The 126,463-nt window shown below is 39.0% G+C and overlaps 3 protein-coding genes, 1 long non-coding RNA gene and 1 pseudogene across 8 annotated transcripts in view; 3 read left to right on the top strand and 2 right to left on the bottom strand.

Annotated features, from left to right (window-relative positions):
* The first annotated feature begins 9,025 nt into the window (after window positions 1-9,025).
* Window positions 9,026-94,302, top strand: RLF (RLF zinc finger). 2 transcript variants are annotated; one of them, XM_025856195.2, is made up of 8 exons: window positions 9,026-9,270; window positions 41,233-41,387; window positions 42,441-42,522; window positions 46,373-46,505; window positions 52,632-52,834; window positions 73,365-73,501; window positions 84,254-84,395; window positions 89,417-94,302. In XM_025856195.2, exons 1-8 carry the CDS (start codon window positions 9,034-9,036, stop codon window positions 94,064-94,066), a joined length of 5,739 nt encoding a protein of 1,912 aa, XP_025711980.1. In that variant the 5' UTR covers window positions 9,026-9,033; the 3' UTR covers window positions 94,067-94,302. The 2 variants fall into 2 exon arrangements, with proteins under 2 accessions (XP_025711980.1, XP_025711981.1); XM_025856196.2 differs by lacking the exon at window positions 9,026-9,270 and adding an exon at window positions 34,648-34,704.
* Window positions 10,014-34,513, bottom strand: LOC141374413 (uncharacterized). Its single transcript, XR_012381277.1, has 3 exons — window positions 34,443-34,513; window positions 13,143-13,187; window positions 10,014-10,125 (listed from the first exon to the last, which is right to left on the bottom strand). It is a non-coding gene; the product is annotated as an uncharacterized lncRNA (long non-coding RNA).
* LOC112811811 (large ribosomal subunit protein uL18-like) lies at window positions 22,496-23,520 on the bottom strand (annotated as a pseudogene).
* Window positions 94,303-100,042: 5,740 nt separating the features above from the next.
* Window positions 100,043-102,980, top strand: TMCO2 (transmembrane and coiled-coil domains 2). Its single transcript, XM_025857039.2, has 2 exons — window positions 100,043-100,441; window positions 102,581-102,980. Exons 1-2 carry the CDS (start codon window positions 100,196-100,198, stop codon window positions 102,893-102,895), a joined length of 561 nt encoding a protein of 186 aa, XP_025712824.1. The 5' UTR covers window positions 100,043-100,195; the 3' UTR covers window positions 102,896-102,980.
* Window positions 102,981-109,822: 6,842 nt separating this feature from the next.
* The window catches only part of ZMPSTE24 (zinc metallopeptidase STE24), a 47,996-nt gene continuing 31,355 nt past the window's right edge, over window positions 109,823-126,463 (top strand). The window contains exons 1-6 of one of the 4 annotated variants that reach the window (XM_025856599.2): window positions 109,823-110,087; window positions 112,125-112,271; window positions 119,781-119,867; window positions 122,839-122,955; window positions 123,545-123,697; window positions 125,452-125,593. In XM_025856599.2, coding sequence (XP_025712384.1) covers window positions 109,965-110,087; window positions 112,125-112,271; window positions 119,781-119,867; window positions 122,839-122,955; window positions 123,545-123,697; window positions 125,452-125,593 — 769 coding nt within the window. In that variant the 5' untranslated portion in view covers window positions 109,823-109,964. The remainder of the gene's footprint in view (window positions 110,088-112,124; window positions 112,272-119,780; window positions 119,868-122,838; window positions 122,956-123,544; window positions 123,698-125,451; window positions 125,594-126,463) is intronic. The other 3 variants (XM_073902829.1, XM_025856597.2, XM_025856598.2) reach the window with 3 other exon arrangements.

Genomic DNA, 126,463 nt, shown 5'->3' with positions numbered 1-126,463 from the left:
CCTGATGTGGGGCTCGATCCCAGGACCCTGGGATCATGACCCAAGCCAAAGGCAGATAACTGACTGAGCCACCCAGGTGCCCCGTCCTCTTTTCAACATCACATTTTTTCCTGTTTTCTTGTATCATTTCCATATGCACACAACCATACTATTTTGAAGATAAGAATTTCCTTATCTTTAAGAATTCCTTCCAAAATCTCACATCCCGTTATAGCACAGTCCCATTTTTATGTTCTTTTTTCACAGAAAAAAACTTCTTAAAAGTTTAAAATTCCTCCCTTCCCCATCCTACCTTTTTCACTTCCTTACCTCCAGTTAATTATTCAACCCTCACCAATCAGGCTTCCATACCAGAGGTGCACAGAAACTTCTCTAGTCAAGGCTATTAACAATACCTATGATGTCATATCAAGTGGTCACTTTTCTGTCCTCATCTTACCCAAATTCTTTTTTTTTAAGATTTTATTTATTTGCAAGACAGAGAATGAGAGATAGAGAGCACGAGAGGGAAGAGGGTCAGAGGGAGAAGCAGACTCCCCGCCGAGCGTGGAGCCCAATACGGGACTCGATCCTGGGACTCCAGGATCATGACCTGAGCCAAAGGCAGTCGCCCAACCGACTGAGCCACCCAGGTGCCCTTACCCAAATTCTTGTTAACAGTCTATACACCTGACTATTCTTTTCCTGCCACTTTCTTCTTTTGTCTTCAGGGGCGCCTGGGTGGCTCAGTTGGTTAAGCGACTGCCTTCAGCTCAGGCCATGATCCTGGAGTCCAGGGATCGAGTCCCACATTGGGCTCCCTGCTCGGCAGGGAGTCTGCTTCTCCCTCTGACCCTCCTCCCTCTCGTGCTCTCTCTCTACCATTCTCTCTCTCAAATAAATAAATAAATAAATAAAATCTTCTTTTGTCTTCAGGAATATTCCACCCTCTGGTTTGCCCTCCACCTCTTTGGTGGCTCCTTCTCAACATTTTTGCTAGCTAGATTCTACTCTTGTGTATTAATGTTGGGATGATCCTGGACCCTCCTCTTTTTTTATGTTTGAGGTCACAAATTATGGGTTCATCATCCAAACCAAATGCATAGGTGGACATTATATGGCCTGCAGCTTTAAAAATGGGGAATTGTGTTTAAAAACCTGGATTTCCAATTTCTCTGGGAGAATTTGAAGATCTAACAAAATGGGATCTACATTCTCCCATAGCAATAATTTGCTGGAGCTGAGTACCTGTGGCCTGGGTCATTTCTTAATCAGTTTACTATTCAAACATCTGATATCCAGCCTGCTTCATTCACTTAGGTTATTTGCCAAAGGTGTATAAGAATATGAGTTTGTTGGGGGACAGCTGGGTGGCTCAGTCAGTTAAGTGTCTGCCTTCGACTCAGGTCATGATCCCGGGCTCCTGGGATGGAGTCTTGCATCGGGCTCCTTGCTCAGTGGGGAGCCTGCAGCTCCCCCTGCCTGTGCTCTGTCTCTCTCTGACAAATAAATAAATACAATCTTTAAAAAAAAAAAAAAAGAATATGAGTTTGTGACCCTTAATTCACACTTTCCCTAGGAGAGCTCCTTCAATTCCATTTAAACACTGCAAACTTTTAAAGTTTCTTCTTTCATTTAACATACAGTTGCCCACAATATGCCAGAGTCTATTGTACCAGAGGCCCTAGGGTTACAGCATTGATAAAGTAAGTCACCCTACTTTCAAAGACCTTACCTTCTGTTATACGTCAGTTATATCTCAATTAGAAAAAAAAAACTTTACCTTCTGGCAAGGGGAGACACACAAAATAATGATAATGTAAAGCCAATTAATTTGAAAAAAATTAAAGAAGAGAAAGGGACAGAGAAAGCTATTTCAGATAGGGTCATGAGGAAATGCCTCTCCGAGGTGATACCTGAACCTGAATAAAATGAGAATAGGAATAGTACACTAGAGAAAGGAATAAGTAGGTGCGAAAGTCATGGACCTGGTTTGTCTTGTTCAAGCATGCGAAGGCCATTGTGCCTGGACCCACAGTGGAGTGAATAAGAAGTGGTGGGGAAGTGAATTTAGAGAGGTAGCAGGGGCCAATAAGGTAGGACTTTGTGGGCTCTGGTAAGGATGATGGGAAGCCACTAGAGTATTTTGAGCACAAGGATGCAATCTGTATTATGTCTTAAAAGTATTAATGTATTGTCTGGAGAATCGACTGCAGAAGGACAAGAATAGAAGTAGCTAGTTCACCAGAAGGATTATCACCTATGTTTAGATGGTCGGGGGCCGGGGGAAGCGGATACTAGTGAAGAAGTCTGTGGGGTAGAGCTGAGGAGGTAAGAATGGATTCGATTTGAGAATATATTTTCAGTCTAGGGCATGGATTAGATAAGGAGTGTGTGAGAGAGAATGGAGATGAGCATGACTCCAAAGTCTTGGGGCGCCTGGGTGGCTCGGTCATTAAGCGTCTGCCTTCGGCTCAGGTCATGATCCCAGGGTCCTGGGATCGAGCCCCGCATCGGACTCTCTGCTCCGCGGGAAGTCTGCTTCTCCCTCTCCCACTCCCCCCGCTTGTGTTCCTTCTCTCACTGTCTCTCTCTCTCTGTCAAATAAATAAATAAAAAATCTTAAAAAAAAAAAGGTCTTTGGCTTATGCAGCTGAATGAGTACACGGTCATTCACTGGGAAAGGAAAAGTTTGGGGCATGTTTTGTATGAAATGCTTGTTAGATATGTAGAGGAGACAGGAGACAGAGTCTTGATGTCAGGACGGTGGTAATAGTTAGCAGGTTCACTCTTATTATTTGTAAGGTCAGGAATAAGAGCACAAACGGCGATCCATATACCATATGTCGAGCTATTTAGAAATTGTAACTAGAGGCTCCTGGATGGCTCAGTCAATTAAGTGTCTGCCTTTGGGTACTGGGATCGAAGCCCGCATTGGGTTCTCTGTTCAGCAGGGAACCTGCTTCTCCCTCTCCCTCTGTTGCTCCCCCTGCTTGTGTGCTCTTTCTTTCTCTTTCTGTCAAATAAGTAAATAAATAAAATCTTAAATTTATATTTATAAACTGCCAAAAATTGTTTTTTGTGTTTTAAATGTTATTTTTGTCTTAAAATATTCAAATTACCCATTAAAATGCAAAATAAAATACAAAAATATCAGAATTTTAAAGATTTATTTATGTAAGTCATCTCTACACCCAGTGCGGGCTCAAACTCACAACCCTGAGATCAACAGTTGCATGCTGTACTGACTGAGCCAGCCAGGCACCCCTCCAAATATCAGAATTTCAAATCAAAATTTTATAAACAATACTGGAAATAGAAAGTTATCCTTTAAAAACCAAATTGCCTTATTAAATATTTTTTTACTTTATTTTTTGCCTTACTAAATATTTTTATACAAATAAAGTTACTCCCGATATATTCCCAATTCATTGTTTATCTATTGACAATATAAAGAATCAGTCTCTCCACCTATGTTACAAGTTACATATGAATATAAAATTTAAGGGTCAAAAGAATTGTTTAGTATTGCAAAATTTTCTTCAGCCGCTATGGAAAATTGTGCTAATTCATTAGTTGTTTCCGAACCATGAATTTGAACATGAAAAGAAGCAATTTTTAAAAAGTAACATTCACTATTACTGAGAAATAATACTTGGTTATGCAAGAATATGTTGCATTTGTGCTCTAAGAGGAAGAGTATGACAAATTAATTTGTGTTTTCTCTTACCTAAGTACTTCTGCTGTTCAAATTCTCTTGGCACTGCAAAGCGGTACCTGTTTCTCTTAAGTGGTTCCACCCAAAACCGTAAAGGCATTAGGATGCAGTTGCCTTTCAGTTTTGTTTTTTAAAGATTGTATTTATTGGGCAACCTTGTCGGGACCCCTTTCACTCTTGAGAGCTTTTTCTGTATCTCCACTTTAAATAAACTTCTTGCTTTACTCACAAAAAAAAAAGATTGTATTTATTTATTTGAGAGAGAGAGAATGGGAGAGAGCACAAGCAGGAGAGAAGGGGCAGAAGGAGAGGGAGAAGCAGGGTCCTTGCTGAGCAGGAAACCCAACCCCAGACCCCGGGATCATGACCCAAGCCGAAGGAAGACAGTTAACCGACTGAGCCACCCAGGCACCCCTCAGTTTTTTAATATTGTGATAAAATATGCATAACATAAAATTTACCATTTAACCATTTTTTTAAAGACTTATTTATTTATTTGGGGGGGAGGGGCAGAGAGAGAGAGAAACCCAAGCGGACTCTGCGCTGAGCCCTGAGCCAGACACAGGGCTTGATCTCATGACCCTGAGATCAGGACCTGAGTGGAAACCAAGGGTCAGACACTTAACCAACTGCACCACCCAGGTGCCCACCATTTAGCCATTTTTATGTATATGGTTCGGTGGCATTAAGCATATTCACATTATTATTTTTTAAAGATTTTATTTATTTATTTGATAGAGAGAGACACAGTGAGAGAGGGAACACAAGCAGGGGGAGTGGGAGAGGGAGAAGCAAGCTTCCTGCTGAGCAGGGAGCCCCATGCGGGGCTCGAACCCAGAACCCTGGGATCATGACCTGAGCCGAAGGCAGACACTTAACGACTGAGCCACCCAGGCACCCCGCATATTCACATTATTGTGCAACCATCACCACCATCCATCTCCAGAACTTTTTTATCTTCCTAAATTGAAACTCAGTGCCTATTAAATACTAACTCCCTAGTCTCCCTTCTCCCAGCCCCTTGCAACCACTGTTCTACTTTTTGTCTCTGTTTTTAAATTCTTAGGATACCTCACATAGGTAGTATCACGTATTTGTCTCTGTGACTTACATATTTCACTTAATATAATGTCCTTGAGGTTCATCTATTGTGTAGCATGTGTCAAAATTTCCTTCCTTTTCAAGACCAAGTAATATTCCACTGTATGTATATACCACATTTTGTTTATCCATTCATCTCTCAGTGAATGCTTGGGTTGTTTCCACCTTTTGGTGATTATGAATAATGTTGTTGTGAACATGAGTATACAAATAACTGCTCAAGTCCTTGCTTTCAATTCTTTTGGTGCCTTTCAGTTGAGGACATAGAGCAAAAGACATGGAAAAGATGTTCCTGAGCTTGAATAGTGGTTGTTATAAAAGCAAATATTTAGAGTTGTACTTTGTGGTGAGTGCTAGATCTTGAAAGACAGAGAAACCTGTGTTCTTTAATATAGTTATAGAGTGTATGTGTGTGTGTGTGTATGTATACATGTACAGAGAGAGAGAGAGAGATTTTTGCCAAGGCATGGTGCCTTTGGATGATATTAATGGACATAAGTATGTAAATGGTATTAGAACTGGGTGAGTATAGCAATGAGTGTAGAAAGAATGGTTAGGACGCCTGGGTGGCTCAGTCAGGTAAGTGTCCAACTCTTGATTTCAGCTCGTGTCATGATCTCAAGGTCGTGGGAGCCCCGTGTTGGGCTCTGTGCTCAGCATGGAGTCTGCTTGTCCCTCTCCCTCTGCTCCTTCCCACTGGCCACACTCTCTCTCTATCAAATAAATAAATAAAATCTTAAAAAGAAAAAGAGTTTGAAGGGCTGTGCTTGTGACATTTAGAAGTCAGAAAGAGAAGGGAGAGCAAGAAAAGAAACCCGGAAGAAACACCAGGAGAATATGGAGACATGGAAGCCAAGTGAAATCCAATGTTGGGGAACGATCAACAAGCCCAAACACTGCCAAGAGACTAGATAAAGGACTGATAATTTGCCATTTGATTCAACAAAAATGGAAATTATTGGTAACATTAAAAAAAGCAGTTTCAGGGACGCCTGTGGCTCAGTCAATTAAGTGTCTGCCTCTGGCTCAGGTCATGATCCCAGGGTCCTGGGATCGAGCCCCATGTTGGGGAGGGGGGGTCCCTGCTCAGGAGGAAGCCTGCTTCTCCCTCTGCCTGCTGCTTCCCCCTGCTTGTGTGCTCTCTCTCTGATAAATAAATAAATAAATAAATAAGTAAGTAAGTAAATAAATAAATAAAATAAATCTTTAAAAAAATAAAATTAAAATTAAGAAAGCAGTTTCAGTTAGGAGTGGGGAGGAAAGCCTGGCTGAAAAGTGTTCAAGAGAGAATGAGAAGAAAAGTACAAATGGAGGGTTTGGCCAGCTCTTTATAGGAGTTTTTCTATAAAAGAGAGCAGAGAAATGGGACGGAAACTAGAGGAGGATGTGGTGGAGTCAAAGAAGGTTTGTGGTTTTCTCTGTTGTTGTTGTCTTATAGCAGGAACATAACATGGCTGTGCATCTCCAGCCCTGCCCTTCCTGAAGTTCCAAAGACATATATCCAAGTACATCCATTTGGTTGTGTCACAGGAAAATTAAAATTAACCTGTACCTGTCCCAAGCAGAACTCTTGGTTCTCTCTCCCCTTTTCCCCAACCTGTTCTTTCCTAATTCTTCATTTTTCTCGTTAGGCATCATTGCCAACCATTCAACCCCAAAGCCATGCGGCCATTTCAGATTCCTCTTTCCCTCACTCCTCATAACCAGTGCATTGTCTGATGGTTCTGCTCCCAAAATGTTTCCTTAATCTGTTTACCTTCACAATTGGGACTGCTACAATAGCTTCATTCTTGCCTCCCACCACCTATTCTGCATATGGTAGCAGCAAGGGTATAAATCAGATGATATCATACAACCACTTAACACTTTCCAGTAGTTACCTGTCACACTTTATAAGATTTATTTATTTGAGAGAGAGAGTAAGAGAGAGCACGAGTGGGAGGGGGCAGAAGGAGAGGGAATCTCCAGCAGACTCGCTGCTGAGTGAGGAGCCAACGACATGGGGGCTAGATCTCACAATCCTGAGATCACAACCTGCATCAAAATCAAGAGTCAGACGCTTAACCGACTGATCCACCTAGGTGCTCCTACCTGTCACACTTTAAATCCCCACTGCTTGCCTTGAGCTATAAAATCCTATATTATCTGGCCCTTTTCTCCTCGCCACCTTCCCCGTCTCAAACCACACTACAGATACACTGACCTTCTCTCCATTCCACCCAATCCCGCCTTTTTTAAAACCTAATTATTTATATTCTAAAAATACCAAAAAAGTACAGAGAATATTATAGAAAACCATGTGTCCACTACCTAGATCTAACACATTAATATTTAGTCACATTTGTCCATTAGAATATGCTGTTCTTCTCTATTACCTGGGAAAGTGTTCAGCACACAATAGGTACTAATCAATCAATGTGGATGTAGGCAGTTTACTATGCTAATATATGAAGCTTTCATTCATTCATTTACCGGCTGTATATTTCCATGTGGGAGTATACCATAGTTTGTTTATCCATCTCTCTACTGTTGAACATTTAGGCTCTTTTTGATATTTTATCATTATAATAGTGTTGCAATGAACATCAGCCACATAGTGGTTAAAAGGTCAGATTCTGGGGGCTCCTGGATGGCTCAGTCAGTTAAGTGATGGACTCTTGATTTTGGCTCAGGTCATCATCTCATGGTCGTGTGATCAAGCTCATTGGGCTCCGTGCCGGAGAGATTCTCTCTCTCTCTCTCTCTCTTCTGCCCCTATCTAAAATAAAAAGAGGTTAGATTTTGGAGCAGACTACTTGGGATTGAATTCCGGGCACCATAACTTACTAGTTCTGTCACTTTGGTCATGTTACTTAAATTCTCTGTGACTGTTTCCTGAATTATAAAATGAAAGTAATAATAGTAACTTTTCATGGTATTGTTAGTAGGATTAAATGTGTTGAAATATGTAAGGAACCTTAAAAGTGCCTGACATATATTAAATCTCAATGAATATCAACTCTTATTATTATCATTAGGAATTGCTGAGTCACAGGACATGTGTATCTTCAATTTTATTAAATATTACACATTCTTCTAAGTGATGTACCAAGAAGTGCCTCCACCAGCAATGCATAAATTCCATATTCTTAAATCCTAAAACATGGTACTAATTTTAAAATTTCTGCCAATCTAATGGGTATGAAATTATATCTCTATATATTTTAAGTTTATTTAATCTCTACACCCAGCATGGGGCTGAACTCACATCCCTGAGATCAAGCATCGCATGCTGTTCTGAGCTAGCCAGGTGCCCCATATATTGTTTTAATTTGTACTTTGATAATTACAGTGAAGTTAAACATCTTTTCATGGGTTTATTGGCCATTCATATATCTTTTTTTGGTGAACTAACTCTGTATATCCTTTATTCACTTTTCTACTGGATTGTATGCTTTTTTCCTTTTGATTTTGGGAACTTTTTTGGATATTAATCTTTTGATGGTTTTGTATATATGAATACCATCTAGTTTTTGGCTTGTTTTTGTGTTGCACCTTTTAAAACTTATTTTGTTAGAGAATTAACAAATTTTAATGCAGTCAAATCTAACAATATTTTCCCACATGGTTTGTGCTTTTTGGATCCTATTTAAGAAATTCTTCCTTATTCTGATATCACACAGATATATTTCCTGAAAAATATTTTGAGACCTTTAATCCATCTAGGATTTATTTTTGGATATGGTTTGAAGTAGAAATCTAGTTTTATTTTTTTTTCTATTGGAAAAAATTTTTTCAGCACCATTTCTTGAAGAGTTCATCCTTCCCCTACTGATTTGTAATGCCCACTGTTATAAAGCACCTTCTCATGGAACTAGTCTTCATTTCAGCTTCATAACCTTTGCTTATGTTCCTTCTACTGGGGATGCTTTTCTCTCGTTCTTTAGATAGCAGCTCAAGTGTCATCCCTCTCATATCTAGGTTATGTCTACATGTATGTCAGGCCCGGTGACTCCGTGACTCCAAAGAGTCTGGAAAGGCTGAGGCAGGTAGGAGTGAGGCCAGTTGCCTCCAAGCTGTTGCCAGGGCGGCTGTTAGAAAGGCCGCCGAGAGGAGGAGCAGCCTGTGTCCCAGTGACGGAATCCGGTCGGCGCCCGCGTCGCCAAGGAGTGCGTCACCACGTGCGGTCGGCCGGGGGCGGGGCCAGGTCTGAATCACGTGGCTTGGTTGCCTACGCGCTGCTGGGCCGTGGGAAGATGGCGGACGGAAAGGGAGACGCCGCCGTCGCCGCCGGGGCCGGGGCTGAGGCTCCGGCGGGAACGGGAGCCGGAGACGGAACCGAGACTGAGTCCATGGCTCGGGGTCATCGCCCTGCATCTCCGGCGCCGGGAGCCCCGGGACTGCGACCGTGTCTGTGGCAGCTGGAAACAGAGCTGAGGGAGCAGGAGGTGTCGGAGGTCTCATCTTTGAACTACTGCCGGAGCTTCTGCCAGGTGAGGGGCTGACTGGCTGGCTGAGGGCGGCGGGGTGGGGAGGCCAGGGGAAGAGGCCCCCGGATCCGTTGCCGCAGCCGGGGCCGGACTGAAAGGCGCCACCTTCGTGTCTCGCCGCGCCCCCGGGCCGGGAAGGCCCAGTTCGGGAAGCTCGACCGCTGGCCCCCCTTCACCACTGCCCGACTTTGGCCACCGCCAGGGCGGGTTGCGCTGGGCCAGACTGAGAGCCCGGAGGGCGCCGGCGGCTCCCTGGAAGGGCCGTGCCCTGTCGCCGTTGCCTGTCCCCCTGCCGGGTGGTTGGAGCGCCATTGCCTCCTGAGAGATTGATTACTCGTTCCTGCTGGGAGATCCTTTTTTGAGTGCATTTCTCCAAACTGGAAAACCTGGGTTTTCCTGAATAATCCGGAGATATGTGTTGGGGCCGGAGACTTATCTTTGGAGTCAACGTCATGTGGGCCCCTAAAAGGTCTGACAGTTGGCTTTGAAAGGCGTCTAGGGCTTAATCATTAGGGATTGTGGAGCCCATTGGTTGTTTTTTTTTTTCTTTTTTCTTATTTTATTTTATACATACATATATATATTTATTTATTTTTTGAGGCGGGGAAGGGGGAGATTGTTAAGCTGTTCTTTTCACCTCTTCTGTATTCCTTTGAGGATTGTGCTACCAGGAATGAGGCTATGGAGCCTTGTAGTGGTTATTACGGTCTTTGAGTAGAAGACGATTGAGAAAGATGTGGAGTGTGGTCTCTTTTGGCAATGGAATGGCCATTTCTGTGCTGTAGTGGGTCCTAACCCGTGGTTACGTATTTATTGGAATGTTTAGTTTGGTCTCCATGGCCACTTCGAGATTTTTCTCTATAAATTTAAAGATATGCCATTATTACTTCTACTGTTTGTTCTGCCAGGTTTCAGGGCCAACCCTCTGCTCCTCACCTGGGGTATCTTAGAAAATGCAAAATAATAGTAGTATGTTGGGGGCGCCTGGGTGGCTCAGTCGTTAAGCGTCTGCCTTCGGCTCAGGTCATGATCTCAGAGTCCTGGGATCGAGCCCCACATCGGGCTCCCTGCTCAGCGGGAGGCCTGCTTCTCCCTCTCCCACTCCCCCTGCTTGTGTTCCCTCTCTCACTGTGTCTCTCTGTGTCAAATAAATAAAATCTTTAAAAAAAAAATAGTGGTATGTTGGTACTTGGACTCTTGATGAGTAGTTGAGTGTGCTAGATAAATTGCAGTGTTCCAAAGTTGTAATTTTAGGGGACAGTTTGCTCTGTTGGTCCAACGGAAAATAAAAAGTAGGCTTGCTTGATTGCTTTTCTTCATCCACTCTGCTGAGCCAGAGACCTCTCATCTCTTCAAAGGGAATTTTGTCCTTGCGAATACATTGTATCATTATAGTTTTTATGTATACACTCTGCAGCATTTCCCTGCACCAAGAAGTGTTGAAGTGTAATCATTCTTTGCTTCTTCCCTAGTAATGAACATGCCTACTTTACTACACACATTTATTCTACAAACTTTTACTGACTGCATTGGATGGTGTCAGGCACTTTACCAGTGCTGAGGAAACGAGTAAGGCAGCACTTACCCTTGATGAGCTTGCAGTTGGGAGGAGGTGATAGAAATAACAGTATTTCCAAAAACAGTTTTGGTAATGATGGAAAAGGAGGTGTTGTAGAGACAGTGGAGAGGGGAAAGCCATCATGAGACATCCTGATGGGAACGACAGTTAACTAGTAAAAATAAATTAAAAGTTTAACTATGGATTGTAGTTATGAACTTAGAAGTAACTGGGAGAGGCCACTTTAGATAGGGTGGTCCAGGGAGCCCCTATGTCTGAAAGGATAAAAATGAGTCATGGGAATGTTGGGGGAGGGGAAGGGAGGGGAGAGGAGCGGAGCATTTCAGCGCCAAAAGGTAGAGATGAGAAGGAAAGTTGAAGCTTTGGGAGGATGGGGAGCTAATTGGACAAGGAGGAGGAGTGAGGAGGAGGACAGGAGAAGAAATGTGGTTTTGGGGGAAGCCTTCTTAGCTTGTGTTGTTATCTTAGAAAGATAACAAGAATGGATGTAACTAGTCCAATTGAAGCTTGTCAGAGGATACAATATATATACATACATATTTTCTCTCTGTCTTTTTTTGTTTGTTTATGCCTGGTGCTTGCAGCTTTCATCTCATTTTAAGTGAATGTTTTAATGTCTTGAGTCTTGGTGACACCTAGAAATGTAAGGGCACCGAAGAATTTAAGAAGGAAAGTACTTTTATAATTTTTTTCTATGAGTTTTCCTTTTGGCCTAAAAATTTTCCCAAATTATTTTTTTGGACTAATAAATGAAATAAGTTCCTGTGATGACGATATGTTTTAATAGGAAGCACATTGGATTGAGCGCTAGTTGGGTCCTAATTCTGACTCTACGACTTATTAGCTAATAACCTTGGGCAAACCGTGCCTGTGGAATTTATTTTGTTTTCTGGCCTTTATCTCCTTATAATGCTTTATACAAACAGTAGAATAGAAAGTTTATATACAACTCTTCACAATATCTGTCACAGTATTTTTATCACTTTTTTTTTTTATCAATAGCCCAGATAAAATCAATTCAGGGTGTCCTTGTTCATAATTTTATGATGAAGGAGGAACAATATCACCATTCATATTTGGTTGACTAGCTCTTGGTTTCACATTTGAAAGGCAGAATATAGATTGATTCATTGACTCACTATGGTGTGCCTGACATTGTACTAAGTGCTAGTGATAGGAATGTGCCCTCTAGGAGCACTTAATATGTAAAGATAGGTAGCTTGATTTGTGCTCTCTGGGATACTCAACTGCCACAAAAGTATTTTCATCAGGGATTTAGTTTTTTGGGGTTTTTAAAAGATTTTATTTATTTGAGAGAGTGCGAGCACAAGCAGGTGGCAGGGCAGAGGCAGAGGTAGAAAGAGACTCCCCTCTGAGCAGGGAGCCGATTAGGGCCTTGATTCCCTGAACCCTAGGATCATGACCTGAGCCAAAGGCAGATGCTTAAATAACTGAGCCACCCAGGTGCCCCATCAGGTATTTAGTTTAGAAGTGTTCCAGAGACTTAGATTGTACCAAGTAGGTCCCTCCTGCAACAGGCTGGGACCATATTCTCTCTAGCTCTTGCAGTATGGCTCTATCTTTGGAATTGGACCAAATCAAGAAATAAACCAACATATGAAAGGATAGAGAGCTTGTCTCATTCTGGGCATGTTTTCAATTTTCAGAAGTTTGTGAAGATGATAAAAATGAAACTTAAAAAGTAATAGTTACTAAGAAAATGATACTTAGATGAACTTGTATTCAGTGAACATTTGTATTCAATGACAGTGGGAGATGGCTTTTTTCTCCTTTGCCTTAATTCCTTTTCTGAAAACATTGTCTTCCAAATGGTGTGGATAAGATTAACTCCAGAAAACAAGTCTTTGTTGAAAAATTGCTAATATCCTCTCAAGTTTTTGCTGTATTTTGGGCATCATGATTCCTAAAGTTTTACAACTGGTAGTTTTCTATGTAATACATATTTTCAAGGTTTTTTAAGTAACATTAACAAACTTGAAATTATTGGGTGAATGATTATACTTTGAGAATAGCAGACAAAGTAGTTTTATGAGTAAACGTTGTTATATGAAGCACTTCTAGGTTCTAGTCTGATAGTGACTATAGATTTTTAAATGTTAAAATAAGTAATTACAGCATATATTTAAGTTTCTCCTAGGTCACTGATTGAGTACAAAGGGTCTAAGTCAGATAGGCATACTGGCTTCACCGTTTAAGCTAGAGATGTGACCTTGGTATGTTATTTTCTTTAACCCTTAGTTTTCTCACTGGCAAATAGAATAATAATAGTACTTACTGTTATCCATGTAAATGTATTGTTGTTTGGACTAAATAAGATAATCTGTAAAAAAAAACAATGTTCCCAGAATTGTCGAGTTACCCAGATTTCTTTATTTTAGAATAAAAAGTCTTCACCACCTTACCCCCGGTTTACTTATCAGCTCTTAACCTAGCCAGTCCCATCACCATAATCCTACTCTTATTTAGGGGTACTGTACTTGGGGTTCTTGGACCAAAATGTGATCTCAGTTACTCCTATGATTAAAATTTTGCCCGTGAATTTCCAAGTGCATTATTTTGGGAAAGGTGATCTTAATTTTCATTTGATTCTTCAAGATCCAAGGCCTATCTTAGGCTTTCAGTAAATATTTACCAACTGCTTGATCTCCAAAAGGATCAAATTACTACTTTTACAAGATCTCAGGTCATTAAGCATTCTGTCTTTGCCTTTCACTGTGCTGTTCTGTCCTTTTCTCTCATTTTCTGTAGGGCAAATTTTCCTTGTTTAGGGCCCAGTGCAAATACCACCTCCCCTGTGAAGCTTTCTCTGATTTCACTAGATAGATTTCCTCTTAGATGTTTGTGTTCTTTTGACACTTTGTACATACTTCTGCTTTTAACTCTTGCTTTTCTTGCTGTCACTGCCTTAGTTCAGGCTTCATAATGTCAGTGGAGCAATCTTTTCACTAATTCTCTTGCTTTCTGACTGGCTTCATCTACAGTCCGTTTTGGTATTCTTTCTAAATTGTAAATATAGTCTCATTAGGCACTTTATTCCCTAAAATTCTTAAATAGTTTCTTTTTTTAAATTTTATTTATTTATTTGACAGAGAGAGACACAGCGAGGGGGAGTGGGAGAGGGAGAAGGAGGCTCCCCATGGATCAGGGAGCCCGATGCGGGGCTCGAACCTAGGACCCTGGGATCATGACCCGAGCTGAAGATAGATGCTCAACGACTGAGCCACCCAGGCGCCCCTAAATGGTTTCTTACCCCAAAGACAAGATAAAATTCTGACTTACTAGCCTAGCCTGGCACACAAAGCCTTTTAGAATCTGGACACTGCCTCCCTCTTTACCAGCTCCCAGCTCCCACCTTTCCAGCTTCTTCTTTTTTTGGCAGGGCGGGGGGCGGGGGGGAGTCTACCTTCACTACAGTATCCATCTCTCAGTTGGCCTAATTAGCCTCAAGGTCCTCCCTTCCCCATCTGCCTATTTATCTTTTAAGACCAGGTTCAGATATTAAGTCTTTCAGAAGTGTTTTCTGATTTCAGCAGACAGAATGAGGTGATTCTTTCACTTAATGTATATCTTTTATGTAGTTGTGGTACCTGAATAGTTGTTTCTATTTTTTGTCTCTTTGTTACTGACTAGTAAACCAACCTGAGCAGGGGTCTTGTTTAGTCTTTTTTGTATACTTTGTACCTAGCAATTAATGCAGTGCCTGGCATACAAAACTAATTTGTTGAATGAATTATATTGTAGAACTTCATGATATACTCAAGAGGTGAGTACTTCAAAAGGAACACTTGATGTAAAATCTGCTATGTTAAAAAGCAACTTTATCATAAGTTACTATAAAGGAACAGGAGAGGACACTTGGCTCATTTCTTGGAAACATAACTTGTCAACTTAGCCTACATCTGCGGAATGAGGAGTAGTGTTGTTAGAGGGAGAAAATTGGAGGCATTATAGTATTGAGGAAGAGTTAGCAACCTAATAAGATAACAGTTTGAAGATGTTGAGCTGGAGAGGAATCAGTCTTCCTGTAACTCCTTGAGACTGGTGGTCATGAAAACTCTTGAGCTCTTGTTCTTTATTTTAAACCATTTTTAAATACTTTACCTTTTCTTTTTTGTGCTGCCTTCTCTTGGGAGATGTCTAAATAGAGACTAGATGACAGGTAGTTATAATGGCAGAAGCTAGCATTGCACTGCATTATGACCAAAATGTAATTATAAATGTGACTTGTGAAGCAGTGAGAACTTTGGATGCTGTCATGTACTTGGTATCACCCAGTCTCTTTTATAGTAGTGATTCCTGTGTCTACCTGTGGATCATGCTCTTCTGAACAATGTTAATAAAAAGTCTAATACAAAGCACCATTTATTTCAAGCCTGCAAAGGCATTGGTAAACTAAAGTGTGCTTTGTTTTCACTTAGTTCTAGACACCTGTCACCTCTCCCAGAGGCCTTCCTTGACTATCTTAACGCTTCCCTATCTTCCAACTCCTTAACACTGCTTTCTATTTCTTTAAATCACCAACTACTATCTGATGTCTATGACAAATATGTTTGTCTGTCTGTCTCTGCATCTGGAATGTAAGCATCATGAAGGTGTTGACTTTCTTGTTTACCCAGTGCCTGGAATTGTCCCTGACACTTACTGGGTATTCAGTCAAGATTTGTTGCTCTTTTATCTCCTCCCTTCCTTAAGTCCCTGACTAGACTTCTTGAGAGTAACAAGTCTTACCTGTCTTTATTAAGAAATAGGGACATGTTTTGGTTAGCTAGTTTATGTTGCTTCCCAGTAGGGATTGGTCTTATTCTTCGTTATCTTGATTACTAAAGAGTAGAAATTAGGGCGCCTGGGTGGCTCAGATGGTTAAGCGTCTGCCTTTGGCTCAGGTCATGATCCTGGGGTCCTGGGATTGAGTTCGAGTCCTGCGTCGGGTTCCCTGCTCAGCGGGGAACCTGCTTCTCCCTCTGCCTCTCTCTGTCTCTCATGAATAAGTAAATAAAATCTTAAGAAAAAGAGTAGATATTAATTTTATTTATGCTTTTTAAGAATTTCCCATGGTTATCTATATTCCACAAATATTTAAAGTAAAGCCCCCCCCCCCTTTTTTTAACAGGGTTTGCTTAGCCAGATTGAAACATTTATTTGGGATATGATTGACATCAAACTGGAAAACTTGTACATAGATAAGGGATTGGGCAAGATGGTATAAAAAAAAATAGATCCTTCAAGCTTTCATTGCTCACTAAAGCCAGCATATAAGCCATTATATGAAAAATTAGAGGGACTATTTATTTACTTATCAATCAGTCTTTTATGTGCCAAGCACTCAAATAGATGGTGTTATTTTCATTTTACAGATAGAAAACTGAGACTCAGGGAAATTAAGTAACTTTCCTAGGGTCACACAGTTAGTAAGCTGTGGCAGTCTTCAGACTCCTAAGTCCATGCTCTTTTTCCTATATCAGCATTTCCTAAACTGTGTTTTGTTCCATGAGTTCTGTGTATTAGTAATTACTTCTTGAAGTAAGGATTGTATATTCATGTAAGTTGGGATAAATGTTTTTTAATGTATCTTCTTATATATGTTAAGATGCACTGTGAGTCTCCTAGAGAGCATTAAGTGTTGTGCAGCATTTGCCAAACTTGGCTGGTCCAGAACATTAACATTTTGCCGTGTTCTAAACCTGATATCACCCCCATATCACATGTTTTTCTTTCATTATAGCAAAGTAAATCACTGGGGAAGAGTGGATTGCTTTATGTCTGCATACCACTGAATTTTGATTCCCCAGTTTCAGCCTAAAACATGACTATGAGCTTTTTATGGAAAAATTTCCCTTCAAAGTTTTTGCAGGTTTTGAATTATACTTACTGTCCCATATGAAAAATATTTCCATGTATTGTAATTTTTTGGAAATTGAGATTGAATTCTATTTCAGACATATCTTGAGTTCAGGGTTATTCATTTAGTTTTACCTGTATTTCTGCAACATAGCTAGCTGGGAAACTACAAATGTATTTGTCTATTTCTTCTCATTTTTGTGCTATGTTTGAATTCTTTAATTTGTTTTTTTAATGCCTTGCTTGTCTTTTTTGGGGGGGATCTATTAGGTTACTGTGCTGACATTTGATTACATAGTATTTTTACTCCCAAGGAAATAGCCTAAGCGTGTCACATTAGCCAGCACAATAATGCTTTATTGATACGGACACACGTAGGAATTATTACCAGATACGATAGAATGAATGGCCTAGTTTTGAAATTGCATTTTTATGATATGTGGTTGTATAAAATAGGCATATTTTTCATTGTGCTTTCATTTTCTTTACTTTGCTTTTTAAATATGTATGCTTAAAATACATAAGGTATCTTAAAGTAATAAAACTAAATATGGGGGCCACTAGGTGGCTCAGTTGGTTAAGTGTCTGCCTTCGGCTCAGGTCATGATCTCAAGGTCCTGGGATCAAGCCCCGCATCAGGCTTCTCCCTCTCCCTCTTCTCCTCCCCCCCACCCCCTACCCCTGCTTGTGCTCGCACACTCTCTTCCTCTCTCAAATAAATAAATTATAAAATCTTTTAAAAAGCCTAAATATTTACATTTAAAAATTTTTGTGATTCTTATATGTGCTCATTCTAAAAGCTTAAGATGTATAAATGAAGAAAGTGAAACCACTATGTAATCTCACTGGTGTTTTAGTCTGATTTTTGGAGAAATATGTATACAGTATGTGTGTATATATAAGTATTAAAATTAAAAAAGAAATTTTGAGTATAGTTGACAGCGTTACATTAGTTTCAGGTGTACAAAATAGTGATTCAAATTTTCTGTATGTTATGCTATGCTCACAAGTGTAGCTACCGTCTGTCACCATACACATCATTACAGTGTCACTGAGTATATTCCCTACGCTGTCTTTTATTCCCATGACTTATCCATTCTATAACCAAAAGCCTGTATCTCCCACTCCCCTTCACCCTTTATTTCCATCGTCCTACCTCCTCTTCCTCTGGCAACCATCTGTTTGTTCTCTGTATTTATAGGTCTGATTCTCCTTTTTGTTTATTCATTTGTTTTGTTTTTTAGAATCCACATGAGAGTGAAATCCTGTGTTATTTGTCTTTCTCAGTCTGCCCTATTTCACTTAGCACCATACCCTCTAGATCCAACCATGTTGTCACAGATAGCAAGATCTTATCCTTTTTTATGGCTGTGTAATATTCCATTATATGTATTATATGCATTTGTCTGTTGATGGACACTTAAGTTGTTTCCATATCTTGGTTATTGTAAACAATGCTGTAGTAAGCATAGGGGCGTATTTATCTTTTTGAGTTAGTGCTTTTTTTCTCCTGGGTAAATACCCAGAAGTGGAATTATTGGGTCATACCTACTTCTATTTTTACTCCCCCTCCCCCATTTTTACTTTTTGAGGAGCCTCCATACTGTTTTCCATAGCGTGGAAAAAAATTCGCTGTACCAATTTATATTACCACATGTACAAGAGTTCCTTTTTTTTCCCCACATCCTCATCAGCACTTGTCATTTCTTGTCTTTTTGATTCTGTAGCCATTCTGATAGATGTAAGGTGATATCTCCTTGCGGTTTTGATGTGCATTTCCCCGATAATTAGAGCTGTTGAGCAATTTTTCATGTGTCTGTTGACCATTTGTATGTTTTCTTTGGAGAAATGTCTGTTCAGGTCCTCTACCCATTTTTTAATGGGATTACTTGATTTTTTTTGGTGTTCGGTTGTATAAGTTCTTTTTTTTTTTTAAAGATTTTATTTATTTGACAGACACAGCGAGAGAGGGAACACAAGCAGGGGGAGTGGGAGAAAGAGAAGCAGGCTTCCTATGGAGCAGGGAGGCCAATGAGGGGCTCGATCCCAGGACCCTGAGATCATGACCCGAGCTGAAGGCAGACGCTTAACGACTGAGCCACCCAGGCACCCCTAAGTTCTTTATATATTTGGGATATTAACCCCTTAGCGGATATGTCATTTGCAGATATTTTGTCCATTCAGTAGGTTGTCTTTTTGTTTTGTTGATTGTTTCCTTTGTGATGCAAAAGGATGTAGTCCCAGGAGTTGATTTTTGCTTTTGTTTCCCTTGCATTAGAGATATATCTAGAAAAATGTTGGTAGGGCTGATGTTAGAGAAATTAATACCTGTATTCTTTTCTAGGGTTTTTATTATTTCAGGCCTCACGTTCATTCATTCATTCATTTATTTTTAAAGATTTTATTCATTTATTTGACACAAAGAGAGAAAGCACAAGCAGGGGGAGCGGCAGGGAGCAGGAGAGGGAGAAGCAGAGGCCCTCTTCTGCCCCCTCAGTCCCTCCAGTCACTCCCCAGAAGAGTTAAATCTATGTATTCTTAAAAACTCAAATCTGCAGTTTAGGTTTTAATTTAATATATTGAGAACAATTTTCTATATCAACATATGTTGAGCATGTACCATAATTAAGCCATTGTGCTCTTTATTGTTATCATAAATAAGGTTGGAATTGAAATCACTGTATTAAAGAGAATGTTTATTTTAAATTTTGCTGGATACTGGCCTACAAGAAGTTGAATATCTACTCCTGTCAGTAGTGTTTGGGAGTCCCTGTCCCTTGCTAACTCTGGTGTTACTAAACTTTTTAATATTGGCCAGTCTGATAGTGGCAAATAATTGCTCTTGTACCATTTTACTAATTTTCATTTTAACAGCATTTGCATGCTTTTTCACATGTATTAGATATTTGAATTTTTTTCCTTTTGAGGTTTGTCTTTACTTTTTTCTTTTACAAAATGTTACTAGTTGAAAGTCATTAAAATGTGATTGTCTAATCATTGAGTGTGATCATGTAATCCTAAGCTTCCATGCTGCTTTGAGGTTCTCAAGACGCATAGTTAGTTGCAGCCTAACCTGAAGCCATTGGAATATATGAGACAAATTAGTGATTGATTGTTGCTGTGAGAAATGTCCGTGTACTCATTTCCAGCAAACATATATTGATGTTTTATATACCAGTGCTACTAGACTCTAGGAAGACTTAAGTCATAGCTGAATAACTGGAAAGACCCTAATGCTTTCCATTAGCTAACTTTTTCTTATATTGTTATTTTGATAGGTTTTCAAATAATGTTCCACAGAATGGATGTATGACCTTGGGCCAAATCAGTTTGTTTTGGGGGCTTCAAATTGCTGCTTAAATGAGATAATCTCATTACATCAAAAACTAATGATGTATTGTGTGGTGATTAACATAACATAATAAAATAAAATTTAAAAAAGGAAAAAATAAATGAGATAATCTTTAAGGTTTGGTTCTCCTTCAAAATTATATAATTCTGTTGAAAAACATTTGCTAAGGATTATTTTCTAAGTCGTCTCCAAACATTTATGTATCCTTATTGAAATAAATGAAAAATAAATGTTTTATTTATTCAATACCTATGTTATAAGCAATCATAGAAAAATATAAAAGTGATGAAATTTTTGGGGCACCTGGGTGGCTCATTCAGCTAAGCATGTGCCTTCGGCTCAGGTCATGATCTCAGGGTCCTGGGACTGAGCCCTGCATCAGACTCCATGCTCAGCGGGGAGTCTGCTTCTCCCTCAGCCCCTCACCCCTCTCCTGCTCTCTCTCAAATCTTAAAAAAAAAAAAAAAAAAGTGATGAAGTTTTTGAAAATCATTTAAAGTGTTAATACTGTATTTCTGCCCCCAGTGAGTTATTACTTACCCTCTAGTATAAATGCCCACACCAGTGGAAACCACTCTACTAATTTGAACTGAAGTTACTTGTTTACATTAGTTATGTTCATTATCCTTATTTGGCTTTTTCCTTCAGAGTGAAATCTTTATTTCAGTGTTTAAGGGACTTGCTAAATGAAAATATTAAATCTAGAACAAAATTATCCCATAAAGATCTAACAGTAAATGTGGATACATCAGATTTGGTCAGTCTTATGAAGTGGATAGCATATTCAGTAGAAAGGAGATTTGAGGGCGCCCGGGTGGCTCAGTTGGTTAAGCGACTGCCTTCGGCTCAGGTCATGATCCTGGAGTCCCGGGATCAAGTCCCATATCGGGCTCCCTGCTCGGCGGGGAGTCTGCTTCTCCTCTGACCCTCGAGCTCTTGTGCTCTGTCTCTGATTCTCTCTCTCTCAAATAAATAAATAAAATCTTAAAAAAAAAAAAGTCTTTAAAAAAAAAAAGAAAGTAGATTTGAAGTTAGGCGATTTCACTCTAAATCATTCTAGGGGCGCCTGGGTGGCTCAGTCCGTTGAGTGTCTGCCTTCGGCTCAGGTCATGATCTCAGCGTCCTGGGATTGAGCTCCCTCCTCTGCGGGGGGTACCTGCTTCTCCCTCTCCCTGCTGCTCTCCCTGTTTGTGCTCTCTCTGTGTCGGATAAATAAATAAAATACTAGAAAAAATAAATCCTCATTCTGACATTCTTGTGACCTAAACCTTGCCTTGGATCTTTTTCTTGTCTATAAAATTTGGGGGTAATGGAAAGTTCCCCGATAGGTGGTTGTGAATATCAAGTGGGACAGTATAACACTACTGTTAGTATAGGTTTTGGTAGCAGATAGGTACCCAGTATGTCAATTTCTTTATTTCCTTTCCATCCTGAATAATGTTTTAAAGAAGTATTTCATGGGGCGCCTGGGTGGCTCAGTTGGTTAAGCGACTGCCTTCGGCTCAGGTCATGATCCCGGAGTCCCGGGATTGAATCCCGCATCGGGCTCCCTGCTCAGCAGGGAGTCTACTTCTCCCTCTGACCCTCCTCCCTCTCATGTTCTCTGTCTCTCATTCTCTCTCTCGCAAATAAATAAAATCTTAAAAAAATTTTTTTTTAAAAAAGTATTTCATGGAGGGCAGCTTTCCACCATTTTCCTGTTGATGTACAGCTCATTGAAAAAAAAAAGTTTCCTAGATGTTTATAGAGCATTTGCAGTATGGGTTTAGATTCAGAGAGCCTATGATGAGCTTTGTAGACTAGAAATGTAAGTTACAGTAAATTTTTTTTATTTTTATTTTTTAAAGATTTTATTTATTTATTCATGAGAGACAGAGGGGGGAGAGAGAGAGAGAGAGAGAGAGAGAGAGAGAGAGAGAAGCAGGCTCCCAAGGAGCAGGGAGCCCGATGTGGGACTCGATCCCAGGACCCTGGGATCATGACCTGAGCCGAAGGCAGACGCTTAACCATCTGAGCCACCCAGGCGCCCAAATTTTTTTTATGTTGAAACGATATGGATCCATATATAGTGGATATAATGAGTTTGACCTGTTGTAACTAACAGATCGTTCTATATACAATTTTTTTGATTCATTTGATTATTGGTTTTAACTTGGTTTATTGTTTGGCATTTAACTTATGTATTTCATTTTATTGAAATCCATACATTATCAAAAGTGATTTGAATTTGTAACACATTGGGTTTGAGTCCCTGGGTAAAAGGTGGTCATGTTTTCATAATCATATGTTTGAGGGAAGAACTTCAGAAGTTATCTTGTTCACTCCCTTTCCAGCTTAAAACTTCTAAGGGGGAAACTCCTTCTCAGTCGAGGATGTAGGCTGAGGATCAAAATACAGTATCAGTAAAATTCTGAACATTGACATAATTAATTAATTAATTATTTTGCTTGATGAATAAGTTTATTATTGTCTTTATCTGAAAAATCTTCATAGAAAATTGTGGTTTGGTTTATTAACTCTCAGCAGCCCGCTCCTGAGCTCTAGGGACGCTTGCCTTCTTCTGAGCTACCCGATCTTTCTTTTGGGCAAGAGACATTTTGGGACAGTTCCACCTCTTCTTTTTAACTTCTTAGGCTTCTTCTCATAAACTGGATTCTCTCGTATAGCAGCTCCTCCATCATGTCTGGAGTTACGTTGTTCTTTATGTATTGAGGGAATTGTTTCTTGTAAGCATCTTCGTCTTCTTCCATTAGGTAATGCATATAATCTGCAACATTCTGACCCATGATGTGCTTTCGATGTACTTCTGCATTGAATTCCTTGCTTTCTGAATCATAACCAGGGACTCGTTTGGTACTGTGAGGGATAGACAAGCCTCCATCCACTGCTCCCTTGAGGGCCCCAAAACTTTATTTCCAGTAGTTCTGTCAAGCCCTGCATCCAAATAGCAGGGGAAGGCACCAGGTTGACCATCAGTGCTTTCCACATTGTATTCATCTCCAGTCACTTCCACTTGGCCTTCATAGATCTTGTCCATGCCAAACCTATTTAGGAGCCTGTGGGCCAGCAGCAGGCCGGTACAATATGCTGCAGCATAATTTGTCAGGCCAACCTTCACAGCATACTTTGGGAGTTCATGAGCATAAGCCGCACAAACTATCATATCTCCTTCTATGCGGGCATAAGCAATCTGACAAATGATATCTCTGTTGGTTACACGACCTATCATCCTATATTTAGGTGTGTTGTACTTATTTTTATCTTGAATTACCAAGCGTTTCCGGGCACAATAATCAGTTTTACCCTCTCGTCTTCTTCTAAATTTCACTTGGTATCTCTTGAAGTAAGCCTTATTCTTGACAACCTTAACAAACCCCAACCTGCGGAACAGAGACCAGCGGTCGCGGCTCGCCACAGACCAGCAGGCCCAGCAGTGCTCCGCAAGGGGGAAAAAGCTGAACATTGACATATTTATTTACCACCAAACAAAATTCATGGCTAGTGCATCATTAATCTGATGTGAACACCCACCTAAAAAATAGGATCTAACCATTTCCTTTTAAAAATTCCCAGAAGTGCAGTTTGGTCAACATTATGCTGCTCTCCTTTGTAGGATTTGAATGAAGCAGTGAGAATCTGGAACCAAATCTACTTAGTTGAATTTGTTTTACTTATTTATTTTTATTTATTTAGAACTTTCTAAAACGATTTTATTTATTTGAGAGAGAATGCATAAACAGGGGGAGGGGCAGAGGGAGAAGGAGAAGCAGACTCCCTGCTGAGCAGGGAACCTGACATGGGGCTGAATCCCAGGACCCCAGGATCATGACCTGAGCTGAAGGCAGACACTTCACCTACACTGAGCCACCCAGGCACCCCCGAATTTGTTTTAGTATGCAGTTGTATTTTACTCTAATCAAAGATACGTATCTGAAAAACTGTCTTAATCAAACTTCATAAAAATAAGTTAGCAAATCCTTTAATAATACTACAAAGCATCAGAAGCAAGTAATTACAGAATACCTGCTATATACTACTCAGTATGCTGGGTTCTGGTCTACAATGATGAAAAAACAGATGTGTGTGGTTCTTGCCTTCCTAGTTTATTGTCTAGTGGAGAAGATAAACATTAAACAATTTTTATGTTATCTTTGCTTATTGATACAGTAGAGCCGTAGTCAGTGTTTGATTATTTATCCACCTTCAGATTAGTTTGTCCTTAGGTAAGAGGAGCGTAAGGGAAACAATTCCATGCTTAATTATTGCATAATAATTTTGAGGTCTAACATAAATGGTTTTGAATAAACATTACTGTTCTTTTCCAATTGGTATAGATTATAAAGAAATGATTTTCCATGCCACTTGTCTATAATCAGCTTCATTGGTCTTGGTTGCCAAACTAAAAAATTGAAGTAAGTATACAGTTAAGAAGGGAAGACCTTACTAATTTAAGGGAGAGTAGGAATGCTAGAAATCTTTCATATTTTAGGTTTGGAAATGCCAAAAATTAAGTACCCTTTGAACATTCCCAAACCATAAGACATTTGAGCCCAGGAAGTTATTATAAAGAATTGGAAAGCTTTTGTTTATGTACCTAAGGCATTTGTACCAAATTATTAATAGGGGTTATTTGGAGGTGGGGAATTGGGAGTGGAATTAGATGGAATATAAGTGAGATTTTTCACTTCTTTATTGCATACAAAATTTTAAAGTGGTGGGATTGCAGGTGAATTTTACTCTTTTGTTGAATTTAAACAGATGATAAGGTAGTACTATATGTGTTAGTATGAAAGGATGTCCAAGATACAAAGCAGTGATGTATAGAAAAAGTTTTGAAAGAATACTAAAGTGTTATGTGTTGCATGAATTAGTGGGACATTCACTTTGTTTCTTGTATTTTTATATGGTTTGTACTTAACCTGTTACCCTTTTGTTTTTATTTTATTTTAAAAAATATTTTATTTTTAAGTAATCTCTACACCCAGCATGGGGCTCAACCTTACAACCCCAAGATCAGGAGTTGTATTCTCAACCGACTGAGCCGCCAGGTGCCCCACCTGTTAACCTTTTTAAATTAATTTTCATTTTATCAACTGTTGTTTCAGTACTTGTCTTTGCTTCTCTCCCTCCTCCTGTTTCCCTAGCCCTTGTGTCTTTTTCTCCTTTTACTCCTTTACTTTGGGTCTGAAGGAATACCCTCTGATAGCTTTCTGAGATCTCGCCTGTCTCTTGTTTGTGTTAGGCTTGGTGTAAGAATCTAGGTTGAAAACCAGTTTTGCTCAGAACTTTGAAGCATATGTTAAAAGTCAAATACCTCCAACTTACAAAGCAGTAAAGAGTGTATAAAATGAACATGACCTAAGAAATTAAATGATGAAGCTACCTATGTACCCTTTCACAGATTCTTTTATCTCCCACCACCATCCTGATTTTGGTATTTAATCGTTCTCCTGCATCTCTTTACTTAGCATTTGTGCATTTTAATACAGTCTGTAGTATTTTATGTGTTTTTCAGCTTTATTTAAATGCTGTACTATATGTATTCTTCAGAAGTTTTTTAAGTTCAACATAATAGAAAAATAAATTCAACATAATGTTTCTAGGATTTATCTATATTGGTATGTGTAGCTTTGGCACATTCGTTGTTCAGTGGCTTGTAGTGTCTTATTATGTAAATATATTATAATTCATTTGTCCATTCTTTTATTAATGGATTTAGAGGCATTTATTTACATTAACTGTTGGGGTGGACATCTTTCCAGTATATCTTGATACATGGGTACAAAAATCTCTTTAGGGTATATGCTTAAAGGGGAGTTTCTGGGTTCATCTATAGGCCTGACTTCAACTATAATAAATACTGCCAAGTTATTCTCTGAAGTATCTGTAGCAGTTCATGCCAGTTATCAGTGTATGAAAGTTAACGTTGCCCCACATTCTTGCCAATACTCAGTGTAGTTAAATTTTAGCCATTCGCGTGGGTGGACTGTGGTATCTTATTGTGGTTTTAATTTTTTTTCCTGTTTACTTGTAAGGAGTTACCCATTTAGTTATACTTATTGCTATTCATATTTCCTCTTCTGTGAATTGCTTTTAATTATTTTTTAGTTGGGTTATTTGCCATTGTATTTTATCTTAGATTTTATTTTTTAAATAATCTCCACACCCAACATGGGGCTTGAACTCAGAACCCCAAGATCAAGATTTGCATGCTCTACTGACTGAGCCAACTAGGCGCCCCTTATTTGTCTTTTTCTTTATTTTTTTTTTTTAAGATTTTATTTATTTTTTTTGTGAGAGAGAGAGAGCGCACACAAGTGCAGGGAGGGAGAGGGACAAGCAGACTCTGCGCTGAGCGTGGAGCCCAATGTAGGACTCAGTTTCACGACTCTGAGATCATGACCTGAGCCGAAATCACAAGTTGGCCACTTAACCACTTGAGCCACCGAGGTTCCCTGACTTTTTCTTTTTTTTAGTTTTCTTTCTTTTTTTTTTAACCCCAACTTCTTCTTTACAGTTTTTATGGAATTATGTATGTTAGACATAAATCTTTTGCTGGTCATATACCTAGAGTTATCTTCTCTCCAGTTTATCGTTTCATTTTTTATATTATCTTTATGCACCAAAGTTTTCTATTTTTTGCAGTAAAAATTATAAATCTGACAATTGAAAAATAAAATTTATTTAAATTCCTTTTATGATTTTGTGTACTTTTGGCCCATATGTCTTCATTTTCTTTTAATTTTATTTTTTTAAAGATTTTATTTATTTGAGAGAGAGAATGAGAGAGAGAGAGAGCACATGAGGGGGGGAGGGTCAGAGGGAGAAGCAGACTCCCTGCTGAGCAGGGAGCCCGATGCGGGACTCGATCCCAGGACTCCAGGATCATGACCTGAGCCGAAGACTGTCGCTTAACTGACTGAGCCACCCAGGTGCCCTCTTCATTTTATTTTTGGTGCACCTAGTTGGCTTAGTCAGTTAAGTGTCCCACTCTCAATCTCAGCTTAGGTCTTGATCTCGGGGTCGTGAGTTCAAGTGCCACGTTGGGTGTGGATCTCTACGCCCAATGTGGGGCTCGAACTTACAACCCTGAGATCAGGAGTCACAGATTCCACTGACTGAGCCAGCCAGGCGCCCTGTGGCCCTTATGTTTTTAAAAACAGTGTTGTCGGGGTACCTGGGTGGCTTAGTCATTAAGTGTTTGCCTTCGGCTCAGGTCATGATCCCAGGGTCCTGGGATCAAGCCCCACACTGGGCTCCCTGCTCAGTGGGAAGCCTGCTTCTTCCTCCCCCACTCCCCCTGCTTGTGTTCCCTCTCTCGCTGTCTCTCTGTCAAATAAATAAATAAAATCTTAAAAAAAAAACAGCGTTGAATTATAATTGACATACAATAAACTGCGCCTAGTTAAAATGTTCAATTTGATAAGCTTTGGCATATCCAAACACCCATGAAATCATCACCATAATCAAGATAATGAGTATATCCATCACCCCTAGAAGTTCCTTCTCACTCCATTGCATTTCCTCTTTCCCTACCATCTTGCCACCGTCACTCAACTATTGATCTGCTTTCTGTCTCTATAGGTTAGATTGCATTTTTAAGAATTTTATATAAATAAAACTCTGCAGTGTCTTTGGCTTCTTTCACTTAGTATAATTATTTTGAAATTCAAGTTTATATTACTAGTTAATATGTTTTCTTGCTAGGTATTGTGTGGTTCTGTCATGATTTGCTCATTCACCTGTTGATAGACATTTGGTTTCTTTCTTGTTTTTGGCTATTACAAATAAAGTTGCTGTGAACATTTATGTATAAGTCTTTGTGTGGACAAATGCTTTCTCTTGGGTAAATACCTAGGTGGAATGGCTGGATCACATGACAGGTTTTTCAGAGTAGTTGTATCATTTTACATTCCCACCAACAATGTGTGAGAGTTCTAGTTTTCCACCTCCTGATCAACACTTGGTGTGGCCACTCTTTTTCATTTTAGCCATTCTAAAATTAGTGGTAGCTCTTTGTGGTTCTAATTTACATTTCCCTAATGACATTTTTATTTTATTTAAAGATTTATTTATTCATTTGAGAGAGCATGGGGCAGGGGCCGGGCAGAGAGAGAGGGAGATGCTTAACCAACCATCCAGGCCCTCCTTGTTTTTTTTTTTAAGATTTATTTATTTTTGAGAGAGAGATATCCCATGCGTGGATGTGTGAGTGGGGAGAGGGGCAGAGGGAGAGGGAATGGGACAGAAGGAATCTTCAGCAGACTCCCCACTGAGTGTGGAGCCTAACATGGCTTGATCTCACGACCTTGAGATCATGACCTGAGCTGAAGTCAAGGGTTGGTTGCTTAACTGATTGGGCCACCCAGGTGCCCCACTAATGACTTACTATGTTGAGTACTTTTTCATGTGTTAATTTGCCATCCTTATATCTTTTTTGGTGAAATATCTTTTCAAACCTTTGCCCATTTAACAAAATGGATTGTTTGTTTTCTTATTGTTGAGGTTTGAGAGAGGTGTGTGTGGGTGTCTGTTTCTGGACATAAACCCTTCATCAGATGTGTGTGTGTGTGTGTGTGTGTGTGTGTGTGTGTGTGTGTGTGTGTGTGTTGGTTTTTTTTTTAATTTTTTTATTTTGGCTTAGATGGCACAGAGTGGGCAGAATGGGGATGGTGATTTGTATCACTTCTAATAAGTTATATACATTCTGACTCTGGTTCACTTGGGACTCTCTGGAGGGAACACCCTTGGCCATGACAGATTTTATTGTGGTGATGTGACCAACAGGGAAAGCCTGAGGTGCTGTGTACCTGCTTATAGGGAGCAAATCACAAGGATGAACTGAGGTGGGTGTCAGACATTCTGGACAGAACTGTTGGTGAACTCATGTGAGATACTGTCAAGAACTACGAGGAAATACTGGGTAAGACGGGAAAGAAAAGTCCTACCTAACTAGGTGGGCACACGAGCAGCCAAGCCATGGTTAATTTCTATTAAGTTGATCCCTTCTGTAACCAGAGAGTTGATGGGTCGGGGAAAAAATGGAATCAAATATATTCTTTGCAAAGTTACTCTCCTGGGCTGTGGCTTTTCTTTTTATTCTCTTAACAGTATCTCTTGGAAAACACAAGTTCTTAATTTTGATAAAGTTCTTGTCTATCAACTTTTTCTTTTATGAATTATGTTTTTCATGTTATATATAAGAAATCTGCCTGTCTCAAGACTACAAAGATTTTCTTCTGTTCTTTTCCAGAACTTTGTTTGAGGTTTTACATTTAGATCTATGATCCATTTGGAGCTAATTTTTATATATTGTATGAGGGGTGGATGGAAGTTTTTTGTGTTTTTAAAATGAATATCTAAATGTTCCATATCTTTTGTTGAAAAGACTGCTTTCTCATTGAATTAAGAAATTGCCTTTGCACCTTGTTGAAAATCAATTAGCCATATGTATGTAGGTGTATCTCTGGATTCTCTTCTGTTCATTGATCTATTTGTCTACCCTGATGCCATTATCCTACTCTTGGGTTGCTTTTTTGAACAGAAAATATAATATGAAAGCAATATTGCACATAGAGATAGGAAGTAGAGTGGTGGTTGCCAGGGCACTGAAGGGAGGGAGTAATAGGGAGTTATTGTTTAATAGGTTCAGTTTCAGTTTTGCAAGGTGAAAAGAATTCTATGGATGGATGTTGGTAATGGTAGCACAACAACATAAGTATACTTAATGCCACAGAACTGTACTTTTAAAAATGGTTAAGATGATAAATTTTGTTATGTCTTTTTCTTTTTTACTGTAATCTTTTATTAAAAGCTGTATTGTACAATGTCTAGGGCAAAATGAATAGTCAGTTTCAGTTGACTGATTCTAAAGTAATCAAGACCCAGAGAGGTTAGCTGGCAAATGATGAGGGTAAGAGGTTTGAATGCACAGCCACAGGGCATATTATTTCACTATTTTACACAGCTATGTCTGAATTGTAATACTTTTCACCAGTGTGATAAAGCTTGGATTTTAAAATCGCCAAACTTAAAAAGTATTCTAGATCAATCCTTTTATTAATAATGATTCACTAAAACAGAAATGGGGGATGTTTGAATTTATCCTCTTCTCCCCATCTTCCTGTTGCATGCTCACCCACTTATGTTTCTTGAAAGTTGCTAATCAGAAATCTCAAGACATAAAGTTGACTCTTTGGGAGTGTTTTTTAAATTGTAGTGAAGTGTGCATAATATAAAGTTTACCATTTTAAGCATTTTTAAGTATACATTCACTGGTGTTGAGTATATTCCATTGATATGAAACCATCACCACCATTCATATCCAGAACATTTTCATCTTCCCAAACCAAAACTCTGAACCCGTTAGACACTAATTCCCCATTCCTCCCTCTCTCCAGCCTCTAACAACCATACTTCTTTCTGTCTCTTAAGAATTTGACTGTGGTACCACGTATGAGTGGAAACATACATTATTTGTCTCTTTGTGATTTGCTAATTTTACTTAGCATAATGTCTTCAAGATTCATCCATGTTGTAGCATGTGTCAAATTTCCTTTTTTTTTCTTTTTAAGATTTTATTTATTTATTTATTTGTCAGAGAGAGAGAGAGAGAGCACAAGCTGGGGGAGTGGCAGGCTGAGCAGACAGAGGGAGAAGCAGGCTCCCCGCTAGGCAAAGAGCCCAATGGACCCTGGGATCATGACTTGAGCCCAAGGCAGATGCTTAAGCAACTGAGTCACACAGGCATCCCTCAAATTTCCTTTTTTAAAAAAGATTTATTTTAGAGAGAGAGAGTGGGGGTAGGAGCAGAAGCAGAGGGAGAGAGAAACTCAAGCAGATTCTGCACTGAGTGCAGACAGAGCCCAACGCGGCTCAGTCTCATAACCCTGAGATCATAACCTGAGCTGAAACCAAGAGTCAAAAACTTAACCGACTGAGCCACCCAGGTGTCCCAAGTTTCCTTTCATTTTTAAGGCCGAATAATATTCCACTGTGTGTTCATACTACAATTTGTTCATGGATTCTTGGGTTGCTTCCACCTTTTGGCTATTGTAAATAGTGCTGCGATGAACATGGGTACAAATACCTCATCACGTCCCTGCTTTTGATTGTTTTGGATGTATATCCAAAAGTGGATACTGGATCATATGGTAGTTGTTTTAATTTTTGGAGGAACCACCATGACATTTTCCACAGTGGCTGCACCATTTTACATTCCCACCGGCAACACACAGGCGTTCCACATTCTCCATTTCCTTGCCAGTGCTTGTTATTTTCTGTTTTTGGTTTGTTCTGATGTTTGATAATGGGCATCCTAATAGGTATGAGGTAGTTATCTCATTGTGATTTTGATTTGCATTTTTTTAAAGATTTTATTTATTCAGAGAGAGAGCACAAGTGTGGGGAAAGGACAGGGAGAGGGAAAAAGAGCATCTCAAGGAGACTCAGCACTGAGCATGGAGCCGATTCAGGGCTCGATCTCATGATCCTGAGATCATGACCTGAGCCAAAACCGAGGGTTGGGACGCTTAACCGACTGAGCTGCCCAGGTGTCCCTGATTTGCATTTCTTCTTCTAATTTGTTTTTAAAGATTTAATTTACTTTAGCAAGAGAGAGAGTGTGAGTGAGCATGAGCAGGAGGAGGGGCAGGGGGAGAGAGAGAGAGAGAATCTGAAGCAGACTGCCCTGCTGAGTGTGAAGCCCAATGCAGGGCTCGATCTCATGACCCATGAGATCATGACCTGAGCTGAAATCATGAGTCAGGCACTCAGGTGACTGAGCCACCCAGGTGTGCCACCTCCGATTTGCATTTCTTAATTAGTGATGTTAAACATGTTTTTATGTGCTTTTTGGCCATTTGTGTATCTTCTTTGGAGAAATGCCTATTCAAATCCTTTGCCCATTTTTAGTTGGGTTATTTGATTTTTTATTGTTGAATTTTAAGGATTCTTTATATATCCTGAATATCAATCCCTTAACAAATATATGATGTGCAAATATTTTCTCCTGTTCTTTGGATTGCCTTTTTAGCATGTCGATAGTGTCCTTTGGTATATAAAAGTTTTAAATTTTGATATAGTGCAATTTGTTTGTTTTTACTTTTGTCACCCATGCTTTTGATATCTTACTCAAAAAATCATTGTCAAATCCAATGTCATGAAGCTTTTCCCCTGTTTTCTTCTAAGAGTTTTTAGCTCTTACATCTGTATTGAGTTAATTTTTGTATATGGTATAGGGTAAGAGTCTAATTGCTTCTTTTGTATATGGATACCTAGTTTTCTCAACACTGTTTATTGAGAAGATTGTCCTTTCTCTCATTGAGTGGTCTTGACACCCTTGTGGAAACTCACTGTACATGTAAGGGTTTATTTCTGGGTTCTCTATTCCATTCGTCTGTATGTCTGTCTTCATGCCAGTATACATTGCTTTGATTAATGTGGCTTTGTAGTAAATTTTGAAATCAGGAAATGTGAGATCTATAACTTTGTTCTTCTTTTCAAGATTGTTTTGGCAGTTCAGGGCCCCTTGAGATTCCATAACAATTTTGGGATGGATTTTTCTATTTCTTCAAAAAAAAAAAGTGATTGAGATTTTGATAGGGATTGCATTGAATCTGTAGATTGCTTTGGGTAGTATTGGCATCTTAACAATAGTAAGTCTTCCATTCTGTGAACATTTCCATATCATGTTTTTCCATTTATTTGTGTCTTCTTTCATTTCTTTCAGCAGTTTTGTAGTTTTCAGTGTACAAGTCTCTTTGGTTAAGTTTATTCCTAACTATATATTTGATGTTACTATAAATGGAATAGTACTTCCTTTTCAGATTATTCATTGTTAGTGTTTAAAAATCAGCTGATTTTTGTGTGTTGATTTTGTATCCTGCAAGTTTGCTGAATTTGTTTATTCTCATTGTTTATTTTTAATGTGGAGTCTTTATCATTTCTACATATACAGTCATGTTATTTGCAAGCAGTGGTACTTCTACCTACTTTCTCTCAAATTTGGGTGCCTTTTATTTTTTTCTTGCCTAATTGCTCTCACTAGGACTTCCAGTACTGTGTTGAATAGAAGTGATGCAAGTGGACTTTTTTTTTTTTTTTAAAGATTTTATTGTCAGAGAGAGAGCACAAGCAGGGGGAGTGGCAGGCAGAGGGAGAAGCAGGCTCCCCACTGAGCAAGGAGCCCAATGTGGGACTCGATCCCAGCATGGATCATGACCTGAGCCGAACGCAGATGCTTAACTGACTGAGCCACCCAGGCCATCCCTTTTTTCCCCTGATCTTAAAGGAAAAGCTTTCAGTCTCACCATTGAGTAAAATGATAGCTGTAGGTTTTTCATCTAAGGATCTATATTATGTTGAGATAGTTTGCTTCTATTCCTTGTTTGTTGACTGTTTTTTATCTTGAAAAGTTGTTGAATTTTTCAAATGCCCTTTCTGCATTAATTGAAGTGATCTTGTGTGGGTTGTTCCCTTTATTCTGTTAATGTAGTTATTACATTGATTGATTTTCATGCACTGAACCGTCCCTGCATTCTAGGAATAAATCCCACTTGGTCATGGTATCTAATCTATTTTAATATGTCATTGATATTAGTTTACTAGTATTTTGTTGATTTTTTTTTTTAAATCAGTGCTTCTAAGGGATATTAATCTGTAGTTTTCTTGTAGTCTTTCTGGCTTTGGTATCAGAATAATGCTGGCTTCATAGAATGAATTAGAGAGTGTTTCTTCCGCTTTGATTTTTTTTGGAAGATTAAAGTTAACTTTTGGAGCTGTCCTCATCCAAGCTCTCTTCCTTACTGTTACTGATAACTCAGATGAAGATACTTATAGATGCTGTGGTAATTTTTAGGATGATCTCATAAAAGAAATATATGAAAATTTTACTCAACTTCACCAGTAATGAAAGGATTGTAAGTTGAATAAACACAATAATTGTATTTCCCCTATCCAGTTGATGCTCAAAAAATTGTATTTAGATTGTAATATACAATAAATTTGACAGCTTCCAATCTGTCACTGTCTTAATACTAATAATAGGAATGTAAATTGGAACATTTTCTGGAGCACAATTTGGCACTATGTGAAGCCTTAAAAATAATGCATCCTTTGACCCAGCAATTCCATTTATAGGATATTATCCTGAGAAAATTGTCATGGATACATGGAAGAAGTTAGAGCAGTGCTTTCAACATTATAATAATGCAAAGTTAAAACCATAATGTCCAGAAACGGAGAATTCAGTACTAAATTGTGGTACACATACAAGGCTGTGCAGCTATAACATACTGAGGTTGGAGAAAATTTTGCAAAATAATGTGTAGTATAATTCCACTAAAATGCTTCTATTTAGGCATTATAAAAACCTCTCAAACTTACCTGTTAACAGTGGTCTATTACCTGGATGGTAGTATGGATTCTTGATACTTTTATTTCTACTTCTCCATTTCTCTATTTTTCAAACAGTAAGTGATACTAGTTTTATGACAGAACAATAAAAGGCATTCTGTCAGAATTCAAAATGAAATGATGTAAGAAAGTATAGTTGAATCTTATGGCAGAATCAGTATCTAAAAATAGTCTTGGTAGGCTGAGATGATGGACTGAATCCAGTGAAATTTAATCAGGATGGATGAATTAGGTAAGTACGATAGAGTAATAAGTCATATTTCTGGGTTTAAAAAACCAACTATAACCAGTATGGAAAGTGTGAGGTGGGGCCCAATAGTAACATACGTGAAAGACTTAAAGGTTTTAGTTGACTTTAGCTACCTTCTGTGTGTGAGCAGCCAGCCATTTATTTTCCTCCCCTTCTTTTTCATCTCACACCAGGCTTAGTCTCTTTATGGGAAGCCTCCAGTGTTTCCTCACTGAATGATGTTAAGTCTTGTCACCATTAGACCCCATTTGTTTTAGTCATTTCTGACTTTGTTCAACATTGCTATTTGGAGTCCTGTTCCTCTTACTTTTGCTTTTTCAAACTTGACCCATATTTCGGAAACCGAACTCAGTCTTGCTGGAAGCCTGTTTGTCATGGTGTGGTCACATTTTACTCAAATATATTTATTTTTGGGACTTTTGATGTGTTGAGAAATTAAAATCAATAAAGTTTCCCACTTTATGTGCAAAATTTGAAAAATGCAAATCCTTTTCTATTATTAAAAGTGACGTAATTTCCTTTTGCCATAGGACATGTAGCTTTAATGATAAATACCAGATACTTTTTTTCATTTCTTTGTGAACCACCAGCATGTGGGGTGTCAATCAGCACCATTGCTGCAAAAGCTTCCCAGAAGCAGTCACTTTAATGATTCTGCTTGCTGCAAAATATTAAAGATAGTGCGAAGGGGAAAAAACAATTTAAAAGCACACTTAAAATAGTTGTAGAATTGTGCATTCTGAGAAGACCTGAAGCAAAGCGATGAAGTGTGGGCTCTGGAGCCAAATGACCCTGAATTCAAATTTAAATCCTGAATCCAGCAGTTACCTAACTGGGTGACTGGGCAAATAACTTAATCTCTCTGTGTCTTTGTTTTTTTCATTAAAAAAAAAAAAGATTTTAGGGGTGCCTGGGGTGGCTCAGTCAGTTAAGCAGCTGCCTTCGGCTCAGCTCATGATCCCAGGGTCCTGGAATCGAGCCCCGCGTTGGGCTCCCTGCTCAGCAAGAGCCTGCTTCTCCCTCTCCCTCTGCCTGCCATTCTGCCTACTTGTGCCCTCTCTCCCTGTCTCTCTGTCAAATAAATAAAATCTTCAAAAAAAAAAAAATTTAAAAAAAGATTTTAAGTAATGTCTACACCCATTGTGGAGTTTGAACTTACAACCCCAAGATCAAGACTTGCGTGCTCCACCAACTGAGTGAGCCAGGTGCCCCTTTGTTTCCTCATTTTTAAAATGGGCTGGTGATAAATCATTTAGTTCACAAGGTTGTTGTAAATTATGTTAGTAGCATGTAAAGCTCCTAGGAGAATGCCTAGCTTATACCATATGCTTAAAAATACTATGAGTATTCCATTGGGAATATTAATTAGTCTTGAACCATTTGAGTTTTACTTATTTATTATTATTATCTTTTAAGGGCATTTTTTAAAAGATTTATTTATTTGAGAGAGAGCATGCACACACATGAGTGAGAGCAGGAGGAAGAGCAGAGGGAGAGGGAGAGAATCTCAGACTTCCTGCTGAGTGTGGAGCCCTACCCAGGGCTCAGTCCCAAGACCCTGAGATTACAGCCTGAACTGAAATCAAGAGTTGGATACTTCGCTTAACTGAGTCACTGAGGTGCCCCACCTTTTGAGTTTTAAATGGTGATACATCTCTACATAAAATATGACCATTCTATAAAATGCTCCCTCTTTGGGGCTCTTGGCTGGTTCAGTTGGAAGAGCATGCAACTCTTGAACTTGGGGTCATGAGTTTGAGGAAATTGGGTGTAAAGTTTACTTTAAATAAATAAACTTAAGAAAAAAGAAATGCTCCCTCTTTGATAGTTTTAGAAAATAGGATGCCGCCAATCTCTTTGAAACCATGCAGTGAGGAATATAGAAGGAATTCGGATGGGGGGAGGGGCGCCTGGGTGGCTCAGTCAGTCAAACGTCTGCCTTTGGCTCAAGTTATGATCCCAGAGTCCTGGGATGAGCCCTACACCAGGCTCCCTGCTCAGCAGGGCATCTGCTTCTCCCTCTCCCTCTGCTGCTCCCCCCCTTGTGCTCACTCTCTCTTTCAAATAAGTAAATAAAATCTCTTAGGAAAAAAAATTCGGATGGGGGAGATTTTTTTTTTCCCTCCTAATCGTAAACCTAGTAATGTTCATTAAACTTTGGGAAGTTCAGAAAACTATAAAGACAAAAAATTGTTCATAATGCTACTACTATCCCAGTGCTAGCCATATTAGCATTTTAGTTGAGTTCCTTCTAGGTTTTTTCTTGTGCATTACTTTTTTTTTTTAATGTACAAAATCTGTTCTGATTATTATAACACATACAAAGAGGGGCACCTGGGTGGCTCAGTCAATTGAGTGTCTGCCTTCGGCTTGGTCATGATCCTGGAGTCCTGGGACTGAGCCCCACAACCCTATGTTGGGCTCCCTGTTAGCGGGGAGTCTGCTTCTCCCTCTCCCTCTGCTCCTCCCCTGCTGCTTGTGCTCTCTCGCTTGCTCACTCTCTCAAATAAATAAATCTTGGGGAAAAAAAGCACACACATATACAGAACTGGAGGGTATTTAGCCTAGAGAAGTAAACTATTGTAGAAGTCAAGGTGAGTCCATAGTACACTATGTTGGGGGCCTGGTCAGGGTCACTGGCTATAGACATAAAGTATAGGGGCAGGAAAAAGGTATTTCTGAGGTTGAATCAACAAACTTTTGGGGCAGTGATGTCAAAGATATTTTTTTTTTTTAGCTCTCGCTCATGAAAAAAGAGGCAGATAGAACATAGGAGGAAGAGCATATTTGCTGGGGGAGATGTTTGTTTTGTACATAGTGAGTTTGAGAATTGAGGACATTCAGATGGAAATGTCAAATAGGCAGTTGAGGTATATAACAAAGACTTGAGAGGTAATCTGCCTGGGATATGAATGAGAGCATCCCAGTAAAAATGTTTAAAATGAACAAAGATGGTATCTATAAAGATATAAATGTTATTTGACCTCTCAGTATACCTTGCTCTAAAAGGGCAGGTGCTCAGCATAGTATTGCCACATAGAAGGCCTTTGTGGAATAAATGAGTTAACTGGAAGAGAGGAGCCATTAATTTGGTCTCTGTAGAATCCTAATGAACTTGTGGGAGTCATATTTATTTTAATTTTTTTTTTAAAGATTTTATTTATTTGACAGGGCGCCTGGGTGGCTCAGTTGGTTAAGCAGCTGCCTTCAGCTCAGGTCATGATCCTGGAGTCCCAGGATCGAGCCCCACATTGGGCTCCCAGCTCAGTGGGGAGTCTGCTTCTCCCTCTGACTCTCTCCCCTCTCATACTCTCTCTCTCAGATAAATAAAGTCTTAAGAAAAAATAAAGATTTTATTTATTTGAGCATTCAGGAGCCGGGGGGAGGGGCAGAGGGAGAGGGAGAAGCAGACTCCCTGCTGAACAGGGAGCCCAACATGGGGCTTGATCCTGGGACCCTGAGATCATGACCTGAGCTGAAGGCAGACACTTAACCGACTGAGCCACCCAGGCGCCCCAGAGTCCTATTTATTACTTACCTTCCCTTTCAGTTTTGTTGGTGTCTAAAATTTAAATTTTTTTTTTAAGATTTTATTTATTTTTTTGAAAGAGAGAGACACAGTGAGAGAGGGAACACAAGCAGGGAGAGGGGGAGAGGGAGAAGCAGGCTTCCCACTGAGCAGGGAGCCTGATGCGGGGCTCTATCCCAGGACCCTGGGACCATGACCTGAGCCAAAGGCAAAGGCTTAACAACTGAGCCACCCAGGCGCCCCTAAAATTTCAATTTCTAAAGAGAAATGAGACCTCTTTTTCTTTCCTGCTTCTGATGGAATGTTATTTGGATGTCTGTAATTCATTTAACTTAATCTTGAATTTTTATTTTTATTTTTTTAAAGATTTATTTGAGAGAGCGAGAATGAGAGAGAGTACATGAGATGGGGGAGGGGGTCAGAGGGAGAAGCAGGCTCCTCGCTGAGCAGGGAGCCTGATGTGGGACTCGATCCCGGGACTCCAGGATCATGACCTGAGCCGAAGGCAGTCGCTTAACCAACTGAGCCACCCAGGCGCCCTAATCTTGAATTTTTAAAAGGTGATAGTGAGGAAGATTGTTCCACTGATTCTTCAGATGCTCAAAGTATGTCATAATGGGTATGTTAAAGGGGACCTATTTATTTGGACTAACACATGAGGGTGAAAAGATTCAGGAATATAAGAATATATAAAGCAGTATAGGGCAAGCTGTAAACATAAATACCCATGAGGTATTGAATCTTTGAAATTGTGTAACTTGTAGAAGTCTTAATGGAATGGTTGTGTCAGAAGATACTAGGTTGGTGTCAGGAGCATTCTGAGTGGGAAGGTGGACTTGGCAAGACCCACCTCATCTGTATGCACTGTGCCCTTCTCTTTATATACTTCAGGCAGCAGTTGGTTAATTTGCATGTGTGGTTTCAACTGTCACACTGTATTGACTCATTCAGAAAGCTGCATGAGGATAGGCACCCCCCATGTCTTTCTCCCCAACACCTAGCATAGGTTAGAGTAGGCTCTCTATAAATGTTTGTCCAGTGAAGAAAATGGTGAATGAATCAGCAAACATTTAGTGAGACTTGAGAGAATATTCTGTGGTGGTAGAAGTGGGTGGAGAATTGTTAGGCCTGTAAAGATTGATAACACATAATATCTGACCTCAGGGAGCATAAAATCTGCCATTGAGTATCAGTTTGTCAAGTTCTCTGGTTTTAGATTAACCAGTGCAGACAGTAAGTAATTCGCTGACCTGAAACAGACTTTGTTTCTAACAAAGATTTTAATAAATTTCTTCAGAGATTGTGTGAACTCTTACTTATATAACAGATAAGCACATATTCTGCGTTCCTTCTCTGTACTCATTTAGCTGCAAAAAGGATTGTTATGGGGTGAGTTTTAGGATCCTGTGTTATTAAGTTTTTTTTTATTAAAATTTGGAATTTGATTAAATGAGGACATAATGCTGTTCTGAAAATACAGAAGGAGCTCACATCTCTATAAAGTGTGGTAACGGCAGCAAGATACTTAATTGAATTGATATACTAAAATAAATGGCTTGATCATTCAGATGTGCAAAGACCAGATAATCCAGTGTGTTAGCTAACAGTTTTTACTATATATGGTGTAATTGTTTATTATATATTTCCTTTAAGGTTCTTCTTTTTTTTTATTTTAAGTAATCAAGACTGTTCTTAATTATCGGAACTGATACGGAGACTTAGTTTGGAAACTAAAGCTGCAGAAAATCCAGTGGAATTCTGCAATGCTACCACAGCTATTTGTAGAAAAATTTCAGGCAGAAAAATTAAAGACAAGAAGTTAGGACTTTTTGAAGAAATTATTCCGGGGCAGGGGGTAATGAATTCAAATCACATGTAATTCACTCAGGATAAAGTTACCCTCTGAAAATAAGCCTTTCCTATAGAAGTAGCCCCAATCAAAGAGTTAGGACTAACCCAATCAGAAAGTAGAGGAAAAAACTTGTATCCTGCCTATGCATAATTCAAGTGGTAACCTAACTAGATATATCAACTGACCATAAGCAAAACCTAATCAGTTGTTAGGAGGAAGATATTAGGAGGAAGATATATATTAAGAGAGTACAACTCTGTGGAACCTAGAGAATCCCCAAACAAGAATTCAGTAGTGATTTTCTAGCATTGTCCAGAGAGAACATAAGCCAGCTTTCCACCATCATTTGAACAAATTCCTTGTGTTGGACAGATGTAGTTTATCAGGCTTGATTGTATTCCATTTTCCTTTGTTTTAGATTTCATACTACCAGTGCTCCCTTCGGCAGCACATATACTAGATTTCATACTACCAGGTACTGTCTTAGATAACCACAGTATGGATCATGGGGTACTCTGGGTGGTAATATGACTATCCCTTATTATAAACAAACAAATTGGCATTTGGCCTACATGTTAATTTTTAAAAATAAACTTAGTTAAAAATATAAATATGACATCATTCTTTCATAAATCGGTTAGTGTAAATCAGGCCTAATCAGTTCTGTGTATGCAGGGAAAAATGGATTTTATGAAGTTATGGAGCTGAGGATCATACTCAGGAATAAGTCTCTTTTTGTACAAGGTAGGGATCATAGTCTTATTCTCGGATACCCAGTGGTTGGCACATGGTTGGGGCTCAATTTAATGGATTAATGAAACTCATCATTATTGAATTTCAGAGATTGAAACTCCAGACCTCTATTGAGAACAGCTATAGACATTTTGTGGCTTTACTCTTAGATTTATTCTCATGTCAAAAGAGCAGTTTTGGCTTTTCTTTAACTCAGCAGAATCAATTCATTAAGTGATGAAAATAGAATCCTCTAAACAAATCAGAGCCTAAAAAGGCAAATAAAAGGTGTATGCATTTATTAGAAAAAAAGGGGAGGGACCATGCATTTGAGAACAAAGACAGTCTGTTTTATTGTTTTTATTGTTTAATTAATACTTTAATTTTATTTTTTTAGACCTTATTGCAATATGCAAGCAACAAGAATGCCTCAGAACATATGGTGTATCTTCTGGAGGTATATCGACTTGCCATTCAAAGCTTTGCCAGTGCACGCCCATATTTAACTACTGAATGTGAAGATGTCCTCTTAGTGCTTGGCAGATTAGTACTGTAAGTTTAAGTACTTAAGTCACTGTTAAAATTGAGTACTTTAGATTGTAATGTTTGCTTGACTTCTCTTTACTATGACATCACGTTATTCAGAGCACCGAAAGTCATACCTTAGAATGAAATTTCCTTTGCTCTGAGTCTTCATACTCTGGTTCCCAGGAGATAAAGTACAAGTGAAGCTCCAGCCAAACATAATGAACATAATCTTTAATTGCCTCCAGAGTCTCTTTTTACTCAGGCTTAGCCTCCAAGAATGATACATTTTCTTTCTGTCCTTAGGTATGGATCAATATAAGTAACAGAGTAGCTGGAAACTGTAGTGGTCTTTGAGGGGAAATAACTATGAAATTTTGCAGTTCAGTTATGTTATTTGAACTAAGAATAATTTTACTAGCAGAAAATACCAGGATATATATAAGATTACCACCCTGAGTCCATGATAATTTAGCTGCTGTTTTAATATTTGGCTGCCTAGTAGCAGATATAATTACACCTTCAATGTAATTTTCATCTGCAAATTGAAAAGGTACAACAGCTATTCAGTTTTTAGATTGGTTTAGCTTACAGGTTGTTTGGAAGGATAACTTCTAATCTGTGAGAGGTAAAGAAATGGCCTTCCCAGTCCTTCTTTTCCTCTGCAAGTGACAAGAACCTACATAGATGACAGTTACATATATTTATTTCTTTATCAGCTGAATTGACAGTAGCATGACCTCCTGTTTTTGTCTTCTGGGATCAGAACGGTTCCTATTCAAGTACCCTCCTATACCCTAATAAACTAAACTGCTTGGAATATTTTTTCTAAAAGGAATATATTATTACCAAATGTTTTAAAGCCACAATGTAACTGTAAAGCCTCCTGGTTTTTCTTTTTTTCTCTTTTTTAAAGTCGAAAAGCCAATATAACTATGTTGAAGAAAATTTTAAAGAGTAAGGAACAAATTTCAAATAGTCTAAACAAATGTAAAATGTATATTCAGTATCATTGTCATACTGTATTTGATTATGCTTATAACCACATTTATATCCTGACTTCATTATTTTACATTATAGGAGTTGTTTTGAATTACTGCTTTCAGTGTCTGAAAGTGAACTGCCATGTGAAGTCTGGGTACTCTTCCTTCAGTCTCTACAGGTGAGTTGATTTGGGCTGAAAAAAGATCACTGTTTAGATATCCAAGACACCTAGTTAATTTCTCCCAGCAAACTAAAATGGAAAATTTGGAAGAAAAAAAAGTATATTGTATATTGATATTAAGTTCATGAAATTTTGAGAAAGAGGTCTTCCAAATGAAGGGGTGTGTTAAAAATTGCTTTTGTCTTTCATTTGGTTTTGTTAGCCTTTATATAGCTTAGGAATCAACACAAGTTTTCATTACTCAGAAACAAAGTTTAAAAACAAAAGCAACGTTTAGACAGAATAAAGCTATTAAAAATGTAAAATTGTATGTGGTTATAAGGTAGGAGTATTAGGATCATTCTAAGTACACTTATCTAGTAATTTCCCCCTAACACTTCAGGGATTGTGTCTAGCATTGTAAGTCTCTCAGACAACCAAAATACTCATCATAGATTCTATTCATGCATTTTACTTACAGAAGAGCTACATTGGCTCTCATATTGGCTTGATTATCAGCTTTCTGAATAGGTGAGCACATCAGAAAGTTTATGGAGGATAGAGTAGGATAGGAGGAAAATACAACAGGAGGCAAATTTGCGTGTTACTGATAGAGACAGAAAAACTATTCTAAAAAATAGACACAGTGGTAATAGCGGTCATTCATTATCACTGTGTACTAAATACTGCTCTACTGTTTTATGTGTTTTGTGTCTTGTAATCAAATTACAAACCTTATAATGTAGGGATCATTTGAATCTCCACTACAGACAGGGAGACAGGAGAGAGTGTTGATTAGCTTGCCCAGAGTTACACTCAGATTTAAAGCCAGAGCTTGCTTTTGGCCAGCTGCTCCTCGAGGACACAGACTGTGTAGTAGTCTGGACCTGTGTCGTGTAGGCACAAGTAAGGATTTGAATATTAACAGACATACTTCATTATCTGGAAACTTCTTTCCTCTGGGATATATAACCCAAAATGAAATGATAATAATGTTAATCTTTTTCTTTTTGGGGAAAAGAGGATTGTTTCTGGTTGTGTCCTTGGCCTATTTTAATTTTTTTTTTTTTTTTCAATTCATGAGAGTCAGAGAGAGAGGCAGAGGCAGAGGGAGAAGCAGGCTCCCCGCCTAGCAGGGAGCCTGATGGCGGGACTCGATCCCGGGACCCTGGGATCATGACCTGAGCCGAAGGCAGACGCTCAACCATCTGAGCCACCCAGGCGCCCCGAGAAATTCCTTGGCCTATTTTAATCCCTGTGATGTGATCCTGATTCGTCACATATTCATAAAGCTGCTAAAATCATCTTTCATACATAACACACTGATTTTGTCACGCTGTGTTTTGAGGCCTGCCAGTAGTTTTGTCCTGTCATACAACAGTCTAGAAGGGCAAATCTCATTAATCTTGTTTGGGTTGTTACTATTATTTATAATAGTATTATTTGCAGAGAGAATACTGTCATATTTCTTTATTATTTTCTTAGATTGTATGCCTGCATAAAATATTTGCCTTTTCCCTCTACCTGTGTGTCTTTTCCTACCATTTATCATACAGGATATATTTGTGAATATGTGTTCAGTAAAATAAATGCAGTAGAGATACAGATAAATGTAAGACATGGTCTCTGTTGAAATCTGAAAGGTTAAAACCCTGAAGTTTTGTTATTTTAGTGATAAATGGACAAGGCAGCAGATAGTTTTGGGGAAGGTTTTGGTAAGAGAATAGTTTTATCAGAGCGGGCCACAGAGAGAACGCTCTCATTCACTGTTTTCAGCTTGTGTAACCCTTCCGGGTCTTTTACCTATGGATATGAAAATATACCCTGAAATGGATTTTCTAATAAACAAAAATGAGATCCTATTTTTTGCAACCTTTTTAAACCTAATTTTATCACAGTTGAATGTCTAAGTTTGTATCTATAGTTCTCCCTTATTTGGAATGCCTGTGCTTCTGTTATGTGGTTGCACCATAAATTATTTTGCCAAATCTGTTATTTATTGTAAATAGTGCTAAAGTGAACTTCCTGTGCTGGTATTTCTGTATTGTAGATTTCAAGATGTGGACTCATATATTTTTTACCTTAAAAAAAAAATTTAAGTTTTAAAATGATTTTTAAAATTCTACCATAGTTTTTTTTTTTAAGATTTTATTTATTTATTTGAGAAAGGGAAAGTGAGAGGGAGAAACAGAAGCAGACTCCCCGCTGAGCAGAGAGCCGGATGTGGGACTCGATCCCAGGACCTGAGCCAAAGGCAGACGCTTAACCGACTGAGCCACCCAGGCACCCTCTACCATAGTTTTTAAAGACTTTAATATTACCCTTTAAAAGTAACATTGCTATAATATATACCTGTTGGTAACAAAGGATTATACACATCATTCTTATGCAGAATATACTGTATTTTGAACAGAAGAAAAATAGAAAGCTGCTTTTATATTTAACCCAGACTGTGGTCTTTTATTTTAGTTTCTGTGTATCACGGTGGATAGTATTATTTTCTGCCAAAGTGTGATGACACAGGTCTGTTAAATATTACATATAAGGTAATCAGACACTGCAAATTCTGAAATTTTTACATGGAATCTTCATCTTCACTGTAGAATAAATGCCTGTCAGCCTAAGTTAGGGAGAAAGAAGCCTGAGGACAATTCAAGCCCTTAAAGGAAAAATTGCAGCATCGGTTAAATACTGCTATTGGTAAACTGTTAATTGAAAATAGCACTTTCTGTGTCAATTCTCAATTTTAAACCCTTTCTTTGCAGAAGGTAACTCAGCACATTGGGAGTGCATGTGTTAAAAACCTATAATTCTGACATTAAAGTTAAGGGAAAAAATGAATTTTATTTCTTGTATTTCACTTAAGTGAATATAAGATTATATTCTTAGGTCTGTGAACATCATTAACTTATATTTTCCAAAGAATATTGCTGTAAATGGAAGCTTATGTTTCTTGAGAATTTTAGCATTCTAAAATAAGAGAAAACACATTAAAATTTTAAAAAATGGGAACAACCAATAATCCCTACTAGTAATAGAGGACAGTGGAGACATATACTTAATCTTTTATGTCAAGTTAGATTTCTGACCCCTTTCTCCTGACCCTTTGTGTACATAAATATTTTAAAGAACAAACTATTGGCAATTGTATTTTGTTTTCTGAGGAGATAGAATGATAGCTGATAACCTAGACTTTCCATGACATTTTATATAGAGCCACTTTTCATTTAAAAAGTCATTTGATAGAAGAATTTAAACAATGAAAAAATGTATTAATTGGCCTCATTAAGTAATATTTCTATTAGGAGGAATAGGTTATCTTTGTGAGTACTGCAGAATCCTTTAAAAGAAAGTTGAACAGTGGCCTTAAAATAATTTAGTAATGTGAGGTTGTAAATTGAATTGTGGTGAAAATTTTACCTAAGGAGAATTTAAGAAAACATTTTAAAGGTGCCCTTTAATTTAGTGAAAACACCCTGGTTTCATTTTTTAAAGAAAATAGTAATGGGGCACCTGGGTGGCTCAGTCGTTAAGCGTCTGCCTTCAGCTCAGGTCATGATCCCAGGGTCCTGGCATTGAGCCCCACATTGGGCTCCCTGCTCCGCGGGAAGCCTGCTTCTCCCTCTCCCACGCCCCCTGCTTGTGTTCCCTCTCTCGCTGTGTCTCTGTCAAATAAATAAATAAAATCTTAAAAGAAAAAAACAGCAACAATTCACAAAGCTTTGAGGATAGGTTTTGTTCCTGCTTATTTCTTTTTAGGAAATGCAAGATAATAGTTCCTTTTGTAGATGTTCAGATACATTGAAAAGGCAAAACTTTTTTATATTGCTTATTAGCCTGTTTTCTGGATGTGCTGTTTTTGTTTTAGGAGTCACATGATGCATTATTGGAATTTGGGAATAATAACCTACAAATATTGGTTCATGTTACCAAGGAAGGGGTGTGGAAAAACCCAGTTCTTCTTAAAATCCTGTCTCAACAGCCAGTAGAAACAGAAGAAGGTAAGCCTTAAAACTTCACTGACTATTTTGAAGCAAGATTTAGATCTAAGAGAATTAGAATTCATTAATGGGTTAAAATTTTGTGAGTATCACCTGTGTATCTATACCCAGTCTGTTCTCCTTTGAATAGTAAAAACTAACCATTACATTAGCATTTAATGTTTTGCCTAAATAGTTTTGCATTTTTAGTAGTGTTTTAAATATTCCTTGTACTTACTTTAAAATGTTGCATTGAGTAACAGTGTTCATATAAAGTTCCTGAGATACAAATGAATAATCTGTTTCTAGTCTTTGGTATATGGTAGAGCTTTGCTCATATATTGTTCACTGGTTACTACTAAGACCATGAAAAAAATTACTTTTTTATTTTAAATGTATGAAATATTGGAATTTAGCATTTTGTAGAGAAACGCAAAGAATGAACATTTTTATTTGTAAAATTATTAGTTTAAGACCAGAAGATTGTGGATTTGAATTGATATTTGCATTTTAGGCACACAAAATTATCTCATTTAAAACCACCAATTGTGATTTCATTTGCTTTAAGTTAGTAGAAAAAAGGATCACATTGTGTTAAGTATGTTTCTGGAATAAAAATGAAGTTCAGGAGAGTTTTTATACTTTTGGTATGTCTTTAACTTTAAGAGCAAGAGTATGTCTTGCTCTCTATAGGCAAGCCTAAGCCCAAGAGGAAGAAGGGTGGAGTGGTGTTAAATGTCCTCACTTTATTTTCTCTTGATGTACTAATCAAGACCTTTAATTTAGGTCTTAGACCATTTGAATATTGATGCCTTAAAATATCCCAGTTATCTTATTCATTCATCAAGTTTGACAACCTATATACACGCTGTTTGGTTTTTCTGTATAGTGAGAAGATTGGCAGTAAGGGTACTTAAGAGTTTTCTCTTGGTTCCTTTCCTCTGCTAATTCTACTGCTTATTAGTCACACTGATGAGGGAAAAAAGTTAAGTAGAAAAAGGTTGGTTTTATTGTTTTCTGTTGCGGTTCCCAGTAAATGTCATCCCTTTTTATATATAGACAGATGGAGGCTAAAATACCACTTTTCTTATTAACTTAAGTTGCTTAGAGGACAGAGCCAAATAGTTTCAGAAGAATCCCAGAATTAGGCAGATCCCAGTCCAGACGAGGCTTGACTAGGACCGAGAAGAACGCTTAACTCTCTTGCTCTGTATAGGCAAGCCTAAGCCCAAGAGGAAGAAGGGTGGAGTGGTGTTAAATGTCCCCACTTTATTTTCTCTTGATGTACCAATCAAATACATCACCCCACCTCAGTAATTAACAGTACTTAATTTCTTTTCATATAGAAAAAAATCAAGAAATGGGGAGAAGCACTGTTCTCCTAACGTCTCGTGGTATCATATCTATTCAATAAAATTTAAGTACCTACTATCTGTAAGACTCTGAGTGGGTAGAGAACACCTACATATCTTAGGAATTATTCTGTGTCCCTTCTTCCTCCTACCTCTGAAGCCATTTTATGAATTCTCATGTGCCACTTGAGCCTCCAGTAAAAACAAAAATGGGCTTTCCTGTTAAAAAAGGGGGGAAAAAAAGGCCGTTTTTAACGACCTTAAATGTTACCATTTTTTTACATGATGAAGTATATACAAGGTAAACTCTCAATGATCTTTGCGATTTATTTTTAAATGGTTCAGGAAAAGAAAAGCTAAGTAAGGAAATATAACAAAACAGTTCAATTGTTGAATATAGATGGAAGAAAGGATATATGATTAAAGATTATTTTGTAAGGGCATCTGGGTGGCTCAGTTGGTTAATCAGCTGCCTTCGGCTCAGGTCATCATGCCAGGGTCCTGGGATCGAGCCCCGCATCGGGCTCCCTGCTCAGCGGGGAGCCTGCTTCTCCCTCTCCCTCTCTCTCTGCCTGCCGCTCCCCCTGCTTGTGTTCCCTCTCTCTCTGTCTCTCTGTCGATTAAATAAATCTTTAAGAAAAAATTATTTTATACTAGGGTGCCTGGGTGGCACAGTCGGTTCAGCATCCAACTCTTGGTTTTGGCTCAAGTCATGATCTTGGGGTCCTGGGATTGAGCCCCCCATAGGGCTGTGTACTCAGCAGGGAGTCTGCTTGGGCTTCTCTCTCTCCCTATCCCTCTCCCCCTCTCACTTGGACTTTCTCTTAAATAAATAAGTGAAAATTTAAAAAAATTATTTTGTACTAAAATGACAAAAATACAGAAACAATACAGCTGGGAATGAGACTTGTCATTGTACGCTTTATTTTCATTTTAAATATTGAAATGTATGGCTGGATTTCCTTTTTAAAAAACAAAGTTAAGGGGTGCCTGGGTGGCATAGTCAGTTAAGTGTCCGACTCTTGGTTTTTCCTCAGGTTGTGATCCCAGGGTTGTGAGATGAGCCCCACATCGGGCTTCATGCTCAGTGTGGAGTCTCCTTGAGATTTTTCTCTCCCTCTTCTTCTGCCCCTTCTGCTTGTGCTGTTTCTTGCTCTCTAAAATAAATAAATCCTTAAAAATAAATAAAAAAGTTAAGATGCATAACTTGAAATGAATTTTAAAATGCAAGATTAGGGACGCCTGGTGGCACAGTTGGTTAAGTGACTGACTCTTGGTTTCAGCTCAGGTCATGATCTCAGGGTCATGAGATCAAGCCCCGTCCTGGGCTCTGTGCTCAGTGTGGAGTCGCTTGAGACTCTCTCTTTCTCTGCCCCTCCCCCATGTGTACTCTTGCTGTCTTTGAAATAAATAAATAAATCTTAAAAAAAAAATGTAAGATTGGTTTGTGTGTTAAAAGTTGATACAGTGGTGTAATTGGTTGTAGTATATTGAGTAAAGTAGTTTTACCTCGTAGAAATAATAGCTACAGTTGAGAGTGTTATGTGGTAAGCACCATGTTAATGCTTTCCATATCTCATTTAGTCTATAAACCAGGTAAGATTATACATGCCCAAGGCCACGTAGTTAAAATTGGAGGGCAGAATTTGAACCCAGGTGAGGAGATATTAAAAGTTTTTGATTGAAGAGTGATAACCACTCAGTTGCAAAATACATGGTTTTATTAAACTCCTCTAATAATGTAAGGCATCGTGCTTAGTGCTGAAGGGAATACAAAAGTTAACAAGACATAGTATTTGTTTACAGATTGCTGATGGTGTAGGAAGGGAGATGACAGAATCATAATAGCTAGTACTGAGCATTTACCCTGTGCCTGGCCCTGTGCTAACTATCTGATCTGCATTACTGGTATTTCATTTATGATTGGTTCAGTTCTGTGAGGTGGCTATTACTAACTTTTTTACAGATGAAGAAACTTGAAGCTCAGAAAAGTCAGTTAATTTGTCCAAGGGTCTCACAGCTTAGTATGTGCCAGGGTCATGATTCATCCTCACCTTGGTGGTTCCAGAACCTGAGATCTTAACCTCTTTACACTGTAATCCTTTATTCCTGTACTTAAAAAGAAAAGTAAGTGTAGTGAAAGAAGTAAAATGCTGTGAAAATTCAGAAGAGGGTAGGATGTATAGATGACACACCTGTATTCATGGTGGGATTTGTGAATATGCTTACAACCTGGTAGGACAAATAAACAGCAGAATCTGATGTTAGGCAGAATAGGATATTGGGGTGGCAGATGTGGCAGGCAATATATGGAAGAATTAGATTGGAGAGTTTAAAAAAGAATTGCTAGGATACAATAAGGATATAATAATAATTGAAGGACAGAGTTGGTAAGGAAGGATAATGCCAAAATTTCATTTCTGTATGATTGAGAGAATACCATTACTGAAAACAGAAGGAATGAGGAGCTATTTGAGTGGGAGATATGATTTTGAGTTCATTTTGTGGAATTTAGTGCCTGTGAAACCAAAATGGAAAAATCCAAGTGGAAGTGATCTGTTTTCCATCCATACTTTTTGACCTTGACTATATTAGAGTATCTATGGAATTTAAAACCAACACACACTCCCTCCCCTTCTCCCCTCCCCCTTCCTTTTCCTCCCTTCCTCCCTCTCTCTCTCCCTCTCCTTCTCTTCTTCCTTCTCTCCCTCCTCCCACCCCAGGTCCAGGCTTCACCTGCTAAATCAAAATCTGCAGAGTTGGAGCTCTAGAATCTAGACCTTTTTGAAGTACCACAGGAAATGGGCACTTTCCACCTATATAGAATGAACTGTATGATATATTTTAGTGGGAAAATAAATAGGTCCTCTGTACTCAGAATATTTCTGGAAAGATAAACAAGAAGTTGGAAACAATTGTTTTTTGGGGAGGGAGACTAGAGTACTGGAGTTAGGGCAGAAAGGAGACAACTTGAACTTTACACCATTTTTTGTGCCTTTTGAATTTTGTGTCATGTGCATATACGGTTATTACCTATTTTTTAAGGAATTTTAAAAACTGTAAACAATAGCCAAACTGTGGAAAGACCCCAGTTGTCCCCACCAGCTGATGAATGGATAAAGAAGATGTGTACACACACACACACACACACACACACACACACACACACACACACTGGAATATTACTGAGCCATCAAGAAGATTGAAATCTTGCTATTTGCAACAACGTGGATGGAGCTAGAGTGTATTATGCTAACCGAAATAAGTCTGAGAAAGACAAATACCATATGATTTCATTCATGTGTAGAATTGAAGAAACAAAACATATGAATCTAGGGGAGGGAGAAAAGAGGGAAACAAACCATAAGAGACTTAATGATAGAGAACAAAATGAGGGTTGATGGAGGGATGTGGGTGGGGGGTGGGCTAGATGGGTGATGGAGGGTATTTGTTGTGATGAACACTGGGTGTTGCATGTAATTGATGAAACACTGAATTCTCCTGAAACCAATAATTGCACTGTATGTTAACTAGCTAGAATTTAAATGAAAATTTGAAAAAATAAAAAACTGTACAGTTTTGATATAGTTAAGACTGGGCCAGTGGTTAATCCCTCTCCCTGCAGTGGTTTATCATTAATAATTTCTACTCCATAGATGGCCTGTAGACATAGTAGCATGGGCACCATCTGAGAGGCTTGTTAGAAAAGCAAAATCTCAGGTCCTATTCCAGACCTACTGAATTAGAATCTGCATTTTAATAAGATACCCCTCGTTATTCAGAAGGCACTTCCAAGTTTGAGAAACACTATTTTCGATGAAATACCTAAACAGTTTGCTCATGACTTGTCTTGACATACAATATTATCCATTCTTTAAATAATGGTATATAATGATGTCACATACTTCTTGAGTATCTGCTGTTCATAAATTGAGGGATTATCTGGAACACTGTAAAAGTCAGTGCTCAGATGCGTAATATTTAGTACCGCTCAGAGCAGCGTTTTCCAAAGTGTGTACTGAACCAGGAACATATATTTTACATTGTACTAATAATATGTGTAAAAGGGTTCTCTGGTCAAATCAGTTTGGGAGACATTGGGTTAAATAAAAGTGAACAGTTTTCTTTATTGCAGGACTGTTCAGAGATTTGACCAAGGAATCCTTTTTTTTTCTAGGACTATCTCTCAGGTCTTTTGGTCGGTGGAACACACTTTGAGAAATTCCTGGTTTAGAGGAAAGAACACCACTGGCTTTGGAATCCTTGGCAAGTTACCTAATTTCTCTGAATATTAATTTTCCTAACCTTAAAGTGGGGATAATAATACTTGCCTTGGTGGTGGTGTGAAGAATAAATGAAAGGTATATAGAAACATTCAGCCTAAAGCTTGGTACCTCATAAAAGTGTTCAAGTGGTGGTTGTTAATATTACATAAGTTACTTCTTTTTCTTGCACTTATGCTTACAGTTCATTTCCGTATTCCGTAATATCCTTATCAGAAAGTGAGGGAGGAGAAAATCAAATAATCAATTTTGATAAAATATTAGTTTTATTAAGAGGTTTGGTGTTCAGAATAAAACTACTAAGTAATGTGGGAATCATTAGCAAATTTAATTTATTTTGCTCTCTGCTCCATTAGATGAGTATTGAGATCAGAATAAACTTCCTAAGTTATATCAACTGAATTTTTATTCAGTTGATACAACAAACCAACAACAAAAGATATCAAACTTTCATCTTAACCTTGATGTGTTATGAGGTATGTTATCAAACTTTTATTTTTCCTTTTTTCTAGTCAATAAATTGATTGCACAAGAAGGACCTTCCTTTCTGCAGATGCGAATAAAACATTTGCTGAAATCTAACTGCATCCCTCAGGCCACTGCTTTATCAAAACTGTGTGCAGAATCAAAAGAAATTTCAAATGTGTCATCTTTTCAGCAAGCCTATATCACATGCTTATGTTCCATTCTCCCTAATGAAGATGCGATTAAGGAGGTGAGTAAAGCAAATAACTGCTCTTGTCATTCACACTTATGAATTTAATAGATTTTGGTAAATGTTGCATGGCAAGATGAAAACCAAGACATATTTTTTTCCCCTGACTACTGAAAAGTGCCATTTTAATTGCATATAACTGTTCAACAGATTGAATATATAGTTGCCTTGTAGGTGGATTTGAAAAGTAGATAATTAAAGAATATGCAGTTGGGTATTTTATGTGTTTGGGCAATGATTTGTTTTGAAATCTTCAAATGTGAAAGTTATTTTAATTGATTTCTCTCTGTTTGGGAAATGCCAAAATTATTAATACTGATATCAAGGGATAAACTAAACAGAATGGCACTTAGCTGTAGTTTAAGTTACTTCATACATGTAAGTGTAAGCAGAGAAGTGTAGGACTTTAGAACCCATGAATACATTTTGAACTATTAAGTGGACAAGCTGGATACTATGGAAAATAATAAAGCAATTGAGTCTTTTTAAAAAACTATGTCAGATTACATTTTTTTAACCTGAATCATTTTCTTTAAAAAAGTTGGAATTTGCTTTCTCTAATAGTTTTTGATAAATTATACAGAGAAAGATGAGGAATTCCTAGCTATATTCCATCATCTACCTATAATTCTCTTAGATCTGATAGATGGATTCTCACTTTACCTCTGCACTGAACTTTTCTTATTAAAGGTAAGAATTCCAAGGGTCTGATTTATGACATAAAGTAATTCTTAAACTTTAATGACAATTTCAACTTACAGTTGTATATATAATTTCCTATTCCAAATGTAACTCTCTCTTTCTACCTCATTCACTCCAGGACCAAAAATCTGTTAATCCTTTCACCTGTTCACTGTCCCTCATCCTTCTCATGTACTCATTTCCCTCCTTACTCTCCTTTGCCATAGTCAGTCAAAATTATCACTCCCTGAGTTCCTCCACTGGTTTCTCCCTTAATTGTGCTTATTTGACTAACGAGCATCCTGATTATCCCTGTCTTTACCTCCTCTATATCTTTACCTGCACCAGTGGGGTCAGACTTGGGTGAAGAAAACCAGCCTACTGATTTTACTTGAAATCAGTCACACTAAATTTTTTTAGGCCATTCTCTTTCCACTTCATAGATTACTATTTCATACTTTGTTATTTTTCTTCAGACCTATAGTGTAATGCCTTCTGCCCCATTGCACTTTCCATTGATGAACTTTCTCCCTATTTCCCTGAGGAAATTGAGGCAGTTGGAAGAGAATTTCCAAAGCTGCTTCCATGACATCTGTTCACCTACCTGTATCTATGCATGTGCATACCTTTGCTTCCATTACTAAGGATAACTCTATCTGTTCTCCTACCTAAGGCAATCCCCTTGACTTCAGTATCACATCCCATCTGCTCTCACCCCCTCAAGAATAATGCTACACTACTTCTTTTCTCTATTGCATCATCAGTCACCCCTCTGCTGTAACCATCCTGTCAGCATTTATGCTGTTCTTTCTTTCATCTTTAAAAAGGAAATCTTTAGATTCCACTTCCCCTTCCAGAGGCAGCCCCATTTTTCTCCTGGCCTTTCAGCATACTTTCTTGTTTGAATTGTGTGAATTTACTGTTCTGACGTTTTTCTCTTTGAACACATTGTTTGTTTTATAAGATTTTATTTATTTATTTAGAGCTCAAGATGTGGGGGGGGGGGGAGAATCTCAAGCAGACTCTGTGCCGAGTGCAGAGCCTGACATGGGGATCAAGCCCCATGACCCTGAGATCATGACCTGAGCCAAAATCAAGACTTGGATGCTTAACTGACTGAGCCACCCAAGCACCCTTGAACACATTGTAATATGGCGTTCGCCCCTGCCAGTCCAGCACATCACTAAATCCAATGATGATTTCTCAGTTTTCATCTTAGTCTGACTTGTTTGTCTTTTAAACTTTTAATAGTTTTCCCACTTGGATTCTAGGATATAACTTAACTCTCTTGGTTTTTTGTGCACTTGACTGGTTAGTCCTTCTCAGTTCTACTTTGTTCTTCCTCCTCATCTCTCTGATGAGTAAATGTTGCAATACTCTAGGACTCTCCTTGTGCGTCCTCTGTTTTCTACCTATACAGACTCCCTCGTTGATCTCTTTTAGACTCATGGCTTTGAATACCAACTATGGTCAGTATCTGCAATCTCCAGCCCAGCCCTCTCTTCTGAACTCCAGACTCATATCCAGCTGCCTAATCACTATCTCTACTGGCATGGCTAATAACATCTCCAGACTTCACATGTCTATAGTGAAGCTCTTGATCTTCCTTTGTTTGTTTTTATGGGCTTTCTACTGAACGAAGTCTGTAGCCGTCCAGGCTCAGTGTTGGAAGTGGAGGTGGGGAGGTAGTGAATAACCAGCTGCCATTTTTTTGAGTCCTTACTATATGTTAAGCACTATGCTAAATGGTTTATATAGATTGTCACATTCAGAGGCACCTGGGTGGCTCAGTCATTAAGTGTCTGCCTTTGGCTCAGGTCATGATCCCGGGGTTCTGGGATTGACCTCCACGGGAAGCCTGCTTCTTCCTCTCCCACTCCCCCTGCTTGTGTTCCTTCTCTCGCTGTGTCTTTCTCTCTGTCAAATAAGTAAAATCTTTAAAAAAAAAAGATTGTCACATTCAGTTCTCACAACTCAGAGGTAGCTCCATTTTATTGGTGGGGAAAGTGAGGCTCAGATCAAGTAATAGGTTTGTGCTTACATGAAAGTGGTTACACTGAGATTCAAACCTGAGTTTGGTGTATACTATCACTAATATTATATTAAAGATACAGGATAATAAATATTATCCTAGGTGATATATACCTAAGGGTTTATATGCCAAATGGTGTCTTAGGCATTGGGGAATCCACAAGCCTCTGAACTGGCCTACTTGTTTTCACTCTTGCCCTCTACATTTTATTCTTCCCAAAAGTAACTAGAATAATCTCTTCAAAACTTAAGTGGGGCCATGTCACTCCCTTGATCAGAACCACTCAACAGCTTTCCATCTTCTTCAAAATAAATCCAGAAGTCTTTATTGTGTGTGTCATGGCCTCTGGCTACTTTTATAAATATCTCTGACAGTATCTTGTACAACTTAATGCTCACTACTCTCTAGCCACCTTGTCTTTGCTGTTGTTTGAACAAACCAAGCATATTCCTGACTTAGAGCTTTGTAATTGCCATTTCTCCTGCCTGGAATGCCCTTCCACAAGATCATTGATGGCTTGTTCCCTTAACATTCACATTCCTCTTCAATATTGCCATATCAGGGAGACCTTCCTCACTGTTCCGTCTAAAATACTATCCTAGGGGCGCCTGGGTGCCTCAGTCGTTAAGCGTCTGCCTTCAGCTCAGGTCATGATCCCGGGATCCTGGGATCGAGCCCCACATTGGGCTCCCTGCTTCGTGGGAAGCCTGTGTCTCCCTCTCGTGCTCCCACTCCCCCTGCTTGTGTTCCCTCTCTCGCTATGTCTCTGTCAAATAAATAAAATCTTAAAAAAAAAAAAAATAGTATCCTATCCCCCTACTTTGCACTCTTTTTCTTCAAGTAATACCTGTTGTCATTATTATAAATATATACAGATACATCTAAAATGGCCCCTTTCATTCTCTGTCCCCTTACCTACCTGTTTCTTCTTTATGTTTATATTACTACTACCACTAGACATCATATTTGCTGCTGCTTTTCCTCCCACTAGATTGAAAACTGTAAGGATGGGGCATAGGTTTGTTCACTGCTGCATCCCTACACTCTAGAAGAATACTTAGCAGCATAATAGGCATTCGTGAGAGACTAACTATAAGCCTGTTTGCTAATTTATTTATTTGCATTGTTGGGAAGGGTAAGGAGATAGGAGGCTGCTTACCTCTAATAACAGCTGCAATATTTTGTGTTTGGGAAACTTAATCATAATTAAGTTACAGTAATGGTTATATTCAACACCTGATATACACCAGAAGAATTCAGAAGAAGCGAAAATACTAGACCACGGATTGATTCCTCTTCATTCTATAACAGTAACAACTTTTCCTTTAATGTCTCAACCTTTGTTTATTTAAAACTTGTTTAATTTTGTTTGTAGCATTGTATGAGACATTGATAAAAACAGAAGAATATGTATTGCCTAGTTTGATTGCCAGAAACAATTCTAGGAAGATAAGTACTAAGCTCTATGCTATTGCCCCTAAATTCTGTAGAAGTGTAGAATCTTTGTGGACTGGCATATAAGGCTTTATAAAAATTGATCCTTCAGTTGGACCTTGAAATGATGGTAGGGTTTGGAAGGGTAGAAAGAATGGTTTTGGGATAAGTGCCTGTGATAGTAAAGGCAGAGAAATGAATGTATACATTACAGGGGCCCACTAGAGCACACCTTGCCACGACAGAGTATGTGTTGAGGTCTTAGGAGAAATAAGACCTCTTGGGTGGGGAGAAGGGGAAGTCCTTGGGGACTCTAGTGCATTAGAACTTAGGTTTGAGGGTCGCTTGGTGGCTCAGTCGGTTGAGCATCCAACTCTTGGTTTCAGCTCAGGTCATGATCTTGGTCATGGGATCAAGCCCCACATCAGGCTCTGTGCTCAGCATGGAGTCTGCTTGAGATTCTCTCTTCCTCCCTTCTACCCCTCCCCTCGCTTATGCGTGCTCTCTCTCTCTCAAATAAATATTGGGGCACCTGGGTGGCTCTCAGTTAAGTGTCTGCCTTCCACTTAGATCATGATCCTGGGGTCCTGGGATTGAGCCCCCGCATCAGGCTCCCTGCTCAGTGGGTAGTCTGCTTCTCCCTCTCCTTCTGCTCCTCCCCCTGCCCCCGCTAGTGCTCTCTAAGTCTTAAAAAAATAATAATTAAATATTTTTTTAAAAAAGAAAGATTTGATGCAGTAGAAAGTAGGAAGGTTTTGAAGGTAGGAAGCAAAATGACTATTCAGTGTTTTAGGAAGCTTAAGACAGAAAGAGGATGTATTAGGTTTAGAAGAGGTTGCATTTAGCAAGAGGAGAAAGAATAGGACTTGCTGATAGGACAGATATAAGAGGATAATGTGCAAAGACGCTGTTAAGAGACTCATAAGGCCTGGGACACCAGAAGAATGGTAGTGTTCTGCTAACTGACTAGAATGGCAGAGGTGTGGACAACAGGGACGACTTGGGAGAATAATTGGCTTTGTTTTATTCATGACCTGTCCTGGTTTAATAACAAGACAACAAAACAGGATTTTTTTCCTGAAGTTACATAATTATTCCTTTCAACAAATTTGTTGAGTTTGTAAGGAATGGAGTTAAAGGAAATGTGATTTGATTCTGTACAACAGAGGTTGGCAGACCATGGCCTGTGGACCAGATCCACGCAACTGCATGTTTTTGCAAATAAAGTTTTACTGGAACACAGTCATGCCCATTTGTTTATGTTTTATGGCTGTTTTTACTCTACGGTGGCAGAGTTGAGTGGCTGTAACAGAAACTACCAGGCCCACGAAGCTGAAAATATTTTATATCTGATACTTTATAAAAAATGTTGGCTGGACTCTACAAGAATCAGATTTTCCAGTGTATAGAAACATTAAATATCATTTAGTGTAACCGTCTGTGTTTTACCAGTGATGAAACTGAGGCCAAGATGATAATGTTTCCAAGGCCCTACCTGCATTAAACTAGAGAGTTCAAACCCAGTTTTTAACACAGATCTCCTTGCTTCCTGGCAGTACAACTTATTTCCAGTTGGTAAACATGATGAGCCATGTTAAAATAGGAAACATCTTAGTGGTACATCATTCTGTTCAGATTTATACATTTATATACAGGTGTTATTTAAAACAGTTTTATAATGATTGGGATTAATTAGTTAAATGTATCAATGTAAAAACATTTAGCACACATCATAAAATTATTTTAAAAGGAACACTGCTACCATCATAATTAGTCTCTTCTCCAGTGATGTTTTTTTTTTGCAACTGACAACAGAATTAAAGAGAATTTTAAAAATTTGCTTTGGGAAAGTACTAATGAATCACTAGGTGTTCATTAATTGGAGTTTTAAAATCAGCATATGTTCTAAGGTAACAAGAGTTCTATACACATTTGCCATCTACTTGAACTGAGTTCAGGAGAAGAGTCAAATTAACTTCAGCAACAGCTGGGAATAAAAGTACTTGTACGTTGGCTCCTGTGGGTATCACTATAATGGTGTGTGTAATAGGAAACCTCTGATGGGGAAGATTTAGCCAGGCACATAACAATTAAGATTAATTGAGGGGATCAGCTTGAAAGCCAAAATTCAGAACCCTGAATTCAGAAGTCAGTGGAATCCTCAAGTTCTAGTTTCATTTAGAGTTGAATGAGATGATATTGCTATTAATTTTACATATGAAAGGTTTTTAATTAAAGTTACAGACTTGGCCATGGCCTAGTGTCCCACGTGGATGTTTCCTATATTTTTTTCATTACTGAAAGAGGAAATCTTCGCAAAGATCAAGTTTTCCGCATATAAGAATAATGATATTTCAAACATGAAACACTTCTATTATTATGAAGAGCCAAGGAATTGGTCAGTAGAACTCTAGGCATAGTTAAGATAGAGTCCATTTCAGTTTTAATCCCTGAATGAACTGTATCTTCAGTGTCTAATGTTAATATACACAGCAGGAGAGGTTTGTTTCTTCTCTTGATGGGGAAATGAAAAGACAAACAGGACTTAATTTACTCACTAGTCTAACACTGTTGGGAATTGACACAATCACTAGGTATAGATGATAAACAGAGCAAATACATTTAAACAGGACCCACTGAGAATTCAGTTTGGGAGTAGAAGAAAAAGTAAACAGGAGCATAGAAATTTTGGGTGTAGCTTAAATAAGAATCGAGATTAAGATGGCTCCTGAGTAAGGAATAATAATAGTGTATAATTAAATTTAAAATTAAAATCTAAATAATTTTACTTCATTATATGGGAAATGAATGGTACACTAAACAAATACATTAAAGGTAAAAAGGCTATATGAAGAAATTGAGGATTTGCCTATTTAAATAATTTCTTTCCTAAGGCAGAGTTCTTTTAAATAGCTTTGAAGAGATACCTTCCCAGGTGCCCCAGTTTTAAAACGTTATGAGAAGCAAATTATTTGCATTATGCCTTAGAACTGATCAGGAAAATACTAGATTGAAAACTGCTAATCTAGAGAAAGATAAATGATAAAATATTTCAGTAATGGCACTGACCAGAATACTAGTTTACCTTGGTAGCCTAATCATGAAAATAAGTAGGCAGATACGCTGCCTCTGCTGACCTCCTCTTATGCCACTTGGCTACCTGTTATAACACTGGTGTTTAATTGGCTGATTATTATGAAAGTCTTCTAACTGTATCTGTTCTTATCCCTATAGTTCATTTCCTACAATATCCAAGGTTGTCTTTTTTCTTTTCTTTGGTTGGTTAAGCATCCAACTCTTGGTTTTGGCTTAGGTGGTGATCTCAGGGTCGTGAGATTGAGCCTTGTGACAGGCTCTGCCCTCAGCAGATTAAGATTCTCTCTCCCTCCCCTCCCCACCCCCATGCTCTTGCATGCTCTCTCTCTCTTAAATAAATAAATCGTTAAAAAGTAAATAAAAGACACTTTGTTTTGAGATAATTTTAGATTCACATATTATTGTAGGAAATAGTGTAGACCTACTTTCCAGTTATTTAACATATATTCATTGGAGGACTCTGTTAGGCACTAGAGATAAAATGATGAACAAGACAAAAGGGAGAAGAAAGGAGACAGTATTCACATACTGTGAGACTGAGAGGGAGAGGTCTGATTGGAAATTAAGAGATCCAAGTCATCAGCATTTGAAACCAGAGAGCAAATAAGATTAACTTTTCAGAACCCCAGAAATTAGCTAAAGGCTTACTACAGTCCAAGGAGGTTTTATTCAAGGAAAACAGATGAATCTCAGTAAGAACAGTGAAGTTGGTGGCATTTTAACTTGCCCTACTTCTCATGTCCTCCCCAGTTTCACAGTAATTTTGAAAACAAACATCCTCGAAACTACAGTAGCTATGAAAACCAGCAGCCTGGCAGCCAGCTGAGGAAGCAGAATGGATTTTGGAACTCGGCAAAAGCTTATCCCCAGAGAATTGTCAGTATTTGATCTTTCTGGCATCTTTCTGAAAAGCTCCATTCTCAAGACTTGTCTTTATTTGGCTCACAGCTCACCATGCCAAAAGCTCTGTCCTCAGTGTATTTGCCATAAACAGTCAGTGGTAATTGTTTAACATGACAATTTTCCTCAGACAATTGTCTGAGGAGGCATTACCAGTCAGGCTAACAAGAGACTGGCCCAAAAGATTAAAAAGAAAAACTGGGATATGGGTTGTCCATAGGGGATTTTGAAAACCTCTGATATATTCCTAGAATTCTATAAGGTAACATGCATGTACAGGGCTATGTGTCTGGTAAGGAATGGCCCAAGATGGCCCTAATCCCTCACCTCCTGTGTACCTTGAGGCTCTCTGCACAAGTAGGAAAAGAAAGGCAAGGCACAATTTTAAACTGCCTACTGAAATACTGAAAGTATGCCCCAACACACAGAACCGCTTGGCAAAAGGAGGGACTTACTTATTCAGGTATTTAAGTAAATTTCTTGAATATGTTGAACATGTAGCCGACCAGTAAGCTAACCAAGCAGAGACTTGAGTGGCCACACATATGACAAACAATACAGACTTTACAGAATTATTCTAAGAAAGTCATTAAACAAACAAATAGTAATAATCACAAGCCCTAAAGAGGTGAGGGAATCTGATTTCCACAGTTGCCACAATATATTATTTAAAATATCCACTTACCATGTAAAGAAACATGATAGTCCATACACAGGGGAAAAAACAGCCAGTAGAAACTTTTCCTAAGAACACCCAGATACTGGACTTACTAGACAAAGAATTATAAATCAGCTATTACAGATATACTCAATTCTTGTCATTTGTGGTAGTTATGTTCTATATACTGACTGCAAACACTGAATTACCAAATACCGAAACCATTGCTCCTAGGGGAAATATGTGGTTAGGTTCCTGCAAGGCTCTGGTCGTGACATTTTTGTCAACTGAAGAGTACATAATTTTGTTCTATGTGTGCTTCTGTTAAAGACACCTTATTTAATATATATTGTTGATTCATTAACATTGAACTCACAGGCAATAGCATGGTAACTCAAGCCTGAATGAAGCTTATCTAACACGTGCATTTTCTCTGTGAGGCACATCAAAGCTTCTTGCATTTAGCACTTCACTACACTGGGGAGCTATTTTAAACAGTGAAATCACCAGAGAAAAGCATAAAAACGCAAAAAAAATGCCACTAAATAGAACATGAAAAAGAGTATGAGAACTGAAACTAGAAGGCATAATGTCACTTTGGCCTTAGCTGGGAATGTGCACACCAGAGGACTCACATTTTTCACCACTCTGTGCATGTTCATGAATGACTCTGAAAGCATCATGAGTGGACTTTGGAAATCAAAAATACATTTTAGCAAGTAGTCAAATTTGTGATTACAGCATCTGTGAATAATGAAGATCAACTCTATATTCAGAGAACCAAAGGAACCAAGTGTAAAGAATTAAGGGAAAATATGAGAACAGTGTCTCAACAAGTATAGAATAGAGAAATAAATACAAATTACAAAAAGGAACCAAATAAAGGTCTAGAGTAGAAAAGTATAGTAATTGAAATTATTTTGCTAGAGAGACTCAACATCAGATTTGAATTAGCAGAAAAAAGAATCCGCAAACTTTGAATGAAAGAGGTCAATTGAGATTATGCAATCTGAGGAACACCTGAGCCCCAACATACATGTGTTGACAGAATTGAAGGGGGAAATAATTCAAATATAATATTTGGAGACTTTAATACCCTACTTTCAATAATGGATAAACCACTAGACAACAAAGAAATGAAGGCTTGAGCAACACTGTAAACCAACTAGACCTAGCAGACATCTATAGAATACCCAGCAGCAGCAGATTATACATTAGTCTCAAATGCACAGGGATCATTCTCCAGGAGAGACTACATGCTAGACCATAAAAGAAACCTTAAAAATTTTAAAGTTTGATTGAAATAATACAGAGTATGTTCTTCAGCTGCAGTGGAATGAAATCAGAAATGAATAACAGGAGGAAATTTGGGAAATTCACAAACGTAAAAATTAAACATCTTCCCAAATAAGGATTGGATCAAAGAAAAAAAAGAAATTAGAAAATATATTGAGATGAATGATGAAAGCACCACACACCAGAATTTATGGGATGCAGCTAAAGCAGTGCTTAGAGAGAAATTTACAGTTGTAAAATGTCAATCTTGAAAACGAAGGTCTCAAGTTAAAAACCCTACCGTCTACCTTAAAAACTAGAAAAGGAAAAGCAAAGTAAGCCCAAAGCAAACAGAAGGAAGGAGATAATAAAGATTAGCATGTAAGTAACTGAAATAGAGAACATAAAATCAGTAGAGAAAAGTAATAAAGTTGGTTCTATGTAAAGATCAATGAAATTGATAAACTTTTAGTTGAACTGAAAAGAGGAAAGAATACTCAAATCACTAAAATTAGAAATGAAAGAGGACATTACTACTGACCCTACAGGAATAAAAAAGATTATACAGGAATGCTATGAAGAATTAAATACCAAAAAATTAGATTTACTTAGATGAAATGGATAAATCCTTAGAATTTTTTTTTTAAAGATTTTATTTATTTGACAGAGAACACCCTGGACAAATCCTTAGAATTGATACAAGCTATTAAAATTGACTCACAAAGAAATAGAAAATCTGAATATACCTATAACTAGTAAAGAGATTGGTAATTTAAATTTCCCACAAAGAAAAACGCACATCCACATGACTTCAGTAGTGAATTGTACAAAATATATACAGATCATAAAGTCTTGCAAATAATAGAAGAGAAAGGAATGTTTCCAACACCCTGCTGTGAAGCCATCATTATCCTGATAACCAAAACCAAAGATATCACAAGAAAGAAAGCTATAGACCAAAATCCCTAAAGAATAGTGATGCAAAATCCTCAACAAAAAACAGCAAGCCAGGGATGCCTGGGTGGCTCAGTCAGTTAAGCGTCTGCCTTGGCCTCAGGTCATGATCCCGGGGTCCTGGGATCGAACCGCATGTCAGGCTCCCTGCTCAATGGAGAGTCTGCTTCACCCTCTCTCTCTGCTCCTCCCCCCACTCATGCGCGCGCGCTCTCTCTCACAAATAAATAAAATCTTAAAACGGACGCCTGGGTGGCTCAGTTGGTTAAGCATCTGCCTTTGGCTCAGGTCATGATCCTAGGGTCCTGGGATTGAGTCCTGCTTTGGGCTTCTTGCTCAGTGGGGAGCCTGCTTCTCCCTTTGCCTACCACTCTCCCTGCTTGTGCACACTCTCTGATTAATAAGCAAAATAAAACAAAACAGCAAGCCAAATCCAGCAACTTACACTTTGATCAAGTGGAATTTATCACAGGAATGCAAAGTTGTTTTAAATCAGTCAATGTAATACACCATATTAATGGGATAAAGGACAAAAGCCACATGGTCATTGCAAGAGAGGCAGAAAGCATTTAACAAGGTCCTACACCTTTCATGTTAAACACACTCAACAAATTAGGAATAGCAGGGAACTTCCTTAGCCTGATAAAGGGTAGCTATAAAAACCTATGAGTGATGTATTTAAGATAAAAAATTCAGTGGTTTTTCCTTAAGATCAGGGACAAGAATGGGTGCTTTTGCCACTTTTATTCACTATTGTACTGGAAGTTTTAGCCAGGCCAATTAGGCAAGAAAAGGGGAGGTGGGCATCCAGATTGGAACTGTCTCTGTTTGCATATATTATCTTGTATAAAAATAATCCTAGTAAGATCAATATACAAAAATTACTTTTCTTTATATACATCTAACAGTGAACAACATGAAAATGAAGTTAAGGAAACAATTTCATGGATAATAACATTAAAAAAACAAAATATTTAGGAAGAAATTTTTAAAAGGAAGTACAAGACGTAGCCACTGGATTTATAAAATGTTGAAAGAAAGTAAATAAATGGGACAACATTCTGTGTTCGTGGATCAAAAGACTTGATATTGTAAAGATGGAGGTACCCCACCTTCCTCTTTTGCAGAAATTGAGAAGCTGATCCTAAAATTCATGTGGAAATTCAAGGGACCCAAGATAGCCAAAACAATCTTGTAAAAGAACAAGTTGGAGGGGCATCTGGATGGTTCAGTCAGTTAAGCATCCGACTCTTGATTTTGGCTCAGGTCATGATCTCAGGGTCTTGAGATAAGCCTGGCATGAGGCTCCACTCAAGAGGCTGCTTAAGATTCTCTCCCTCTTCCTCCACCCCCCCCCCCCAACTCATGCCCCTTCTCTCTCTTAAAAAAGGAAAAGTTGGAGGACTCACACTTCACTAAAAAGTTAGAGTAATAAAGTCTGTGGTACTGGCAAAAAATAGGCAGAAAGATCAATGGACTAGAATTTAGAAATAAGCCTTCACACTTAGGGACAAATGATTATTTATATGAATACCAAGACAATTCAGTGGTGGAAAGAATAATCTTTTCAATGAATGAGTCTTTGACAACTGGTTATCCACTTGAAAAAGAATGAAGTTTGACTTGTAAAACCATATATAAAAATTAACTCCAAATAGATCATAAACTTAAATATAATAGCTAAAAATGTAACATCTTGGAAGAAAATACAGGAATAAACATTTCAGGCCTTGGAGTAGGTAATTGTTTCTTACATTTGACACCAAAAACATAAGCGACAAAAGAAAAATAAGATTTCATCCAACTCCATCCAAAGGGCAACATAAAGAATGGGAAAAAATATTTGGAAACCAAAAATCTTACAAAGGACTTGAATCTAGACTATATGAAGAACTCCTACAAGTCAACAATAAAAAGGCAATCCAGTTTTAACAATGGTTAAAGGCTTTTTTGTTAATTAATAGACTTTTTTTAAAGCAGAAACAGTTTAAGAAAAATTGAGTGGAAAGTACAGAGTTCCCAAATATATCTCCCAAATCCCCAGTTTTACCTATTGGCATCTTGCCGTTAGTCTGTTACATTTGTTACAATTGGTGAACTAATACATTATTGTTAACTAAAATCCATAGTTTAAAGTTCGGTCTTGGTATTACACATTCTGTGGCTTTTGACAAACTTAAAATGACCTGTATCTACCATCACGGTATCATACAGAATAGTTTTACTGCCCTAAAAATGTCCTGTACTCCGCTTATTCATCCTTTCCTCTCTCTCCCCCCAAGCCCCTGGCATCCATTGATCTTTTTACTGCCTCCACAGTTTTGCCTTTTCCAGAATGTCATATACTAGGAATTATGTAGTATGTAGACATTAGCTTCTTTCACTTAGCAATATGCATTTAAGGTTCCTCCATATCACTTTGTGACTTTATACCTCCTTCCTTCTTCCCTTCCCTCTCTCCTTTCCTTCATCACTCCTATTGCTCTCTGCTTTTCTTTTTTTGAGAGCATGTGCTTGTGAGCTGGGGGGAGGGGCAGAGGGGGAGAGAGAATTCCAAGCAGGCTCCATGCCCAGTGCAGAGCCGGGAGCAGGGCTTGATTCCATGACCCTGAGGTCATGACCTGAGCTGAAATCAAGAGTTGGACGCTTAACCTACAGAGGCACCCAGGCACCCCTCTGCTTTTTTTTTTCTTTTTTTAACAAACCAGAGTCCATGGCTGGGTTCAGTCTTTGTGTTGTGGTGTTTTGTACATTCTGTTATCTGATGTTCTTGGGAGTCTAGTTCTGCTTATTGTGTATGCTGCATTTTCTGGAATGACTGGTGTATTTGTGCTTTTTATAGTTTGGGATTGTGAACTCAGTTTTGGTGGGTTGGGTGGGAATAAGGAGTGCTTTATTTCTGAGAATTCTAATATGCCTTATTTAGCATATATCTCTATAAATCAGTTTTATATTTGCTTCTGCCAGGTGATTCAGAGATGTTACCAGCCGGAACCTTCTTTTTATTTTTTCTTTTTTTCTCATTTTGGGGTTTTTAGACAACAGAGTAGTATTATGGCAAATTCCAAGTTGGAAGGACAGGTTATAAATACTCAAATATTTTTTTATCCCAGCAGAACCCAGGATGAGATTGCCATCACCCTTTCTCTGAGTTTTTAGCTCTTTAGGAGTTCTAACTATGCAGAAGGTCTCACTGCCAACTTCCTGTTCCTCTGTCCAAGCTTTATCATCTCCCATCCATGAGTTGTAAAACACAAGCCTCTTAGTGAAATTAGCAATGATCCAGCAAGTTAGGGCAGTTGTCTGTTCACACTTAAACACTTTTTCCCCTTCATGATTTATTTTTTTAAACATGTTATCTATTTATTTGTCAGAGAGAAGGAGAAAGAGAGCACAAGCAGGGGGGAGGGGGAGGCAGAGGGAGCAAGGAGCCTGATGCGGCACAATCCCAGGACCCTGGGATTGTGACCTGAGCCGAAGGCGGATGCTTAACTGACTGAGCCACCCAGGCATCCTGATTTCTTTTATTTCTTGAATGTTCGGCAAGGCATTTCTGTTTTACCCAGGATTTCTAAGTGCTTTGCCACGGGAGAACTTGGCAGGCATTACTCTTGTCAGGTCCAACTCTTTATTCCTTATTCAGCACCAGGATTGGCAGGAAGGTATGTAACTACCTACATACATACATACATATACACACACACACCACATGTATATATGGTTTTTATATATATAAAATTCATAGGGTAAGGTGGTACGTTTTCATCTTTGCCACCAGAGTTTTCAGCATTAGCCACTTTATTCCTTTTTTTTTTTTTCTTGAAAGATTTTATTTATTTACTTGAGAGAGGGAGAGGAAGACACAGACCCCTGCTGAGCAGGAAGCCCAATTCGGGGCTTGATCCCAGGACCCTGGGATCATAACCTGAGCCAAAGGTAGATGCTTAACCAACTGAGCCACCCAGGCGCCCCTGAGCCACAGACAGCACTTTATTCCTTATGCTGAAAGTTTTGATTCTTCTAAATACAAATACCATTGATAGTGCTTATGCATGATTTATATTTTTGTGTCATTAAACTTATCAGACTTTGTTATGAAGTAGATTTTGGTAAGGAAAAATCTGAGGAAACTAGTTAGAATTTTGAAGGCTTAAGGTGTGAATGAATGTTCCTGACCAGTCTTTCAGGTGCTTTTAAGTTCTTGGCTGGTTCTGTTCACTCTCCTTCCATTTCAGTTCAGTAAATGTTTATTGACTACTCTTAGAAACAAAACAATCACATGTCCTCCAGTCTCCCGCTGTTGTTAGCCTATATGGTACCTTTATGGAAATTGGCAAAAAGTACCTCCTCTTTCACATTGTTGCCTTCCCAAGGTCTCCCTTCTGTGAGGAAGAGCCTCTCATGCCAAAACTTAGGGCTTGGCAAGCTGACTGAATTTCAACCTCCATTAACCTCCTTAGCTGGTTATCTTTGTATAGTATGAAACTACACAACTCTAGGGCATGGCCTTATTTAGATGTCTTCTAGTGTGCAGTTGTGCTCTGTCCAAAGTCTCTAACCTTATTTAATCCAACCTTTTATTCACTGAATGCTAGCTTTAGTGGTAAATACCATTCTTTACAATTACATCACATAACCTTTCCCCGCCTCCTATTCCATGATGACTCTTATATTTATTAGTTTGTTCTTTCTGGCATCTTTTTTTTCTTTTTAGGCCATCCCCGCCCATATGCATCTAGACCCTGATATCCCCCAAGAGCTATTTTCCTTGAAGCCTTCTTTGCTTACTCTAGACCACATTAATTTTGTCTTCATTCTGTCCCACTTATTTATCCTGTGGCCTCTATGTTATTTATCTTGTGGTTCTTTTATTCCAACAAGTATTTATTGATGTTCTCCCAGGTGCCTAGTACCATTGTAGGCACTGAAGATACAGTGCTGAATAAAAACAGATTTTTGCCCTGACAGAACGTATATTCTGCTAGGCAAGATAGATAGTAAACAAAGACTTAATTATTTGACGCATGTGTCCTACTCGTCTTAATAGCTATAGAATGTAAACCACAGGGATATGAATCATATTTAACACAAAAAAATGCGTTCAGTACCTATGCAGGTATTTCCTTGATACTCATTGAAATTCTCAGAAGCTTGTCAGTGGCCTCAATTTACAGTAACTGAAAAGTATTTTATGGCATAAATTTGGTTTTTAGTGTGTGGTTTTAAGGTATTTATTAGAAAAGGTTGGGGACCAGTAGTATAATCATACTTTACTAGTGAAGTGTTAGAAGTATGTCATTTTAATTTACTGGATTTTTCTAGTTTTTATTTTCCTGTTTATTTACTTTTGTTTCTTTATCATAACTCTTTTTCCTCTGTATTCAAGAAAATATGGGCTTTGGGGGCAAAATACTGATACTCTTTTTAACTAAAAATGTTAACTGAATGCTTACTTGTCACATAAAGATCCTAAAAGCAGGCACTAAGTGGGATAAAAGCATGAGATAAGATACAGTACCAGCTTTCAAAGGATTTAGAATCAGGGAGAGTAGGTAACAGATTGAAGGATTCAGTTTCTTCATTTGTAAGAATGATAGATTTTTTTCATTACTTAAACGAAAGTGAAAAAAGTCTAGAAGGATGCCCCTGTGTTAGTAGCATCAATAAGTATGTGTGAGGCAAATGAGTTCTTGAATTGGAAGGTTGTACAAAACCCCACTATAAACTAGTCCTATTTTCTTTTTTTTCTTTAAAGATTTTATTTTTGAGAGAGAGAGAGAGAGCACCCGCACTCAAGCAGGGGGGAGGGGCAGAAGGAGAGGGAGAAGCAGGCTCCCAGCTGAGCAGGGAGCCCCATGTAGGGCTCTATGCCAGGACCCTCAGCCGAAGGCAGAAGCTTAATCAACTGAGCCACCCAGGCACCCGCAAAGGTAGTTTAAAAATACTCTGTACCCGTTGTAGCAGTTAACATACATTGTAATTCTCAGCAATTGCCTGCTTCCTCATTTATTATCTGTGACTCAGCTGTGATTTCCATGAAGGCAGAAATCAGGCTAGTTTGTATCCCCAGTACTTAGTAAATAGCACTGCTTTGAAAGACGTGTATATTTTAATTTTAACATGGCTGTTTTTTTCCTGTGGATTTTGTGCACAGAGGATTTTGGATATCATTTGGAAGACTGTGGTCTTGTCTCCAAGGAATTCATAGTCTGGTTGGAGAGCTTAAGTTAAAAGCTCAAAACAAGAAAGTAATAAAAAGGCCAGTATGAGTCACTAGTTCTAAAGTTGACCCAAAGTAGAATAAAAAATATCCCAAATAAAAATGTTGATAAGATGCTGTGAATTCACAGCAGGGCAAGAGATCTTGGACACTAGAGTAATCTATAAGGAGGACTTCATGATGAAAAAAGTTTCCACTGAATGTTGAAGGATGGGGAGGATCAGCTTGTGCGAGAGGAGGAGAGCTGTTTGTTTAGGCTTACTATACACTAACAGGTAGTGTTCATCCATAGAGTATTTGTAATAAATGGAAATAATAGAACTATATATGCTTTATAAACTACTAATCTGGGTTTTTCATACCATATCCTCCCCCATCGTTTTAGGTTAGCGAATTTTGACTTGAAAGCTGTATTTCTAGCTTCCTTCACTTTGGTTCCAAGGTGAAAGCTCCTCTCTGAATTGTACCCCTTTAAAACGTAAGAGCTTCCCTGTGGGAATAAAATGACATGAGATTCATTTTTCATTTTGTTTACTCTTCTGATTATTAGCCACAGTTGACTGGAGATGAGAAATAGTCTCTTCTTAGGCTCATCTTTTACTTGTGAAGTAGAAATAAAATTGCCTCCCTTGCTAATTTTACATATTTATCATGCTGATAAAATGAGATAATACAATTATCTCATTCAAGTTATTTGAAAAGGATAAAAAATGTTCTAGAAATGCAAGTTGTATGTTCTTTCCATTCTGATTTATATGTCTGACTTAGAGAGTTTTTCATGCTATTTCTCAGTGTAGAGATGTGATATTGCTGTTACGTTGCAAAATCAGATTTTAGAATTCTTGGTTTTGGACAGGAGCTTGAACATGGCCTGGATGGTAGATGGCTGCTGTGGAACAGCTGTTGTTTTCTCTTGCTGTGGAATTCTCATTTTGGTCCCTCAGTCACTTCAATTTTAAATGCCCTATCGTGGGCCTTTTGTCTCTGGATGACCATTCTGATACATTGAGCTGTGAATGAGGTTATGGTTGTTTAGGGCATTAGTAAAATTCCATCTTCATTAAGTATGATGAGGTCTTTTTTTTTTTTCCCTTACCTGAAAACTGAATTTAACTTTATGTTTTAGGCTTTAACAACTTAACTTTATGTCTCAGTACTCCTTCGATATAAATTTGCATCAAGTGTGATCTTGCATCTGAGAGTGATCTTTTGAAATGCTTTCTAGTATTCTTAAGGTTGACTTTCTTTTTTTCTTTTTCTTACATGTTTCATGAAAACAGTTTTTAACAGCTCTTCTAACATGCTCCCTATTAGCCAATTCCTGTTAGAACATATTTTTTAAGACTTAGCTGTAACTTTAATAGGCACAGATATCACATTTTTATTGATGTATAATTGACATATTAACATTGTATTATTTCAGGCATACATAATAATATGCGATATTTGTGTATGTTGTGAAATGGTAACCACAATAACTCTAGTTGATGTCTTTCACTGTACATAGTCACAAATTTTTTTTCTTGTGATGAGAACTTTTACGATCTATTCTCCTAACAACTTTCAGATATGCAATACAATATTAACTATAGTCACCATACTGTACTGAAACATATTAAATTCTTATAATAACTCCATGAGGGAGGTCCTATTATTTACATTTTTTTTTTTTAAGATTTTATTTATTTGACAGAGAGAGACAGCGAGAGAGGGAACACAAGCAGGGGGCGTGGGAGAGGGAGAAGCAGGCTTCCCGCCGAGCAGGGAGCTCTATGCGGGGCTCAATCCCAGGACCCTGGGATCATGACCTGAGCCGAAGGCAGACGCTTAATGATTGAAGCCACCCAGGCGTCCCTTATTTCCATTTTCTAGATGAGGAAATTGATACGTAGAGTTAATAAGAAGTTATATGACTTATCCAGGGTCACACAGCTAGCAGCTATAGAGCTGAGAAGAGAATATACACAATCTGGTTTTAGAATAATTGCTTTTAACCTCTATACTATACTGTTCACTGTGTCATTGTATTGTCTTTGAAAACATGAGAGATGGGGATTCTGACATGGTCTTAGAAGTGAGATGATTCTCTGAGAAAATGGCATTTGAGCTAAACTTTGAAAGAAGCCTTTCTATGCCTACCTGAGGGTATGACTAAAATTAGAGACTTAGAACCACCTATTGATAGGAACTGCATAGCACTTTGGAAGAGATGAACTAACTCTTACATACCTCATTTACCCTGATATATGCTTCATTTATCCTGAAATTTAACGTTGTTTTGTACATTTGGTGTCTGGTATAGTTAACATTTATAGTGCTGACACATAGACAAATGACAAAGAGATTATCCTTCATCTTCTTTATTAAGATAGGGAAGTGATACAATAGAGTTGAGAAAGGGTCTTTAGAGGCCTTATTCTCCTGTTTTATTAGTATGTAAAAAGAGCCCCAGAAAATTCTGATTTGCCCAGAGGTGGTTTTAAGATTTCTATATATAGCATAAATGAAAAAGATGTATTTCTAAGTGTATTAATTGTTTGAAAATCCACTTATGCCAAAGATTTTTTTTTTTCCTTAACTCTGTGAGAAAGCATTTGAATTTAAAACAGTTTCTCAACCGGCCTCCTTTAGCCTTACTGGCAGTAAGGATAAGCCTTGTATTTTTCTATCTGTAACTATAGTGACTTGAATAAAAGTGAAAGAGAAATAGGGGTGCCTAACTGGCTTAGTTGTAGGAGTATGCAACTCTTGATCTTGGGATTGTGAGTTCAAGCCCCACATTAGGTGCGGAGATTATTTAAAAATAAAATCTTTAAAAAGAAAAAGTGATGGTACTTCAGGTGAATAATCTGAAGTTATTATGTATAATTTGACTTACTTATATGGTAGCAGTGTTCATGAATAATTCTTTTTTTTTTTTAAGTAGGCTCCACGCCCATTGTGGGGCTTGAAGTCACCTGAGATCAGGAGTTGGATGCCGTACCAACTAAGCCAGTCAGGCGCCCCATGAATAATTTTTTTTAACTGTACAAAAATGTTTTTATCTGCATTGGGACTGCAGTGGAACTTCCTTATAGTGTTTACTGTCTCCTCTTTAATATTTTTTATATGAAATATTCCAGAAGACTCAGCCATGAGTTAATAGAAGAAAATTATATCCTTCTAATTGCCTCATCAATTATCAAAGATAGAAAACATTAAAAGAAGCTTCATATTCCATAACAAAATTTACAGGAAAGTCACCATTTTCTTTTTGACTCCATCTTCTCATTTTTGGTAGATCGCAAAGGTCGACTGCAAGGAAATCCTAGACATCATATGTAATCTGGAATCCGAGGGTCAGGACAACACGGCATTTGTTCTTTGTACCACTTACCTTACCCAGCAGCTCCAAACCGCGAGTGTGTATTGTTCTTGGTAAGTACGTTTACTCTTTATTCTCTTTATCTGTTTAGCACAGAGTAGGGCATTTAGAGTTTATGTACAACATTGGCTTGTTTCAAATTTAAAGCCTAACTGATGTGAATTAAATCTTGTTTAGAAGCTGAACCATTTAATTAAAAATATTATTGGTTTTATCTTTTCCAGAAGAGTCCAGAAATAAAGTGAAGGTAAAGTTTGAGCCCCTCCTATAGAGGGTGGTCTGTTAACTTTAAGATACATTGTCTTTGAAGATAAAACTATGGCAACATGAAACACATTGGTGATAGGTCATTTTCCTTTACACTTACTATATCTTCTGGTAGTCATTTCCCCCCCTTATTTGGAAACCCACTAATTATGTAGGTTTCTAGGTCACCCTTGCACTAGAGAAGGAAATCCATTTGAATAGTAATCTCTTGCAATTCTGGTACTATATCGCAGAAGTGCACTGTTTTAGTTTTAATTCAATTTATATCTTGTTTGCTTACAGAGTACTTAGTTGCTAAAAAGGAAACAGTGAGTGTAACCCATGGATCTTTCATTCTAACTGTATGGAATCTATTTAGGCCAAAGGGACAGACTGGTACACAGGAAACCTCTAGAATGTACGACTGTCAATAAGTATCATACTAGTAGTATGGATAATGCTATAGGATACTAGAGAAAGGTGCTCTCACTGTATGTTTAAGAAAGGTGTCAAGGAGGAGGTATTATTAGCTTTAATTCAAAGAATGGGTTGTATTTGCATGATCTTGATGGGAGGAACCTTGAGCATTTTAGAACCCAAGGATGGCTTGAAGTTGAAAATGAGCATTTTGATTGTAGGAAATCCCAGTGAAGCCCTTGGTGTACTTTAACCTTCATTGATCTCCTTTTGGAGCATCTGTGTGTATTTGTACAATTTTATTATTATTAGCATTTTATGCTACTATATTTCTTTTTATGTACTATTTTGCATAGAAATATTATTTGTGGGGGCGCCTGGGTGGCTCAGTCGTTGAGTGTCTGCCTCCAGCTCAGGTCATGATCTTAGGGTCCTGGGATCGAGCCCCGCATCAGGCTCCCTGATCCGCGGGAGGCCTGCTTCTCCCTCTCCCACTCCCCCTGCTTGTGTTCCCTCTCTCACTGTGTCTCTCTCTTGTCAAATAAATAAATAAATAAAATCTTAAAAAAAAAAAGAAAAATATTATTTATGTACTGTAAATTATCTTACCCAATCCTCATAATTATCATTGTGCAGATGAGGCAGTGGAGGACAGAGGAATCCGAGAAGTCTTGTGATTGCCCAGGATCTTAAAGCTAAAGTGATAGAGCTAAGATTCACATCCAGGATTTTTGACTGCTAATCCAGTGCTTTTCTTCTCCTTTGGTTGTTTTCCTGGCACAGGGCCAGAATTCAGATGGTAGTCTGCTACCACTGAGTCCACAATGCCAAAGTTATATCTTCTATGAGAAAGGAGATAGTGGAATAGGGAGTTAAATATATTTTGTAATAATCATTATGGGCATTTTGTCAAGATACTAAAAAAGAGGTGATACGAATAAAAAGAGTTAAGTAGCAGTAAGTGTTTTGATCATTAAGTAGGGGAGTTTTTTTTTTTCATACATTACAGATTAGAGATTTTAGCAAATATACTCTTAATCCCCTTGATCTGTTTCACCCGTTCCCCCCCTCACACTTCCTCTCTGATAACCACCAGTTTGTCCTCTGTATTTAAGAGTGTTTTTTTATTTGCCTCTTTTTTTTCTTTGTTCATTTGTTTTGTTTCTTAAATTCCATATATGAGTTAAGTCATGGTATTTGTCTTTTTCTGCCTGATTTATTTCACTTAACACTGTACTCTCTAGATCCATCCATGTTGTTACAAATGGCAAAATCTCATTCTTTTTTATGGGATATATATATATATTGTATGTATACACACGTACGCATATATATATCACATCTTTTTTATACATTCATCTGTTGATAGACACTTGAGCTGCCTCCATATCTTGGCTATGGTAAATAATGCTGTAATAAACATAGGGGTGCACATATCTTTTTGAATTAGTGTTTTTGTATTTTTTTTGGTAAATAACCTAGGAGTGGAACTACTGGATCATATGGTAATTCTATTTTTAATTTTTTGAGGAACCTCTGTACTGCTTTCCAGAGTGATCGTACCAGCCTACATTCCTACCAACAGAGCACAAAGTTTCCTTTTTCTCTACATTCTGGCCAATACTCGTTATTTTTTGTGTTTTTTGTTTTGACCATTCTGACAGGTGTGAGGTGATATCTCATTGTGGGGTTTTTTTTGTTTGTTTGTTTGGTTTTATGTATTTATTTTTTTAAGAGAGAACTCTCGAGGGGGAGCGGGCAGAGGGAAAGGGAGAGAGAGAGAGAGAACCTTAAGCAGGCTCCATGCTCAGTGTGGTGTCCAATGCTGGGCTCCAGCTCATGACCCTAAGATCATGACCTGAGCCAAAAGTTGGACACTCAGTTGACTGAGCCACCCAGGTGCCCCTCATTGTTTTGATTTGCATTTCCCTGATGATTAGTGATGTTGAACATCTTTTCACTGTGTCTGTTGGTCATCTGTAGGTCTTTGGAAAAGTGTATTTTTGTGTGCTCTGCCCATTTTTTTTTTTTTAAGATTTTATTTATTTATGTGTCAGAGATAGAGAGCAAGAGAGCAAAAGCCAGGGGAGTGTCAGGCAGAGGGAGAAGCAGGCTTCCCGCTGAGCAAGGAGCCCGATGCGGGCCTCAATCCCAGGACTCTGGGATCATGAGCTGAGCCAAAGGCAGACACTTAACCAACTGAGTCACCCAGGTGTCCCCTCTGCTCATTTTTTAATTGGGTTATTTGTTTTTGTGTGTGTTCCATTGTATAATTTCTTTAAATATCTTTTCCCATTCAGTAGCTTGTCTTTTCATTTTGTTGATGGTTTCCTTTACTGTGAAAGCTTTTTATTTTGGTATAGTCTCAATAGCTTAATTTTGTTTTTGTTTCCCTTGCCATAAGAGACATATCTAGAAAAATGTTTCCATGGCTGATATCAAAGAGATTACTGCTTGTGTTTCCTTCTAGGAATTTTATGGTTTCAGGTCTCACATTGAGGTCTTTAATCCATTTTGAGTTTATTTTTGTGTATGGTCTAAGAAAGTGGTCCTGTTTCATTCTTTTGCATGTAGCTGTGTTGGTTTTCCCAACACCATTTGTTGAAGAGATTGTCTTTTTCCTAGTGTATATTCTTGCCTCCTTTGTTGTAGATTAATTGACCATGAAAGTGTGGGTTTATTTCTGTGTTCTTTATTCTGTTCCATTGAATAATGTATTGGTTTTTGTGCCAATATCATACAGTTTTGATAACTATAGCTTTGTAGTATGATCTTGAAATCTGGGGTTGTGATACCTCCATGTTCCTCTTTTTCAAGACTGCTTTAGCTATTTGGGGTCTTTTGTGGTTCCATGCAAATTTTGGGATTATTTGTTCTAGTTCTGTGAAAAATGCTATCAGTATTTTAATAGGAATTTCACTGAATGTGTAAGTTGCTTTTGGTGGTGTGGACTTTTTTTTTTTTAACAGAGTGGGAGAGGGATTGGGGAGGGGCAGAGTGAGAGAGGGGGAGAGAGAATCCCAAGCAGGCTCCATGCCTAGCACGGAACCCGACACAGGGCTCAATCTCAGAACCCTGAGATCGTAACCTGAGCTGAAATCAAGAGTCAGACGCTTAACTAACTGAGCCACTGAGGCGCCCCAGGTAGTGTGGACATTTTAACAATAATTAGTTTTACCAACTCATAAGCATGGAATCTTTCCATTTGTTTGTTTCATCTTCAATTTCTTTCATCAGTGTTTTATAGTTTTTAGTACAGGTCTTTTACTTCCTTGGTTACGTTTATTCCTAGGTATTTTATTCTTTTTGGTGCAGCTGTTAAATGGGATTGTTTTCTTAATTTTTCTTTCCACTACTTTATTAATGTATAGAAATGCAACAGATTTCTGTATATTAATTTTGTATCCTGCGACTTTACTGAATTCATTTATTGGTACTAATAGCTTTTTAGTGGAATCTTTAGGGTTTTCTGTATATAGTATCATGTCATTTGTAAATAGTGAAAGTTTTACTTCTTCCTTACCGATTTAGATGCCTTTTATTTCCTTTTGTTGTCTGATTGCTGTGGCTAGAACTCCCAGTACTGTGTTGAATAAAAGTGGTGAGAATGGACATCCTTGTCTTGTTCCTGATCTTAGAGGAAAAGCTCTGTTTTTCACCATTGAGTATGTTTGCTGTGGGTTTTTCATACATGGCCTTTATTATGTTGAGGTATGTTCCTGCTAAACCCACTTGAGAGTGTTTATCATGAATGGACGTTGTACTTTATCACATGCTTTTTTCTGCTTCTGTTGAGACAATTTTATAGTTTTTATCCTTCCTCTTATTAATGAGACATATCATGTCGATTGATTTGTGAATATTGAATCACCTTGCATCCCTGGAATAAATACCACTTGATCCATGATGAGTAATTTTTTTAAATTTATTGTTAAATTTGGTGCTAATATTTTGTTGAGGATATTTGCATCTGTGTTCATCAGAGATATCATCCGGTATTTTTCTTTTTGTGTAGTCTTTACCTGGTTTGGGTATTGGGGTAATGCTGGCCTGCCTCGTAGAATGGATTTGTAATCTTTCCATCCTCTTCTCTTTTTTAGAATGGTTTGAGAAGAAAAAGTATTAACTGTTCTTTAAATGTTTGGCATTTCACATATGAAGCCATCTGGTGTTGGACTTTTGTTTCTTGAGAGTGTTTTGATTACTGACTCAATTTCACTGCTAGTAGTTGATCTGTCCACATTCTCTGTCTCTTCCTGATTTGGTTTTAGGAGGTTATATGTTTCTAGGAATTTATCCATTTCTTCTAGGTTGTCAGATTTAATGGCATATAATTTTTCATAACATTCTTTTGTAATCCTTTGTATTTCTGTGGTGTCAGTTATTCTCCTTCATTTCTGATTTATTTATTTGAAACTCCCCCCCTTTTTTCTTTCAAATGAGCTGAAGGTTTATCAATTTTGTTGATTTTTTTTTTAAAGATTCTATTTATTTATTTGGCAGAGAGATACAGAGAGAGAACAAGTAGGCAGAGAGGCAGGCAGAGGGAGAGGGAGAAGCAGGCTCCCCGCTGAGCAGGGAGCCCGATGCAGGACTTGATCCCAGGACCCTGGGATTATGACCTGAGCCGAAGGCAGCCGCTTAACTGACTGAGCCACCCAGGCGCCCAATTTTGTTGATCTTTTTAAAGAACCAGCTCCTGGTTTCATTGATCTGTTCTATTTTCTTTAGTTTCTATTTCATTTATTTCTTCTCTAATCTTTTTTTAGTTCCTTCTGTCTACTGGCTTTGGTTTCTGTTCTTTTTCTAGCTCCTTTAGGTGTAAGTTTAGGTTGTTTATTAGAGATTTTTCTTGATTACAAAGTAATTTTAAAACTATAATCATACAGTTCTTTTAATATTCCTGATAGAGATTCCCTTTTAGAGTGACCCATAACTTTTTTTTTCTTCCTTCTTCACTCAGCCACATTAGCCCTTCCAAGAATGTTAGTGGCTCTAGGATTAATGCTGCTCCCCTGCAGCAGGAAGGGATTAACAGGGATTTCTCTCTTGTTGGCCTCCTGAGGAGGTATAATGAGTAAAGAAAATATTAAGTCACTTCACACTTTGTTAAAACTAAGCTTCTTCCAAGCAATTCAAAGAGAATAGGATCTAAAATTTTCAAATTTGGAAACTTTTTTTTTTTTTTTTTACCCTTGTGTTGTTTTCATAGTTGTTTGTTTTGCTTTGGGATATTGGATATTGGAATTAGAATAACTACAACAAAACAGTGAATTTTACTAAAGAAAATGAAACTCAGGAATTCTGTTCAGATAGGATAGATTCTTTGTTGTGCTAGAAATGCTAGAAATTTCCTGTGTTGAAGATAGTGGGTTATATGGAATATTTGGAATCTGACAAAAGCAGTCACTTATTTTTTAAAAAAATATACTAGGGGCGCCTGGGTGGCTCAGTCGGTTAAGTATTTGCCTTCAGCTCAGGTCATGATCTCAGGGTCCTGGGATCAAGCCCTAAGTCGGGCTCCCTGCTTAGCGGGGAGTCTGCTTCTCCCTCTCTTCCCCCTGCTCATTCTCTTTCTCTCTCTCTCTCAAATAAATAAAATCTTAAAAAAGAGAGAAATTTTCTTCAGAGATATTTATAAACCACAATAAAATATATTACTTTATAGCAGTCACCATATTATTGATCTCAAAAGGTATATGGCTTAGCTTCTTCATTAACCCTGGCCCCAAATGAGTTTTGGCTCTCTGCAAAAATCAAAGACGTGCTGGAGGAATGAGTTTCCTATAGATGTCTGCAGTGGTAATATTCGAGTAACCACAAAAATTATAAAGATACCATTTTGAATGGGACAGTATACATATAGATGTGTAATTACTATTGCTACTTTTGTTTTTTATTTTTATTTTATTTAAATTCAAGTTAGTTAACATATAGTATATTATTAGTTTCAGGGGTAGAATTTAGTGATTTATCAGTTGCATATAACACCCAAAGCTTACTTACATAAAGTGCCCTCCTTAATGCCTATCATTAATTACCCCGTCCCGCCACCGAGCCCCGCCTCCAGCAACCCTCAGTTTGTTCCCTATAGTTCAGAGTCTCTTATGGTTTGCTTCCCTGTTTTTATCTTGTTTTATTTTTACTACTGCTACTTTTAAAATAAAGTTCATACAGGTGAACCTTAAACCTCTACAGAAAGCTTTCAGCAAGTTTGATAGGTTGATATTTGCTTTCTTAGAACTGAGTTTAAATCTTGTATATGGTACATTTGTGTTTTTCAGATATAATTTCATGCCTGTTCTTTCCTAGCCTAGCCTCTAGACTATGATATACCAGGGTCAACATGTATGTTGCCCATAGTGCCTGTCAAAGACCACCATATATGTTTTATTTAACCCAATTTTTTGGAAATAAAAAGTTAAAAAAAAAGTGGTCATGAGAATCAACTACTGTATTTGGAGGAGCTGCCTTTAGGGATGGTCACTCCTTAATTCCACAAAGTTTTCTTTGCCTCATTCCCAAAATGCCTAAGTTCTGGATATCAGTGTGACGTATTAGCTGGACTCCAGGGGCTTCCTGCTATGCCATAACACAGTGTAGTTTAAAGTTCTTGCTTGGTAGCTAGATCTCTGCTAAAATGTGTTTCCCGCTATTAATAGAACTAAATTTCCTTTCCAGTTTTTATAAATTTGTGTATAATTTGTTGACTTGGAGGGAGGCAGGGGGCTAATTTGAGGCATTGGGTTAATAAATTATCTGAACATTGGAAGCATCCATACAGTGGAATCATTTTCAATATATATATTCTTTAATGGCTATCCATTTTAAAAAATCGTATCATTGTAGTAATTGAAGAAGTGTTTGTCCTTCCTCGGGCTGCATGTATGATCCAGCAGGCTCTGAGTTACTATTTATTGGTGGTTTCAGTTTTCCAGTGTGCAGATGTGAATGGATGGTATCGCGGCATTTTCAAGAGTAATATACTGTTTGTTTTGGTTTCATTCAGGCAAGTTTATATGTTTGGGTAGGTAATAGCAGTTCTAAATTATTGAAGTGTAATTGTGTAAATAGGCATAAAAACAAAATACATAACAATGACCTTTTCTGGTCACGGGTATTTGGATTTAAGATAACTATAGCTTGAAATATTTAATTTGGAATAAATCAAGCCCTAGACATTCTGATTGATTTTTTTATATTTATTTTTTTCTTTATTTTTTTTAAGATTTTATTTATTTATTTGACAGAGAGAGACAGCAAGAGAGGGAACACAAGCAGGGGAATGGGAGAGGGAGAAGCAGGCTCCCCACTGAACAGGGAGCCTGATGCGGGGCTCTATCCCAGGACCCCGGGACCATGACCTGAGCCGAAGGCAGACACCCAACAACCGAGCCACACAGGCGCCCCTAAATATTTATTTTTTATTTAGAGAGAGAGCGCACATGCACACAAGCAGGAGTGGGGTGGGGTGCAGAGGCAGAGGGAGAAGCAGGCCCCCCGCCAAGCAGGAAGCCTGATACAGGTTTTGTTTCCCAGGACCTTGAGATCATGACCTGAGCTGAAGGCAGACACTTGACCGACTGAGCCACTCTCAGGTGCCCCTGATTTATTTTTTTAAATTATTTAACGGGTGCCTGAGTGGCTCAGTTGGCTAAGCGGCCAACTTGTGATTTCAGCTCACAAGTCATTTTCAGTCATGGGATCGAGCCCCGTGGTGGGCTCCTCGCTCAACAGGGAGTCTGCTTGAGATTCTCTCCCTCTCTCTCCCTCTTTTTCTCACCCCTAAAACAAATAAATCTTAAGAAAAATAATTTGAGGGGCACCTGGGTGGCTCAGTTGGTTAAGCATCTGCCTTCAGCTCAGGTCGGTCCTGGGATCGAGTCCCACATCAGGCTCTTTGCTCCGTGGGGAGCCTGCTTCTTCTGCCTGCTCCCCCTGCTTGTGCTCGTGCGCACGCTCTCTCTCTCTGACAGACAGACAGACAAATAAATAAAATCTTTTTTAAAAAGTTATTTAAGAGACTTTTCTCAACTCTACTTACCACTTTATCAGATTTGCCTAACTTTAAACTTCTAGCTAATTGATGAATTTTATATCGTAGATATTCCTTATCCTTTTCTCTTCATAATCAGGTTTTACTGGTTTGGTAATTTTGTTCTTTACAAATAGGATAGATTTTATACATATATATATATATTTTTTTTTTTTAAAGATTTTATTTATTTATTCATGAGAGACGGGGGGGGGAGAGAGAGAGAGAGAAGCAGAGGGAGAAGCAGGCTCCCAAGGAGCAGGGAGCCCGATGCGGGACTCGATCCCAGGACCTCGGGATCATGACCTGAGCCGAAGGCAGATGCTTAACCATCTGAGCCACCCAGGCGCCCTTTATACATATATTTTGATAGAACTCCTTTTTATCTTTGAGCATATATAATTCTCCACTTCCTTTGTTATTCTGAATTTTGCACCATTCTCAAAAACTTTTTATTACTAAGGTACTTAACATCTAAAAGAAGCAATCTTGTGAGTTTAAAAATGAACAGTCATCCCAATTACTTGCCTGGCCAGTAGCTCTTTTCAAAGGTGACCTGTCTCAGTTTTTACTTTTCCTGGTTAGGAAAGCAACACTAGTCACCAAAGACAAATATTTAAAGTCATTTCAAGTTAATTTTATTTATTATAACTCAAATTTGCCATCACAAAATATTACAAGCTTTCATCATGTATCTTTTAAGGTGTATATCCATTTCAGTCTTTGAAGCAAGTTTTATATGTTTGTAAGAATTTTACAATATGAGAACCCCAGTTACCTCTTTAAAAGTATAATAATATAGGGGTGCCTGGGTGGCTCAGTCATTAAGCATCTGCCTTCGGCTCAGGTCATGGTCCCAGGGTCCTGGGATCAAGCCCCGAATCGGCTCCCTGCTCCACAGGGAAGCCTGCTTCTCCCTCTCCTACTCCCCCTGCTTGTGTTCCGTCTCTCGCTGTGTCTGTCAAATAAATAAATAAAATCTTAAAAAATAAAAAGTATAATAATGTAAGTTCTGTTAAATATGTTTATTTTCTGTTATAAAAAGAAATGTGTTCATTTGTTAAGCTTTGTATTTGTGCCCAGCTTCCTAGAATAGTCTTTTAACAGCAGTAAGGTATTAGTGTTCTAGAACTGGCTTGTGAAAATAATACTTTTTTAATGAAAATTATTTAACAAATATTACAGTATATATTGGAGTGGACAGAAAAAAAAGTCACTTTTTTTAAGTGATAACATTCTCTCTTTAGTTTTACCAAGTAACTTACCTTGCATTCATATTTCACATTCATATTAGCATTTTTATCCTAGGCATTTTTGAGTTTCTAGTGCTTTTCCTTAAGAGTTTTCTCAACCCATTCAATGCTTTTAATTAACTTAATATTTCCAAGCTTTTCTTTGTTTCCACGATGAATATTTGTAGGATTCTTGTATTTTAGCCATTTCCAAGAGTGCCGTTTTACTAGTTTTATTAGTAAATATTTAAACATCCCCAAATACATGCCTAAGTAGCATCATGACATTTTAGAGCTGGAAAGGGACAGGAGATTAGTGTGGAGAAGTATACTGTTAGGATATTTATTTGTTGTATATATTTTGTTAGCGGTGTAGGGATGTTTGATGATCCCTGCCCACTAGGATAAGGTTTTAATTCAATGTAATTACCAGTGTAAGGGGTAAAACCTTTTGGAACACTATGGGATCTTAGTGTTTTAAAATGTCAGCATAAAGGGGTGCCTGGGTGGCTCAGTTGGTTGAATGTCTGACTCGGTCTCAGCTCAGGTCTTGACCTCAGGATTGTAAGTTCAGGCCCCTCGTTGGGCTCCACACCTAGCCTAACATGGAGCCCACTTAAAAATGTCAACATAAAGGAGGTAGTCTTTGTTGTTTTTACTTTTCCCCACCGCAAAGAAGAAAGAAATGGTGGAATTTTCAGGGAGGATTCTCAACAATTTTACCAGTTTGAGAGGACACAATAGGGAATATAGATAGCTTTTTCCCCATATTTTTGCTTATTTTTACAAATAAACAAAACACCAAAATGGAGTGGGGAGATGGACAGCAAATACCAGTTGCTTTAAATGTTTTACCTTAATCTTTCTTTTTATAGGGAATTGACTCTCTTTTGGAGTAAACTGCAAAGAAGAATTGACCCTTCTTTAGACACTTTTTTGGAGCGCTGTCGTCAGTTTGGTGTCATAGCTAAAACACAGCAGCATTTATTTTGCCTGATTAGAGTTATACAAACTGAAGTGAGTAATTTTGCTTTTTTATGATGATTGTCCTGAAACGAAGAAATGGGTGGGAAGATAACTTCTCAGGCAACTCCTCTTAGATGAGGGAAAATGAGAAATAATGGACTTTAATAAGATTATGGAATTGGACATATCTAGCTGTTTCTGCAGATTGACCTTCTGGAATCCACAGCTTTTCTTAATGGAAAATAATGATTTGAAGTGACAGACCATTAAAGGAAAGGAAGATTATGTTTTTGGGCTATCACCTCAACTACTCTATATCTACTTTTACTAGAACGATTTTCTATTTTTTTATGCAGGCATGTTTGTTTGCATGTTAACATTATTATAAACGAAGAAAATATATTTGTACTTTTTGTATTTTCCTTAAGAACGGAGTGATACATTTTCTAAGTTTTGAAATAATAGAACATTTCTAGAATCAACTCTAGACAAATAGTAAACTGTGCAGAAATATTTATTTCCTAAAAAGAATTGAAGTGCCATATGTAAAGCGTTGTGTTTTGAGTTCAGCCCTATATATATATATTAAGACCAGCGTAGAGATTCAGGATGAATCTTATACTATGCTCTATTTTTATGTTGTTTTTAGTGTCTGCTCATGACTGAGCTCTCAATATACCCATATCTGTAATGGCTATTGGGTATGTTTTATGGGTTACTTCTTTGACAACATCCAAGGATTGTTTATACTAAAGTCAAGGCACAGTTGTATCTTTGATAAATCTAGTCTCTTTTAATGTTGTAAACGTCTGTAGCCTATATTTCATTTGAAATTTGTTGGTTTGGACTTCTCCAGGGAAGACTGGAAAAGGTAAAATATTTTATTAAAAGTAAATTCATGGTCAGATAAGTTAGGTGATAATTATTTCTAATCACTGTGAATGCAGTTGTATCTTCTATCACAGAAACAACATGTGCAAGTAATTATAGAACTTGCCTTATTTAAAAAAATTAGTTTTAGAACTGGCCTTTAAAAAGTTTTGTAATCTTTAAGGAAAGTATTAGTTTTCTATTGCTGCATAAGAAATTACCACAAACTTAGCACTTAAAAGAACACCCAGTTTGTTAGCTACAGTTTTGTAGGACACAGTGTAGCACAGTGTAGCAAGGTTTGCCGCTCAGAGTATCACAAAGGTGAAATCAAGGTATTGGCCAGGTTGCATTCTTATCTAGAAGCTTTGTGGAAAATCCACTTCTAAGTTCATTCTTACTGCTGAAAGAATTCAGTTCCTTTTACTTGTAGGACCAAGGTCCTCATTTTTTTGCTGGCGGTCAGCCACGTTCTGTTTTCAGTGGCTAGAATCCTCCCTCATCCCATACCTGCATTTTTTTAAGCCAGCAGAGGTATAAGAAATTCTCCTAATTCGAATCTGGCTTCCAGACCTAGATTTAAAGGGTTTAAATGATTAGGTCAAGCCCACCTTGGTAATGCACCTGTCTACATAATCATAGGAATGGGTACCGTATTTACAGGATCCACTTAAACTTGAGGAAAGGAGATCATACAAAGGTGAGGGTCACTTGGAGGTCATCTTAGAATTCTACTTACCATGCGGAACCACAGAAAATGGGAAAGCTACCAGAGAACTAGGGAAAATGGGTTTCTGACACAGACTAAGGAATTTGCTGTCCACTTGCATAACCAGAACCCATTTCTCTTTAAGCCTAGTCTAGAGTACTTCCACTATAATCATTTGTGATAACTATCCTGAAGGGTAGAAAAGATGTGGACTGGTAGGTGGAAGGGGAGTGAGTATAGAATTCTTTACAAATTGAGAGACTCACCTCTAGGTTTTTAAAGAGAGATGATCTAACCTATTGCAATTAGGATCTAGTTCTGCAGTGAATGGTAGATATCCCACAACAGTAGTGGTCTAAAGAAGATGGAAGTTTCTCCCCCTCTCATATAGGTAGATAAACCAGGCAGAGTGGCCAAAGTTGCTTTTAGTGGCTCCACATACCAGAAACCCAGGTTCCTTTTGTCTGTCTGCCATCAACACAAGTTTCCATCTCATATTCTAAGACCTAATTATTCCAGTCCTCGGTATCATGTCTCCATTCTAGATAGCAAGGTGGCAGGGGGCAAGGAGAGAGGGGCAAACTACACAAACCACACTATGGTACATCTTTTCTCACTCCCTCCAGTAGACACACACACCACCATATCTAGCTGCAAGGGAGATGAGATATATTCATTATTTCAGATTACTTTGTAACCAGATAGAAATCAGTCATTCTGTTTTTGTAGTAAAAGAGGGGAGAAGATATTGGGAGACAACTAGTAACCAGTGACATAGCCCTTGGGATGGAACAGGTTAATGATGCTGAAAAGCTTATGTGGGGTTTAGGCCTCTTGCAGAAGGCAACAGTGAGTGTATAATGGAGAGGGCTTTATATAGTACCTCTTTATTTTCTGGGCTTCCATTTTCTATAAATAGCTTAAACCAAATCATCACATAAAAGTGCTTAGAGTAGCGGCAGCTGGGTGGCTCAGTCGGTTGAGCATCCGACTCTTGATCTCAGCTCAGGTCTTAATCTCAGGGTCATGAGTTCAGGCCCCAATTTGGGCTCCATGATGGGCATGGAGCCTACTTTAAAAAAAAAAATCGGGTGCTTAGAGTTGTTAGGCTTTAAAAATAGTATGACAGAATGGATGTAGATGAGGTTATATTTTGAAATGAAAGTAATAAGAGGGATCATCTTGAATCCAGTTTATTTGGCCGTATGGCCCTTTTTGGTGGAACATACAGTGCTTACTGTTTGCAAAACAAGACTTTGTCTAGTTGAATTCCTTCTCTTTAGTAATGAAAAGCTGAAAATTAGAGGTATATGACTTGTAAGGATCATAAAACTAGTTTGCAGCAGAGTCAGGACTAGACCATGGGTCTTTTGACAAATTGCATAATATGATAGAAGATTATCATTTGTAAATCAGAGCACAGGGGACTTGAAGGGTCTAGTAAGTTTTAAAGTAACTCATAGGTTCTCAACAAATTATTATTAATTTGTTAAAACTCCTTTTTAGAAGACTGAGATAAACAGCAAAGAATGTCCATTCTTTCCTAAACAGCCAAATCTGGTTGAAAAGGTAAAGTCTGTGAAATCACTAAGCACTTTTCAAAAAACAGTCTAAAAACACTGTTAATACATTCTGAACAAGTATAACAAGAAGTTACTTGTTAAAACAGTGGTGAATAAATTAGAATTAGGATATGGAATGTGGAGCTGAATTTTGAAGGCATTGAGGGACATGACTAAATTGATTTTAAACCAGGTAGCTGAAAACAAGAGTGGTGTGACATATTATATCCAGGGCACATAGGTTATAGCCATGTCAGATAACCTTTGGAATTCTTATAGGCTATAAAGTGGTTAAGAACTGAGGTTATGCACAAAGATTGCTTTAAGTTTAAATCCTTGTTCCTCTGCTCACTACCTGGTGACATTGGGCAATTAACATGATGAGCCTTGGTTTCTTCATCTATAAAATGAGGATAATGTATAAAAAGAATATTTGGAGTAGTGCCTAGAATGTAGTAAAGATTCTGTAAATTGATGATAGTTGTTTCATTGTGTTCGTAGAATTTGGAATGGTGCCCAACACAGAATAATTGCTTAACAAATTGATTACCGATTTGAACAGTAGAATTTATCCTGTTATTTTACATGGTATTCATCAGAATACTTACAATATGCCAGCAATGTAGCAATCACTTTATATTATCTTACTTCATTTTTATAATAATGTTAGGAGGGAAATCTAGTATTACCACTGCTGTTACCATTTTATAGATGAGGCAGCAACTGCTTAGGAATTAAGAACTTGTCACTGCAGTGAAGCTGGGGTTCAAAGGCCATCAAAGTCTGATCGAAAATTCTATGCTCTTGGGGCACCTGGCTGGCTCAGTTGGTAGAGCACACGTGTCTTGATCTCGGGGTTGTGAATTTGAGCCCCACATTGGGCACAGAGATTACTTGTTTGTTTGAGATTACTTTAAAAAAATTTTTTTTTATTCTCTTAAGTACTGTATTTTAAGCCACTCTGCCATATAATTTCACTTGTCTTTGTTCATAGTATTTTCACATTCCATTTCAGCCTCTCACATAAATCATCTTGTATGCACTAGCCTTTTATCACATATGAGCAGATCTTTTTCCTGATTTTTGAATAGTTTCTAAGAACCCGTTGCTACAGAGAGATTTTAAAATTTCTCTTGTTTTCCCCATGGGAAGCTGAGATACAGTACACCTATAGCTAATTAGTACTAAAGTACTAATTCCTTTAGGAGAAAATGGGGAGGGGCCCTTCCTTGGGTGGCTCAGTCAGTTAAGCATTGGACTCTTGATTTCAGCTCAGGTTATGATCTCAGGGTTTGTGAGACCCAGCCCCACGTTGGGCTTGATGCTGGGCATGGAACCTGCTTAAGATTCTCTCTCTTCCTCTGCCCCTTCCCTCTCTCTAAAAAACGGTGGGGGAGGAAATGGGGAGAATCATTTATTTTAGCCTTGAGATTGTGAAAACACCCAGCTGTTCATGACACACGTATTTCTTGAATTGAATTCAATCCTAGACTCACTTTTATACAGGTGTTCCCTCTTATACCCATTTATTTAAGCCATGTCCTTCCTAACCAGCTTAAGACAATTCTTTTTTTGAATCCTTCAATGACATTATTTATCCTGAATTCCTTTGAATTCATGTACCTTTATTGTTTATACATTTGGCATATAAGCAAATTCCTTGAGGGTTAGAGATTGCTTTAGTATGCCAGTGCCTTATGAAGTTGGACATTCTGTAAATGTACATTGGTTATTGTTCATGGTTATAACATCTAATCCAGTCCTTTGCATGTTGAGACAAGAAGGATCTAAATGTAACTTGCAGGAAGAAAGATTAAAGATAAATTTAAGAACTCTAAACATTTTGAGAAGTGTATGTCTTACCAGTGAAAGTTATGTATTATTTCCATAGTGAAAAAGAATAATAACCCCTCCCCCCGTTTTTCTTATAGGCACAAGATGCTGGTCTTGGGGTGTCAATTTTACTATGTGTCAGAGCTCTTCAACTCAGATCAAGTGAGGATGAAGAAATGAAGGCATCAGTTTGTAAAACAATTGCTTGTCTTTTACCAGAAGATTTAGAAGTCAGACGAGCCTGTCAGCTTACAGAATTCTTAATTGAACCCAGTTTGGATGGATTTAATATGTTGGAAGAACTGTATTTGCAACCAGATCAAAAATTCGATGAAGAAAATGCACCAGTTCCAAATTCTCTCCGATGTGAGCTCTTACTAGCTTTAAAGGCCCACTGGCCTTTTGATCCTGAATTTTGGGACTGGAAAACTTTAAAGCGACACTGCCACCAACTGCTAGGACAAGAAGCCTCTGATTCTGATGATGATCTAAGTGGCTATGAAATGTCTATTAATGACACAGATGTTTTAGAGTCATTTCTCAGTGACTATGAGGAAGGTAAAGAAGATAAACAATACAGAAGAAGAGATTTGACAGATCAGCATAAGGAGAAAAGAGACAAAAAACCCATTGGTTCTTCTGAACGATACCAGAGGTGGCTTCAGTATAAATTTTTCTGTTTGTTATGTAAGCGGGAATGTATAGAGGCCAGGATTCTTCATCATTCTAAGATGCATATGGAAGATGGAATTTATACCTGTCCAGTTTGTATTAAAAAATTCAAGAGAAAAGAAATATTTGTTCCTCATGTGATGGAACATGTTAAAATGCCACCAAGCAGAAGGGACCGCTCTAGAAAGAAATTACTGTTGAAAGGCTCTCAAAAGGGAATTTGTCCCAAGAGCCCCTCTGCAACCCTGGAGCAAAACCAGTCATTGGATGAACAAGCCAAAGGAGAGTCTCATGAATATGTCACATTCAGCAAATTAGAAGATTGCCACCTGCAAGACAGAGATTTGTACCCATGTCCTGGCACAGACTGTTCCCGTGTATTTAAGCAATTTAAATACTTAAGTGTGCATCTTAAAGCTGAACACCAAAATAATGATGAAAATGCCAAGCACTACTTGGATATGAAAAACAGAAGAGAGAAGTGTACTTATTGTCGACGACATTTCATGTCTGCTTTTCACCTGCGGGAGCATGAACAAGTGCATTGTGGTCCTCAACCTTATATGTGTGTATCTATAGATTGTTATGCAAGGTTTGGATCAGTGAATGAACTACTTAACCATAAGCAAAAACATGATGATCTGCGTTATAAATGTGAATTAAATGGCTGTAATATTGTTTTCAGTGACTTGGGACAGCTTTACCACCATGAAGCACAACACTTTAGGGATGCGTCTTACACCTGCAACTTTGTTGGCTGTAAAAAGTTCTATTATTCCAAAATTGAATACCAGGATCACCTCTCAGTGCATAATGTTGAAAGTTCGAATGGAGATGTGAAGAAATCGGTGAAACTTGAGGAGGCTGCACCAGGTGAAAAGCAAGATTGTATTGATCAGCCCCATCTACTTGACCAAACTGATAAATCACATTTACCTGAGGATCTTCTTTTCTGTGCAGGATCAGCTAGTTCTCAAATAGAAACTGCAGAAAATCTGAAAGAAAACAGTGACAGTAATTCTAGTGATCAGTTAAGTCATAGCTCTTCAGCTTCCATGAATGAAGAGTTAATTGATACACTGGATCACTCTGAAACCATGCAGGATATATTATTATCTCATGAGAAAGTCTTCGTGCCCTCCAGTTTAAAAGAAAAATGTTCCAATGTGGCAGTTTGTTTTGATGGGACTAAGTTTACCTGTGGTTTTGATGGCTGTGGTTCCACGTACAAAAATGCAAGAGGGATGCAAAAACATCTACGTAAGGTTCATCCATACCATTTCAAACCCAAAAAGATAAAGACAAAAGATCTCTTTCCCTGTTTGGGTAATGAACATAATCAAACAACTGAAAAGTTTGATGCAGAACCTAAACCCAGCTCAGATACAAACAGTGACTCTCCAGATGAAGGTCTAGATCACAATATTCATACTAAATGCAAACGAGAATATCAAGGTTATTCCTCAGAAGCTTCCATTTGTGCTTCTAAAAGGCCATGTACAGAGGATACCATGTTGGAACTTCTGTTACGCTTGAAACATTTAAGCTTGAAAAACTCAATAACACACGGATCTTTCTCAGGGTCATTGCAGGGGTACCCATCCAGTGGTGCTAAGTCTCTTCAGTCGGTTTCACCTACTATCTCAGACCTTAATTTTCAGAATCAAGATGAGAATATGCCAAGTCAGTACCTTGCACAGTTGGCAGCTAAGCCTTTTTTCTGTGAGCTTCAAGGATGCAAATACGAATTTGTGACCAGAGAGGCTTTGTTAATGCATTATCTTAAAAAACATAATTATTCAAAAGAAAAAGTCCTTCAGTTAACCATGTTTCAACATCGGTATTCCCCATTCCAGTGTCATATTTGCCAAAGGTCATTTACAAGAAAAACACACCTTAGGATTCATTATAAAAATAAACATCAAATTGGCAGTGACAGAGTAACTCACAAACTGTTAGATAATGAAAAGTGTGATCATGAAGGCCCATGCTCAGTAGACAGATTGAAAGGTGATTGCTCTGCAGAACTTGGCGGTGATCCCAACAGTAACTCTGAGAAGCCACATTGTCACTCTAAAAAGGATGAATGCAGTTCAGAAACAGATTTGGAGTCATCTTGTGAAGAAACAGAAAGTAAAACCTCTGATATTTCATCACCAATAGGTAGCCATAGAGAAGAACGTGAAGGACGAGAGGGACGAGGTAGCAGGAGAACTGTTGCCAAAGGAAATCTCTGCTATATTTTGAATAAATATCACAAACCATTCCATTGTATCCATAAAACTTGTAACTCCTCATTCACCAATCTAAAAGGCTTAATTCGTCATTACAGAACTGTACATCAGTACAACAAAGAACAATTATGTTTAGAGAAAGACAAAGCAAGAACCAAAAGGGAACTTGTCAAATGTAAAAAGATATTTGCTTGCAAATATAAGGAATGTAATAAACGTTTCCTGTGTTCCAAAGCTCTTGCTAAGCACTGTAGTGACTCTCATAACCTAGACCATATTGAAGAGCCTAAAGTGCTTTCTGAAGCTGAATCTGCAGCAAGGTTTTCCTGTAACCAGCCTCAGTGCCCTGCTGTTTTTTACACATTCAGCAAATTGAAGCACCACTTGATGGAACAGCATAATATTGAAGGAGAAATACATTCAGATTATGAAATTCATTGTGATCTTAATGGCTGTGGCCAGATTTTCACCCATCGGAGCAATTATTCTCAACATGTATATTACCGACATAAGGACTATTACGATGATCTGTTCAGAAGCCAAAAAGTGGCAAATGAAAGGCTACTAAGAAGTGAGAAGGTGTGTCCGACGGCACTCGCTCAAGGGCATGAACATCAGACTACCAGGAGATCATTTAATGCTAAGGCTAAAAAATGTAGTTTAATCAAAGAAAAGAAGGCTCCAATTAGTTTTAAAACAAGAGCCGAAGCCCTTCATATGTGTGTGGAGCAGTCTGAGCACACACAATACCCCTGCATGGTTCAAGGGTGCTTGTCTGTGGTGAAGTTGGAGAGCAGCATAGTGAGGCATTATAAACGCACCCATCAGATGAGTAGTGCCTATTTAGAGCAACAGATGGAAAATCTTGTTGTCTGTGTTAAGTATGGTACCAAAATTAAGGAGGAACCCCCTTCTGAAGCAGAGCCCTGTATAAAGAAAGAAGAAAATAGCTGTGAATCAGAGCACACAAAGCACAGCCATTCCCCAGGTGACAGTAGCGTGACTGCCCAGAACACGGATTCCCTTCATCCAGGGGAAAGGGAGGGAGGTCAGAAAGGATGTACAGAGAGCAAACCAGTGTTTGATGCAGATAATCTGCTCTACAGAGGAACTTTGAAATGTAATCATAGTTCAGAAACCACTTCTTTGGAACAATGTAATATAGTTCAGCCTCCTCCTTGTAAAATAGAGAATTCCATACCTAATCCTAGTGGGATTGAAAGTGGGACTTACTTCACAAGTTTCCAGCTGCCTTTACCAAGGATTAAAGACTCCGAAACTGGGCAGCAAAGTTCAGGGCAAGAAAACACTGTAAAAAATTCAACCCATGTCCCAAAAGAGAATTTTAGGAAGCATCCACAGCCCAGGTCATTTGACTTGAAGACTTATAAACCTATGGGATTTGAATCTTCATTTCTGAAATTTATTCAGGAAAGTGAAGAGAAAGAAGATGATTTTGATGATTGGGAGCCTTCGGAGCACTTAACTTTAAGTAATTCTTCACAACCCAGTAATGACTTAACAGGGAGTGTTATGGCAAATAATATGGTGAATGACAATGACCCTGAAGTTGACATACCTCATTCTTCCAGTGACTCTGCAATTCATGAGAACCTGACTGCAATCCCACCTTTGATAGTAGCTGAGACAGCAACAGTTCCTTCCTTGGAAAACCTGAGGGTTGTATTGGACAAAGCATTAACAGACTGTGGAGAGCTTGCCTTAAAACAGCTTCATTATCTTCGGCCAGTGGTTGTCCTTGAAAGATCTAAGTTTTCCACACCAATTTTAGACTTGTTTCCAACAAAAAAGACAGATGAGCTTTGTGTAGGAAGTTCCTAAATAGCAATTTTGTTTTAGAAACAGACTGGCTCCAACACTGCAACATGGGGACAATTGCCAACTTGAACAAAGGCTGAGAACCAGCCACACCGTTGTTTAGGGTAGAATAGGCTGTGTATTTACATGAATGTATAATATCTATGTCAGCAGTATTGGCTGAGTCCATTAGCTCTCCAGTTGGTTTATTGATTGGGGTTTTTTTTGTTTGTTTGTTTATTAAAAAAAATGGAACTGTACTCTTGTTTGGTGCTAATTAATACATCAAAAATATATTGGGGCTTCCTTTTTCAAATTAAGTGTGCATGATTGTATATGGAACAAATACTAAGATCCCAGGGTGGGAGGGCTAGGGAAAGGGGTATGGAGTTCTTACTTGACTTGAATGTGCACCTGAGGGTGCTTTGTGTAATATATTGTACACTACAGCATCTTATATTTTTTGAGTTGAGTTTCAATAAATTACAATTTTTCACCCATTTCTTGTTTACTCATAATGAGTTTTCATGCCATACATAAACTGAAACTGCACTTGTACTTTCTGGAATGTGCACTTATATTTTGCCCCAGTAGTTTTTCTTTCTTATTAACCAAACCATAGTTGAAGCTTCTTTCTGAATGACTATTGTCTTAAAATTTTTGTGCAAAGAAAATTCTGAAATTGAGTAATTAGCTCTTAGAGTCAAGGTAGCTCCCAAAAGAGGATGTCCAGGATTTACCTGGATAGAAAGAGAATACCAAGCAGGACATGAAGAGCATAGATGGATGCAATCATGTTTCCAGAGAACTACAAATAATTTGGTAGGCTGCAATGAAAAGGGAGCACTGAGTTGGATGAGATTATTGTAGAGAGAGATGGGCAGGAACCCAACCATGAATGCTAAGGAGTTTGGACTTGAGTCCACAGGCTGCTGAGAGCCTTTGAAGGATTTTAACAAAATAACATGATGTTAATTGTAATAATGTTAAATTAACAAATTGTAGATCACTTGAGTATGATTTGAGGAGCTGAGAATGGAAACAGATACTAAGACTGTTGAAGTATCTGAGGCAAATGTGATGAGTACTGATGGTTGCAGCACTAGGAAGAGGACATGAAATTGAAAAATTTAAAGAGAAGGTTGTTAGGCTTTGGAGGGTGAAAAAATACTTTGAGGAAAACTGAAAAATTCAGTAGTGATGCATCCAATTGGGGAGGGAATACAAAGGGAAGAAAGGAATTTGGGGGAAGAGAATGGAAAGCCAAGATGAGCTTGGACTTTGGATGTGTTGAGCCTCAGTGGACTGTGAGCCATGTATGTCTGTTGACAAGGAAAGCAATGTGTTCTTACAAATACAGCAGCTTTATTTTCTGTTCCTTGTGAGGTTCTCAAGTCACTTTCATTAGCTAGCAATGAAGTGATTCAGACACTCCTAACATGCCTTTCTTATGCCAGCTAGCAATGAAGTGATTCAGACACTCCTAACATTCCTTTCTTATGCCTATGGTTAGAATTTTAAGATCTTTTCTCTGACTCTTAAACCTTGTTTCTTTGGCTCTTAAGCAATTTCATTCTGCCACCTCCTTACCGTAAGTCTAAAGCACACCCCTGCCTTTTTAAATTCAAGAATGCCCCCTAAATGGTGGGTATAAGTTGGGTGTGCCAGACACTTTCATTCTATTATTTTGCCCAGAATTCTCTTGTTTCAGGGTTTCCCCATGTTCATGAACACCTGTGAAAGAGAGAGGGTGGGGAATGATGGAGAAGAAAGTTTTTGATTAGCATTCCTAGAGGTTCCATCTCAAATCTATCCTCTCTTCTTTGTCCCAGGTTGCCTACTTCTGACCTGCATTGCCAAGAACATAGTCACTGGAGGATGGAATTGGTCATTAACCAAATATTTAAGTGCACCCATATTTAGAGACCGTTTCAGATGCTTTGGGAGATAAAAATACCAAAGTAAATTTATCAAGGCATCTGCCGATGTGGAGCTTTCATGTGAGGGCTGGGGTAGCTTAAACATTATTAATCAAAGTTTGGCAGTGGACCAGCAGCATGGGCATCACCTCGGAGCTTGTTAGAAATGAGTGTCAGGCCAGGCCCCACTCCAGACCTTCTCGCCCCAAATCTGCATTTTAGTAAAATCTCTAGATGATTCATAGGCACAGAAAAATCTGTGAAGGAATGACGAACAAAGTGGAAAGTACCGTGAGAATTCAGGATAATTACACTTTTTTAAAAGCACTTTACATAAAATTATCTTGTTGAATTTTCATAACTTCATGAAGTAGGTGCTCTTACCCTCATTTGACAGATAAAAACTTAAGGGTAAAGTGTTCTGTCTTGCTGATAAAAGCTGGGAATAGGGGGCGCCTGGGTGGCTCAGTCGTTAAGCGTCTGCCTTCAGTTCAGATCATGGTCCCAGAGTCCTGGGATCGAGCCCCGCATCGGGCTCCCTGCTCAGCGGGGAGCCTCCTTCTCCCTCTCCCACTCCCCCTGCTTGTGTTCCCCCTTGCTGTGTCTCCCTCTGTCAAGTATTAACAACAAAAAACAGGCACCTGGGTGGCTCAGTCGTTAAGCGTCTGCCTTTGGCTCAGGTCATGATCCCGGGGTCCTGGGATTGAGTCCCACATCGGGCTCCCTGCTCTGCGGGAAGCCTGCTTCTCCCTCTCCCACTCCCCCTTCTTGTGTTCCTACTCTCGCTGTGTCTCTCTCTGTCAAATAAATTAATTAAAAAAAATCTTTGAGAAAAAAAATAAAGCAACCGCTCAGGTTTTAAAAAAAACAAAAAACAGAACTGGAATACGTGGAGCCTAGTCTCCCAATTTCTTCTGATATCAGAGAAGGGAACTTAATGTGAAGGAAGAACATTGGAAAGTTGCAAGTGGCATTTAAATAAGTACCAAAAAACGATAGTTCTGTAATTGAGTATATTGTTTGTGGAAGTGAATAATGGGAAATAAAGTTTGAAGTATAAGTAAAAGCCAGGTCATGCAGATCCAATTCCAATCACACATCTATTATTGACATTTTCTCATTTGAGGAAAGAAAGGAAAACTGTTTCATACTGTTTCTGTGAGTCCATTTTTCTTTCTGAGAGAAACTTGTAAAAATCAGAAAAGTTGCTCAGTCCCTTCTCCCCACTTTCCACCCCCACAATAGACTGTGATGCTGCCTGGCTTTATATTCCTAACTCGGGGGCAAAGCCTCCTCCTAGCTAGAGCTGAGTCTGGAAGGAGTGCCCCACTCTAATCTAACCTGCTTGGTCTATACCTGCAGGAATAGATTCTGTGACAGACTGCATTTGGAGGTCTGAACCACTTTGAGAAAGGTAACCAGGATAGGAGATTTAAAAGCCTGTCAACCTGTATTTGACAGGTTTAGCCTGGAAAATAGAGAAGACTGGAAGCACAGGAAAGATAGCCAAATATTCACTAAGCGCATACCATCTGCTAGCTCCCAGGTGTTGAACATGACACAGTAGGTTTTCCTGCATTGTGGAGGTTAGAGTCTAGTAAAGATAGACAATAAACAAAACACTACAAATGAAGTGCTACTAAAGAAGCTATGGCGGTGATGGGACCTCAAAAAAGTCCAGGAAAAGCTTCCTTGAGGAAGCGATGTTTGAACTGAAACCTGAAGAACCAGTAGGAATTAGGATAATCCTATTGTGTGCAAAGGCTTTGTGGTGTATTCATGACATTGACAAGTCTGGTATAGCTAGTGCTGAGAGTCAAAATGAGAAAGGGAAAGGAGAGAAGTCTGCGTAGGTAAACAGCAACCAGGTAGTTTAGTGCCATGTAACCAGCCTCTAGATTTTGGATTTTGTCTGAAAGGCAATGAAGAACCTTCTGAACCCATGAAAGTAAGCATTGCAGGAGTCATAAGTTAAGAGTATGTATGCCAGAGTCTTAATACAGTCTGACGTGGAAGACTACTGGGTGGAAGTGACTGCTGGCTGGCTGTCTGGATAGATGGATAGATGACTCTGTCTAAAAGTGGGCTGAGATGCCTTGCATAGTGATAATTCTTTGGAGGTTTTCAGGTATCTGAGAAGGGAGTCAAACTATAAATGGGCTTTTTGGACTAGATTCTTTTAAGGCACCTTACATAATTGAGATTGATAATACCTTGTATTTGGTCATGGATGTCACTACAAATAATAGTTGCACTTATCTATACGGGTAGCTTGTTCTTTTATACAAATTACCAAATTCTCATTACAGGCCTACAAGGTAGGAATTACTCCCACTTCACTAATGAAGATATTAGGGCTCAGGTTAAGTAAATTTGCTCAAGGTAACAAAGTTAGTAGGAAAGTCAAAAATTTTAACCCAGATCCATTGTACTCCCAAAGGCCTATGCTCTTAACAGCTATTCTGTAAAGATTCTATCCAAACAAGTACACAAATAGGGTAATAGGCACTTGATGGATGAACAGTTTAGGCCATAAAGATATTTAGAATTCTTCCAGGGGACTTTGCATTCACCTAATATTTAATGCCCGCTATGTGCCAAGCCCTAGGGATACAGTAGCCAATTAAAGGGACATGGTCCCTCTCTTCCTTAAGTTTACAACAGTCAGGGAAGACAGATGTTAAACCAAAAATTGCACAAATAACTATAACTGGGTTAAGTGCTTTGAAAGTAAAGTGTAAGGTGCCATGTAACAAGGAGATCTAGTATTGAGAGTCTCAAGTAATGATTTAGTTGTCACAGCCCCATCTTTCTCCAAAAAGTTTCTGGTTACCATTCTTTAATGGTTCCTGACCTATGTTTAACCTATAATAGCCAAGTCCAGAGTCTTATCTGAGTCATCTTTATTCCTTGCTAGAAAGGATTCTGACTGTTGTCACTCACTAGCAGACTGTGGGTTTAACATCAATAGCAGTCACTCATATATCAGTAGGCCATTTCACCCTGACATAAGTACTGCATTTCCAACAGCACTCTAGACTCCCTTTTTCTGGATGTCTCTGACACCCCAAGCAACTTGTCATACCACTTCCTACAAGAACAAAACAACCGTTCCTCCTATTCCAAGCCTCCCTGTTACTGTTCTTTCAACCAGAATGAACAAATTGGAATAGCATCAGACAGTATTTTTCTAAAAATTGTCATAACCTTTTCTCCTCTTTTTGCCTCTCCCCTCCTATTGGTGCAAACCCTCTTTTGGATTCTTGCTGTCTTCACAGTTGATCTCAGTTTAGAATATACACGTGAGTGAGCTCTTCCAAGTTTTTTGGGTACAGACCATAGATACCGTATTTTCATACCTCCTTGCTGAATGTATATAGGTACTAGTCAGTAAATAATTGATTTGATAACATGCCATATAAGTTATTATACAGCACACTACAGTTCACAAAGTGTTTAGAAAATTATACCGTCTGTTTCTGATATAAACCTTGCAAAGGATGTGGAATCCCCATCTGTAACGAGATGAGCAAAGTGAGGCTCAAATATGTTTAGTCTTCTCAAAGATCACAATCTCTAAACAATAGTGATGTGTAAAAAAAGGGAATGCTACAAAATAATCCAGTAATAACCTCCCTCCATATTTACCAAGTAAACTATTCATTCTTTAGGAAAGCTTTCTTTAAATTCTCTCCTCAAATCTCCACTTAATCTGTTTTCTCATTTGCCATGTGACAATAATTGCTGTCCCTTCCATGCTGTCCCTTCCATGCTGTCCCAACATTGGAAATGTTCTATATCTACACTCTCCAAGAAGATAACCACTAGCCACATTGGCTACTTAAATGTAATTAAAATTAAATGTAAAATTCAATTCCTTGGCCACACTATTCACATTCCAAGTGACTAGTGGCTACCATATTGGACAGAGCAGATAGAGAATATTTCCATCATTGCAGAAAGTTCTATTGGACAGTGCTGTGCTACAGCTAGAACTTGCCAAAGATCAAGGAAAGCAATATGACTGAACTGAAAATCCAGGCCATGTCTTGTTGGTTTTGATTGAGAAAATTCACTGGGTGAGTGGGAAGCAAGCTGACCTTTAGAACGGTGACATCACAATGCACAGTTCACAGTGGCTCTAGAACACCTGGGCTCCAGGCCACTCCCTAACTCATATCTAGGTTCCTGAAGCTTCTATACATGTAGTTCCTGGAGCTGCTGTCTTATTAAAATGTCAACATCTTTTCCTTCATCTTCATCTGTCTGGGACAACATCGTAGATTATCTTTCTTTGAGCTCGATATGGAATTGGCTACAAGCAAGTCTTCTGGGAGAGACTAGTCCACCTCAGCAAACAAATTTGGGTCTACTAGATAATCTTGCTCCAACTGTGCAAGTTATCCTGGGGATTTCCTTTTTGCTTTTGTTGGGAATAGGAGTATATGCCTTATGGAAACGAAGTGTTCAGTCAATTCAGGTTATACTCTTTTGTTACAGAGGAATTTAAATAGTTCTAAATTGAAATTTGGTTAGCTCTCTCCTGCATTGTGCTACCCAGTTTTAAAACCATGCAGATGAGCAAAGATGAACCCTAGTCTCTGAAACTGGTTGAAACTAGGTTAACCTTAAAAACTTTTGCCAATTAGGTTTTGAGCATAAAATGCTCTTTCTCACAGTGGTCTTCGACTAGTTCTAGAATAAAATAGATCAAACAAGTTCATAAACTGAGAAGGCAGCCTAACCCCAAATTTACATGATCACATATTCATCTTTGATTTTCTACTATGTGCCAGACACCATGAGGGCCACCTTTTAAAAGAATAGGCATTACAGATATAATTGGGATCTTGGGTTTGGCCTTTCTGTTCTTACTGTGACATTGTTCTGTAACCGATCACAAGGCATGTATATTCATTTAGGCATCACAATATTTTCATTATTTCTTTGTTTTAACAATATCAGGCTCAATAAATTTACAGGGGTTCTTTTTGGGAATAGGAGTATAATTGGTTGGGATTGTAAGAAACATTTAGGATTTTACATACTTCTAATCACCAATAATAACTTAATAGTTTAATCACCAGCAATAATAGCTATATTTACAATATTAGTCAAAATGCTTTTAGAATCCCAACAATTCCATGAAATGGATAGAGGTTATTTTCATATGACAAGGGAACAGGTGCATTGAGGTTCAGTGGAAATCTAAGGGGGTAGGATTTTTAAAAGGACTTTCTTAAAGTTTACTTGGTAAACGCTGAGAGAAGTTATTACTGGATCATTTTGTAGCATTCACTTCATATATCACTACTGTCAAGGAATCATGGTCACATGCATTCTCTTAACCTTTCAAAACCCTGCATGGATCATTTTGTAGCATTCACTTTTCATATATCACTGCTGTCAAGGAATCATGGTCACATGCATTCTCTTAACCTTTCAAAACCCTGCATGGTAGGCAAGGCAGAGAGTATCATATCCATCTTGTGGGTGAGGGAACTTGGTTATCACTGAACCAAGTTGACATAGATTGTAAAAACTGGCAAATCTGAGATTTGAACCTAATTTTTAGGATTCCAAATTCAAATCTTCTCCAAAATCTCATTTACTATAATCCAGCTAACCTAAATCCCCAACAGGGATATGTGGGTATACACCCACATTTCAATTAGCTAATCAAAGAATATAAGGTAAAAAGAAAACAAAACAGAACTATTATCTGTAATTCTGGGTCTGCTCTTGTTTGGTTAATGTTCAGCTCAATTAGATGAATTTGCAGCCCTCCAGACACCTCAGCCAAGAAAGAGGTAGTATAGCAAGTGATTAATAGCATGAGCTCTGGAGTTGGACTGCTGGGGTACAAACCTTGGTCCCATCACTTGCTGTGTGAACTGAGAGCAACCAGCCTCCAAAACCCCACTTTCCTTATCTGTAAGATGGGTTTGTCAACAGTCCCTCCCTTAGGGTGGTCATGAGGGTTAAAGGAGATACTGTGTGTGTATAAAGCTCAGCACACAATGAATGAATACTCAATAAACAGTGCCAGTTATCATAATAAGGAGAAAAGATGATTGGTTTTTAATTTTTCTCCTGACAGGAATCTGTCCTAGGTCGTTTTAAAAAAAAAATGTTTTCCCCCATGACCAGGAAATAGAGTATTTCAGACCACAGTGTCCTGAGGGAACTTACATGGAAGTCAGAATTCCTGGATTTCAGTCCTGGCTCTGTCATTTCCAAATATATGACCTCGGACAATGTTAGGGTCCAAACAGGAAGGTATTTAAATGGCTACCCAGTTCTGGGCTTTTTCTACATAAATAGGTCATTCGTAGGCAAAACGACCGCCTAGCACAGAGCCCTGCGTGTGGCAAATTTTTAGCAAATGGTGTGTGTTATTATCTTTATTAATTAAATGCAAATAACAATCCCTGACCTGCCTGTCACTCTATTTTGTGATAAAGATCAAAAGACAAAATAATAGATGTGAAGATGTTTTGCTGAACAGAAGGCCTGGTATAGGAATGAGGGATTATTGTTACTACTAGGTTTTTGCTTTGAATCCGAGGCATTCCCATGAATAAACAAGTAACGTTCAACTTCTGTTGTTTTATTTTAGAAAATATTGTTGTTTGTAATCACCCTCTACAAACTTTACAAGAAGGGCTCAGATTTTTTTCAGACTTTGCTGGTCAGCCCAGAAGGGAATCATCTCCCAATTCAAGACAATAATCTCTTTCTGTCCTTGGGTCTGCAAGAGAGAATTTTGAAAAAACTTCAGGCAGTGGAAAACAAAGTGAAGGACCTGGAGGGGATGATCATTTCCCACAAACCTGCCATGAAGAGGGATTGCTCCTCAGAGCCTTACTGCAGCTGCTCTGACTGCCAGAGCCCCTTGCCCACATCAGGGTTCACGTCCACGTCTGAAATGTGATGGACTCCAATCTTTTCCAGGAAAGCACTGTCTTTCCCTTGTGTGTGTGGTGGTGTATCAATAAAGATAGAGAACTATATCGAAATGACCCTGCAAGGACTGTCTCCCTATTCGGTAGGGCCCGGCTTCTACTTACGTGTGTGGGATAATGTGGGGTGTACTAGTAGTCAAAAATGTCTCGGAGATGATGATGCCACTGGGTAGGCTGGAGGCCATAAACAGCCATATAGAAAAGGAAAGCCAAACTGGAATCCATGGGAAAAGAAGGGAAAGTGGGTCAGGGATATGGCCTTGAGCTCCATGCTGAAGAGGTTGGATTAGATAGAATAAAAACAGCAAAAAAGTGCTGCTGAGGGCAGTGCTGTGGACTGTCCTATAGAGGTAGGCTGGCTCTTGTGCTGGCCTTCAGCCTAAAGGTCTGTCTGCATTAATTACCCAGAGATGGACAAGGATGGGGTGGACATAAAGGACTCTTTACTTTTATCCAACTTTTATTGATACTTACTCTGGGCTAAGCATTATGATAATCCTTGGGAATCTGTCCTTTGTGTTTCAGGAGCACCCATTTTGGCTGGTTGGGCTGGTAATTTCAGAACAAGGAGTTATATATAATACAGTGGGATCACATCATCTTGAATTTAGCTGAATTCTCCTTTGTGAATCCCAGCTTGGCAGGGAGGGAAGGAGGCACCTACCTGTCATTTCACTTGATGAGTGTATACTCTGACGGGGGTGGGAGGGATGGCAGCAGATCATCCCCTCAGTGGGTGGGTCTCAGATTCCACAAGCCTTATAGTGTGTGCATTTTTGCCACAATAAATGTGATTATACAGCCATTGAAATACTTTGTATCTGACACCCAAATGAAATATTTCATTTGTGCAAAGAAAGACACAGTGATTTATTGCCATGCTGAAGAAAAACCTGGCTGTGCTATTCAACAGGAGACAATATAACAATCTCCTTAGTGGCATCTTCCTAAGGGATTATGAGGGTAATTTTGACCATAATTTTTGTCCAGTGTGCGGCATTAAAATGCAACCTCTGTATAATATAGTGTACTCAGTGTAAAAACGGGTCAGTGAATACAGGGTAGGTCCAGCAAAGGCTGTGCTAAGGAAGTGACACTGAGTAGTCCCATAAAGGGTTACACGGGCAGACAATGAAATGGAAGGTATTCATGCTTCACAAATTACCTTGGAGCCATATAAAAAAGAGCGAGGCTTGGCTGGAAAGCAGGAGAATTTCAGGGTGGCTGAAGCACTGGCTATTTCCTAAGCTACAATGAAGAATTTTGGCTTCAGGGTAAGACACACTAATCTCATCCTCAGATCAGCTTTAATTCATGATGTGGTGAACAGAACAGATGGAAGTTACCAACAATGTGCATTATCTCACAGTGTAGGTGAGTAGTTTGTTAACTCTGCTGCTGAAGGTGTGCCATGCAATCTTTTAAAGTCAATTTCTCAGGGCAACTGGCTGGTTCAGTCGGTGGCACATGTGATTCTTGATCTCGGGGTTATGAGTTCGAACCCAATGTTGGGTGTAGAGATTACTTTTTAAAAATTTAATTGAAATTTGGAAAAATTAAAGTCAATATCTCAATTTTTTGCACTGTCTACATTTCAGTGTCTTCCTGTATAGTTCCAGTCATCTTATCTTAGTTATGTCTCTGGGGTATTTTTTTTTTAAGATTTTATTTATTTATTTGAGAGAGAGAGAATGAGAGATAGAGAGCACGAGAGGGAAGAGGGTCAGAGGGAGAAGCAGACTCCCCGCTGAGCAGGGAGCCCAATGTGGGACTCGATCCTGGGACTCCAGAGTCCCAGGATCATGACCTGAGCCGAAGGCAGTCGCTTAACCAACTGAGCCACCCAGGCGCCCAATCTCTGGGGTATTTCAAAGGGAAGTGTCGGAAGAAGGGCCTAGAAGAATAGACTGATGTCAGGTAATGAAGGCACTTAAAGGTCATACCATGTTGTTGGAAATGGATCATTGTAGGTTTTCAGACAGGAGAGTAACATAGATATGGCAGTCTCTGTGGGAGATAGAATAGAATGAGCTAGATGTAGAAGATAAAACAGGCTGGCTGCTTCTATGAGGATACACAGTGTGGTAGAAACTGAGGGAGCCACCTTGTTTCTGGCTCTCAGCTCCCCAGAAAGGGTGTGTGATTCACACCACAATCACAAGAGATTGACACCAAGTATTCATTCTCAGTGTGGGGAGTTGGTCATTCTTGAGACCAGAGCACTTACATCCAGGCCATCAGTTAAGGAAACTTGGATGCGTGCTAAGCAGAGAATCAAGGCAAAAGGGAGAAAGGGCTTGAGAGCTACTTTATCCTTCAGGTTAGATGGGGTAGATGAATTATCCTACACCAGCGTCCACCGCTCTAGAGAGGAGAATCCTTAACCTCCAAATTCAGGCTGTCTCCCTTGGCAAAACCCTGACAATAACCTGTTTTGAGGCTCCCATTTCGGTCTTCACACACACCCGCCCCTCTATTTACAAACACTAGCTTTCTGCAGTGAACAAATGATTCACTTTCCATACTTTATCTTCCCTCTGCTGATACCACCCTAGTCTAAGCCCCCATCATTTCTCACCTGGATTCTCAAAATGGCCCCTAACTGGACTCCCTGCTTCCATCTGTGTCCCTGTTCAATTTATTCTCCACACAGTGAGCAAAGAGATGTTAGTTCTCTGCTCAAAACCTTCCAATGGCTTCTCATTTCACTCGGAGTAAAAGTCAAGTTCTTAACTAAAGGACTGTGCATGTTGACATGATCTGCCCTCCCCCTCCTTCTTACTCTCCTCTTTCCCCACCCTCTTATTCCTCAAATACGCTAACCATTGTCTGGTCTTAGGGCCTTTGCACTTGCTATTCACTGTGGCACACTTTCCCCAGATACCCATGTGGCTTCTTCTCTTACTTTCTTTAGGTTTATGCTCAAATGTCAATCTGAGAGGTCTTCCTTGACTATTTTAAACTCCTTTTTTTTTAAGATTTTATTTATTTATTTGAGAGAGTGAGCGAGAGAGCGAGAGAAGGGGGAAGGGCAGAGGGAGAGAGAGAATCCCAAGCAGACTCCTCACTGAGCCTGGAGCCCAACATGGGGCTCAATACCATGACCCCAAGCTGCAACCAAGAGTTGGATGCCCAACGGACTGAGCCACCCCATCTAACCTGAAGGATAAAGTAGCTCTCAAGCCTTATCTCCATTTTGCACCTTCTTTGACTATTTGATATAAAGAAGGTGCCCTCATGCCAACATGCTGTATCCCCTTTCCCTGCCTTTTCTGACAGCATCTATCACCTCCTCCACTTTTACTGTTATGTATTTGCATATTATCCATCTTCCCCTCCACCTACCCCAGGCCACTAAGAATGTAAGCTTCAGGAGAGAAAGTTCACTGTCTAGTTCACTGCTATATCCCAGGCACCCAGAATAATGCCTGCAACTTAGCAGATATTCAATATTCATCGAATGAATGAGTGAATTCCAGTCTTCACTTGAGAAACCTCTTACCAGCTTCCTGTTCCCTTATCTCTTCAGACACATGGTGACAGATCAACACTATGATGCGGTTCTCCCAAGTACGGGGAGCTAGTAGCTAGTCTTTATAGGGCCAGATACACTGCTAAAAGCTTTACATGATTTTTCTCATTTGTTCCTCACAATAGGAGGGGGTATGTACTATTATTCTCATTTTACTGATGAGAAACTGATGCACAGAGGGGTTAAGTAACTTGCTAATATGTGGTGCAACTGTGACTGGCACTCAACCGGCCTGATTCTAAATCTGTGCTCTTCGCCACAAAGTTTGGTTGGCAGGAGTTTCTGTGAGGCTTTTGGACAAACTGCAGCAGGATGGAGCTGGATGAACCCAGAGAGATGAAGACAAGAAAACCGGAGAGGACGTGGCAATGACAGCCCAAAGGAGAGAGAATTTTGAAAAAATGTTTATCCCCTCATATTTTTAAGTTGATAACTAAAAGTTTTCATCATAGGGGCACCTGGGTGGCTCAGTCGGTTAAGCCTCCAACTCTTGATTTCAGCTCAGGTCATGACCTCAGGGTTGTGAGTTGGAGCCCCGCTGGCTGTGGAGCCTGCTTGGGATTCTCTCTCTCCCTCTCCCTCTTCTCCCCCCAACCCCCACTCATACCCAATCGTGTGCGTGTGTATGTGTGTGTGTATGTGTGTGTGCGCGCGCATGCGCGCTCTTTCTCTCTCCAAAAATAAAAGTTTTCATCATAAATTTAAATAGCTGCAATAAATGTAAACTCTGGCAAAATGTAAATAATGACATTTGAAGATAAAGCTGTTAAATCGTTTTTATAGTGTATCCAACGGATTCTACACAACAATGGCCATCATCATCCACTAATAAAATTACACAAATGAGCTCTTTTTTAAATTTTTTAAAATTAACATATAATGTTTGTTTCAGAGGTACAGGTCTGTGATTCATCAGTCTTACAATTCACAGCGCTCACCATAGCACATACCCTCCCCAATGTCCACCACCCAGCCACCCCATCCCTCCCACCCCCCCTCCACTCCAGCAACCCTCAGTTTGTTTTCTGAAATTAAGGTCTCTTATGGTTTGTCTCCCTCTCTGGTTTCATTTTTCTTCATTTTTTTCCTCCCTTCCCCTATGCTCCTCTGTCTCATTTCTCAAAGTCCTCATATCAGTGAGATCATATAATTGTCTTTCTTCATTTCACTTAGCATAATACCTTCTAGTTCCATCCACATCGTTGCAAATGGCAAGATTTCATTGTTTTGATGGCTGCATAATATTCTATTGTATGTATACACCACATCTTCTTTATCCATTCATCTGTTGATGGACATCTAGGCTCTTTCCATAGTTTGGCTATTGTGGACATTCTGCTATAAACTTTGGTGTGCACATGCCCCTTCGGATCACTACATTTGTAACTTTGGAGTAAATACCCAGTAGTGCAATTGCTAGGTTGTAGGGTAGCTCTATTTTCACACAAATAAGCTCTTTTACATTTGGTAATTCTATATTGTTCTTTTATCATCTCTAAATTATATTTATGTTCTACTCCCCCATAAAATGTTATCCAAATAATTTTTGTTTCAAAAACTTTTTATTGTTTAATCATGATAAAAGTATTATTAAGGGAATTAAAAAAAATCCTGTAATTGTATAAGCTCTCTGTATTAGAATTCTGAGTTGAGTAATCATTACAATTATCTTTAATATACATCTGCTCAAAATGGCAGGATTATAAATTTTGATAATAAATATAAAAGGTAAAATTTTACTGGAAATGCATCTCTCAGTGAGATGGATGGGGCTTCCCCACCAATTAATGAATGTACCTAAATGACTATTTCTTGCTGCTAGATTAACAGGGTTCAGTTTCAATTTTCTCTTTTCATAGATACAGTGCCAAGAAATCCTACTCACATAAATAGATGGGAATGCTGGTAATTTTGTTACAGAAATGTCAGTGGGGCGCCTGGGTGGCTCAGTTAAGTGTCTGCCTTCAGCTCACGTCAAGATCCTGGGGTCCTGGGATTGAGCCCCGCACAGGGCTCCCTTCTTGCAGGAAGCCTGCTTCTCCCTCTCCCACTCCCCCTGCTTGTGTTCCCTTTCCCGCTGTGTCTCTCTGTCAAATAAATAATTAAAATCTTAAAAAAAAGATGTCAATCAATTCTTTGGTTTCCTTCTGAGTGATATGCCAAAAGTCAAACAGTGTTCCTTCTCCGCTGACAGTTCAATTAGGTCTACTACTAATTCTGTTGAAGGCAAAAAACAAAAAACAAAACGGAAACAATCTGTCTAGCAAAAGAATTTATCCTGTCATTAGCGTCCTTCACTTTCTAAAGTGATTTTTAATTATACTGATTACTTTCTCTCAGAGGCATTTAGGAAGAGTTGGGAAGTTGGAGATGTTAATTTCAACACATCTTTAGCATTACAATATTAACTGTAATTTAAATATATTTTAGTTGCAGCTGCAGATTTAGCTCAATTTATTGTAAATAATAATTATGCAAATTAGCAACGCCAGTCTCTTTGACAAACCAATTAACCAAATTAGACTTTCCTTGGTGAGAAAAATTTTCCCTTTTCACGTCAAATAAATGTGTTAACAGGTGTTCCCCTGACTACATTTCACTTCTCAATTCCAAGATAAACATGGCACCAGGCTTTGACTTGAGTTTGTCCTTAGAGAAAGTAAGGCGCTTTCAGTTCAGCTGTTTTTAACCTATGCTTTCCTTGCTTCGCTCCAGAACACTATCTCAGGCAAAATGCCACCTCCACCTTCACTTGGGGTGGCAGAGGCGACGTCTTCAAACGAACATCTCGTCACTACCGCCCACTCTCCAACAGGCCTGCACTCAGAACACCCCAATGCGGGCCAAAATACTACACTTTTAATACCAAGTCTCGCTCCTAGCTATCCCTTTAGCCCTAAGGTATCCCGGGCGTGGACACGGGTCGAAGTCAGCCCCTCCGCCGTGCTTCCCGGCCACCTCAGGGCGGGAGCGGCGGCCCGGTCTGCGTCAGCCCCCGCTTGGTCCGGACTACCAGTGGGCTCGCCCTGGCCGGGAAAGCCAGCGCAAGCCCGGGACCGAAAGACGCGCCTGCCGCTCGGGAGAAAGCGAGAGCTTTCTTGACCCAGGAGGGAGGCCGGAACCCTCGGCGGGAACCAGGCGTGGCGCGGAGGGAGGGGGAAGAAAGCTGGTGTCACACAGGTCAGCGTGATCGGACCGCGCCACCGAGCTGGGGCCGGCTGAGGCCGGAACTCGGCGTAAGGACTTCGGCCCACCTCGGGCCGGAAGTGGAGAAGGCGCGATGGTCCTTTTCCGGCAGAAAGTAGGAGGTCCTGGGGGCGTCGCCATGGGGAAGAGTGTTGGTGTAACACTGCGGGCTGCGCGGAGGGGGTGGGATGGAGGCGGGTGTCGGTGTAGGGGCCCTCGGAAGGGACGGATATCGCTGTGGCACTGCGGGGACGCTCTGAGGGGACTGGTGTCGGTGTGGCACTGGTGCACGCTGAAGGAGCCGGCGGAACCGGGTGGCCATGGGGATGTGGGCATCGCTGGACGCGATGTGGGAGATGCCAGCCGAGAAGCGTATCTTCGGGGCTGTGCTGCTCTTCTCCTGGACAGTGTATCTTTGGGAGACCTTCCTAGCACAGCGGCAGGTGAGCCTAGACAGGGCCCACCCGACCCCGACACCTGGGCAGCCCAGGCCAGCGTCGATCTCGACCCCGGGTCCCTGGATGATTGCTGTGGCCCCAGCACCCGCTTCGACCCCGGGGGTCCCTGCGAGGCCTCCTAACTTGGCCCGATGGCGGGCTTGGCCTTGAGGGTATCTCGTGCCTCTGGGAGATGTTCCGCAACGTGATCCTGGGACCCAGGCGGGTTAGGGCCTGGTGAAACGGAAAGCAGGGCTGCCGCCTGGTCAGACTTGAGCTCTGGCCCACAGCTTTCTCAGGCCCCTCAAAAGGAAGGCAGGCAGGCAAATTTTTGGTAATTTTGTCATAGAAATGTCAGTCGGGGCGCTTGGGTGGCTCAGTCGTTAAGCGTCTGCCTTCAGCTCGGGTATTGATCCCGGGGTCCTGGGATTGAGCCCCGCATAGGGCTCAAAAGGAAGAGGCAAAATTTTTAGAATCACAACTTCCCCATGACATTCGTGTAATCATGCGCAACCCCGGGGTTAGGAAACCCTTTTCTGAAAATATAAAGACTTCACAGTCCTTCCTGAACTTTTTTTCTAAAAAAATAAGGATACAGTATGTCGTTTTGCCCAAAGAGCAGTATTTTCTTCTTTTAGTTAAAAACGTCTTTATTATTGTTTAAGCATTTAGAACTGTGAAGCAGGAAGTGAAAGTTACTTAATAACAAATTTCTGGAGATAATCATAATGAACAGCCCTCTGGGTTAGAGATCTGAACTTTTAAATGAGATTTTAAGTTTGTGTCCTTTATTGCAATCTCTCACTGCTGATTTGCTTTACCTACACTCTTCTGTGTTGTCACAGAATTGTGTCAACCATGATGGTTATTTATGAGAGCCTTTCTCTTTTTAACTGCTGGAACTCTTTTTCTTGAGCATTACAGCCATTTTCCTCTGCAAATTTCTTCTCAGATTACATTCTGCTTGAATATATTGAAATTTTTAGTTTTTCGTCAATGTCTGAGTTGTATCTTAATCTCTTCTTTTAGTCCAGAATCTTTATTTACTTATTTTTAAATAATCTTTTGAGTCATTTTGTTTGTCTTTTTTTAAGTAATCTCTGTGCCCAACTCAGAACCCCAGGATCAAGAGTCACATGCTCTACCAACTGAGCCCGCCAGGTGCCCTTAGCCCAAGTGTATAGCACTGGGTTCTCTGACACGGATATGTTTGGCTAACTTCATGAGGACAGAACCTTGAGGGCCTAGAGAAGATCCTTTGCATAAAGTAAACACACAGTATATACTGTCGAAATTGGGGATGAGATATTGAACATCTGTCTTTAATGATAAGCCCAATTACAGTAACTACTTTTCAGTAATGTCTCCTTTACTCTCTTATGCGTTGAAGTACTGCTTTTATTGAGGGTCTGGTAAAGTGCCCAACAATATATAGAGAAGCCATGTGTCATAAAACCATTGCAGGAGATGCTGTCCATTATATTTAGTTTTTGTGCCCTGTATTATGTCCCATGGGCTGAAATTACTGTTTAGGATTTGGTGTGATGATAGAGTTTGTCTTTCTTGAAGACCTGATCTGTTTCTATTTGTCATTCCTCAAATTTCCCTTAATTTGGTTTCTAGGACCACGTTTAATAACTAGTCACAATATCTGTTAATACTTACGGCTAGCATATTTGCTTCCTTCTCCTTTCCATGAATTTGTTTTCTAAATTATATAGGATGTATGTTTTACTTGGAGTGAGTGGTACCCTTTGTGATGTACCATTTTGGTTTACATATGCAGACTGAAGTGCGATGCCCCTGATTTTAATTTTACCTAGTCAGCTAGCTGCAGCTTCTCGTTCTGCTTTTACTTTCCTGAATCAATTGTTTTAGTGATCAATGCACTTGATTAAATGCAGTATTATGTATAAATAAAGCAAATTCAGTAGGCTATACAATAAATGCTATAAGCCACTCAGTGTTTGATCATAAATGACGACTGTAATAAAAAATGAGTTGGTTTGACTCTCTCAAAGTGTTTTCTTCAAAATATTTCAGAGACGGATATATAAAACAACAACTCGTGTACCACCAGAGTTAGGACAGATCATGGATTCAGAAACCTTTGAGAAATCCCGACTGTATCAGCTGGATAAAAGTACTTTCAGCTTCTGGTCGGGACTCTATTCAGAGATTGAAGGCACTGTGAGTAATTTACTTCTTGGAGAGACTATCAAATTGTTTAATACTTTGTAATGTTTGTTTTCATCTTGTATTTTTGTAACACAAAAGAGGGTGCCATATCTACAAATCCCAGAATGCTTTCTTAACCTTTGTCATCAATAGTAATGGGTGTAGAGCAAAAGAGGCTGAAACGTAATTGTCTGGGAGTTGAAAACTGGTGTATGATAACTGTCATAGGTCAGGTGTGAAAAACAACCTTGCGTTGTTAAGTTATTCTTATAGCAGTCCCTCCTCGTCTTCCTGCCTCTTTTAAAAATTTTTTTATTTTTTTTAATTTTTAAAAATATTTTATTTATTTATCTGACAGAGAGATACAGCGAGAGAGGGAACACAAGCAGGGGGAGTGGGAGAGGGAGAAGCAGGCTTCCCGCTGAGCAGGGAGCCCGATGCGGGGCTGGATCCCAGGACCCTGGGATCATGACCCGAGCTGAAGGCAGACGCTTAACGACTGAGCCACCCAGGCGCTCCCCCCCCCTTTTTTTTAAACTACCAGTTCCTCCTCCTGTTCCTGTCTCTCTCTTTTTTTTTTAATATTTATTTAAGTAATCTCTACACCCAACATGGGGCTCAAACTCACCACCCCAAGATCAAGTGTCACTCGCTCCACCAACTGAGCCCATCAGGCGCCCCTCAGAATGGTTTCTTTCTTTCTTTCTTATTTTCTTTCTTTCTTTTTTTAAAATTTTATTTATTTATTTGAGAGAGAGAATGAGCACAAGCAGGGGGAGTGGTAGAGGGAGAGGGAGAAACAGACTTCTTGCTGAGCAGGGAGTCTGACCCAGGGCTCCATCCCAGGACCCCAGGATCAGGACCTGAGCCAAAGACAGACACTTAACTGACTGAGCCACCCAGGCGTTCCCTTCCTGCCTCTATTTTTTTTTTTTTTTAAGATTTTTATTTATTTGAGAGAGAGAGAGAGAGCACGCGTGCACACGCAAGCATGAGTAGGGGCAGGGCAGGGGCAGAGGGAGAGGGAGAAGCTGACTCCCTGCTGAGAAGGGTCCCCCTTCCTGCCTCTATCTTAACTCTGACTGTCCTCCACATTGGAGCCAAAGGAATTCTGAAGCACAGGTCTGATCATGGTATTCTCCTATATAAAACCTAACACTGGCTCACTGTTTCCTTCAGGGTGGAGCCCATATTTTTCATATGGATTTTTGAGGTCCTTTTTTTTTTTTTAAGATTTTATTTATTTATTTGACAGAGAGAGACACAGTGAGAGAGGGAACACAAGCAGGGGGAGTGGGAGAGGGAGAAGCAGGCTTCCCGTGGAGCAGGGAGCCTGATGCAGGGCTTGATCCCAGGATGCTGGCATCATGAAATGAGCTGAAGGCAGACGCCCAACGACTGAGCTACCCAGGCGCCCCTTTGAGGTCCTTTTTGACCTGGCCATTGCTTACTTCAGCTTCATCTTTTTATTCCTTCCCCCAAATTCTTTCCCCTTCTTTTTTGTCCATCTCATACCCAGCATGGTTTCCTGTGACTTCAAGTCTTTTCACATGCTGGTATCTTCTAGTGGTGCCCACCTCTTCAAGTCCACTCTCACTGGAAGCTGATTAATCCCCACTCTTCCTATTAGGTTCCAGCTGAGACATCATCTCTTCTAAGAAATAGTTTGAAACTTCCCCTGTCCCTCAGAATTGAATAAGGTATTATCCTATCATTATTCCTATCAGAGTACTTATCACATTCTATTGAATTATCCTGTTGACAGGCTGGGAGTTCCTTAAAGAAAGGATACTTTAAGGTTTTGTAATCTTTTGATACCTAGTGCCTGGTATAAAATAAGCATATAATCCGTATTTATTGAGTGAAACAGGTGACAAATCTTTTTTACTTAGTAAAACAAACCCAGTCTTACCCCCATGCCAAAAGAAGAAAGGCTCTATAGTGTAGAGCAGTGTTCTCAGTCTTTTTTTCATGATCGACTCTGGCCCCTGGCCCTGTATAATTTTAGATTTTTTTTTTTTTTTTTAAGTAGGCTCCATGCCCAGCATGGGGCTTGAACTCACGACCCTGAGATTGAGCGTTGCATGCTCTACCAACTGAGCCAGCCAGGTACATCTAGACATTTTTTTCTTAATCACCCCTCCGTGAAATTTCAATACCACAGATATATTATATATCTCTTTCTGAACTGCAGGTCACCACTTCTGTGCCTCAGTTTTCTCCTCTTAAAATTGTGTGGCAATGGGGCGCCTGGGTGGCTCAGTTGGTTAAGCGCCTGCCTTCAGCTCAGGTCATGATCCTAGGGTCCTGGGATCGAGCCCTGCATAGGACTCCTTGCTTGGCGGGGAGTCTGCTTCTCCCTCTCCCTCTGCCTGCCACTCCCCCTGCTTGTGCTCTCTCTCTCTCTCTGACAAACAAACATAAAATCTTAAAAAAAAAAATTGTGTGGTAATAATTTCTCATTTATAGTGTTGTTGAGAGGATTAAATGAGTTAATATATGTAAAATGATTAGAACAGTGCCTGATCATTGTAAGTGCTCTGTAAGTGTTGGCTATTATTATTTTTATCATCATGATCATGATTATCATCACCCTTCCTCCATAACTCTCTTAGATCTCCTAGTATCACTAAGAGGAAGATTCATATTGAAAGTAAATGAGATCAGCTACCGCAACTGTTTCATCAGTTAAAGAGAAAAAACCAGCTGTTCATGGCTTTGTTAAGTAATAAAAACTTTGTCTAGCTAGTCACAAAATTTTCCTTGACAGTTATGAACTAGTATGGTTAGAACCAAATCTTAGAAGACTTTCCCATTTCCTCAGGATGATGAAAAAGTAACAAAGAGTTAAGAAGAAAAGTTAAATCTTCGTGTTTTAGAAAAATTAGTAAATGATCTGAAAAAATTGCCTTGGTTTTTGGCATACATAGCAATTGCTAGTAATTAGTCTTTTCAGTATTGATTTTTTCCCCCAATATTGATTTTTTAATTATATTTTTACTAGTCCAAGCCTATTTTAGTTACTGAGACACTGAAGATTAGTATTGAAACCTGATGCTTTCCAACCAAGCCAGGAAAGGTAGCTTTATTGTGGATTATATTTGGCTTTGGTTAATTTATCTGAAGCATTTCTTCTGTTAGGGTCCAAGCAGGAAATCAGCCTTTACAGAGAGTTGGAAGTAGAGGCGGTGAATTTAGACACCATCCTCTTTCCTCACTAATGTTTGATTCTGTGATATTCTTTGGCTTACCCCGCACAGGACCTTTATAAGAAAAACAGGCAAAATATTTTCAATCTCCTTGGTTATCACTAGTAAACAGTTCCTGGAAAGATGGGCAGTAGCTTGGTGGTTACGGTTGGTGAGCATGGGGATGGCTTAGTTTGTTCTAGGAGAGGACAGAGGCAGGGAGAACACATAGAATGAGAGCTTCGTAGTGTGCTGTAGCTCTAACCAGAAGCAGTACTGGTTTGTACTGGGCTAAAGCTGGGGATAGTAATTGTCACCATCATCATCATCATATGGGTAGTAGTGATTTTCATTTCATATATTGTTTTTATATTTATCATTTTGTTTGATGTTTACAAGAGTGCTTGGATTTATGAACGAGAAAGCAAAGGCTTAGAGAAATTAAATGGCTAGTCTATTTAATGGCCAATGACATTAATAAGTGGTAGAACTGGGTTTCAAACTCTGCTCTTCTGAGTCTTTAAAATTATATTGAAGAAACCATTCTTTTTTTTTTTTAAGATTTTATTTATTTATTTGACAGAGACACAGCGAGAGAGGCAACATGCAAGCAGGGGGAGTGGGAGAGGGAGAAGCAGGCTTCCCGCGGAGCAGGGAGCCTGATGCGGGGCTCGAACCCAGGACCCTGAGATCATGATCTGAGCCGAAGGCAAACGCTTAACAACTGAGCCACCCAGGCGCCCCGGAGAAACCAATCTTTTTTTTTTTTTTTTTTAATTTATTTATTTATTTTAGAGAGAGAGAGGGAGAGAATCCTCAAGCAGACTCCCCACTGAACCCGGATCCCAATGTGGGGCTTGATCCCAGGACCCTAAGATCATGACCTGAGCCAAAACCAAGAGTTGGACCTTAACTGACTGAGCCACCCAGGTGCCCTGAAGAAACATTAAAACTCCAGGGACATGGGCGCCTGGGTGGCTCAGTTGGTTGGGCGGCTACTTTTGGCTCAGGTCATGATCCTGGAGTCCCGGGATCGGGTCCCGCATCGGGCTCCCTGCTCGGCGGGGAGTCTGCTTCTCCCTCTGACCCTCTTCCCTCTCGTGCTCTCTATGTCTCATTCTCTCTCTCTCAAATAAATAAATAAAATCTTTAAAAAAAAAAATAAAACTCCAGGGACCACATCATAAATGTGCTACATTTATCCTTGGGGAATTAGTAGCTATATTTATCACAGGAAGCATTTTCTGTTACTTTGAAATCCTGTTCTGTTTGAAAACAAGTTCATTAATTCCTATTTTATCTTGATTAGAATTAATAGGTTTTTATCTTTTGGTCACAAAGAACAAGTGCAAAGATTAAGTTAGACTTTTTTTTTTTTTTGCCTCCTTTTTTCTACCTGAGGGAACATAAGTGGAGGCCTTATTTGACTAATTATAGGTGCCCCTGTTCACACAAATGTGACAGAGGACCCACAGAGAAGATGTCCAGCCTTTCTGAGACAGACTTTCCTCATAGCTCACAGATGTTAGTGAAGACCCGTCAGGAAGTGGAATGGCTGGGCAGTCGAGGAGGGCAGTGTAGAAAAGTTCAAATTGTTGTTTCTCTAATTTCTACGCATTTCTGAGTGAGCACCTTAGCCTTTTTGAGCTTCATTTTTTTCCTCTTTAAGATGAGAAGTCGAGGGGCGCCTGGTTGGGTCAGTCTGTTAAACGTCTGCTTTTGGCTCCAGTCATTATCCCAGGGTCCTGGGATTGAGCCCTGCATTGGGCTCCCTGCTCAGCAGGGAGCCTGCTTCTCCCTCTCCGTCTGCTGCTCCCCCTGCTTGTGCTCTCTCTCTGTCAAATAAAATCTTTAAAAAAAAAAGATGAGAAGTCAATACATATTAAACCACGTCTCACGTGATTTGTGGTAAGGACTAGGTGAGCGAGACCATGTCAATGAAGCAGTTAATACAGTGCTCAATACATAGCAGTGACTTCAACCTCTCTGAGTTTCAATTGCTTCTTCTGTAAAGTAGAGATGACTATATGCCGTGCCTGATTTTCAAGACTCTAGTGAAATCGTATATGTAAAAGTATTGGACTTGTTTTTGTTGGGTTCATTAGTTCTAAGACATCTCCAGCAGCATGCTCAGTGAGATTATCAATAGAAACTTTACTGTTTACTGGGCTTTATATTTCATTCCCCAAAGTATACTAAATAAGGCTTGCAACAGCAGTTTCCAAAAGCATTCATAGATGCATTCAAAGTTCATATTAAAGCTACCCTTGATACATACTTAAAAGCTGGACTTTTAATAATAGGTGTTTCAGCCTTTCACCAGAAGACTTATAAATCCTTAATTTTGCATTATATATTAGTTTTGAGAATAGGCTGAAAGAAGTGCTATCTCAAGTCAATTAGTTCAAGTGGAGCATATACCATACAGTGGTGCCAAAGCATGTCTTTTGGGGAAACAGGGTTTATATCCAAGATTGAGTTAGGTGCAGAAGAATGGAAATAGCTGGACGTAGTGTTAAGGAAGCCTTTAAGACAGCAGTTTATTAAACCAATTATTTTCAGACTTCGGTGTACATCGTTTTACCTGGGGACTGCTGGGCTCCACTTTCAGTTTCTGATTCAGTGGCTCTGGGGTGGAGCCTGAGTATTTGCATTTCTAACACATTCCCAGGTGATGCTGCTGCTGCTATACAGAGACCATATTTGAGATCCATGGCATTAAACCAAGCCAGCATACAGGAAAACATCTAAAAGATGGATAGCACCAAGTATGCTTGAGATTATGGGGAACAGGAACCATCAGGTACTGCTGATGAGAGTGTAATTTGGTATAAACACTGTAGAGAAAGAACAAGCTGATAATATACCGAATAAAGTTAACGGATCACCATGGATGGATCTAAAAATTTGTAGAGTGTAAAAAGTAAGTTGTAGAATGATAAGTACAATATGATGTCATTTACATGTAATCTTAAAAAGCATATATAAATCACTATAGTATTTATGGATACATATACAAAAATGGAAAGTAGATTGGAAGGCTACCCATGAAATATCTAATAGTGTCCAAACTCCTCAAAACCACAAGGAACCATGTGTGAACCAATGAGAAAACTGTGCTTCTAACCAAGGAGTGTGATTGATCATTGTGTTCCTGAAGCTCCACAGAAAGGAAAAATAAATTGATTCCTTTTGAGTTCCATAAATTTAATATCTTTTGGGGGAAGTTGTGTTTTAGAAGCATGTATTCTTTTCAGATTTTAAGACCAGCTCACTCATTCGAACGTCATGGTGATTTGGTGAATATCTTTATTCACTTTATCTGCCCAAGACAAAGGGTGGTGCTGGAAAGGGGGCCTCCTCCTATGAAACCCTGATTCCTACCGCAGGACTCACCTTTTCATTACCTGGGGAAAGCACAGATACCCCATTCTGTCTCTCAGTTTGGTAAGTGGACCTGACTCTCCACCTACACTGATACTAATACTTTGTCCTGATTGAAAGAGGCTGTTTCCTTTCAAGGAAAAGCCACTTAGGAAGCCACATAGCCTGGTTCACATTCCATTTATATTGCTTATCAGGTGTGGGATTCTGGACAAATTGCTTACTTTTTCTCTAAGCTCATTTCCTGATTCATAAAGCCTTTGTTGTGGTTTTTGGCAAGTTGTTTTTTTTCCCTCCAGCTTTATAGAGATATAATTCACATACCATACTAATTTATCCATATAAAATGTATAGTCAAGGGGCACCTGAGTGGTGCAGTTGGTTGAGCATCCGACTCTTGGTTTTGGCTCAGGTCATGATCCTCAGGGGCATGAGGTCGGGTTCCGTGCTCAGGGGGAAGTCTGCTTGAGATTTTTTTTCTCCCTCTGCTTTCTCTCTCTCAAATAAATAAATCTTTTTAAAAAATAAAATAAAATAAAATGTACAGCAAAAATCTTTGCTGGTCTAAACTTAGTATCTCAATTGGCTTGTATTCATCTAAATGCATAGCTTATCTTAAATAAGATAGATTTCTTTTTTTCTTTAGAGATAATTATTTTGTCCTTCTTTTCTTTTCTTTTTTTAAGATTTTATTTATTTGACAGAGAGAGACACAGAGAGAGAGGGAACACAAGCAGGGGGAGTGGGGGAGGGAGAAGCAGGCTTCCCGCGGAGCAGGGAGCCCGATGTGGGGCTCGATCCCAGGACCTCGGGACCATGACCCAAGCCAAAGGCAGCCTCTTAATGACTGAGCCACCCAGGTGCCCCGTCCTTATTTTCTTTATAAAATGCTCTCATCTGTTAGTTTTTAATCTGTTCAAATGTAACCAAAGTGTGTCTCGTTTTATAGCTAATTCTTCTTTTTGGAGGAATTCCTTATCTCTGGAGACTTTCTGGACGGTTCTGTGGCTTTGCTGGCTTTGGACCAGAATATGAGGTATGTGATTCATTAGCATATATTTTTTAGAGTCTTTTTGCTTGGCCAGCTTTATATGAAAGTTAATTTTTTGACTCTGTTTTTAGGCTTGCTTCTCTATTTGTACAGTCATTGTCCACACATGCTTTGTTAGGATAATGCTGGTTGTTGTAGCAAACTCCAGAATTCCAATGGCTTATCACAATAGTTTATTTTTCAAAAACATAATAGCCTAGTGTGAGTATTTTTGGTCAGCAGGTGACATTCTTCTATGTGGGAAGCCAGGGACCTGGTCTTTTTTCATCTTATGACTCTGCCATCCCCTTAGTGCCCCAGAGTTCTCTGCATCCAATAGGCAGATGGAATGAGGGGGTGGAGAAAGTACATCCCCTTCTTATCTCCCTTGTCTCTGAAGTGTCCTTTGCATTCACATTTTGTTGGTGAACCAGTCCTTTAGTATCAGATGTAAGGGAACTGGGAAATGGTGTCTCTGGTTAGGTAGCTATTTCTCTGGGACAACCCCCTTGCAGTGAAAGGGGAAGCCTTAATTTTGTTGAACCCACTAAGCAGATACTCTTTGCCATATACGCTTAGCAGATACTTCAAACAAGGACAGAGGGTGTGACTTCTAGAATCTCCACGGAGCTACTTGAGTTGACTACCCAGTCTTACAGAAGCTCCATTTACTGGGCAAAGCCTTAAGCCTGAGACTCCCCACCTGTGATGGATGCTAGGACACTGTCTCCTGACTTTTTCTTGGAAATTGCCAAGTCTCTTCCCTCTTTCCTGATTATTTGAAATGATGGCTCTCTTCTACATGTATAGGTACCTTGGGTTTTAATCCAGCTCATCCCGTGTCCCATTTCTATATACCTTTTTCGAAAGCAGCCAAACTCTTTGAAGACCTCTTCTTCCTGGGGTATTAATGTATCTTCATTGACTCTTGTCCTGGTCTGTTCTATGTGGCGTTGTGGTTTACTTACATATTCTCTGCCCTGTTTCAGAAATTTGTAAAGATTTTATTTTTTTAAAATAATCTCTGCCTGCCGTGTGGGGCTCGAACTCACAACCCGAAGATCAAGAATCGGATGCTCTACTGACTGAACCAACCAGGCACACCATTGTTTCAGAAATTATTTAAGGTGGTTTCATGTAAACATCATGACTGACTCCTTATGCATTTCTCATCTTAAATGTCTCTTTCTCAGAGAGACCCTCCCTGACCACTCCATCTAGAGTAACAATTCTGCTGTCACTCCTCAGTGACACACATCACTGTGTTTCTGTATTTCTGTATTAAAGGCACTTACCACTCTTGGGGCACCTGGGTGGCTCAGTCATTAAGTGTCTGCCTTCAGCTCAGGTCATGATCCTAGGGTCCTGGGATCGAGCCCCACATCGGGCTCCCTGCTCAGCGGGAGGCCTACTTCTCCCTCTCCCACTCCCCCTGCTTGTGTTCCCTCTCTCGCTGTCTCTCTGTCAAATAAATAAATAAAAATCTTAAAAAAAAAATAAATAAAGGCACTTAACACTGTCTGCAGTTACCTTATTTACTTTTTATTTGTCTCCCTGACAAGAATTTTAAGCTCTAAGGGGACAGAGACCTTGTATATTTTCTTCACTGCTGTGTCACCAGTGCCTTCAAAAAGTTTGACACCGACATTTAACTTTTTTGAATTCATGGAGAATGAATGCATGGATGTATGTATAAAGGGTTCAATATAGCATTGGAATGACTGCTATCATGGAAGTAACCTAGGTGTCCACTTATACAATGGAATAGTTTAGAGCCATTAATAATGAAGAAATAGCTATATATTGATATGGAAAATTTTTACGAGATATTATGTGAGAAAAGCAAGTATTCACATAATGAGTACAATATGATTGCATTTTTGGAAGATGGGATTCTCATTCAGTAGGTTTAAGGAAGGTCCTAGAATCTGTTTTTTAATTTTTTTCCCATCTCCTGTTTGGGAACAGTGCTGAAATTAACTGCCCTGCATGTTATAGCCAGAGAAATCTTCCTTTCTCATCCCCTCTCCCTTCTTCCTACATTTAGAAACTTATATCGGCTGCATCTTTGTTACCGAATCAAAGGTGTTTTGGTGGTGGGTGGTATACTGACATTTACCTTAAAAGAATTCCATTTTACACCATGTGGTGAGAGGGCGTCATCACCCTTTCTCCCTCCCCCAACTCCCTTCATACCAAGTAGCCCTTTTCCTCCACTATCCTAGGAAAAGTTTGGAAAGAGAAATGAGGCAGTTCTTGGCTTTTGAATTTCGTAAGGATCTGTTGTGAAGGCACTTAAAGTAGTTCTTGAGGGCAATTTCTTGGTTTTTGGCTTCTTGTGAAAACTTTAGGACATCCCACCCCACCTGCCCTAGTCCAGCACTTAAAGTAGTTCTTGAGGGCAATTTCAATGGTTTTTGGCTCCTTGTGAAAACTGTAGGACACCCCACCCCACCTGCCCTAGTCCAGCTTTTTTGATGCTCTGCGATAAATTTCTCTGCCTTGCCCCACCCTTGTCCCAAGGCCTGTCATCTTGTCATCTTCCCCTTACAGGGTGCCCCATGCTTTTGCAAATTGCAAGGCATTCCTCCTCCTTTCCTTGTCTCTCCTGTCCCATTCATTTACCTCTTTGTTCAGAGGGGCATCCCGAGTCTCCTCAGCCTAGTAAGTCTTGCTTGGATTCACCACTGTATGTGGTTGTCTCTCATTTTTTAGTCCTTCTTTGTCTGTATGGCTTCAGGTAACTTTAACATAGTGCCTGGGTAATAAAAGAGATACTGTTTCATTGCCTCCTTCCTCAAGTAAACTCAGAGGGTAGAGATGTTTCAGACCTTGCATTACCCATAGAATCAAGCACATTGCTTGGGATGTAATAAGTGCTTAACAACTACTTGTTCATTCGTTCACTAATCATTCATTTGAAGAACGAATTAATATTACACTATAAAAACTGCCATTTTTTTCTTCTTGTGTTTAGATCACTCAGTCCTTGGTGTTTCTCCTGTTGGCTACACTTTTCAGTGCATTGACTGGTTTGCCATGGAGTCTTTATAATACTTTTGTGATAGAAGAAAAACATGGTTTCAATCAACAGGTAAACTAGAGAATACACATGTTCTCTTTTAAATATAAAGACTTTTTTGTGCTTTCTTCCCATCTGCTGGTAATAATTGAAACATAATTTGCTACTTTATTTTTTTAAAGATTTATTTATTTATTTGAGAGAGCAGGGGAAGGGGGAGAGGAAGAGGGAGAGAGAGAGAATCCCAAGCAGACCCCCGCACTGAGTGCAGAGTCCATGATCCTGAGATTATGACCTGAGTCAAAATCAAGAGTCCGACGCTTAACCAACTGAGCCACCTAGGGTCCCCCATAATTTGCTATTTTAGAGCATGAATTAATTGAAGGAAAAGGAACTGCAGATATGGTAAAGATCATAGCTTAAAGTCTTGCCGTAAACTCTTCGTACTAAAGTCTAGTGTTTTTCTGCTAACATTTAAATGGTGTATTTTGAACTATAAAATGCCGTTTACTTACTGTATTAGGCTACCTATTGTCAGATAATATAGACTCACTGCCTTTTAACTTTTAAAATTGCTTTAATAACGTACCTTCTGTATTCATTTATTAGTTATTTTAAAAGCATTTTTTCAGTTTCTTGTGATGATCTTTTCTTTTTTCAGACTTTGGGATTCTTCATGAAAGATGCAGTCAAGAAATTTATTGTGACTCAGTGCATTTTATTGCCTGTGTCTTCACTTCTACTTTACATTATCAAAATTGGGGGTGACTATTTTTTTATATATGCCTGGCTGTTCACATTAGTTGTTTCTCTGGTGAGTAAAATCTTTGTTTTGGTTTCTTTTATAAGATTTCCTTGGCGAGATAACTGTGATTTAATCTTCATTAGCATGTGAGCAGTTCTTAAGAAGCAAATGAAATATAAATAAGTGGTCATATAAATTTCCCTCTTGGTTTCTGCTTTTGGGTATAGAAATAGAGAGCTGACTCTGACCATAGATTTTCTCCTCCTAACGCTGACTCAAATCCTAGAAGCTGGTTGTTAGTTATTGTTAATGATCCAGTTGTCAGGCAGTTTTGGACTGTGCATTTGTGAGTTGTCACTAGAATGGATGACTAAGTTTGATCATTTAATGACTCTTTACTGAGCTCCAGTGCCTAAAATATTGTGGATGTTTTAATAGACTTTATTATTTATTTATTTATTTATTTTATTAAAGATTTTATTTATTCATTTGAGAGAGAGAGAGACAAAGAATGCACAAGCAGGGGGAGAGGCAGAGTGAGAGGGAGAAGCAGGCTCCCCTGCTGAGCTGGGAGCCTGATGTGGGGCTCTATCCCAGGACCCTGGGATCATGACCCTGGCTGAAGGCAGACACTCAACCATCTGAACCACCCAGGTGCCCCTATTGTGGATTTTTTTTTTTTTAAGATTTTATTTATTTGACAGACACAGCGAGAGAGGGAACACAAGCAGGGGGAGTGGGAGAGGGAGAAGCAGGCTCCCCGCTGAGCAGGGAGCCCGACGCGGGGCTCGATCCCAGGACTCTGGGATCCTGACCTGAACCGGAGGCAGACGCTTAACTGACTGAGCCACCCAGGTGCCCCAGCCTATTGTGGATGTTTTGAAGAGAGACTAGATTTAAGAAGGATAAGAAAAAGAAAGCCTAAACGTACCCAATTTTGTCCTGCCCTCCCTCCCCGGCCTTTCCCCTCCTTCTTCCTCCCTTCTTTAGCCCTTCTCTGTTCCCTTTTCCCTTCCTCCTCCCTTTCCTTCTCTCGTTTTTCTCCTTCCCTCCTTCTGTTCTCCCTCCCTTTTCCTCTCACCCCCCACCTTCCCTTCCTCACGTCTTTGCTTCTTCTCTCTACCATATTCTAAACCACTTCACAACACACACTACAACACAATGAAAACCGTCTGTTCACAGCCTCCAAAAAATAGCATCTGTTAGCTTTTCAGCCCCTCTGATGATGAGGTTTACTTTAGTCTGAATTACCATCATGTTCACTGCTTTACTTTCTACTGGTGGGATCAAGCTCTGAAAACAGGTGCTGGTTGGATTTACACACATCTGTGTATGGCAAATGAAGTGAGAGGAAAGAGAACAGAGGAAATGCTCCCAAAATGCTTAAGGAAGTGCCATTCCAAACACAGTGGATAGTTTTGCACTGCAGGTAATTAATTTTAGCAGACCAACCAAAAAACAGCACACAATCAAGCTCTAGTAATTATTTTTCTAGCAAAGACTGCAGGTCTCTCATGATTACTCTCAAAGGCAGAATTCTCAGTTATGATGGGCTTATGAAGTGTCAGAAATTCCCAGGATAGTTTTGAATGGACCATTTGACTTTTCAGTTATTACCACATAGAGACTACTCACTTTGATTTAATTTAACAGATATTGAGCACTTACTATCTGGTATTATTTGGGTCTGGGAATACCAGAGCAAATAAGAAAAGATCCATGTTCTCAAGGCTGGATCTCAAGGCTGTTTTAATATAATCTATATATATAGCAGTTTTTCTTTAAGAACATATTCATAGGTTGTTCTGACATTTATTTTTCAGGTGCTTGTCACAATATATGCTGATTATATTGCCCCTTTATTTGACAAATTCACACCTCTGCCTGAGGGAAAGCTTAAACAGGAAATTGAAGTAATGGCAAAGAGTATTGACTTTCCTTTGACTAAGGTGTATGTTGTTGAAGGTAAGGCTACCTGGGGGTAAGGAAGTTTTATTCAAGTGATTTGTTTTGATTTGTTAGGATTTTATATTTTGCCTTTTCAAGATTTCTAGGAATTGATGACATAGTCCAGGGATAGAAACTAATAGCCTGATACCAAGCCTGCTCTTACCTGCAGCTGTATTTGGTTGGCTTTACAGTGTTGTTTGGCCAAGGCCTTCTTCACTCCTTGTTATATCATGTGTATTAGATTGATTTATGTACCTTTGTTACCTACCTGGCTCCCTCAGGTAATTGAGTTGGACTTTTGCATAGTCAAGTTCCATTTAGCACTAGTTTGGGGGCTCATAAATAAAACCAGTGTTACTGGCTTTGTCTCATCCAACAAAACTTCCAGTGTTCTGGAGGAGTGTGATTTCACTTGCACATTACCAAAAACTGTATAGTACCTTTGGAAACTTCAGATCAGTATTCTCTGCTTTTTTGATAATTGCTTTTTTTTTTTTTTTTAAGATTTTATTTATTTATTTGACAGAGAGAGAGAAGAGCAGGGAGAGAGGGAGAAACAGGCTCTCCGCAGAGCAGAGAGCCCGATGTGGGACTCGATCCCAGGACCCCAAGATCACGACCTGTGCCGAAGGCAGATGCTTAACTGACCGAGCCACCCAGGCACCCCTGATAATTGCTTTTGAGAGTTAAGCTATGTATTAGTTTACATAAAACTACTAAAGTCTCAGGCCCAAAAAGATGTTAAGTATAAGTGTTGTATGATACCATGATTTTTGGAATCTACAAATTAAAATCCTCATAAATGCGTGAGACTGGTTCTGCCTCTGCCACTTAGCAGCTGTGGGATCTTAGATGAATCCCTTCACCCCTCCAGGATTCAGCTTT

Source organism: Callorhinus ursinus, unplaced genomic scaffold (assembly GCF_003265705.2).
Source record: "Callorhinus ursinus isolate GAN/ISIS: 27379988/994484 unplaced genomic scaffold, GSC_fseal_2.0 scaffold18, whole genome shotgun sequence".
In the NCBI taxonomy this organism is placed as follows: domain Eukaryota; kingdom Metazoa; phylum Chordata; class Mammalia; order Carnivora; family Otariidae; genus Callorhinus; species Callorhinus ursinus.
This window is presented reverse-complemented; position numbering and strand designations above follow the sequence as displayed.

Excerpts from the sequence above, each read along its gene's own strand:
- RLF (XM_025856195.2), top strand. The coding sequence starts at position 9,034 with ATGGCGGACGGAAAGGGAGACGCCGCCGTCGCCGCCGGGGCCGGGGCT. Across the intron at positions 42,523-46,372 it reads TCTTCCTTCAGTCTCTACAG|GAGTCACATGATGCATTATT; the intron begins GTGAGTTGATTT and ends TTTTTGTTTTAG. Across the intron at positions 73,502-84,253 it reads GCGAGTGTGTATTGTTCTTG|GGAATTGACTCTCTTTTGGA; the intron begins GTAAGTACGTTT and ends TTCTTTTTATAG.
- TMCO2 (XM_025857039.2), top strand. The coding sequence starts at position 100,196 with ATGTCAACATCTTTTCCTTCATCTTCATCTGTCTGGGACAACATCGTA. Across the intron at positions 100,442-102,580 it reads GAAGTGTTCAGTCAATTCAG|AAAATATTGTTGTTTGTAAT; the intron begins GTTATACTCTTT and ends GTTTTATTTTAG.